This window comes from Amblyomma mixtum, chromosome 3 (assembly GCF_055824585.1).
Source record: "Amblyomma mixtum isolate Tamu chromosome 3, ASM5582458v1, whole genome shotgun sequence".
Classification (NCBI taxonomy): domain Eukaryota; kingdom Metazoa; phylum Arthropoda; class Arachnida; order Ixodida; family Ixodidae; genus Amblyomma; species Amblyomma mixtum.
Genome location: NC_143014.1, coordinates 137,992,830 through 138,137,008, shown reverse-complemented (window position 1 = coordinate 138,137,008; position 144,179 = coordinate 137,992,830). Strand labels below are relative to the sequence as shown.

The following is a 144,179-nucleotide window of genomic DNA, read 5'->3' as shown; positions in this document are numbered from 1 at the left end:
ACGCATAGACCAGGAAGGGTTTTTTTTTTTTTTTCCAGCAAGGGTTTTTGGTTCGAGCGTGTTCGAGGGCACCTAGTGAACACGTTGTGGTATGTATAACTTAGCAACGTGGGTTTGGGATGGGTACTGATGTTATAGAAATTAAAAAACAAACAAACAAATGTAAGTATGCTAATTAGCCGTCATAAATTGCGCGGAATAAAAAGGTGGTGTTGTGGTGCTTCATTGTACTGAAACAAATGGTATGTGTATCAGTTTGTAGTGGCGCAGTATGTCGTGCAGTGTAACCTAGCTAATCATTGGTGATTGGTAATCGATAATTGTGATTGGAAACCTGTATTGTAGCTACTAACTGTGATCGTAATCGATGACCGTGATCGGTAATGTGATTGTGGATTGGTAATCGGTCAGAAATGAGAAAGAAAAGCATAAGAGAAAAAAAGAGGAGGTGCTATCGCGTCTATTCTTAAGGCGAAGCTTGAGCGTCCGCCTAATTTTCGTCTTGAAGTACAACTCTGGCATTTAGGGAGCTGGAAAGAGCCCCTGAATTACTGTTTTTGTTTATTCACTACCACTTCGTGAATAAAGCGGCTTGTGATTACCTATTTACTGTGGCATTTGACGCGCACCTAAAAATGTGGCTGAATTTCTCTTGAGTAGTGTTCAGCGCAGATAGCGGCAACTGTGAATGGGCGTTTCGCTGCGGCAGCTGGAACGCAGTGACATCTTGCCGCCGCTCATAGTCGCAACCAAACTGACATCCGCTTCTGGCGTTTCGACTCTTTGGGTGTGGCTGAAAACAACGGTTTCAAAAACGACAACGCTCAGATTACGGGCCCGGCATAGATTAGCGGAATGAGAATTTTTTATGACGTCTAAGAGTGGATAACTGAGGGCGAATATCAACAAATATCAATCAGTCAATATATCAATCAATTAGTCTATTAGTCTTTATTTCGAGGTAATACAGAAGTGCGGACTTTTATACAGATGAGACCACAGAACTTGAGTGTGAATTGTGAAGGGATCACAGTAGTATTGGAGGAAAAGCGGCGACTCTGGTACGCTTGTCAGCGCGTGATCGCTGCGTGTAATTTATTCACTGCGTCTTGCACGCGTATCCTATATCAATCAGGGCTTAACCTACAAAAAATATTTTAGCAGAAGTCAAGCCTGCGAACAAAAGGCTTCCGATCTGGACTACGCCCCTGTCGACCTTCACGGCGATCGACCAGTTTCATAGTAAATACGATCCATAATACAGCAGAGCGGACAACGAAGACGAGCGAAGAAGTGGTTAAGGCGTTCATCTTTTGAGCCCGAGTACCCGGGTTCGAACTCGACAACGGTGGTTGCGTTTCGGTGGAGGCGAAACGCAAAAAGGCACCCGTGAGCTGTGCCATGTCAGTGCGCGTTAAAGATTCCCGGGTGGTCGAAATTATTCCGGAGCCCTCCACTACGAAACCTCTTCCTACTTTCTCTCCTTCCTTTATCCCTTCCCTAATGGGCGTGGTTCGGGTGTCCACCAAGATAAGTGAGACAGTTACTGCGTCATTTCCTTTCTTCAAAATCAATTTCCAATCTTCAGCGGAAAACCAGACAGCATGAGCGCTGCTGACTGCAGCCACCCGCACAAATGTTGAACCAACTTACCCAGTTTTCTGTCCTTAATAAATAGGGCAGCTGTGTTGAGTTGCAACTACCTGAGTTGTAAAAGTCACCCACGAGATACAACTTCATACTAGTTATTCACGCGCCGGTTTGTTTTGCTTCGATGAAGAAGTGCATTCAGACCGAATTCACTGGAGAGTGGATTCCTGAAGTAGATTCTTGACAACTTCTTTCTTATAAAACGTAGATTTTGGTGCTGATAGCGACAAGCCTTTGTCACGGTTTGCCCCCTGCTTGAAATGCATGGCGCAGTTGGTAGCAGGGAAGGAAACACAAACATGCGCAACGAGTAGTATTCGGCAAATCGTTTCACTTTGCTTTTCAGTAATCTCGACGAAAAACGAGAATAAATAAATGAGACAGTACAAAAATACCGCAGGAAAAATGCCCGCATTTTTCAAGCTGCTGCATCAAAAAATGCCCGAAACGGCCATTTTGGGCGGTTAAACACGGGAACTTTTGATGACAGCATGGAACATTACTTCTACCAGGCCCCAAATGCCTTGCAAAAACTTTCTTTCGCTATTAAAAACGCGCGTTAATAATGCGAAGAGTGATTTAGACCGTAACTTTTATGGAGAATTCATTTAGGTAACTGTTTTCAAGAACAATACCCCAGAACATAGGCACAGAAGCTGTTGAAGCCGGTCAGCCGGTACAGACCACCACGAAAATGACTCAGGTGCTTACCCGTGCATGTGTCGAGCTTTCTCACTTGTGGTACACTCTCTTTTTTTTTTAGTCATTCGGTGTAGTATCATGAAGCTACTGGGAATACTTCTAACGAAGTTATCATTTCCGTCGAAGGTCTACTATACCATCCTGAGCCCCTTGGTACGGTTCTAAATTTCGAAACATCGCCATGCGTCGCGCTATACTCTTCCCTTGCTCTTTGCCGCGATTGTTACTCCCTCTCGCGGAGCTACACCGCAATAGTTCTAGCGTTTCTGTCGATCCAAGAGAGAGGTCGCCGCGTGCATGCAGATGCAGTATCTGCCGCTAGACTAAATTTCATCTGGCACATGAAAAACGTGGACGTCTTTCGTTTTCTTCTGCATTTTTTTTTTGTTTCGGCAGCGTTCTACCGTGGGGAACATTTTATAGAAAAACGAAACAAGCGCTAGTATGCGCTCCACACGCAGTGCATTTTCTGTGCCCACGCAAGGTTGAGTTCATGAGCTCCGTAGCGAGTCTCGCCTCCACGCGATGCGAATAAAATGACGAAATATCGAAATCTGAATCAGAATTTGAATATAAAAACTGGCGATATGAAAAACTCGGCACAAAAAAATAATCCCGAAAATGCAGTCTAACCTGAAGTTTAAAAGAAGGCAAACGTAAACTCACACTTTTTCCAACTTGTGTTGCAACAACTTTCAAAGCAAGATACATCCTTGTGGGGTCGGTCGCACAAAATGATCTGCTAGAGCAGCTGGGTAGCTTCAGTGTAGACCAGGCAGAAGAGTTTTCTTTTAGTCGGACGCTTTGCGCTCGCTGTCCTCTGTAATTTAACCGCGGCAATCGCAAGTGAGCCTTGAACGTCTTGCGAAGCATCAGGCCGCTGCGTTACAGGAGTATGTTAGCATATTTTTGTTTGGCTCAAACTTGTCCCGAAAGGCAGCCATTTATTAATGTATAATATTTGGCAGGATGGCGACAATAAGCGCCCATTGTTTTGTATGAGAAGAAACACGACCTTTTATTTTAAGCGATGTTTAATGGTCCATGGCATAAATTGGGGTATTTATACGCCGCGTAAAAATCGTATACATCAACGCCCAACGTTCGTGCTCAGAGAGACGTAAAAATCATAATCATTTAGTTTAGAGCTGTCACTGAAGTAATTCTAACTATGGATATGCATTGTGCCTTTTAGACAACAAATTACTAGACAAGAAATTGTTCAATTTTAAAAAGAAAAGATGCAACTGATTTCTATTGTAAATAAAACTTAAACCTTGTTCTCCTGCTTGCGTTTGTACAGTGGGCCAGTCATGTGTTCGACTCCTGCGTTGCGAACGCTGTAAAAAGCGAACCTATGACTTTCAGTTTGCCGTGCCGCATCGTCGATTCTTTGGATGTTTGGATGCATGGTTTTGATATAAACACAGCGGCGCCATCTAGTGAGAGTAACTGAAAGTGGTTCAGCTCGGGGCTAGAGAAAGTTTTTAGTGCGAAAGCGCTCATACGCTCACCAACACCGACCATGAATCTAGTGCCGATCTTTCTTGTGCCGTTGCCTTGCAACTGCGACGCCATATTTAAGAAAAAATGCCTGATGGTTTATCATTAGTTAAACCTGGTGTGTAAGCGAAAGCTTCATTCTCCTGGCTGCGCTAAGAGTACTGCTCGTGGTTGAAGCAATGACGTGACTCATATTTTGGCTTAGGGGAGACACGTTTATTCCTTCCTTTTGGATGTTCCTATGAAGACACTGCGATGGTCAGTGTAGTAGTGAGACTTGGTGGCACTTGGCTGACAGAGAATGCCGAAGCATGTGTGGGCTACACGAAGGTGGCCCATAAGGTCATAAAGTTCCCATTCCTATCCCCATAAAGCTAAACCACCAGCAATTTTTTGTTTGACCTTCACTTGACCTTGACCATGACCATGACCTTGACCCATGACCTATGACCTTATGAGCCACCTTGGTGTAGCATCATAGCAGGACACCATGGCTCTACTGAGGTTTGACCTCTAAATTGCTTGAAGGTGAAAACCGCAGGCGCCGCAAAGAAAGCCCGAGGTCTCTTAGTGAAACTTTCACTTCACTATAGACGACTGGGACTCGAACCCGCGGCGGCGGAAGTGGATCAGCTTCGCAGGCCGCTGCTCAAGAGCACTATAAGCTATCGCTGCAGCCAAACATGCCTCGTGTTAAACTGCAAAGCACTTTCGCACTGTGCATTACACGTCGTCGTCTTCATCAACTTCCATCTGCGGCGGGACCAGATCAGATCAGCTTAACTTGGACCAGAGCTTAACCTGAGTCTAATATCGTCGCCAGATATACCGACGAGCCATCAAAGGAAAACCATGAGCCAACCAAGTTAAACACATTCTTACGCAAGCCTACTTGGTATAACTATGTTAAAACGCTACGATTTTTTTTCTGCACTTACTGGTGAATACAAGTGCATTACCAGTCTTTTTTGGGGGGGTGGGGGGGGGAAGAAAACAATTGCTACAGAGGAAAATGTTAAAGCTGGCACAAAGTTGTAGAACTGGAGAGTTGCCATTGCTCTTTTGGCTATGTACGCGGTAGAACATTATACACTTCATTGAGTTAGGCTTAAATGCTCGAGAATCGCCAAATTGTCACAAAAACATGGCCTAGTTGTCACTTATACCTCGACGTAGGAGTGAGAGAATGCGAATATAAAGCGGATGCCTTCATTCAGACCGAGAAATGGCGCCGGAGAATGTGGCGACGATGCTGTATTTGGTCCGCAGCGGCCGTGTAGCGCACCTCCATATTTGTTTACCAGCGAACACTCATTCTCCGCAACGCTAACAGAGATCCCGTAAAGTGATAGCGGCCCGGTAATGGTTGCGCATGCGCAGAAGTCGCTAGCTCAGACCACTAAACAGTAACAATATGCTATAACTATTTATTATCAATCTGAATTAGCCTGGTAAATGGACTTGAGATTTTTCTACGCTTCAGTGGGTAGATTCTGCTCCCTGACATGAAGCGACGACCCTGTTGAGACTAATTTCGTAATTCTGCAGTCATTGTTTCTTTCTGAAGTTTGCTCCTAATTTTCCTTACTTCTCAAAACGTGATTGTACGTTGTCATAAAACTTCTGAGAAGGCAAATGCTTCTTCTGCTTTTGTGTAATCTATGTAAATTTTACCATCTGATTTCCACTTTGCTGCTTTCAATTTCATTTAGAAAAAGAACATCTGCATTTCTTAACGCACTGAAAAAAACAAACAGCTAAAGCCGCTTTAGCTACAGTGCGTGCGCAAGAAACAATGCAACTTCAAATGAGTAACCAAAGTGAATCGTTCCAAAGTAAGGGGCGTCCGATTAAATAAAGTATAGCCGAGTTGAAAAACAAAAATATATTGCAGCGCAGAGCCAGTTGTTTGGCGAACATTTGGCCGGTTAATGCAGCTGGCGTCGAATTTTATTCCAAATTGTCGTGTTTTTCTTCTTGTGAAATGAAGTTCATCAAGTTTATTAATTGTTTGGTAAAGCTCTGACCAAGTATTTTTTAGGTTTTGTGCTTCAAGATAGTTAATGGCTGATAGAGAACACTTATTTCCTGCTTACGTTTTCTTTGCGGCCTCATGATTTTCTTGCACATATCAGGACGCATTCTGACCGAAACTTCGCTGCCTTGCACCATAACTTGGAATGATTCCAGGGAGTGAAGCTTATCTGAGTTCGCTTGATTCCGGAATTTTTTAGACTGGCATTGACCGTGGTACTCTTTTCACCTTTATTCGAACGTCTTGCATTCTTGACCATCTTGGTGTGCACCATATATGTTCCTAAAGGTTTTTGTATTGACATATTATTTCCGCTATACCACTACCATTTTAGTACCGTTTTAGCTCATTTAGAGAAAAAAATGAGCAACATAATGCTACCAGGTACGGAGCATGTTGGAAAGTTGGCGCATGTCGTTTGACTTCTGGTGTGGAACGCTTACGTTATGCGTTACCATCACTTCTGAGCCACTACCAATTTACTAATTTTGATTTATTTATTTATTCCACTCCTAAACTACGATCCATGTTTGCAGACAGAGAAAAGTGATGTCACTTATCCTGGTACTTGTTTTCTTAACCCGATGTGCTTTACTTGTTCTGCACTGACCAACTGTTTTCATTTGCTTATTGCTTCTGCTTTTTATTGCTATGGGCTGCGTACTCGTCAAGCCGCCTACTGGCAGATTTTTTTCCGTTGCCTGCCATCTGTAGTGTACATGGTGGAAATAAAGATTCAAAGTTGAAAACACATTTGCTAATATGTTAACGAAGTGCAGCACCTGCTGCTGTCTGCATCTTCGGTAGAACAAGAAAAACCATAATATTTTTCTCACTCATTATTAAAAGCTAAAATACTGGCGATGTGCAGACAATGGACGCTCATAGGCTACGAGACCTATTCTGCCCCAATCTGGCTATTCATCGTAGCATCCGTAGACATTTGTGGAGTGGTCGACTACATCCCCACATCGATGTGCAGAAGAAGCCCTCCAGTAGCAATGGCGCGAGTGGCCAACAAAGTACGGTCAATTTTTCTTCGGGACAGGGCATTAACCGTCGCTTTTTTCTCCTCAACCCTCTTAGTGCTGCGTTTTTCCTTATTTTATCCTCCAACGACAGCTTGCGTGGCTCATCAGGAACTACTTGTAAATAACTTCTCCGCCTTTTCTTACTGCCTGCAAAAAAGGTAAACACAACGGTATATTTCTTTAAAGAAGCGAGTCGAGGAGGTGTACGCGTATATCATACTGGTGAACAGCGCAAAAAAGGCGGGACAACAACAAGACAAGCGCTGACTGAGATCTGGGCGAGTTGTTGTCCCGCATTTTTTGCGCTGTTCACCAGTATGAATTCATACCAACTCGCCCAGATCTCAGCCTTACTAAGAGGTGTATATCGCTAAACAAAGTGCCTGTATGCTGTATGAAGAAGCCAAAACCTTCGGTGGCTATGTCGAAGCCCGCTTAAGGACTTTTTGACAGAATTGTGATTGTAGTGTAATTCCCAAATATTGGCAGGTAATGTATACATGCTGTGGCAAGTGAGGTTTCATGCGCTGCTAAGAAGTCCCACCCATACTTGCGGAGGCAATGCAAAAAAATAAGGACAGAGTGGAGCCTACAATGAAGGAAAAAAAAAAGAAACATAACACGAGCAACACGATCATTGCTTTTAGCGCTTGTGGTGTAGAGCGAAAATTATATTCTACGCCGGCCATTATTAATCTCTCACCGTCAGAAAGCAGACATTCATAACGGCAGGTTTGTTTTTCAGTTCGCGGACAATCTACCGGCTTGAGGGGGGCTTAATAACCAGCTGTGCGCCTCAATTAGCGGCTTGGATCGCTGAAAGCGTTTCAGTGTTAGCTAGTGATCATTTCTTTATTGCTTTCACTATTTTTATTTTTATTTTCTATTTGCAGCGCTCCTTTCATTGGTGGGAGAAACGCAGAAACGCCATGCAGCACAAAAAAGCAGAGACATATAACAAGGGCCATGATTAAACAATGATTCCTCTTGTTTATACCTTCATAAGTCCCCGCCCTTTGTGTATTACTTCCTTCCCTTAACGATAGGCGTAGAAGTCACGTTTTGGGCGTCAGAGGAAGAACGTGACGCATGGTTCTACAAGGGTTACGTGCCACCACGTCGGTTTGATTTTTTGTATTTGGGTCTTTAGAAACCCCTCGAGCCACTAGAGTTTCTCCCTCTCAAGTAATCTCCGGTGAACTTAAGGGAGCTGTAGGGGATAAGAATATCATGAGGCTGACGCATTGAAAAATATCTAGGCGTCATCAGAGAAAACGAAAACGCAAGAATCGAAATCTTCAATTAGCGTGAGCATGAACCAAAGCGACCCGAAGCAATATATCAAGCCGTAACTAAAGCACCCGCCATTGCCACTACATTGAAATGTTCAGGATTGCTCTTATTTCATCTCTAAGTGAGCAAATGGCTCTCTCAAGAAGTTAGCCCCATTTCAGTGTGCTTAGAAGGCCCATTTACCGCACAGCAGTCGAACTTTAGCCTTGTGTACGCCTTCGCTTCAAACACCGATTTTACAAGTAAGTATCATTCTAGCAGGGCTGCAGTCTAGACGTGTCGACGCTGTAATGAGATTTCAGTACGTGGTGGAAAGCGTCGGTTGTATCCGATGAAAAAGATTGATTTCACTTCTTAGGGGGACATTTCTCCAAAGCTTTTGATTAATGAACCTAGGAGGCACAGGTGCAGTGCGTCTGACGTTCTTGACTCGTTTTTTATAGTTTTTTGTCGACATGTTGCAACGGCGATAGGCGTCAAACAGACATTGCGCAAAAAGAAGGCCAATGTTCGCGATCCACTCTTAAGTTTACAGCGTGTGTAATCCATGGGTCTTGATGCCTTTGTGAAGGAGAGTTCCCGTAGCTGACAAGCAAAAATGAGATGAGATTATTTCTACAAATGCACTTGACACGTCTATGAGCTTTCGGCAAACAGGTCTTCAAGATAGGCATCAAATGGTGACACTATTATTATTATTATTAATATTTGCATTAAATGTAATTAATGCACGCATGAAGCTATGACGCAAAGGGGAGGGAGGGGTGGGATGGCCTACAATTTTCTTTGTCTGCTGCCCTGTCCTTCTTTCTCCGTGACTAGCGAACGAATAATATAGAAGTGATAGACAGTTTTGTCCGTAAAGGCGATGAGTGCAGCTCCACACGCGACGGCTGTGGTCGATTTCAAGGAAGAGCTTCGGAGTCGCTGCTGTTTCGAGATCGTATCGTTTTCCGCGATTGCTACTGGTTTCCGGTGTTACTGGGTTGCTGCTGTTTCCGGCTTGCTTGTTCGCGCGTGTTCCGCAATAATTGTTTTGTGATCGCAGCTTTTGCACCGTGTAGGCTTTAGGGCATTGGATGGTAATCAGATAAGCATATAGCTTTGCTGTTACAGGTGATTATAATGCTAAACCGGCCTTCAGTGGCTGCTTCCATCAGGCTCGCGCTTTTTTCTGCAGAGCATGAGGTTCAAAGCGTGAGAATTCAAACTTCATAACAGGCGAAGTTTTGTGAGCGAGTGATAAGTTTTATCTTGACTGATGCCAGCTGTTCTTTACAAATGAGCAGTTTTACACTATTAAACATTATGCAAAGCTGCTCGCCACGCTGTACGCGGGTAAGAGCACGTTGAGTTGGTTGCGGTCGGTTTCCTGCGGTATCGACACTACAACCAATGGACAGCATTACCGTGAAGAACTAGTTGTGCTGGAGCCACCTTTGAGCAGGTGCCCTTCTCGCTCTTCCGCAGAAACATCCTTCGCTTGTCAAGGCGTACTGAGGTAGGCACAGATCTTTCAGTGCGAGCCTTCACTTTCGAAACACAGTTATTTATGACGTCACCCTGCGGAAGGATGGTTTTCGGTCGAAATGTCAGTCACAAGTTCTGCTGTAACACCTTCGACGGAATTTTTCCTGCATGAAATGCCTATTCATAGCTTGAACGAGAGATAAAGAGCGCCATGATGGTGGGTTATGCATAGCTTCCTCAGCGCGCATCGTCGTAGGTGGCGATAAGCGGAGCAGATAGGTTTGCGGTTTTTCACCATGGTCCCTGTCCATCAACATAGCGGCCACTATGTAGTCAGTTCCAGGTACAGTCTTTGTCAAAAGTAACCAGGCAGCACGTTTTTCTTTTCAGTCGTATATTAAAGCTATTTTGCCAACCCTCAATCTCTAAATCACTATATGGTAAGGAGAACCCCTGTCCTCACCTTCAAAGAACTTGTTGATGATTAGGGAAGCCGTGAGGGCTTTGTTATACGAATGAGGAGCAAACCATGTAGCCTGGTTACTTTTGACAAAGACTGTACATATAGAAAATGTGTACAACCAGCTAATTTTTTACATCATCGGGAGAAGGCTGGCCAGCCTTCGTGTCAGCGCCTTATCACTGTGCACAGGCTGCGAATCTGGCATTGATAGGCACATGCGTGGAAAGCACACGTCATCATGCGTGTCAGGCTCATACGTAAATCATGCCATAATATTATGGAGCCCGCTTCGGCGACCAAACGCTTTTCACGCCTTACTTACCAAAACTTAGGAAGTGTTTTATACACATGTTAGCACATGTAATTGGTACGCTCACATATGAACCCAGGAAACCATGATATCTTCTCTACAGAAAGCGTGAGAAATTTTCAAACACCGAAGCGCGTTCCGAAATCCTTTGTCCGCACCTGGACGTACCATTATGCGTCGGTGAGAGTGCGTAGAAAGAAACAATTCCAGGTTTCCCACGGCATCATTCCTTTATTCCGAGATAAAACCTGCATTCGCTGATTGCTTCGTGCGAGTAATTTGCGTGGCAGTTTCACCAAGTGGGTACTTGCGCGCTGGCTATCGGATGAACTAACACGTATGTTTTTTAAGACACTCACGACATCAACAAGCTCTCCCGACCCACATACACGTACACACATCTCGCGAACAAAAAAAAAAAAAATGCACACCCCACATACACGCGCACGACGTAATGTAAAACGTCTACAATCGCCGGGATAGCCGAAACAGTCCTGAGAGCGTGGTCCGAGACACGAACGCAACGAAACCAAAGAAGAAAATGGGAGAGCGCAGCACAAAACTAAACAGAATCCCCTCGTATACCTTCTGAATTGATGATCACAGCGATGAGTACGGCGCCTTTAGATTTCAGTTGGACACCTGCAGTGCTTGTGGGATATGTAGTGGCCAGACTTCTGAGTCCCTCACTCACCATCATCATGTTCCCATCTACGGCATCATGTGGGCATGCGAGCTCTGCAGTCTGTCCAAATAAACTCAAGCGCGGCCTCGTCCCTCCGGATAAACGGGAGTTTCACGCCATGGAACAGTACACTTTCACGGGACCGGACGGGGTGTCCGAATTATCCAGCTTGCCAAAATAACGGCGGTAGACTTAACAAGGTTTTACAGTATAAGCTTGGACTTCGCCTTCTCCACGAGCCCAGCAACAGAGCGATTTTTTTTTTACATTAGGCTTTCGGCGCGAATAATAACCGACGCTGCATAGTAAGGCCAAACCATCTCACCACTGGCTACCGCCTCCTCCCTTCACCTCGGACAACCAAGTTTCCACATATACACGGCCGAGAAACGATGTGCAGCGATTTCCAGCGGATGCGCCACAAAACACAGCCTTTATGGTTTCATTCTGAGGCTTGCCACTTTTATGGTTTTTCGAAAGCGTGAGGGCACCGAGGCGGGCATTCGATCGTGCGGCGCATGTAGGAACCCCGAGAGACGTTTTTACACCAGCGTTTCGCGCATAAAAACTTTGTCTTTATGGACCGCACGAATGACAGCGACGACTATCAAGTATTCACACGTATCAGCAAATATTTCTCCTGCGGGACTATATATATATATATATATATATATATATATATATATATATATATATATATATATATATATATATATATATATATATATATATATATATATATATATATATATATATATATATATATATATATATATATATATATGCACGGTGCGACGACGGCGCAAGAAGGAGACTTTAGAACCCGAAGAGAGAGCGTAAAATCTCCGTCGTATTGCCTTGCAAGGCGCAGTTGTATCCTTCTTTCCACGTCGATACCACCTTCGCAGGGCTGGGCGAAAGGCGTGAACAGCAGGACTCGTGTCATATTTCTGCACAGGATGCCCCTACAACGCCGCGGGCCTTCCTACATGACAAGTACCCAGAAACGCGACACCTTAAAAGCGACAAGACTGCTTACGCGTCAGAAGGCGCAAGCCCACCCGTTCAGTGTGTCAACGCAGTCGCCATGCGCTGCGACGTGATGCAACCCGATGCCACGTACCTGGCAATTCTACCTCTGCATGGCTCTACAAAGCCACCCGCGCAGCACCGCCGCAGCCCTTCTGGTCGTGAAGGCAGTCGCGCTGTACTGCGGCTCGCGCTCCGCCTTCAGGGTATGGCGCGATAGCTGGTGTCTTAATATCCAAATATGTAGAATTGGTCTTTCTCTGCTAAACATTAATAGATGCCGGGGAGTCCTCCCATCACTCCTGGCACAGTGATGCGGAGGTTCAGCGGTGCGCCCCTGCCCTGGGATGGCAGGTGCTGCCACCGTTGGGGCTTGATTGATCCAGGTTGTCCCGAACAACCTCGCCGACCAGTAATTATATTAACCGTCACCGGCCAGGTTGCATGAGTACGCAATCTTTTATGGGTGCCATCGAGTGTTATCACGCACACACAGACGGGTTTTCGCTCAATGTGGCAAGTAAGGCTTACGCCTTGATAAGAGAGGAGTAGCCGCGATACATCATGGTCGACACTTTTACTGTCTCCGCTCTGTGCTGCGAGAGGACGTGCGCGCGTGAACGCTTGCTGCAGCGAGGGCGAATAAAAGGTAGAAGGGAAAAAGAAAGAAAAAAAAGACAGTCGCAATGCAGACTCCGAGCGCGAATTTAGGAAGCGAAGCCCACGTGGCTGTAAGAGGGAAATAGAAAGAAGGCCCGGTCGTAGGAGTGGACAGGGGGCCGCGCCAAAAAGTCCATCGGCGGAGGGCTTCGCCTGGACAGAGAGTACGCGTGTGTTGACCTCCGGCATCCACTCTCTTCGGGAGAGGATTGAGCCACCGCCACCGACGATGAGAGGATCCGGCAGGCATTGTGCCAGAAGAAGGAGCCACGGGGAAGAGGTAGAGGGGAGAAGGGCCCTGTGAGGAATATTTATTCTGGCTTAGAGGCAACAGCTTCGCAGATGTAGCCCGTTTGTCGAGCTCCCCTTTTCTCCCCTGCGCTCATTCATCCTAATTTCTCGTTTTCTTGCGTGGCCGCGGCCGACGCTGAATCGGCGTTGAACCTGTGCGAGGGTTTTACCTGCCACCGCGCTTGTCTCAATACACGAAGGCATCCATCGAGCCGAGCACGCACGGGCGTCCACGCACGCTGGTCAGGCGCGGGCGTCGCGTTCGCAATCTCGTGAGTGCCCTCCACTGCTTTGTGTGTGTGTTCTCGGAAAGGCGGGCTGATTAATCGGCCGCTTTCCAACGAGTACCCGCTTCCCGGTAGGCCCGAGAGCCGCTTCGCGAACGACCCATATAAAGGTCGAGCCCGAGGTCCGTTGTTTGCGGCAGACCTCGCCATTGTAGCCGACGCGACGTGGCTCTCGATCTGGGCATCCTCTCGTTACAGTCAAGGTGCCACCCACGTACAAGTATTCGCGGTAACCTCTAAATGCGGTCAGACTGCCTTCCAGAAACCCGGGAACAGGCTGTCACACACCCTCGCTTTATCCTCCTACTTTCTCCGGAAATGGAAAGCCATTAATAGACATGACTATTCAAACTTCAATTACAAACGAAGGAACACTACGTATTCATGTCACGCAGTTGCAGAAGAAAAGCCGCGTAGGCCATCTTAAGAAGGTAGTTAAGAAGGTAGACTGGTGCTTTGGACTGTGTTCGCCTCGACGAACAAGTATGGTGCAGTGCTGCAACATGCGCATATTATCCACCTTTGTTAAATTCATCTTCTTGATTCATGTTTCGTCTTGAGCTCTCACCGCGGTCGGAAAGCTGCGACCTGGTTCTGTCCACCTGAATGTGCGCCTGAATTTTGCTCAGCGCACGGGGCGTACTAAGAGCCTAGCTGACAGAAGTTAGCCTCCTGCGTTGTCTCTTTATGTGGGCTCGCGAAGTTCAAGAGCTGTCGTCCAAAATTCTGGGCCATTGTTGGCGCTGTCATAGGCTTCCGCGGTACTAGAAATAGTGTGCCAGCGTAGAAACGACCGGGGATGCTGCAAAAGTTTCGGCTCAACTGGAAAACCGATTCGTTTCATTCTCTGATCACCATCCGGAACATGCAAGAAAATCAAGCATTCTTGAAGAAGCGTTTAACGGCCGCTTTTGATTTTCATCTGTCCAAAGGTAGGACAACCACTGAAAGCACTCTACCCTTAACCTGTTTTTTTCTTGTTGTTGAAATGTTATCAAACTGCTTTTGCTGCTGCGATGACCATTGGTTGTAGATAGGCAAATAAAGCCGTTGACGGCGCACGAACGCACGCTTAGCTTTTGTCTAGCCATTCAAAGAAAAAGGCAGTGTGAAACGCACCCTGTCAACCTTCCGCTTCTGCCGTAAGCAACAAGCGTAAGCTGCGCTGCACAACTAGTGAAGAAAGTACATGACAGAAATACAATTCTACTGCCAACTTTACGAGAACAACCAGTGTGAAAAGCTTGCTTCTGCTGCACAATAAAAGCCCACAACTTTTTATTCCGAGCTGTATTCGGCACTTTCTGTCCTCTGTAAAGTATATTTAGAACAAAGAAAGAAAGAAGAGAAAAGAAAGAGAAAGCGGGTGCCTCGCGTTGTGTATAATGGGGCCCCACACGAGAATACATTACGCACAGGCTGCAGAACTTGCAAAGCACTTCACATGCAAATTTGAGCCAGGCCGCTCCCTTCGGCCGTAGCTGTTCTCCGGCAAGTCACGCGCCCTTCATTTCGTTTGCAAGCGTGCTCTATTGGGCTTCTTTTCCTGCAGGCCGCGCTTTCCACCTGCAGGAAGACGCAACTACGCAGGGAAGCTTTCGCGAGGAAACGGTGTTTGCAGATGCGTGAACTCGGGAAAATGCATCCGGACTCTCACAATTACGAGTCGCGTGCATTCGCACTGTCTCGGCGAAATCTGTAAACAAAACTTAATTTCAGTGAGGCAGTGTAACACGTCCCTTGGCATTATCTACCGCTGGAAATGCATGGGCGTCTGCTGTGACCTCGACCAGTAAAGCAAGAAGTAAAATAAGGCAAAGTGAAATGTAGTCTTGGTGAGTTTCCCTCGCGAACAGCTCGCGAACTTTCGCGAACTTTTGCTCGTGAACTGCTTGCCGCCTTTTGAAAGGGAAGTTGTCAAGTATGGACGATGCAGCGGACTGGAGGCAAGGTGTACCAAAAGGTACAATAAAACATGGAAGGAATTATCTTGAGAAATCCGCGGTAGTCAACGATCCACCAAACCCACTTGCCATCGCCAAAGGCAACGATGGCCCCTTGTAGAAATTTTATCCGGGAGCTCTCTTTTTATTTCGCTCTCTGCTAAACTTTCTCGCAGGCAGGTAATGAACAGCTCAGCAAATGGTAAGGCTCTAAAATACCAAACACACTACTTGACCGGTGACATTGTACTCAGCTGCAAGTTTAAATAACTGGCAAGATTGAAGGTTCTTATTAGTTCAGTAAATGTGGTGTGCTTCCTCATTTTTGGTAGGAAAAGCAAGAGTCGGTTTTCTATTTCTTCGAGGGTGCGGCGGCAACAAAAACTTTTCAAGACATGTTATTTGACTCAGCAGTCGCTAGACAACTGAATATTACTAGTTCATTACTAATCAACATGCGTATGTTACCCGATATCGTATTTCAAATGCTTACAAAATAGAGCTAAGACTTTTCACAACCAGCGGAAAAAAAGGAACAAAAACTGAGCCGACAAAAAAAAGAGGAGCCAATATGCTGTTAATAAATAAATAAACTTGACATCTGCTCTGCGGCTGAGAGGAAAAAGCCAGGAAGCGTAATTTCAAACTATGCCTAACAAATGCTTTAACTCTGCTGTACCCTGCTCTGAATAGCTTGAATGTTACCAGCATAGGAATTTTGTAGTTTGTAAAGCAAAGATACTCTTGTTGAGGAGGCGAATAAAACGCTGTCTGCAGGGCTGGGAGTGTACCAAGGGCATCTCTCCCAAGACAACATTCAATTCCGAAACCAGGGTAAAACAAAACAGATAAAGTTGTTCTGCCTGCGATGAAGCCAGGATTACGACTTTGGTTTAATACAACTGCTTTCAGCAAGATCTCAAGTTAATTTCAAGTTATTTCCGGGATTATACATTGCCATTGTTTTTTCAGCGTGGGAAAATGGTGCATTCGCTGAGTGGAGACACTCCTAAGTACGAATTCCAAACTAATTTTCTTCAGCCACGTTTCACTCATACTATTGGCAAAGCTCTCATGAAATGCGCACAGTCAATCAAGTACCCAGCTAGCACTGGGTCAAAAGATGTGTCTTGGAACTCCCACGCCGCTAACATCATTTTAAAACATAAAGCAGGATTCTTGAAACAAAACTTACACTGTGTCGGTCGTATTTATTCTCTCGTGTTGTGCCCTCGTAATTTTCGCGGAATTTTTAGAACAGTGAACGAATCACCTGCGTCCCGTTCCTAAACAATGAAGTTACTTTTATGCAAATTGCTCGTCGGAAGTCAGATCGGGTTAGCACTGCCCACCTGGAATCCAAGACTCATTTAAAAAGCAGCTTAAACGACTTTAAAACTGTGATAACAAATTCATTCTTCATAATAATATCAATGTAGGGTACATGCCATGCTAAAAAGGTGCTGGGTATAATTAATCATTTTTTTCTTATTGCTGCCGAACGGCCATCCTTCGCCTTTCTCGCGAGTGTTTCTTCGGCTCGACCGGCCAGGTTATTTATATGGTACACCGCGCCCGCAATTTTCAATGCACCGGTTATCCTCGTTGGGAACTTTGCTCGTACACCTCAGCTGTGTGTTTCTTTTTAAGCAACAGCTCGCGAGAACGGCCTTCCCCACTATGTTCCAGCCATCAGCATATAATTAACGTTTTGAAAAACAGTAACTGAACTGACATCGAATAAAACCTCGGATATATTGTCTCCTCATCTCGTAGGTAACAAACCTGAGAGAAAATTCCTTAATGAAATAAAAAGAATCCAACCCAACTGGAAGACATTTTTAGCTCTTACCGAAGAAACGAAATCAAAACTGTGTTTTTTTATTTATAAATGAGGCAAACGCACAGAATTCTTGATGAAAGAACACAATCAAGAACTTTACAGGATTTTAATTATTACGCTACTGATTTGATTAACGTGATTAACTGTCTGTAATTTTTTTATTTCTTTACACAAAGCAGAGACCACTGAATGATCAATGCAGGGCAGTCAAGGACTGCCGCATTAATAAATTATCGTTAAGGGCGCGGTGTCAATTATTTTAATGAAGCCCCTTTCCTAAAAGATTTGTGCTGTGATGGGCCTCGAGATGAGACGAAACAAATCATCGAAAACTTCTCAGCGGTAAATGTTTTGGACGTAATTGCAAAGCCGACGTTTTTTTTTCCCAGCGGTTGCATGTCTCGCAATCCGAAGCCATGAAGTAATAATTGAAGTTGATCAAGTGCTTATCAAGGCTTTATGACCTTCCTTGAACAGCCAGAGCGCCAGATACATATCGGCACATGCTTGTGCGCTGCGGCGTGAACTCGATGTCATCGAGTCGAGGCGCGCCCTCGGAAGCGCGACTGCGCAGGCAGTAGACTGAGCCTCCTGTTACAGTTTTAACTTGTTATCCAATTCCTATCTGCAAAACAGAAGTGCAAATGCAATGGTGCATAGGAGTGCATCATTTGCCGAGGAGTTAACGCGACCTAAAGTGTACTCCCAAAACGCGCTCATCTCTCCCCGAGCCGGTCCCTTTGCTTTGAGGTGTTATTCCGCGGATTTGCTGCACAAGTGTACAGACATAACTGTGAAAATAAACAAAGAAACACAGAGAGCATCAATTATAATGCCCGCCATTTCATTTCAGATTGGGGTACAACGAGGTAAAATTTAGCGAGGATTACTGTCGCAACGTAGCAGCAATTACAATGACCAGCTACGATTATCACTCTATTCGTTCAATTGACATCAAAGAAACCTGTAATGGCACAGAGTCCTTACGTGAGAAAAAGAAGTCACCTCCTTGAAAATGCCGAGGACACACAACCATCCACGCTGTGACTGGCTTGCCAATCCGCAGTTTATCCCCTCAAAGCTACCAGGTGTGAGTGCTGCTGGCTGTGGTTAGGCAGTGAAATAATAGCTCCCGGTTTTTCGATCTCGTTCACGCACTTCAAGGAACGCAACAGTGCGGACGAGCTTTTCTCTCACAGGACGCTTCTGGTACAAAATCTGAAGGTGCTTGCGACGTAGCACCAGCATCACACAGCGGGAATCTGTCGAGAGAGTCGTTCGTAGACGGGATCGCAGCGTGTGGTGAGAATCGTCAAGGTTTTTATAGGAAAACTTTGACAACAACATCTGAATGAGCCGAAGAAGCACTCGCAAAGGAGCAAACAAATGTTTGCGCGCGCTGCATATCCTTCTCAGAATAGTTCAAGGCGCCGCTCCAGCGTGGCGTCGATTTCGTGAAAATTGCCAAAAACAGCTCAATTATGACCATGGCGTGCCGAGCCAAACAGCAACATGTGAAGCGAAATAATAGAGTATAAGAAATGATTTAAAATAGGAAGTTATCGGTGAGAAGAGACGTATAGAGAAACCCATAGGGAGTGATTTCAAGGCGAAACGTTATCATTAATGAGGAACTCTTTGCCAGTACCAGCAAACTTACTTTCACCAATCTCAGGCCTCTCAAAACCGAAACACAGCGTTTATGAATGTCTGAGCACCAAAAAAGTGAGTAAATTTTGGTGCAACAACGGCCTACAGGAGGCGGAAGCACTCATGGGGAAAACAACTGCCTCCTTGATGTCTGCCCTCGGATGAAAAATGAAACACAATTATTTAGAAGGAAAGTCTCACGAGTGCCTCCTATGAACGATTACTTTCTTGCAGTGCAGAATTGATAATAACAAAGCCCGCTTTACAGGCAGGAAAAGCACTTTCCAGAGTTAAGTAGAAAAATTCAGGAGCCGAAGCCATTCCGAAAAAGTGAGAAAGAGGAAGAAGAGGGGTTAAAAATGGCTTCCAACGCCGGATGCCAGTATTTACGATGGGCTTTAAGGAAACAGGTAGCTTAAGGCAGACGATGACTCAGAAAACTCGTTTTTCGGCGTTTTGAGGCAAGCAGACAGCCAGGTGGTTAAGTTCGCCCAGCCCCGAAATAGGCCGCTGAACAGGCTTGAACCGTGCCAAGATCGCTTTTACCAAGTCTCTGAGGCTTTTGTGATTACTCTCCTCTCATGGTTCTATTAACACACCTATTATAGTTAAGAACATGGAGCAATGCACTTGGGCAATGGTGAAAGGTTGCTAGGTACAAAAAAAAAATGCTGCAGAAACCACTACGTTAGTTCTTTATGAAGTGCGAGAGCATTCGTAATGATAATCACTGCGCAACTCACTATGAATACAACTACGAAATTTGTTGATTTCGAGTCAAATTTATTCCTCCACTCGCTCCCGACTTTGTTGTCTTGATAGTTCGCTCATAGAATTATGTGTGACAGCCTGTGTAGACTGAATTAGGAGACGTATTTGGAAGTTTTTAAGTCGACTACCCTAGTGAACACGTGGTTGATGACACTGCCATGTTGTTGTGTTGGCACTAAATCTGCTGTGTTTAGTGCATATTAAAGACTTGCTTCATATATTGTGAGAACCACTCGCTGAGTGCGTTTGAAGTGTCAACGTTGAAATACACGTTATGATCATTGACATTTCTCTGTTCTTTGAGTTGTCATACAAGGCTATTACAGCACAAAACCAGTGTCGGGCGGCTTTCGGCATCTGTTGTAGGCGCTGTTGCTTCGCATCGTTCTGCTTCGCTGCGTATCGACGGTGCTCAGCGGCTCCACGACGACTATTCCTTTCAGAAGCTCTTTTTCCAAGAGCGATGATCCCTTGCGAGGCCCCATCTCGTCTAATACAAGGACTGCCTCAAGATCAGAACGGCAGTGACACACCGACTGTCCGCCAGCTCCGGAGCGAGCGGCGGTGCGCCGGAGATCCGACCTGCGCGGCGCCCCGAGAACAGATGGATATATCGGGAGATCTGGGCGAGGTAGCTAAAGGATGCACTCGCATTAATAGTTCTGATCTTTGTGTTAGCCAGCCCTTCATCGCTGTAACAAAAGATGGGCCGGAATTCTTTAATCAAGTGCATCGGCTCTCGCCTGCGCAAACGTGACCTACACTGGTTATATTTTTCGATCTGAGCTTTATGATTGTGTTCTTTCCGTGCATATATTTAATGTTTCTCCAATAAACTCTGGGTTGAAACAAAGCTCCTGTGTTGTATGCTTGCTCGTGTCCTAGAATTTTTGCACTGTCCAACCTTCGACAGTTTTCGGAAACCCGGCTCTTGATTCTTTTGCGTTTACTGGGCTCAGTGCGGCACAACCGCTTCCTCAGTCATAAAGCGTCTCATATTGTGGGCCTCCCTTTGAGACCGAGAAAAGGTCGCAACTTTCTTCACTGCTTTGACCTTATTCCACCATTTTCTATAGGTACGGTTCCTTATGAAAGGAAGCGTATAACATGCGACTGCGAATTTCTTCATTTTGAAGCTTCAGCGCACTCTGCGGCGGCAGGCTGCCAACAGAGTGGAAAGTGGGTGAACCAGATGCCGGAACCATACCAACGTTTTTTTTTTTTCTGTGCTATTAGTAGGTGGTTTAATGTTATGTAACTATAATATCCATATGGCTTCGTACCCCATTCTCGGGTTAGCAGAATGTATTTCTTAGTGCAAGCCTTATCTCTGTATTCGTTTTCATGTTCTCCCTGTGACCTTAATTACGGATTTCACTAATTACGGATTTCAGACACTAAATTACGCTTTACCTACTTTGCTTAATCAACTTTACCTACCCAGCTCTTCCGTTCGTTCGCCTTCGAACCAACAGATGAAAAATTTATTTTTATAATATTTGCTAGCCTTGCCTTTGCGATGCCTTGATTGCTCTTTGTGTTGGAATGTGTTTGCTTTGAAATGCCTTTTCTTTTTGTATGTGATGTAAGATATATTATGTTGATTGCTTTTCCGGTTGCGGATAAACTGTACATACTTATCTGTTCAATTTATTTTTTGTTCTGTTCAAATTGTGAACTAAGTGCTTTGCATGTATGCTTTATATGCTTTCATTATCCCTGCCGCCGATGTAGTTTAGGGGAAGGGAACGTTGTCAAGCCGCAATATTGCGGCTTTTTTTTCCCTCCTCATCAGCCATGTGATTTTCTTTACATGTCTGGAATAAAGTTGACTTGACTTGACCTTTGCAAGCAACCAGACGGGAAACTTTTACAGACGGGAAACCTTCTTACAAGGGATCTCGGAACAGAATTGGTAGAAGTGAAGTACTGCTGGCTGTTTTTTTTTTTTGCTGACACATTGTTGCGCACAGATTTACGTCGTGATCCCCTAAGCTCGGTTAATAAACTGTGAATGAAACGAACCCAGATGTCTACTTTAACCCGAGGTCAACTACCGGCATCGTGGTTGCCATAGCATGTTGTAATAATTGGTGCTACAATTAAAAGTTGGGCTAATATCAATTTACTCGAAAAGTTCACCTTTACGAGCGCACGAAAGGGCTTGGACGTGACACGAACACGTGGCTGTGATATGAGAGAAAACGTATTTTTTAACCAACATTGATATCGCCACTCTGATACACCTGGAGAGGAACCAGAGAGGAACCATACAGATTCACAAACAGGGGAGCGTATTTGTTAGCGCTCAGTAAGAGACGTTGGCAACGAAAGTATTTGACTTTAGGCGCCGGCGCACGCTTCGAACGCTGTTGCGATGATTGCAAGAGGAGGTATTTTCTGTGACAGAGCACTTGCGAGTGCTTGGCTGAGCGTATCAATGTCGTGTGTGCGTGCAGTTAAGATTAATCGAAAAACAAAGTTTATCCTTGTTCCTTTGCATCACCCCCGCTTCCTTTCTTGCGTTTCTAACGATACATTTTGATAACTGAAGCTCGTTTACACTGCAGCAACGCGCTTAGCGCAGAGGTTCACAAAACCGTTATTACGTTAACCAAAGTCACCTCGCAGACATCGTGCGCACCTTACGAACATGCACAAGTGGCTGCCCTTACTGGAGGCATTCAGTACGGGTCTTTCAAAGACGCGAATGAATTGTTCCAGCCAGCTTTCAGAGTTTCTTTAATGATATTGCACGGCGTACAAAGCAATGACGGAACCGCAGGCGCCTTTGGAGCCGAAATTTTAGATGAAGTATTGTTGTCCAAAGCTCCAGCGTTACAAAAAAATTAGGCTGCGAAAGAAGGCGCTGAATTTTTTGAGCATGCAGGAAAGCCGTCGAAGGCCTGCGCAATGCTCCCCATTGACGAGAGTCAGTTGAGCGCCCGTATAATCCACCCGCACTCATTATAGTCGCCTGGAGAAGGCCCCTTTTCGTGCGGCGTTCCGATTCCAATTTAGGAGAGGTATGGAGAATTCCTTCGCTCTCACGGTCCGAGACATCGGACGGATGAGGTCCTATGCAAATGACCTTTGGAGCCGGCTCTCGAATTCTTTAAGCATTATTTATTCGATAGGAAACCGCGGCTGCCTACAGCGGCGTATCTCAATGGCCGTGATCGAAGTGGTTTTTTTCTTGTATGGTGTCTTTGGAAAGAATTTCCGGTCCATGTTAAAGCTGCCTTTACACTGAAATTAACCACAAAAACGGCCCTGTGGAGAACCATTTATTCTGTTTAAATCAACGCTCTGGTTTATTATGCCAGCTGCTGTGACAGTTATAGAGCCCCGAACAATTCCATATATTCGGCGGAACGTATTTCGCAAATATCACGGACCAGCTACTTTAGAAATTTTAGATTGATTTTATATTATACGAACACTTTCAATATGCACTGAGAGACATTTTACCCCTCCTTTTCTTGCATGGCCAGAAGTCAAAAGAATTTTAGAGCGCAGCTCTTTGGCGTCCGTTCCTGGGTTTCGCGTCGTCCTCAGCGTTGTCGTCGGCCTCGTAACCAGCTCCGCCCCCCTTTCATCCCCCCAGCGCTAGCAGCGACCGACTGATACCGCTGGATGCCGCTGACGCCGCTAGAGAGTCAAGATAACGTGACTGCATAGAACACCGTCGCCGCCATGCAGAAAGAGGAGGAAAGGGTCCCCCCCCCCCCCCCCCCCCGTTCTTGTGTGGCGGATAGGGTGCTCTTCAGTTGCCGACGCGCCGGTTATTTCACGTAGGCCCCGGCACGTCGACGAATACGTGACCACCTTCCCACGGCTAGACCTGGTTCTTAGCGCTGCGGAAGCGAGGGTATCATATTGTTTGTGTCGGCATCGGCGGCGTTGTCCCTGAAACCAACTCCGCAGCTGGGGTTGACTCACTATCGAAAAGGTGAAACAGCTTATTTGCTGCGCTCAAATTTCGCATTAGGAAGTAACGTAATCGTCGGTAATTTTTTTGTCTTTTCTTCTACTACTGGTTTGGTTTATGGGGTTTAACGTCCCAAAGCGACTAAGGCTATGAGAGACGCCGTAGTGGAGGGCTCCGGAAATTTCGACCACCTGGGGTTCTTTAACGTGCACTGACATCGCACAGTACACGGGCCTCGAATTTCTCCTCCAAAGAAATTCAGCCGCCGCGGCCGGTATCGAACCCGCGTCTTTCGGGCCAGCAGCCGAGCACCATAGCCACTGAGCCACCGCGGCGACTTCTTCTACTACTAATGAGGAGATTACCTCAGGAAATCAGCCGCCGGTCGCTTTCCGTGATTTGAATGATACAGATCTATACGCAAACCGTTTGAATGGTCCAGTGCACACTAAGATAGCCTGCATAGCGAAGGATCCAGGCCGATCCTTCGTGTGTATTGCGGCCATTAACAAATGCGAGAATTCTCTTTTACGCACGTAAGGGTACCGTCGTACGCGAAGCGGCGTACCAGTGTACATCGGAAATACGATCGAATGAGATGAAAGCGGTTCGTTTCGTTTTGTTTCGTTTAAGGGGGTTTAAGGTCCCAAAGCGACTCAGGCTCTGAGAGACGCCTTAGTGAAGGGCTCCGGAAAGTTCGACCACCTGGGGTTCTTTAACGCGCGCTGATATCGCACAGTACACGGGCCTCTAGAATTTCGCCTGCATCGAAATTCGACCGCCACGGACGGGATCGAACGCGCTTATTTCGGGTCCACAGCCGAGTACCGTAACCATTAAACAACCATGGCATGAGCTTAGATTTCTTACAAAGGAGGGGAAAGAATGCGGGGGAGGACTGGGTCGACTTGGGAACCATGTTACATTATGATTAGTGCCAGGGCGCTCGCTAGTTTGCACAGTGATTAGTTACTGCTATGATGATTCTGTACAATGAAGTTTATTTGTTTATTTTCTTGTTTTACCATAAAGCCACCCAAACATTTTTCCAAGGCCATTTCGAAAAATAAAATACAACGTGGCAGGCCCTGTGATAAAAAATGCGCGGTTCAATGTCACACTTTTATTGCACGCGCATGTTGGCGGAACATTGCACCGGTACCATAGAAGGAGGAAGAAGTGTATTTACCGTAACGCAGCAAAGTTTCGCCAGAACAGAAGTGCGTTTCCACAAGTGTGCCATATTCATTGTCATTGGTTCAAAAAGTTGAAAAGTAAAAAAGGAATATAGCCCGAATAACAAAACGAAATTCAGGATTAACTTTGGCAACCTTGTCTTTGCATCAATTTTCTATATAATCGCATTTCGATACTTTATGGTGCCGCATTGATTTATTAAAGAACGTCTACAAGACAGCTTACCCATTCTTAAGGAACTTTTTTTTTCTATCGTTTCTTTCGGTGCGTCTGGTCACGACTTTCAAAAGCTGAAAAAAAAAATGAGCACTTAACCTTTCATATTGGAAAAAATCATAGTTTGGTAACGTCGCCAAGCCGCTCCCCTTGCTCATTTTTTTAGTTTAAAGACAAGGCAGGCAAAACGCTTAAAGAACAAAGCGGTAATTAATTTAAAATAACTCTAGCTTAGAGCTTTTTTTTCTCCGTTCTTCCGAACGGAAGTTACACAATTTGGGCAGGGTGTGTTGCTGGGCAAGTTGGTTTGACATCCTGAACGTGCAGCGCTGACAGACGAGGGACGAAGGAGAGACGAGACACACAGGGCGCTGGAGAATTTGGAGAATTTAATGTGGAGATGTCAAGAATAATTAACTGAAAACGGTGCTTTCCTTAATGTGCGACCAAGGAGAGGGCGGGGAGAGGGAAAGGAAATCCTAGAGGGTTAACAGGAAAAGTTCATGTTTGGAACTCTTCCCGGGGAAGGACGAGAAGGGGCCCGAATGATAAACAAGAGAGAAAACTGACTAATGCACACAAAATTCTGGTACCCTGTGGCTCAGAGCCATGATATATTGCTGACGCTCGCGGACGAGAAGCACAGAGTCCTTGAGCTTGCGTGCTTAAAACACGGCCGCCACAAATGAAGCTTATGAGGATTGTTTGTGAATGCCAAAAAACCTAAGGAGGTTGATTGAGGTGGCCATAGCACATATGAGCCCGTGCAATTGCAATACTCCGCTGGAAACTGGACTGGATTATTTGCAAGTAAAATAATGGAACTATGGCAAACATTAAGCTAACTCTGCTTTTAACACAAAGGACTATGGACATCAAACCTTCGCTCGCATGTTTTATTCTTTCAAAAGATACATTAAACATTGGTATGCATGGATCATCGCGTGGTATTCTCCTGCGACCGCTTAATAACTTGCAATTGAATTTCTTCTCTTATGCAGTTTCAGTTTCATCACCCGAACGATGGCTGTGACGTGTATTTTAACTTTAGGTCACGTGAGGCACCAAAAAACGACAATATAACTGCTGATACTTTGCTTGCTGTAATTATAGCTCTTAACGCAGGCTGCTTTAAGTGCTGCAGTGACTTAAAAGTACGCATCAGCGTTGACATTGCAGTTTTCCGAGCCTCACGTAACCAAAGTTCAACTACACGTCAGAGCAATCGTCTGGTTGATGAAGCCGAAACCGAAACAGCACGAGAAGGGAGACTGAGATAAAATTATTGAGCGGTTGTAGGCGAATACCGCGTGGCGATTCATGTATTCTAATATCTAACGTATCATTTAACAGAAGGAAACACGCAATAAAATTAGGCGTCTATATAGTCCTTTAAGGAACGTGTACTTTGCAAGGTGCCGTCCGCTACCAGTTTCCAGTAGATTTAGCAAGGTCTTCAAGACCCCTACGAGTTCTGTAATCCCGTCAGTCATAACTGTGCGCGAGGAGAAAGTACCAGACTATCACATTTGCAGGTAAGGAATAAATCACTCGTAGGAAGACATTTTTTGGCTGCTTATTTTGCTCTTGTGTCTGTCAATTAATAGAGCATTACTCCTGAGTAACTTGAGAACTCAACGGAGGATTCTGCCACAATTATCTCCCTTTATTCATTTTTTTATGAGGGGGGGGGGGGGGGCTACTGCTTTGTGTTCAGTGTTCATTACATTCCAACTTTACCAGAACTGATAGCTTCTGGAAAGTCTACAATTCACAACGCAAACAAAATCCGGCAGTGCCGAAAATAATTCTCCAGGAGATGAAGGCTGCGTAGACGTTCTGATTGCAGGAGACCTTTGTTAATATCCAGCATAAAGGGTTGTGAGAGCGATCTGCCGTTGAACTACATGGCACCTTAAAGCTGGCTTTGTTATGTAATTAGCCTTTAGTGAATTCTTCGCTGCAAATATCGGACCTCACCACCTCGCGTATCCACACGGAAAGTTTCCTGCAGGCATGAATATGTGGTTTAATTCTCTCCTTTTTCTTTTTTCGATAGGCAGAAAAGGAGAAACAAATGGAGGTCGTTGAAAAGACTGTTGTGAATCGGCTGCCGCCACCTTTTACCTCTATTCACTTCTGCGGCAGTCGGGTGAATTAGTTATCGCAAGACTTTTCAGCCTTCCTACTTCCAGCAATGTAGCGATCCTTCTCCTCCCTCTCTCTTTCCTGCACCGCCGCATATTGATGCTTTCCTTGACCTCATCTTCATATGAATGTTTCGGACCGATGTAGCAGTAAATGGCATAGTCTACTGTATCTATGAATGAAACTGCAACACATGGCCGGGTCGATTTTGTAACGCATAAAGAGGTCAATTCTTGCCCTCGCTGTGGTAAAGAAGGTGCCTGTACAGTCTCCGACGAGTGAACCTGATAGCTCACATTGAGGAGCTAGGGCTCTCTCTGTAGTCGGGGCATGAACGAACGAATTTTAGCGCCACGCATGCGCTGTACACTTCCCCGGCTGAAGCGCTGGGGAGCAAAACTGAAGAGTTGCAATACTTTGACAGTGAAAGCAATAATGATTCTGTTCGGAAACTTATAGTTTTCAAAACTCCTCTCCTATGGCAGACTTCCTGAACGTATACCGTCTAGTCAGAAGCTCATTGGCGAAGAAATCGTGCACAGTCGGCAGGAACGAAGCGTCATCCTGTCGGAGGCACTTATAAGAGATGGAAAAACCGTATTTGTTCACAAAGTCTATTTATACTCGCTGAGAAGTGCCAGCTTTTAATATTGTGAGTAAACCACAACTCGAAGCACGTGTTTTGTGATGCAGTGCACAAACATTTCAAGAACGTTCATTCCTATTGGGAACAGGACATTTTTATCCCTCCAGGACGACGACCGGAAGGGGCATAGTCCTTGAGCTCCGTTGAGAAAATCCTTACTCAGTCCACCAGCGGAAACGCTCTTCTTCAAACCATTAAATGTAGAGAATGAGGCACGTTTTTTTGCCAGTTTTTGAACGCACCAGGGAAAAGCCTTAATGAAAAAGCCCATGGTTTCCCAATTTTCCAAGATTATGAACTGCGTTTTTCTTCTCGCTGCTGAACGTTGCGCGTGTCGTTCAGGAAGGTGAAGTTCCTGTTTTTCCTCGGCTGGCCAGCTTGTTTACTCGAATAAATTATGTGACTGCTGCAAGTTGTGCTTCCACAGAAGCTTCGCTTTGTAAAGCCAAAGAGAGCCAAAAATGGAACCGAACCCCTCCATGCAGCAAGCATTCACAGACGCACTATAGCGCTCATACACGAGGCCTCGAACCTTATTGCCGTCTCCTGGGAGTAGACACGTAGTGGTAGCTACACCGCGCACCCTGTCGACGTTGGGCAGCGTAATGGGTAGTCATACTTCATTTAGAATGCTCTCATTCCTAAGTAGTGCGCGTGGACGGAGCAAAAGAAAAAAAACGTAATTGCCACAGCTATACTCCACCTAACGTATTTTCTCATTTTTTTTTACCTTATTTCTCAGCAAGCAGACTCCTGCCAAAAAAACACGTTTCGACCTCTGCCATACGCCTCATTAAAATGGAAATAAAGTAAACATAAGGAGAGCGCACATTTGCCGCCCTACGTCCGCATGCGTGTGCAAGCGTACAGCGGGTAAGGGCTGTCGTGAATCAGCTTGGTTTTGTCGCTACTTGATATGTTTGCGTACAAAATGCATGACACGTGCGTACACGGAAGCAAAAGCAACGCCGCTGCTTGCTTTCTTTATGTGCGCCATTTGTAACCAGCAGCCACTCGACGACCGCGTGCGCATCGCACAAAATGTGACCGCGGCCTACGACAGACTGCTTTCTTTTGTCGCTACCAAATGTTGAGAGAATAAAAAAAAAGTTAACAAAGAGAAGAAACAACTGAATGGCACGAACGGTCGCAGTTTTACGCTTCACGTTTGGGTTTGTTTTTAAGAAGTGTACACAAACATTCCCGTGCTATCGAGTTTGCGATCGATCTATCAAACCTTGGCCTCTGCTTCCAAGCCCATTGATGGCGTCTTTGGAGTAAACAAAGCAATCGTGAGAACAATGCCGAGCTCCCCTGGGCGCACTTCGTTAAAAGTTGAGGAAATATTTATGGGTTTATTGAGCGACCACGCGGCTTCTCGTTTTCCTGGCAACGAAAAAAAAAACCCACGCTAGCACCGGGCATTTCCGCCGCTGCTCAACTTCAACTTTCCGCGTCAGCGCTGTGGTGACGCCGAAGACCAGGAAGCAAGTGAACCAAGAAATGAATCAAGAAAGAATCAAATATAAGCAGCACAGGTTTGGAAGGTGCGTTTGATGACTTTCTTAAACGTCCACATTGAACAACTCTCCACGCTACCTAAATGGATCTGAAAATTTTAAATCAGAGCGAAAGCAGTCATTGTAGCTGATTTGGTTGGTTTAATGGGGTTTAACGTCCCGAAGCAACTCAGCTTATGAGGGACGCCGTAGTGAAGGGCTCCAGAAATTTCGACCACCTGGAATTCTTTAACGTGCACAGACATCGCACAGTAAACGGGCCTCTAGAATTTCGCCTTCATCGAAATTCAGCCGCCGCGGCCGGGATCGAACCCGCGTCTTTCGGATCAGCAGCCCAGCGCCGTAACCACTGAGCCACCGCGGTGGGGCATTGCAGCTGATTTGCAGCGGGCCTAAATTTTGTATTACGTTTGTATCGGTGAATACTCGGCTCCAGTTCAGTAGCATGTCCTTTATATATGTGTGTGTGTGTGTGTGTGTGTGTGTGTGTGTGTGTGTGTGTGTGTGTGTGTGTGTGTGTGTGTGTGTGTGTGTGTGTGTGTGTGTGTGTGTGTGTGTGTGTGTGTGTGTGTGTGTGTGTGTGTGTGTGTGTGTGTGTGTGTGTGTGTGTGTGTGTGTGTGTGTGTGTGTGTGTGTGTGTGTGTGTGTGTGTGTGTGTGTGTGTGTGTGTGTGTGTGTGTGTGTGTGTGTGTGTGTGTGTGTGTGTGTGTGTGTGTGTGTGTGTGTGTGTGTGTGTGTGTGTGTGTGTGTGTGTGTGTGTGTGTGTGTGTGTGTGTGTGTGTGTGTGTGTGTGTGTGTGTGTGTGTGTGTGTGTGTGTGTGTGTGTGTGTGTGTGTGTGTGTGTGTGTGTGTGTGTGTGTGTGTGTGTGTGTGTGTGTGTGTGTGTGTGTGTGTGTGTGTGTGTGTGTGTGTGTGTGTGTGTGTGTGTGTGTGTGTGTGTGTGTGTGTGTGTGTGTGTGTGTGTGTGTGTGTGTGTGTGTGTGTGTGTGTGTGTGTGTGTGTGTGTGTGTGTGTGTGTGTGTGTGTGTGTGTGTGTGTGTGTGTGTGTGTGTGTGTGTGTGTGTGTGTGTGTGTGTGTGTGTGTGTGTGTGTGTGTGTGTGTGTGTGTGTGTGTGTGTGTGTGTGTGTGTGTGTGTGTGTGTGTGTGTGTGTGTGTGTGTGTGTGTGTGTGTGTGTGTGTGTGTGTGTGTGTGTGTGTGTGTGTGTGTGTGTGTGTGTGTGTGTGTGTGTGTGTGTGTGTGTGTGTGTGTGTGTGTGTGTGTGTGTGTGTGTGTGTGTGTGTGTGTGTGTGTGTGTGTGTGTGTGTGTGTGTGTGTGTGTGTGTGTGTGTGTGTGTGTGTGTGTGTGTGTGTGTGTGTGTGTGTGTGTGTGTGTGTGTGTGTGTGTGTGTGTGTGTGTGTGTGTGCGCGCGCGTGCGCGTGCGTGCGTGCGTGCGTGCGTGCGTGTGTGCGTGTGTGTGTGTGTGTGTGTGTGTGTGTGTGTGTGTGTGTGTGTGTGTGTGTGTGTGTGTGTGTGTGTGTGTGTGTGTGTGTGTGTGTGTGTGTGTGTGTGTGTGTGTGTGTGTGTGAGAGGCTGTTAGCGGCTGTCTCCGGCTGTCTCCGGCTGTAAAAAGGAGAGCTCGGTGTCCCAATGAAGTTAAAAGTCAGACAATGCTTCCTATTATGGAGAGCAAGGGGCACCTATTCTCCTGGGTTGTTTGGAACTTTTTGTGCTCCACGCTTAAATAGTACTCTCTACATCGATCGCTTTAAGGTAATGCAGGAGAGACGCCTGCACTTTTTGTAGCGCGTTTCTTACGTAAGTAAAGATTACGCTGTAGGTAGAAACGATCGATAAGACTGCGCGCTTCGTAAAACACCACAGCAATTGCACAACCACAATTGCCCTTTAAGGAAAAAAGTGGAACAGATAGGGTCGACTAAATGAGAGTGCCCGTGCACGTTCAGTGACAGCCTTTTTTATTTTTTTTTTGCGACAATACTGAGTAGAGGTGCCATGGCAAATACCTACAGATGCGTTATTTCCGTTTAGCGCAAAATATATGCGCAGCACAGTAGTGGTTAGAAGCCGGTCAAGCCACGTGAAAAGTTCCAATTCTTCGTCATCACAATGACAGTACCTTATGGCCGCCGGACGTAGAGAAAAACGCAGGTACTTGCTGTCTTGTTGCCCCAAGCGTAAATCCGGTCATTCGGCTACTTTAAAAAAATATTACGTACGAAGTTTTCGAGTAAGTGGATGTACTAAGGATCCCCGACAGACAGAAAGCAGGGAAGATAACATTCTTGACAACACAAAGAACAAGTGGGGGCAGGGAATCCTAATTCCGCAGACCCATGTTCCGACAAGTCCTATTCTCGAAATGCTTTACGTTGCCAGGTGTTTCAGGAAAGCCCGTCACTAATTTTTAATAATATGCCTTTTGAGGTGAAAGATGGCATCTACGATAGAGTAATAACAGTTTGGAGGACATCAGATAATAGGCGATTTACGTTAACCAGTAAGCGGCATAACTAAATTGCAGTAGAGAGCTTGTCAAATAATCTAGATAGGCACCTGGTTGTAATTAAAGATTTATAGCTGGCCATTAGTAATAGCAGTAACAGGTTTTAGAATTTTGAAAGTAGGATTAGGCTTGGTGCTGTGGCTAAATAATTGTTTTCTAATTCAACACGCGATTCGAAAATCGCGCTCATTTTCAGCGCGACGACCATCCGTGCACGTCACTTCGTGCTGCACGTGCTACGTGAACTTATCTGTCTAGCCTCGGCTCGAGTATCGATAGCAGCGAAAAGCGGCCGACGCCACAGTGAGGGCGAAACAAAGGTGGTCACATGGCACATGCTCCACGGAGTGGCGTGTAGTGAGGGACGTCGCTGTGCGCGCACCTTCGGCGCGCGGTTTTCGAATTGCGCATTAAACTGCCAGTTTTTGTTCAACCACAGCACCGAGGGTAATTTTATCTCAAAAAGCCTTTCTTTAAATATTAGTGGCTGACTTTCCAGAATCGCCTAGTATGCTCAGCGTAGGGGTGCTTGCTATACAAGAAATCTTTTTTTTTCGCCTTTAAGCAAATATACAAGCTCCGAACGCTGGTTTTAGATATAAACAGTTTTAATGTGACAAATAATGGTCACTCATATACCACCTTTACTAAAAGGAGAGCACTAGATCAACAAACGGGTAATCAGAGGCACGGTTTCGGCGTACATTGTTCTGCGATTCGTAAGAAATTAGGCCCCTGAACATTTTTTTCCTTACCAGAAATATATATATATATATATATATATATATATATATATATATATATATATATATATATATATATATATATATATATGCTTGAGTCGATCTTATTCGGTTCGCAGTTATTTATACTGTTTTTTTTTTAGTTAAAAAAGAGCCAGAAGCTGCGCGGCTTCCACTTTTTGCAGGTTATAAGAAGAGGTGAGTCGGTTAATCACAAAGAGTAGAGAAGCAAGACAGAAAAACAAGGTATTTGATTCGGCAGAAACACGATATTTTTTCCTCTCGCAGCTCATGATTGCTTTAGAAGGCTATAGCATGCAGCACGTCTCATCGACATGCTATTACTTGCACATAGGCAGTACGTAGCACGGGGCGAAAGTATTTGTCTCAGGCATAAAAATAAAGAAAGAAAATCTTAGCCGCAGTGGTGGCATTCTCCATTACACCTCAGCGCGTGCCCTTCCAGAACCCCCCAAAAATTCCACCGGCTAACCTTGTTCGAAATTTTGAGAACGCGTTGTCTCGCAGGCCTGTTCGCCGAGCTGCAGGCAGGGACGATTTCCACACGCCGGCTCGTGTTTAATCAAAACGGCTGATGCGGATTCTGCGCAAGATTAACGGCGTTCAACAGATACTGGAAAATTTGTTTCCTTCCGTCCACCGAACGTAAAGGTGAATACGTATCGCTATTGGCATCCGGAAAGAATGGTATTTGAAGCACGGCAGGCTGTTCTTATCCCACTTTGAAAACTGACCCCCATAAAAATACTGCCTGCTTACGATATACTTTATTCTTAATACTTTTGCTCAAAAGAAGTGCAGTTTCTTTTTCATGCCTTTTAAGTGGGATCAGTGAAACAAACGACAGAAGATTAGAAGCCTCAGGCCCATGCCTTCTATCTAGTCGGGTTCGCAAGCCGTGGTTTCGCCCGACGGGTAACAAGTCTCAAGTGTAAAAACAGTGGTTTATTCGGGGCCAAAAGAAAACGCTCAGGAGTGAGTCACAGCCATGGTAGCAAAGAAACAAGGAACACAATATTTCGCGCCCTCCAGCGTTGCGTCGGGGTGACGACAAAGTTGCGTTTGCTCACAACTCCACACTACAACACTGGAAGCTTCGCGATGGCTGCAACAAAAAAACGTAGGGCTAATCGCACCTAACTGTGGTGCAAAGACAGGCTTGCGGGAGACGCAGCCACTCACGCCGGGTATTGCTTGAGACTTCATTTCGATGCTGGATGCCGGTGGACCACCACTGCAAGCCACGGAAGGACACCGTTTCCCGGTTCTGGAACGTGTCGGCGTCTGGCGCGGGCCACAGGCAGCTGGATGTCAATGTTCTTGGTGCTTGCAAGGGGGGGGGGGGGGATGGAAGGCCCTGCTTGTGTTATTCTTGCAGGGAGCACGCTTGGAGACTGAGGCAGCGGGATGAGGGACTGTTGTGAAGTCAGCTGTGTGGAGGTCGAAGCCATTACACGCACCCAGCAGATCGCGTGCGCTGCAGAGTTCATGTAGCATGGGCGAGAAGGTGAAAGCAAAATTAATCCTGGCCTCTTGAGGTAATCCAGACTGCCGTAGTTAAATCAGGTCACATGAAGTCACGAACGCCGTGCACACCACACACACAAACTGCGAACTGCCACAGTCACGATATCTACGGGCAGCGTGACCATGCCGCAACAGCGCTGGAGCCAAACTCTCTACTTGGAAAGCACCCCACTGCCATGCTTTGCATGCTCGCGCCACTCTCCAGTCATGCCGGACATGCGCAGAAGCGCTTTAGCAGCTCTGCACTGGTGTGCATTTTAGTAATCATCCTCCTCCCAATGCCCACTGCAGGACAACGGCCTCTCCCATATCTATCTAATTAACCCTATCTTGCGCCAGCCGCGGCCATCTTATAGCCTTAAACAGAAAACTTATTCTCTTATGAACACCTAACTTGCTTTCGCTCCCTGCTACACTGATTCTATTTTGGAATCCAGTTCGTTACCATTAACGACAATCGGTAATCTCGCCTTCGCATTACATGCACTGCTAAAACTCATTTTTTATTCATGATTCCCACTAGGATCTCCCTAACTTGCGTTTCCTCTCCGATCCACTCTGCACTCTTCCTGTCTTTTCATGTTGCACCTATCATTTTCCTTTCCATAGCCCACTGCTTTGTCCTTTATTTCTTAAGTTGAACCCTTTTCGGTGGCCTCCATGTTTCTGGCCCCTAGGAGAGCACGGGTTGGATAAAACTTCTATATACTTTTTTCTTTAGGCATATGGGTAAAATGCCATTCATGATCTGTGGGTGTTTGCCATTTGCTCTCCATCCTGCTGTTATACTTCTAGTTATTTTGGTCCTGATCTGTGTTTACTGCCTGCCCTAAGTATACACATTCCCACAACTTCCAGCGTCTGGCTGCCAATCTTAAACTGCTGCTTCCTTCCAAGACTGTTGAGGATTACTTTGGTTTTCTATATGTTAATTTTTAGACCCATCAATCTGCTTTGCTGTCTGATTCATTGATGATGCTTTGCGGTTGATCCCTTGAGTGACTTAGCAAGGCAATGTCACCAGCGAATGCACTGGGGTACATTCTCTAGCAAACAGACGACCGAGATGAAGACAGAGCCGTTAGAGCGCGTATCTGGCGCGTGCCGCCAAGCCATGGGCGCCGAGCCAGGGAGGCGTGCGGGCCACAGGCTCTCTTTGCATATTTTCTGTAATTCTTTGTTTGATTATATTGTGTCAGCTTAGGGCATGCTCTGCAGCTGCATCATCATCAGCCTGACTACGCCCGCGGCCGGACAAAGGCACATCCCATATCTCTCCAATTAAATCGGTCGTATGCGAGCTGCGGCCGAATTATCTCCGCAAATTTCCTTATCTCATCCGTCCACCTAACTTTCTGCCGGCCCCTGCTACGCTTGCTTTCTCTTGGAATCCATTCCGTTACCCTTAACAACCATCAGCTATCTAGTTTTAGCATTACATGACGTGCATATGTCAATATCTTCTTGATTTTCGCTACGATTTCATTAACTTGAGTCTCCTCCTCCATGCACTTTGTTCTATTCCGATCTCTTAACGTTGCATCTATCATTTTTCTTTCCGTAGCTCGCTGCGTTGCCTTGAATTAAAGTTGAACCTTTTTTGTCAGCCTCCATGTTTCTGCCCCGTAGGTGAGTGCCGGCAAGGTACAGCTGTTATACTTTTCTCTTGAGGAATACTGGTAAACTGCCATTCATCATGCCCGAGGTTTCGTCGTCCGGGCAGTGGATGAGTCTGGCTCCCTGAATTTCACGAAGGACTCCATGATCACATATCATGATCTAACCAATCATTTTAAACTAGAGAGGAGAACTTTCCTCCCTCCGCACAAATGCCTGACTAAAGAACAAGAGGTTACGTGGCGTCGTCTACAGACGAGAATGATACGCACCCCATCACTCCTCGCGCACATTTATCCTGATCTATAGAACGCCTACTGTAAACACTACGGCCAATGAGCCAACTACGATCATATCCTGCGGGATGGCAAAATAGAGCCACCTCCGAGTAATCTAGTTACTGCTCCTTCTCTCGAGCGGTGGGCGACCGTACTGGCTAGCTCTGACACTAGAACGCAAGTTCTGGCTGACAAAGTCGTCGCGGGCTGTGTACTCTCGACCACTTAACGCGACCTCTTAGCACCAAGCTTTTTCCGACAAATAAAATGTTTTACAGACAGTTAGTCTAGGTATCTAATACCTTCTGTAAACACGCGGTGAATAGCACCGGAGATAAATGTCTCCCTGCTTAACACCTTTCCTTATTGGGATTTTGTAACTTTCGTTATAGAGGACTATAGTGACTGTGCACACAACATAGTGTACATATCTGAAGCAGTACGGCCGATAATGAGAGAGGCAGTAGTGCCGAGAAACTGGACGCCCCGCAGGCAACAAAGCCTTCGAAGCAGTGCTAAGGGGAGAAGCAGCTGATGAGGATCTGGTAGCAGCAGCTGCCTACTGCCACCTTTCTTCTTTTTCTCTTTCGTTGTGCTTTTGGAATAAGCGTGCCACGCACTTCTTTACTGCGCACTACAAAAATTAACTTTTCTTCAGAATTTTTTCCAGAATCAGTGTGAGCTGTTGTAGGGATTTTAGCATACGTAAAGTAGACTGCAGATAGCTGGTTTCTTCGCCAGCCAGTGACTACGTTAACAAGCTAGTTCTCTGAACATATGGTTGGTCTGCCAGCAAGATACTCTACTTTCTCGCCAACAAGTAGTAGCTCCTGCTGCTCGAAAACGTCAGCGCGTGGCGTAATAAGTCTTGTAAAATACATTTTTTTAGGCTAGATTGCGTTGCCTTTAACGGGTGCGCTGGCTAGACGCACGGGCAGCTTAGTGTTTAAAAATGCTTTCGTTCAATATAACACCCAGCAATAACAGCAAGTACTGAAGGTAAAGGCCAGAACCAGAAGGGCGTTCAGTATGGCTCTTCTTTCTCGGGACATAAGCAGACCCCCCCTTGATAACAGACCCAGACAGCCCGTTCACAACATGTACAGAGATACTTCAAGAATAGAAGGTAGGGCGGAGGAAGTGACCATATACCGCAAAACGTCCTACTAAAGAACAAGGGATACAACTGAGAAAACTACAAACGCAATCCTTCAACAACCTTAAGACACTCAAAGCGATGTCCCCAGGCTCCTTCTCGGCGCAATGAAAATTCTTTGGGAGAAGGCTCAGCTTTGTTGCATGGTATGAGCCTGCCAGGACAATCACACCTTTGACATAAACGCATAGCCAACGATGGAGGGGCGGCAAGCCGTCCTATCTAGCTCGGACCTCGAGCGCTAACAAGCGCTCATCGAGAGAGCAAGAACAACGGCTTTCGCCAATGGAGTCTCGAAATATGGAAGGCACCCGTCATCTCCAAGACTTACTTTTAATGACATAGCGTTTATGTCAAATGCACCGTGCAATTAGCACAAATTAAAAAATCAAATGCACCGTGCTAGTAGCACAAATTCGCCAGTGACTGCAATCGGTGCTGGCCAATGAACGCCTCATGTTTGCGAGGGTGGCCAGGGATGTCATTTTAATGAAACGGTAGAAAGGCGTCTTCTGGCGCATACATACAGATGCAACTGTTGTCAGGCGTTCAAGTCCTGCAAACACGGATTTTCTTTAAATATTATTAGATGTCGGCTTAATCACTTTGCTAGATTGTTAACGGGCACCGGGAATTAATCCTCTCGAAAGGATAAAAAAAACACCTCACAGCACATTATAATACCTGGGAGCGAGTTGTTACAGCGCAACCGTTCTGGGATTTAACTGCGATTGAATGAATAATTCTTATTGTTAGTTACGCATTAATTGTGCGAACTTAAGAATTAAAGTGGGTTTCAAAGCGATTGTTATCGACATCGTTGCTGCGCTTCTGCTTCAGCAGCTTTCACCGCTGGATCTTGGCGGCGCAGTGCTTCAGCACTGGCGGCGGCGTGTTTACGATTACGATTACCGAGTGTCTTAATCGTACACATCTCTTTAACTAATGCGCTCTAATAACACAATCGAATTTCGTGATCCCACTCATTTCACCTGTGACGTAATTATTTCCTCAGTGGTACTGTCCCGCTGTCCACCAACTGTATGGCTGCTACTGCGCTTTTCCTTGTAACTACTTGTGACTCCTATACACAGACGCTCATAGCATGTTCGAGGTGCGTGTCGAAGCGGTTGGCGGCGTCTTACGACCAAGTGCTCCATCCGGTGACAACGAATGTTGCGCATTGCGCGATACATGGCCAGCGTGTATGAGATGGCCACCTTGCCACGGGGAAGAGCTACACGTGGTCACGTGATTAGGAGTGAGCGAGCACCCCCCCCCCCCACGTTGCTAACAAATATAATGCGAGGCGCGTTCAGGTGGTCACACTATCTATTACACCATGCACCACCAATGCTGATCCGGCAAAGGGGACGTACACAAACGGTTGCGCTATAGAACATAAATGAAAAGGAGAGGGTACCACCGGCTTCGAGAGTGGTGTCTGGCGGTGCGACCTTTCAACCACACATGCTCCTTCGCGCTCGGGTCTATGGACCACACAGAGGCTGTTTCCCGCTAAAAATTGATCCTGGGGAAAGCAACTTTCCATTTTGCACGAAATGCGCTTCAGTAGATTTGTAGGTATACAGTACATACTGTCATGTCTGGCATCCAAGAACTGGGCGGCGTAGACGTAGCATCGAAGGAACGTTTATTCCTGCTACTTGGCAGGAAGCCAACAGGTTACATACTGAGCGCGGTGGGCCCGTGCGAGCGGTCTTTTAAAGCCAGCACGGGCTACCCGATAAGAGATAGCCCGGCAGTGAGCATGCGCAGACAGTACGCGATAACACGAGTGCTTGGTTTCGCGCGCACACAACATCTCCTTCCTCCTAATGAGCCCAAAGTCCTTTTGCTACATTATACAATGCAACTAATGCTATGGCTGATATCTATCAGGAGGTCGCCGGTCCCTCTGTGGATAGCGTCGCTCCCCTGGAGGGTCGTTCGTTGCCGCAGGGGCCGCAGCTGGAAGTGGCTCGTTGGCGCTCTCAGGATCCCCGAAATCTAGAATAAAATCTTCCATGATGCTCTGCTTTGAGCTGTCGATGCTGAGCAGTAGCTGGTCTTGATGACGACGCCAAATGAGCACCCCACGATTCGTCTTAACTCGAACCTTGAATGAAACGGGGCCAGACTGCTGAATGATAGTGCCAGGGAGCCATTTCTCAGGACCTCTAATTCCTCACGAGGACCTCATCGTTGATGTTGAAAAGTCGCTCACGTGCCTTGCGTCGCACCATATCGGAGAGCTGTTGCTGAGCCACTCTTCCCCCGACAGAAGGCTTGACTGCGTCGAGTCTCGTGCGCAGTCGTCTACCTATGAAAAGGTTTGCTGGAGATTCTCTTGTAGTCGCATGCGGCGTGTTGCGGTACGTCATCAGGAACGTCTGTAAGGTTGCCTGCAAGGAGTCTTGGGGTCGTCCTTTCCGCAACGCAGATTTCATTGTCTGTACAAATCTCTCTGCAAGGCCATTCGTGCTTGGATGGTACGCTGCACTCACGATATGACGACCACCGAAGCCTTTGACGAAGCTCTTGAATTCTTCGGAAACGAACTGTGGTCCGTTGTCGGTCACGATGGTCTCGGGTACGCCAAAACGCGAGAACAGGTCTTGGAGACACTGAATTGTGTGGTACGCCGTAGTCTTCTGCATGACATAAACTTCTGGCCATTTTGAGTGTGCGTCCACGGCAACAAGGAACATTTTGTCTTTCATGGGTCCAGCAAAGTCCAAGTGAACTCTTTGCCACGGCGAAGTCGGCCATGACCATGGATGAAGCGGAGCCGGTGCTGGTTCGTTCCGTTGCTGTTGACACTCTTCACATTTCTTCACGTGTTGCTCTAGGTCCGCGTCGATACCAGGCCACCAGACGTAGCTCCTCGCGAGTTCTTTGCATCTTACGATACCGGGATGACCCTGATGAAGTTCCTCAAGCAAGAAGGCTCGGTGTTTTGGAGGCACGACTACTCTCATGCCGTACATTAAACACCCTTGATGAACTGTGAGCTCCAAACGCTTGTCGAAGAAAAGTTTCAACTCCTTCTCAGCGACATGCGACGGCCAGCCAGCACTTGTGAAGTTCAGTACCTTGCTTAGTAAAGGATCACGCCTCGTTTCACGAGCGATGTCTTGGCCTGTGACAGGCAGCGTTTCCAAACGAAGCGAATAAAAAGTTTCGATTTCTTCTGCCGATTGCTTTTCGCTGCTGTCGAGCGGCAAGCGCGATAAACAGTCTGCTTCCGCATTATCGGTAGATTTCTTGAATTCAAGAGCATAGTTGTAGGCTGACAGCGTCAGCGCCCAACGCTGCATGCGGGCAGCTGCCATCGCGGGAATGCCTGTTTTCGGGCCGAAAATTGTTTGCAGTGGTTTATGGTCAGTCACAAGCGTGAAGAACCTTCCGTAGACGTAGAAGTGAAACTTCTTTACGCCGAATACGAGGGCAAGGGCTTCTTTCTCGATCTGACTGTAGTTCTTTTCGGCACTTGACAATGTGCGGGATGCGTAGGCAACCGGTCGAACTGATCCATTGATCATTTTCTGCGAAAGAACTGCGCCTATGCCGTACTGAGATGCGTCGCAGGCAAGTTGAAGCGGTCGCTTCGGATCATAATGGGCAAGAACTGGAGGGGAAGCCATAGCTGCTTTTATCTCCGTGAAAGCAAGCTGGCATGACGCATCCCACGTCCACTCTGTTGTTTGCTTTAGCAGCCTGTACAACGGCTGTGCCAAAGTCGACAGACGCTGAACAAACTTGCCGTAATAATTGACCATCCCAAGGAATGACTGCAGTTGCTGCTTGTCTTTTGGAGCAGGCGCATTAAGCAGTGCCAATACCTTTTCAGGCGATGCGCAAACACCCTCGGCGTTGATGACGTGGCCCAGATAACGGAGCTCTCGTTGAAAGAACGAGCACTTATAGCGCCGGATGCGCACACCGCGTTCCTGCAATCTTGACAAGACGGCTTCCAAGTTATGGAAATGCTCTTGCTTGGTCTTGCCTGTGACCAGGATGTCGTCAAGGTAGCAACTGACTCCTTCCAAACCTTTCAGCATGTTGTCCATAATTCTTTGAAATATGCTTGGGGCGGACGAAATGCCGAAAGCCAGACGGTTCATAGTATACAATCCCTTATGCGTGTTTATCGTCAGTAGTTTCCGGGAGCTTTCCGCCATAACTACCTGCTGGTAGGCCCTACTCAGGTCGATCTTTGAAAATTCCTCTCCTCCTGCAAGCGCTGCTAGAAGGTCATCTATCCGAGGTAGCGGGTACCGGTCTACTTCCAGACAGGGATTGACGGTGGTTTTATAATCGCCACACAGCCGGAGGCTTCCATCCCTCTTCACTACCGGTACCAAGGGCGTTGCGTATTCGCTTGTAGCAACAGGCGTTATGATGCCCAGCTTCTCCATTTTCACAAGTTCCGCTTCTACTGCACCTTGCAGAGCAAAGGGAACGCTTCTTGCCTTTACAAACTTCGGCTGTGACCCTTCGCGAAGGACAAGCTCGGCCTGCTCGTCCGTGATGGTACCTAGCTCATCTTTGAAAAGTTCGGAATGGCTGTCTAGCATGGCTTCCAGCTTTTCTTGCCAGTGCTTTGACATTTCTCGAGAGAGACCAAGGTGATTAAAAAAAACTAGGTTCTTCTTGCAACCATTCTCTGCCGAGGAGTGCCGGTCCTGTAGTGTCCACGACGTACAGGGGAAGCTCCACGCTCTGGTCGTTGTGGTGCACGACGACTTTCGCCAGACCCTTCGGTTTTACCATAGCCCCAGTATACGTGCGCAGCTTTAACGATGCTGGCTGAAGTTGCTTACGTGGAAACAGCCTCTGGTATTCGCGCCATGATATGACGGATACGGCTGCGCCGGTGTCAAGCTCCATCGTCAGTTGGACACCGTCAACGTTCACGGGTACAGTAAATGGGTCTGCGTTGACTGATTTAAGTGGGACAGACGACTCGTTTCGGACGGACGTGAGCATCTTCACACGTTTCCGGGGCTTTGCCTCCCTAGCTTTCTTTCCTTTCCTGCAGGCGCGTTGAATATGCCCTTTTCGGTTACAATTATAACATGTATCGCCGATATGAGGGCATGCTTCGCTAGAATGATTGGGTGACCCGCAACGGAAGCAGCTTGGCGACATCACAGACTGCTTTTCGCCTCGAACCTTATTCACTTCGTACGCCGGGGATGCGCTGTTATGCGTGAACGCCGCGCTTTTAGTTGCAGTTTCCATGGCAAGAGCTCTATCTACGGCCTTCTGGAAGGTTAGCTTCTTGTCTTCTGTGAATAATACACGCTGAATGTCCTCGCGGAGCAGGCCGCAAACGAAACAGTCCCGGAGCGCTTCATCCAAGAAACTTCCAAATTCGCAACTCTGCACCAGCCTTCGAAGTTCGGCGACAAATTCTGTAATGGACTCACCGCTTCGCTGTGACCGCTTGTAAAATTTCGCACGCTCTGCGATGACGGACGACTGCGGCGCCAGGTGATCGCTCAGGAGTTTCAGAAGACTGTCAAACTCTCGTGACGACGGTGCGTCCGGTGCCGTCAGCGACTTGAGCAGTGCGTAGGTCTTCGCGCCGATGAGACTTAGGAAAGCAGGAACCTTCTTTGCTACTGGAACATCATTGACCAAAAGATAGGCTTTCAACCTTTCCTCGTACGAGCGCCAGTCGCTCGTGGTCTCGTCGAAAGGTTCAATGTAGCCGATGTGACCCATGACTCACTTGGAAGTTTCGGCTGACGTGATGCCAATTTCAGGAATTTCACCGCAGGGAAATCTTCGTGGCGGGAAGCTTTTACACAGAGGCCAGGTTCTTCACACTGCGAATTCCGTACGGCGGTCATCCCATCCTCGTCGCCAATATGTCATGTCTGGCATCCAAGAACTGGGCGGCGTAGACGTAGCATCGAAGGAACGTTTATTCCTGCTACTTGGCAGGAAGCCAACAGGTTACATACTGAGCGCGGTGGGCCCGTGCGAGCGGTCTTTTAAAGCCAGCACGGGCTACCCGATAAGAGATAGCCCGGCAGTGAGCATGCGCAGACAGTACGCGATAACACGAGTGCTTGGTTTCGCGCGCACACAACACATACTTCCTGCCGCACTCAGTGAAGTACAGTCGCAGTCAAAAACAGACGACCCTCAGCAAACAGGAGCGGCTTCAGGGCTGCATCGCGGCGCTGCTCCGTCCGGCGCTCGCTGCGAGGATTCACTGAGTGACGACAATATTCGCCCTCTCTCTCCTCCGGCCGCATAGAACGCTTGATAAATTCGAAGTGGGCGTTCAACTACTTCGCCTCTGACACTCAGTAACAACTTCAAGGGATGGCGCCTTCATTTTGCCTCGTTTGCCGCTCAGCCGGTTCGCCGCTGCCGCCTCGATAGTGAACATGGTTTGCTCTTACAAGCGCCTCGCTCCCGTTTTGCGCCCGCGCCTGGCGTGGTAACGCTTAGGCGCGAGGTGCGTGGGCACTAAGGCGCTCAAGAAATAGTGCAGAACAAGGTGTCGCGTCAAGCCGCTGGTCTGTAAACTCGGTGAAGCCCTCTTTCATTCCTTGTGGCCTATAGATATATTCTGCCGCAGACGAAGTGCGCGTTCCTTTCTTTTTAATGCGAAATGATTATATGGCTCATAGGCAACGAATTTCAGCGTCGTCCAGAAACCTCACGACGCCATCAGCACAATCATTAGTGTCAATTGATAATCTATAGACAGAAAACTATAGACAGCTATAGATAGCGCATTAACTAGCCTTAATATGTTAGTTAATGATAAGGTTAAAGGTGATTAAAGTAATGATCAAGAAATATAAAGGCATTTAAGGTGAAGGATAAAGGTAACAATCAAGATATTTGGGTCTTTAGGATGAAGGCGTTTAAGGTAACGGCATGTAATGTAAATCTGTTTGAAGTAAAGGCCTTTAACCCGAGCGGCCAAACGCGCGTCTGCCGGAGACTGAGCCGGCGCTGACGCGGCGCTTAAACGCACGCAAAGCACGCGCGGTGCGAGCGCACTGGTGCACACCGTAGAGTTTCTTAAAGAACACTTCATCCGCCGCGAGAATGCCGGGAAGACGAGGTTTCGTGTTTTACTTGGCTACGTTTTTCACTTATCATATGCATTTAACGCGAGTGAAAGTTCGGTGTTAGGTTGGAATGGAAACTTTCACACCATTTCTGCAAGGTTTGCCTCGAGAAGGGTTGTATTTCTACGACTGAATCCACGTTTTGTGCCCAACAATAGTCAAGTCAAGTAAGAAACATCGTCTTCTCGGCATTCCTGCGCCTCTCCATGGTGGATGAAGGGTAGCGCCGCCAGCTTTCCCTCTAGTTACACAAACAAACCCAATGGGGCACACTCCTTTGTACTGACCGACTGATGCGAAACAGCTGAACGCCACACGAAATTTATTAATCGTCTGATGCGCCTGAGCGAAAGTGACGGCGAAGACTGTCGTCACGTGGTGCACCTTCGCAGCGAGGGCCTGATGTAGAGCCAATGGACAAATTTATTTATTTAGCGCCGTTGTGCGTCCCCGCAGCCGCTCCTGTGCCCGGAGCCGTGGGCCTTGTATTTTTGACCGCGATTGTACATACGTGTTTGCGGTACACACTGGTTGCAGCCCTTGGACTGGTCCTTTTCATCGACTTCGAGTAATAAAGTAGGCGCCTGCTTCAGCTCCAAGCGTTCCGCAACAAGCGCTCCTGGAATGCTTGCGATATATCACATACAATGCTCTGCACCTTCGAGTTTTGTTTTCATATAACGCGGAGTGACTGTGAGCGAAAAGCATCGATTGTGAAGAAGCATCCTCTCATTCGTCTTTCGCAGCGGACAAACGCCCTGTTTATCTGTCGGTTTATATCACTGAGGTTTCTCGCAACGTGCACACTTTATTCCTGTTCCCTTCAGGGCTGGAAAAGCGTCGATTCTGGAAAGGAAACGCGGAAAAGAAAATGAAAGCAAAAAAGGGAAAGTAGGAAATCAGGAAAAGGCGCACCTGGCCAGAATTCGGCGCCGGGTGGCCTGCAAGCCATTACAATGGTCAATTGGATGCCGTCAGGCAAATCGGAATGGCGGCGATGGGCGGCCATCTTCACAGGCGAGCGAAAACAATCCATCAACGCGGCCATACATGTGGCGACTAGAGGAAAGGCTCGCATGTACTGCTGGGCGTCCTGTTATTACACGTCGGCGCACAGCATAGCTGCGAACAAAGGAGAGAAAATCGCAAATGTAACGGCAAATAAGGAGTCACCGCGGGGGAGAAGAAAAGGCGACGAATTGTGAAGGGAAGTCGAAGAAGTTGCGGTACGCCGAGGTAGAAAAAAAAAAGGAACAAAGAAGCGAAGAATAAAGTGACGAGACCGGGAAGAGGAGGAGCTTGGGGACGCCGCTGGCCAGTATAAACAGGGAGCCGGCGTTGTGCCAACCTTCTTCTCGTGCATGGCCCCGGGGCTGTCAAGTCGAGATCCCTTCCGTCGTAGACTCGGAGGGGACGGCTGCTTCTTCCCCTCGTCTCCGCCGACCCGACAGGCCAATTTTCCTGATCTGAGTGAGGAAATCCAGTTGCCGCTGCGACCGGCTAGCGCATGACGCTGTTCGCACCACAGAAGCTCTTCCCCCGATTCCCCTCTTCCCCACGCCACCGTTAAAAGCGAATAAGGAAGCGAGAAGACGACAATGGAGATGGGGATGCTGCGGTACAAGGTTGCCCTGTTCTAGTTGGTATACATGAACTTCGTCTTCTATTTTTTTTTTTTTTGTCGTGCTGGGGAACGCAAATTCGAGGCTCGGTATGTAAACGATGAACAGGGTCGAGAAATAAAAGACGGAACTCGTGATCGAAAGATACGATGTAGAGACGCCGCGGTGCCTCAGTGGTTACAGCGTTCGGCTGCTGGGCACAAGGTCGCCAGCGCACGCTAAAAATCTCCAGGTGGTCGAAATTAATCCTCAGGCCTACACTATACGGCGTCCATCATAGGCCACGAACAGGTTCGGGACGTTGAACACCACGTACCAGACTTGAGGCGGTACCTTACATCAGTCAAGTGTTGTAAATTATCAAAACAAGTTGCCACGAGACATTGTGCAAAATAGTGTCTCGTCAACACCTTGCAAACTTTTCCTACTGTGTGCCTGAATTTGTTTTAAGAAGAGATCGACAAAGGGATTTGAAACACCAGCCATGAAACTGAATTTACCACATCTGTTAACGGGGATTGTTTATTACTTTCTTCTGACTTCCAGTAAGGCCTACATCGGACAGAGTGGCCGATGTGACAGTGACCGGTTAAGGGTTCACTGCGCATCGCTAAATTCCGATGGAAATGCATGTCTTGAAGTAATTACCAACAGTGCAAGAACTTGTACCCCCGTCTTTAATACCGTCAAAATTACTGGTCGCAACTAAACACAACTTGAGCGGGAAGTCGTGGAATTTTTTTAGATTAAAATGCCATGCTCCATCAGTGGCAGCTGAGTTGCTACTTCAAAGAGAGGCTGTCCCTTTTCGGAAGCGATCATGGTTCACACGTGCCGATACCAGAGCACCTGGGTGTTTTTGACGGGTGTGCGTACGTGCGTGTGTGTGTAGGGTATTATTCATGCTGATACATGTGCGCAGGCGCGTCCAGCCCTGTTTAAGCGTTTTTCGAAACGGATGCAACAAGGTCTGTTGGTTATAATCAGTAGTGGACCAGCGTCGTTCTTGAGGGCTTCTTCTCTCAGGTTCCTTTACAGCTGCGCTTTTTCTTCCTAGTTTTGCATCAACTGGCCCAGCGAATTGCGCAGACGGCGCTGGCGTACAAATGCGCCCTTGGCGGTACGCGTGCTCTCTCTCTGCTCCTGCATGGTCGGTCATGTAGTACTGTGCACTGGCTCAGGAAATGCCTCATCAACGTGGAGGCGCGTGCCCGCTCTTCATGAGACATGCCGCCGCTTTCAGCGCTGCGTGTACCTCCCGATATTAGTGCGGCCTGGCGGCCGACAGCAGACTCAGTGCCATCTGTCTTCATAATGTACGTGTCTGCCGACTTGAGGTGAGCGGGAGCACATATCAGGCAGTCGACGAAGGGCCACCGACGTGGAGAGTAATGAGTTTGGGAAGTTCAGGTCTCACTGTGTTTGCGTAGGCTTCATACAGATGGAAAAAGGGTGTGGTGTGAACTTGGTAGGTACAAAACGTGCTGCAGTGTGCGCTATGCGCACACTGCTGCACGTTCTGTACCTACCAGTGTGTAGTGTGCGCGATGCGCACACTGTACGCAGCATGTGTTGCACCCTTGCTTTTCTTTTCCGCGCTTTTTGCTCCTCTCAGAGACATCTGAGCGTCAACAGCTATACACTGGAACCATGTGCGTCATGTTAGGACCACCTTATTCTGCATGTCTGTGCTTGAGAAGTTGTCCATTGTAAAAAATGTAGGAGCCAGAAAGAATATATTCTCGCGGGTTTGAAACAAAATCACTTTATCCTTTCATTTTTCCAATGAGAATTACCTTACGGAGGGAAGCTACCGCTTTTTGTATGTAGAGTGCGTAAGTGAGTGGCTCGCCATAAAGAAACCTTTATGTCAGTCGCCAAAGTGGCCACTTGCATTGACTAGGGCGTTCAAACTGGGGCTGCATAGATGGGATTTCGTTTTTCTTCAATTAGAAGAACTCCACTTACAGAACTCACCATGCTCACTTCCTCGTGCTGACATCATTAGTTCATGCCTGCGATGGTAGCCGCACAAACATTTTCAGTTTCACAACGTGAGTCTGCGAATAAGTCATTCTTAAGACCATATGTCCTTGCTATTTCTATGCTCCTCGGTCCTTTCTTATTTCTTACTTATTGTTGCACTCTGCTGTCCTCCTATGGTGTATTACTCTTTGTTGTGATTACTGATTGCTTTGTATTTACAGTGATTATGCTCGCTCATTAGTCTTATTTCCCGTCACGTGTGCACTGTGTTCTCTTATTGTGTATTGTGTATGCTGGGCTTTGTTGAGCTCTATATCGCGGATACAAGTGGTATCTTCGAATATGCGAAAAGGAGTAGTCGGTGCCACTAGCGGACGCCAACCTCTCCTTTCACGCCCATGTAAATCCAAAATAAACGCAGCAGTGATTACTGAAGGCCATATGGGAAACAGATGTAGATTTCGATACAGATTTCGATTGAATACAGATATCGCACGCTTCAGAGGAACGTCATTGTCGCGAATCGGTGTGACGCGTCCCCGACTGCTGGAGGGGAACGCTTTCGCGTGCAGGTTCGAGGAAAGGAACAAAGAAATCAAACAAAACAAAACGAAGCCGTGTTTATATTTTAAAGGAAAGGAGCCAATGAAAGGAACGAAAACACTAAGGAAAACACACACTATAGGCACGTGTAAAACACAACAGATAAAAAGAAGAGAGTTCATCGGCTACAAAGGGTCCCAGTTGGAGCGGGAAGGCCTTGCAGGTGACACAGACGCGGGTTGGCGAGTTGCGATGCGTCGCTGGCGTTGCGTCCAGAGAGGCGGTGGTAGAGATCCAGGAGAGGAGGAACGGAGATGACACGGGAGACGCTGACGAACTCGCCCCCAGGAACTGGGCAGCAGCAGCAGGAAAACCGTGGACAGGTCTTGTCGATGGCGTTCCAAAACGCCGTAGGCTTGTGCAGCCTATCCAAGGAAGTCTTGGCAGCACAGACTCGAAGTCTGACGGCTGCCACCTCGACGCTTGAATGAGGCTTAATGGTCTTGCGTCGATGATTCAAGGGAAGCCTTGGCAGCTCGAACCCAACGTCCGACCGCTGCCACTTCCACGCTTGAACGAGGCTTAATGGTCTTGCGTCGGCGATCCAAGGGAAGTCATTGGCAGCTCGAACCCAACGTCCGACCGCTGCCACTTCCATGCTTGAACGACCAGACTTGTGTTGCGGTATCTCCCTTTACACCTCGGTTTCCATACACGTAGCCTTACGCTCCTCGTGCCTGCCTCGTGCACGCCACTCGCACGCGCACACGCGCAACGCGGGGCTGGAACGCACGGCTCTCCGATGTCCGACGCACCACTGCCGCGTTCCAAAAGTCCCTCGACAGTGTGGTGTGCACATCACAGTCATGCCCCGCAACGAAGCATAAAAGTGCGAGGAACAATGGTATACGAGTAGAATAAAAATGTGCGATCCTTATATTACGCGAGTTGTGTTTAAAATCGATATCCAGGACGTCGAAATTAACCCGCAGCCTTCTATTATGGGCTTCCACGTTGGTTGCAGCCCTGTTTTGACACACAAAAAATCAATCAATCAATCAATCAATCAATCAATCAATCAATCAATCAATCAATCAATTAATCAATCAAAACAGTGGATTGGACATCACTTTCTACCTTGCCTATCATGATCGTAGTGTCATTTTGTTCATCGTAAAGAATGAGCGACTCTGCCGGTAGTAATTGTAACGCACTACATCTTATCTCTGTCGGCTGCATGCTGAACACAGCGGGTACGTAAAGCCCCTTGCAGCTATTTCTCATTTACTGCGCAGAGCTTCCCCCGCTCGTACTGCACCTCTATCGCACTCGAAAGTTAGTGCGACCGAGATACGTACTGCGGACCTAAGCGAAGTGTTGCGAAGCTTTCTTGAACAGGGTGTGCTCAATGCTCCCTGCCCCGTTGAGCACCGCAGTACCCAACAGAACAAGGCATTCCTAATCCTACTTGTAGCCACGAGAGACGCCGATCAGATGCGGACTTGTCAAAAGGGCACAAAATAAAACAATAGAAAGCCAGAAAGGTGAATCTGAACGCAGTAACAGGTTTCGCGCACAGCACTCAGGAAAAAGTCGAGGGGTTTCGGAAGGTAGAAAGGACACACGAGGAAAAGTAATATATGCTGGAGCACCCGCTAAAAAAATTGACAGACGATTAGGATAAGTCGGTAATGCGAGATTTAAGCGCAGATCTTCACACACCACCTGCCACCCCAGGAAGGTGGCGTGTCACTCTGCTAGCCACCCTCCGGGATCTTCCCGTGGCAGTCACCTTTCCGGTGGGTTTCTCTCTGCTACTTGGACAGCCTGTTACGCCGACAACGACGACGGGGAACGCAAGAACGGGCACCTAAGAGCTGCACTCTAAAAAATAATAGCAGGAAAGAGGTTCACGCGGAAGGCGTTTATATTTGCGGATTTGGAGTGAAGGAGCACTTGCACTTTCGATCCCTGCGAGTCTGGTGGAGACAAGTCGATATTAATGCTTCGAATGACGCTGTAGGCTTCCTATACAGATATGTGTTTTGATGTATATTTGCTCGTGCACTAGCAGCTATTGCCTGATGTTCCGAAAAACGACGCCGGAAAGAAAAAGCAGTAGAGGCGTAATTCAAGATAGTAGGCCCTTTACTGTACTGAGGGGAGAGGCACTAGTTTAGAACGGTCGAGTTCTGTGGTGCGGGGAAAATTGAGAATTTTTAAAGCAGCTATTTCTTTAGAGGCAATGTGATTGCGTCTGAATGCTTTGTATGTCTACCCGACTGCTCTCTTGCGCAAGTAATGCATGTGAAACTGAGTACCTTATTGAAAATATCGTATCTTTTCCTCCGTAGAGCACCACTACAGCACTCTGGACAAGCGTGCTCACCTCTGTACCTGTGTACTTTGCGTGCGGATGCTGTGCTCAGTCACATGAGCATTTCACGCCATATGAATGAGCGAAAATTCTTGCAAGAAACACGGCACTGGCATTTTCTGTAATCGCTAACGGCTAGGTCTCTGTGCGCAGACCCTGGTGACGTGCGCAGCTGAACACAGCGGTAGAGGGTTAGTTATAATATCTGCGGAAAGTTAAAGCTGAACTCAGGACACGCTATGAGAATGCAGGCTTGCAGGGATGGCTCTAGCGGAAGCGACCGCACCTGCTTCACACCAGGAATTTGGATTATTCTCAGTCTACTATCACTTCTTTTTGACAACCAAAAATGAAAGGCTTGAAAATCAGAACATGAGTGCCATTTATTGTTTCGTGGCGCGCCGCTAGTCTTCTACAGTTTTCTCGAGGGCTTAACCTGTTTTGGCCTTTATTTCTGTTTTAAAATCAACGTTAGTTTTTTTTTTTTTTTTTGAGACAGCGAGAGAGTGAGTGAACTGAAGAAAGACTTCAGCGCCCTCCAGTAGTTTCTACATGTAGCACTGCGCTCGGGCACGTACACTAAACACGTTCATGTTATTTTCAGCGGCGGAACTAAGACGATCAGGGCGCCGCTTCGCCTGGCCGCGGTCGAGCTGACGGGCGCGGACCATAGAGCGCCAGTACCGTCGTAACTGGGGAAGCGAAAATCCTTTTCAACGGGAGGGGGGGGGGGGGGGGGGGCTTTACCAGTTCTCCGGGCGCGCGAAGGACCTGACCCGTAAACAACAAGAAAGACAAGCTTGTCGGGGAAAAAAGACAGCTGAGAGGGACGGTAAGCTTCTCGACAACAAATCCCGCAGAGCTGCTTGCTCGCTGAAGTGAACACGTGAGCTTCCAGTTCTTTGTTGGTTTCTCTTCTGCACCATGTTCTCTTCTCTCTCTGAAGAAAAGTAATAGAATAAACCGGGTATCGGCGCCCATCTCAGCGTCAAGGGTTTTGCAGGAGGCAGCTTTGATCGGAGAAGTTCCTTAATCTACTTTCGCTCTTGCAGCGATGATTGTCTCTCAGTTCAGTCATATCAGGAGTTAGAGTAAAATTTAACAGCACAAGTTGCACGCTTATGGAGTTTACAATAATCCTTCAAGTATTAGCCGCAATGGACAGCGCCTGCCATTGATCGAAAGAACGTTTGTCCATTCACTGGAAGAAGCCGCGTTGCTTGGCCAAGTTCATGCTGTCCATCGCCAGTGGCACCTGTATTCCTTGGTTAAAATGCTAGGGAATAAAAAGCTTGATGCGCCCTTGAGGCTCTAAGGAGCTTTCCGCTATCGACACAAGATATTTAATGCGGGTAAAAGAAAAAGCATCAAGGATTTTCACTCATGCATGCATGCAGAAAATTTGTGTGTGAGTGTGTGCGTGTCATTTCTTTTTGCTTCCTTTTAGTTTAGCTCTAAAATTAGACGAGCTCTCTACTTGGTTTAGAGAAACTAGGGAAAACGGTCTAGTTCACTTGTTTTGCCACAGCGGAGCACATACAAAAAACTAATGGCTCCATTTTTGTCTGCAAAAAAAAAAAATGCACGGCAGTAGCAACGGTTCCATCTGAGAACCTCTCTATATGAGAGCTATAGAATTGGATCACTTGGCTACGGCCCGAGGTATATATACGTGCGTGTGGACGCATTGTCTTATGGCCCAAAAGCATGAGATGGCTTGTTTGTGTTGTGAAAGTATCAGTTTCGTATGCATTTTTTTCCTATTTGTTTCAAGAAACAAAGCCCCAAATGATAGCTCAGGCACTGTTCTATTTTTAAACCTCAGGAATTAAGCGACCGGAGCTGTAGATTGTACGAAAATCGTGTTGCTCTCACCATGTAGGGCTCTAAATGTTTCTCTTTTCCAAAGACGCCTATCATTTAAAATTTAAAATTTAACGGATTCGGAATAAACTTCGAGGCTATATCGCGGCCTTTGACGTCTACAGGGAATAATTATATAGAACCTAAATCTTGAGGAAAAACCTAGTCCGTAATATGTACGATTCATTATACCAAAAACGCGACTTGTACTATTCAAACGGAATAGGTTATTAGGCTTAGCGGAGCGTACAAAGTTAACGAAAATTAATAGCCAAGACTATATATGTTTTGGGTGCAGGCAGGATTAAGGACTCATGCTTTCTACCGCTTTGATAGCCACGAAGTAGTAATTTAAATTTTCACTTGTTGCAAGCGACAACAGCATTTTTATTGTTCATTCTTTGGCTTTTCAGACTGCTTTGCTGATGCGTTTGAGTCACGAATATTATCAGCAGTACGTTTGTATGTCAAGACATCCGTGGGTTTTCGACTTCTCTTAGGTCACACACTCTTCTTCTTTGTCTTTATACAAACGCCCTAAAAATACGTTAAAGCGACCAATCACCCCTTTTGTCTCACCAGGACCTTACGCGTTCAACGCAGTGAAGACGTCTCACGTGGGCCTTATCGATGCGGTGTCAATTTCCCAAACAACGTCCGGTATACCCAGACGGTTGGCTTTGGCCCATCGCCTTTTTTTTGCTGCCTTGATTCCGCTCGCCCACTTTACCATCCACTTCTCATATCCGGCTGTCACCGATGTATACGTGCTCCCTAGCGCAGGCTAGAACTGGGACAAACTCTGCAGGCTGCGTGCTGTCTCCTTTTGACGTCTCCATCTGGCTTGTCACAGGCGCCTCAACAGCCCAGCCCGACGGAAACATGATACCCCGCCGCCGTCGCAACAATCTCCCCAGTTTCTTTTTTTTTTCTTTCCTTCTCTCGGTCGATAACCCGCGCTGCATATCCATCGCCTGTCTGCTTCCGTGGCTAGCCTTCCGGATCCTGCCGAACGCTGTCTCAGTTTTTTGCATCTTCACCCCGCTTCATGTCTGCCACGGCGCTCCACCCAGCACGAGATGACACAACGCATGCGATATCACAGCAATTTTTCTTGAGGAAGACGTCTCCCGCATTTTTTTTCAAAGGCCCATCCATTGCTCATCGTCTTCTTTCCGTTCGTTTAAGTGTAGAATAAAATTAGAGAGAGAAATATACCCCGGAAATAAAAAAGAGGACACGAAAACTTATTGGCTTCTCTGCGTTTTCCTGCGCCCTCCTGAGGCTGCTCATATGCGGTCCTTTTTTTATGTAGTATATTTATTCAGATACCTTACAGGGTCAGGATGGAGTATTACGTGAGTGGGTTAAGTAGAAACTGAGAACAAACAGAGGAGAATTCAACACCGCTATTCAATATTTCAGCTACGGAAACAAAACAAAACCAAAAAAAGGTTTCAAGTTTGATAAATTTCACTGAAAATATGTTGTTTTTTATTTCGCACTTAAAAATAACAAGGATTCCTGAGGAAGATGTCCTCCCTACGGTGTGTTCCTATGACAATCGGAAGATAGTTTAAAATGGTGCCAGCCACATCAGTTTTCTCTTTAAATGGGGTGCGATTTGAGGCAGGTATCGTTTGCGTAGCCATCTGCTGTCTTCCAAACCAATAAAAAAAATATCAGAAACGGGCTTTATGTAGACACAATAAGCTGTAAAAGAAGCTTCGCACTGGCGTTGTTTGTCTGCGCTGAACAGCCATCAGTAGCTTCGTTTGTCGCGCGCCCGAGTTTTGGAGTTAGCAAAAGCCGGCAGCCGGCAGCTGCCTCCTGCTTTCCGAATACGCACCAGATACCGCGATGCTTCTTTCCTCTCCCAAACCATAAAAAAAGAACACATTTTGAATAAACTATTTTTTCATAGCTGATGTATATGGTCATGTGGCATGGAACCAATTCCAGAGCACCCTGATTGCAAGTGCAGACTTTCGGCGCTCTACCGACAAGAAGAGAAGGAAGATGAAGGAATGTGATGGGAACGACCTCATAAGGCAGTTCAAGGAAACTACGCTGAAGACTATATAGTGCACCAGGTGCAGCTTGTAATTATGACTGCGCGGCGAAAATTTGTACTTCAGTTTCTGACAACAGAATTTTTGAGTATTTAAAGAGCATTTTGTCCATACCTCCATACTGCATGTACTTAACTAAAACAATTGGTTGAAAAGTCTTTATTCGTAAATAACTTTTTATTACATGTAAGAAAAATTGAATCACCAGAAATTAAAAATTTATTTTGAAGCAACGACAAAACAAATTAATGTAATTCTTGTTCAGAAGGAAGCCCACAATCTAAAAACAACTGCAACATGTTTCATTCTTGTAGCCAGTTAGTTCAAGTAAGCTCCTTAACAAAAGAAAACTTCATAAATTTGATTTCAATTCACATCATTACGCTAAAGCTTTTTTTTATTATTGAAACTTTGCAAGCATGCCGTAGAACCATATTGTGAGGGCGTGCAAAGTTTCAGTTTGTCATCTTGAACTCAACAAAAATAGTGGCAACACAATTTGAGTCCAATATGAGTCTACCATAGCCCAAACAAAAGTGACGATATTACGGGTGTCAACGATATAATGGAGAAGGTCATTAAGATAAATGATAGCACGCCGTAAGGGTGCAAACGGCAACCTCCACGAAACGGCCTCGAAAATCCTGACCGCTTTTTCGTCTGTATCATGTGAACTCAAGTTCACAAGTGAGCAACCGAAAGAACACCTCTTGGACTTGGCTTTGCATATCGATGGACAGAGTATCTGCTGGTCATTCTAACCAGATCAAAAAAGCGCTACTCGCGCACAGCAGTGTCCATTCGAAGCTGGTAAACAGAGGCTTCATTGCGCTGTGTGTCCTGTCTCCTAAAAAAACGTCATGCGACCACAGAGTGGATAGAAGTTTTCAGTGCCAGCTCCAGCGTTTGCACACAGATGGGTACCCACTGCATGCCATTTCTAATGGACCAGCCGCGGTGGCTCAGTGGTTACGGCGCTCGGCTGCTGACCCGAAAGACATGGGTTCGATCCCGGCCGCGGTGGCCGAATTTCGATGGAGGCGAAATTCTAGCGGCTCGTGTGGTGTGTGACGTCAGTGCACGTTAAAGAATCCCAGGCGGACAAAATTTCCAGAGCCCTTCACTACGGCGTCCCTTATAACCTGAGTTGCTTTGGGACGTTAAACCCCAATAAACCATACCAACCATTTCTAGTGTACGTGAAAGCGTGCTGCATAAAATGAGACAGCGAACAAAGTTAAAGATGCTGTAGAGGCAAAGAAAACCAACGTGATAGATTATATTCACAAGCTTTCGCATAAAGCCAAGCAAATCGCGAAGAAATGTGGCTTCAGAGTGATATTCTGGTATTCTCGGCCCCATACAAACTTTCGAAAGTATGCGTCATGATGAGAGACGCAAAGGTGGTCCCATGCGCCATCAAACATCAATAGAAGTTCTTAGATTGCGAACTGAGTGAGGTGTACCGTTTGCCACTTGATTGCGGAAGCATTTACATTGGTCAGACCGGCAGGTGTTATGATGAAACAGCAAAAGAGCATAGGCTGAAAGTTAATAACAATGCAGGGGGTTTCTTGGCCGAGCACTGAATGAAGTGCAAAAAAATTGAATAAACGCGATTACTTTCCCCGCTTTGAGAAGAGGCAGTTCTTGAGCAAGTCGAAAGAAAAATGGGAGCGCCTCGTCATCAAGACTTTTCACATTGGGACCACTGACAATAGCATAAGCAAGTCTTCCATTTCCATGTTCTCTAAAGAATTTGCGGTTTCGTAGGTTTCATGCAGGTTTCTGAATAGCACAGCTTTGTAGGCTTTCTTTTTAAGGTGTTCTTTCGTTTGCATTGCCGCTTTTTTCAAGTTGGAGATTTGAGTGTTGTGAACGAGGTTTTAGTGTTGTACTGTCAGCTTTTGGGGCGTTCCGGCTTCACTCATGATTTTTACTTTTGGAGTGTCCAAAGTTTTCTTTATTTCTTTTCAATTTAATGCTTGGTGCGTTTTCCACTATTTTTGTACTGACGTAGGCTTCATCAGCTGTTGCACGGCTTTGTACGTTATTACTATGTGGTGCCTTTTTTTCAGAGTTTTGTTGTTCAGTGAGGTAGTCTTGAGTGTGATACTAGACCATGTGCGTTCTTGTTATTTGAGGGCTTGGCCCGCCATTCTTTGTTACCAGCACTTTCGGTTGTAGATAAATACGAAATCTTTAGGTGGCACTCTGCTTGTTGTCATTTCCTTTGTGTCGCATATGAAATGCGAAAGGGCAGCCTTGTAGGTTCACTGTGAAATCAGAAACTACTTTGAAAACTTTCGTTTCTGTTTAATTCTGTGGAGCGTATAAGCAGTTCGTCCCCCCCCCCCCCCCCCCCCCCGTCGGCTCGGCCTTCGGCAGCAATGCCACTGCATCTTGCTCGCGTCACATGTCGCTGTATGTAGGACCTTTTAACGACCCTCCAAACTGGAACGTGGGGGAGCCTAACACTCATTTTTTTTCTGTACTACGAGCCCATCCCAGTGCCCAATATGGCAGCGCCCATCGACATCTTTATAAAAAAAGGTCGATAAAACTGATATTGTTATGTGGGCCTCATTGCGAAAGTTTTGTCCCCCGCGGGCCAGAAACGGGAAAATAAAAATGGCCTGGCTTAGCTTATGGTTAAGCCTAGGATGCGAAGCATACCGCCGGCGGAGGCTGCGCGTCCGCAATCGAGCGCACGAGTTGAGCCCTAGCTTTCACAGCTGTTGTGACGTCAGCGCCCCTAGCGGAAGGAGCGGGAGTTAGGCCGCCGGTGGAGGCTGCGCGTCCGCAAGCGAGCGCACGAGCTGAGCCCCAGCTTTCACAGCTGTTGTGACGTCATATCACGTGGTGCGCCGATGTAGGTCAAGTGGTAGCTACGGGGAGGCGCGCGGCGCAGCAAGGAAGAGCTCGGTTGTGCGGCTAGTATGCTTTGCATAAAAAATACAGGGGGAGATGATCAATAACGACGGCGTTTTAGAGCGCAGCTCTTTGGCGTCCGTTCCTGGGTTTCGCGTCGTCGTCGGCGTCGGCGTTGTCGTCGGCCTCGTAACCAGCTCCGCCCCCCTTTCATCCCCCCAGCGCTAGCAGCGACCGACTGATAACGACCGACTGATACCGCTGGATGCCGCTGACGCCGCTAGAGAGTCAAGATAACGTGACTGCATAGAACACCGTCGCCGCCATGCAGAAAGAGGAGGAAAGGGTCCCCCCCCCCCCCTGTTCTTCCTGTTCTTGTGTGGCGGATAGGGTGCTCTTCAGTTGCCGACGCGCCGGTTATTTCACGTAGGCCCCGGCACGTCGACGAATACGTGACCACCTTCCCACGGCTAGACCTGGTTCTTAGCGCTGCGGAAGCGAGGGTATCATATTGTTTGTGTCGGCTTCGGCGGCGTTGTCCCTGAAACCAACTCCGCAGCTGGGGTTGACTCACTATCGAAAAGGTGAAACAGCTTATTTGCTGCGCTCAAATTTCGCATTAGGAAGTAACGTAATCGTCGGTAATTTTTTTCTGTTGCGAAACCAACACTACTGGAGCCGAGCTCGGCCCGCCGCGTATGCTCTTGGCGGTGCGGCTACCAAATGATTTGAGTAGACGTTGCCTAGCAACCGCTTCGGCTGCGCTCCAACAGATGGCGCTACGCTGCTGCCGCAATGGGGTAAGCTCCCCAGGTGAGGCGGCAACACAGGACAGCACAATAGAGAACAGCTTAGAACTGACTAGTCTTAACTGAGAAAAGGCGGAAGCGAATATTCCTAAAACCACATCCGCAGGGATAGACGATATTCCAATCAAGCTGATTAATGAACTTGGCCCAAGAACCAAGGAAGCGCTGATAAAAGCATTGGAGACAGTCATAACAAATCAGCAAATTCCGCACAGCTGGAGACAGAGTAAAATGAATTTGATTTTAAAGGGAAAGGAGATAAGATGAACATCAAATCCTACCGTCCGATTACGATAACGTCGGTTATGTACAGGCTGGCAATGCAGGCGGTGAAATTAAGAATGCAGGCATGGGTAGAAGGTAATCGGATACTCGGAGAACTTCAGAATGGGTTCCGAAGGGGTAGGCGTTTAGATGATAGCCTGTTCGTGCTTACCGAATGCATAGAAATAGCTAAGGCGGAAAATAGACCTCTGTTTTTAGCCTTTCTGGACATAAGCGGTGCATACGATAACGTGAACAGGGAACTCCTGTGGAGCATATTGAAAGATTTAGGTATCGGTCATGAGGTAACTGATTTTCTACAGGAAATCTACCCAGATAATGAAGTTGAAATTACATGGGAAGGGAAAAAAAGTACCACAACTGTGGGGGTGCACAAAGGATTAAGGCAAGGTTGTCCTCTATCACCGCTGCTGTTCATGCTTTACGTGATAAATATGGAAAGAAGGCTAGAAGAAAGTAATCTGGGTTATAATCTGTTGTACAGATTAAGCGGAAATGTAGTTGAGCAGCGACTCCCGGGTTTAATGTATGCGGACGATATTGTACTGTTAGCAGATAGCCAGGAAGATTTACAAACTTTGGTTAATTGCTGTGGAGACGAAGGAGACGCTCTAGGATTCAGTTTTAGCGCAACTAAATCAGGTGTGATGATTTTTAACGATACAACTGACCAGGTGCTTACAATACAAGGCCACGAAATACCCAAAGTGGCCGAATACAAATACCTCGGGATATGGCTAAATGAAGGGCAGATATACACGGGAAAGCACGAACAGGCTCTTAGGGCAAAAGGACGAAGAGACGCCGGGATAATGAAACATAGGGTATTATGGGAGTACAACAAATATGAAGTACTAAGAGGTATTTGGAAAGGAATAATGGTGCCGGGACTTACTTTCGGCAATGCGGTTCTGTGCTTAACGGCAGAAGTTCAGTCGAGATTAGACGTAAATCAGAGAGCTGTTGGAAGATTAGCCCTAGGTGCCCACGGCAAAACCACAAACGAGGCAGTACGAGGGTGATATGGGCTGGGCATCGTTCGAAGCACGGGAAGCTAAGAGTAAAATACTATATGAAGAACGCCTGAGGAAATTGGACGATAACAGGTGGGCAGCTAAGGTATTTAAATATTTATACAGAAAGAGCGTTGACTCACAGTGGCGGAAGAGAACTAGAAAACTAACTAGTAAGTATGCAGGTCATGAGGACGGAGAAAGAAAGAGCATTGAACGACAGGTTAAAAACGCGGAAGTTAAAAATTGGATGAATTCAATGGAAAAGAAACATAGTGTAGAACTATATCGATACTGGAAAAGGCAGATCAGGAAAGAATTTTTCTATGATAACTCAAGAGGCAGTGCCCTACTTTTTGAAGCTAGGTCAGGGTGTCTTAAAACGCGCAGCTACAAAAAGAAATTTAACGAAGAAGATGACACATGTGCAGTGTGTGGTAGATCTGTGGAAACAATTGAACACCTCATAATCAAATGTGATGGTATCCATCCGGATGTCGATGCAGGCGCAGTCACTCTTCCTGAGGCCCTAGGGTTTAAAGATAACAATGGTCATGTAAATAAATCTGCAGTAGAAGTTAGCAAAAAGCGATTGGAGGATTGGTGGCTGAAAAGCAGAGATGTGGCATAAGGTTAGAATTGTAGGAAACCGTAGGTAAAGATGATGGCGATTCTTAATGAGAATTGCCAACACAGTAAACAAAAAAAGACAAAAAAAAGAAAAGCTGAGCATGGTGGCAATTGCCACCACCCCGTTTCAAAGGGGGCGCTCCTATCCATCCATCCATTGTCGCCTACACACCCAGAGGGCACCACCCTCCCACAGGCGCTGGGTTTCACAGCTCATGAGGGCGTCGTGCCGGCCATGGAGTCGGCACGAGCTAAACCAAACGCTTAACCACAAGCGTATTGGCAAAAATGGCACGTACGATCTTGTGCCGTTGCCTAGCAACCCGAGTTGCTACCCGAGCTTACGAGTTACTCGGGTAAGCTCGGGTAAGTTCGGATGAGCTTCGTGCCATCTGTGCGAGAGGTTGCTCGGGAAGAGCAACATGGGTCGCAAAATCCCGGCGGGTGGCTGGGATAGAAACAGCCACCTGCCAGTGCAGTGGCGCATCGTTTAACAGCTGCGCCACTGCGCTGGTAGGGGTACATGAGGACTCGCCGCCATCTATGAATCTGAAGTAGGAACTACCAATTCAGCATACATGGGCAATAACCCACTAAAGATACTATGCCACACCCCTAACGCGGAGTTTAAGTGCCCACTCCAATTGAAGAATGAATACCTGCTTTCGCAGGTCTACTCGGTTTAACAACGTTAAGCCCCTATCAATTTTTCACTTCATCTCTGGAGCTGCTATGGCCAGGAAATATTAAGTATGAGAAGGTACCCACGTTCGTCACGGATGGGGCATGCTATGTGTGCAAGGTAGAAAAAGACTGACGCTTTTATACAAGATGGTTCACCTGACCTGCGTTGTTCATGCAATGCATCGCGTCACCGAATGTGTCCGGGTCTCTTTTCCCCAAGTGGTCGCGTTAGTATCTAGCACAAAATTATTGTTTTGTGCTACGTATCTAGCACAAAACTAGCACAAAACTTAAATATTCTTCAATAAATTGCTGTTTTCCACGCCACAGCATCTGACATTCTTCTGCCGCCACAGCCTGCTTTGACTCGATGGGGAACATCAATAAACGCAGCAGTAAATTATGCGCGACACTTTGAAGTGGTCAAATCTTTCTTTGAGGAAATCAAGGATGACGCTGCGTGTGTGATCAAAGCAAGAGCTATGTTCGAAGATGCGAATTTGGAAAGGTCTGACATACACCAGTCCAAACTTCTCAGGCGACTTTGGAAAGAGATCTGACATACATCAGTGCAAACTGTCATGTCTGGCATCCAAGAACTGGGCGGCGTAGACGTAGCATCGAAGGAACGTTTATTCCTGCTACTTGGCAGGAAGCCAACAGGTTACATACTGAGCGCGGTGGGCCCGTGCGAGCGGTCTTTTAAAGCCAGCACGGGCTACCCGATAAGAGATAGCCGGGCAGTGAGCATGCGCAGACAGTACGCGATAACACGAGTGCTTGGTTTCGCGCGCACACAACACAAACTTCTCAACATTGATAGAAAAGATGACAAAGTTGGAAAAGGCTGGACTCTTAATAGATGAATCATTGAAGGCAGTCGAAGAAATACAAGCAGCACTTCGGGGACTGGAAGGAAAGGGCGCTACTGCTTCTATCAAGATGCAACAAGTCGTAGAAAAAAATAGAGGCATAGAAACAATTTCCCAAATCAGAGACGTTCTACGTGGAGACGATACGGCCACATCACCTGAAGGCCTGAGCCCCTATAAGCGTTCATGTTTTAGGTTCGCGCCCCTAACTTCATGTGACGTCGAAAGAAGCTTTTCAAAGTACAAAGCCGTGCTTAACGAAAACCGAAGGAGCTTCAAGTTCGAAAACCTTAGAATTCACTCCATTGCGGCGTTCTTTAATTGAGGACTGCGTACCTTTCGTGCTGGACTAACAAATCTGGTACTAATCAATAAAGTGTATGAGTCAAAGCGCCTTTTGTTTATAGCGCCTATTTCAATATTTTTTAGAGCCTGGATGCCTGCCTATTTCGGGGTTGTTTAGTGCCTAAATTTCCAGGCCCTACTCATCACTCCTAAAAAGCGGGAAGCAGCCGTAGTGGCAGAGTGGTTATGGTGCCCGGCTGCTGAGACGAAAGATGCGAGTTCGACCCCTGCCGTGGCAGTCGCATTTTGATAGAGGCGAAATGCTGGAGGCCCGTGCACTGTGCGATGCAACGCACGTCAAAGGACCCCAGGTGGTCGAAATTATCCGGAGCCCTCCACAATGGCGTTTCTCATTGCGTGAGCCGCTTTGAGCTCCATGTACGCGAAAACTCACGCGAAGGCGACGGCGGCAAGGGACGACGCCTTCGCGCGAAATAGTATACTCGGAACCCGTTTTATACCGCCCGCTACGGCTCCTGATCTCCTCGCGCAAGAAAAATAATTTTACCGGCGAAAGCCTATTTCCCTTCCCTGTAACACACTGCATATCCACGCTGCGTATCATGCTGCTGCGATCGGTATGCGCAGGATGGAAGATTCAGCTAAAGTTAACTTTAGTTCAGCGCCGCGGTGCGGCCCATTCGAGTGTCGGTGTTCATAATCCTGATACAAGGCCTCAGAGATTGGACGACGCGGCAGAGCCACGTAGGTTCAGCAACCCCGCCTTTATGCTCGACCTCGGAGGCTGTCTCAAACGTACAACTCTCGCCCGTTTCATGAACTAAGATGGGGCGCTAGTTTATTATCTCCCATTATCAACATCAAAGTCACCTTTAATATGCGCATAATATGGCAATGAAAACTTAATCACTCACTGTATTGCGGCCAGCCAAATGGAGGTCAGTGTTGCGTCTTTTAACAGATACAGCTACAACTGCGAAAGCAGCGCTTCGCTGTTTCTCGCGATCGCTAATCGATACGTTCGCACAGCCCGCGAATATTTCTAAAAAAATTCGATCCGTATTCGTTTCGGTCTTGAGCTAAACAATTCGTGTTCGACTCGGTAGCAAAGCTACAGTATTCGTATTCGATTCGGTTTAGAAAAAGTACTATTCGCACACCCCTGGTAATATTAATTGTTGTGCAGTAAAAACGCAATATACAGGAATGTCATTCATCCTGCCACTGACGTGGAAGCGGACCACAGGGGAAAACCGTATGCGAAAAAAACAAGATCAAACGAGTCCAGAGCGTACACATGTGTGACTCCAATTTTCATCGCTGCTTGGCGCTGTTATGTCCCAAATGCGAAAAGGAAACGATATATTGAAAAGGGCACATTTTAGCCGCTCCACAAGAATAATCTTGCGCCCGCAAAACCTTCAGCACATGCTGAAAGGATAAGAAAGCGCTCATCGACGAGGTGTACCGCAAAGGGCCCATCAAAGCCCTTTTCAGATCTTCGTCTTCAGAGGCAGCGAAGCGATGACGAAGCTGCTGAACAAGGACGCCACGCGCAGCGCCGAACATTCGGAGCCCCGGAAGCTGACGCGGCGTTCCAAGCCGGGGTGGTTGAGCGTCTGCACCCATCTGCTGCTGCAGCCGTTGTTAGGTGCGGTGCAATGGCGGAGTCGTACGTCTGGGCTCGCCGGCGTCGCAAGAAGAGGCGCCGTGCAGCCAGACGCGGAGACACAGGACTGCGAGGATCTGTCCAGGACCATCGTGCTGCTGGGCGTCTTCATTCTGGCATGCGTGATCATCCCCGCCAGCTTCACAGCCCACCTGGAACCCCGAGCAAGTACGCTACTTTGAATTCTCCGCGTATCGGGCAGGTCGGTGGACCTGCAGTGCAGCGACGTCGTTGTGAGGTATGCCTCCGACGCCCGTTCGTCCACTCTGAACGCCCTGTGCCATCGGATATGAGTCTAAGAGTGATATATGGAGCTCCATGCGCAAGCGACGTCTGTATGACAACGACACTGCCGTAGCACGGCAGGCTTCCGTCCACCAAGCGATTTCAAGGCGGCGAGGACAAGTCTCCGCCGTTCTGCTGCTGCCACGGCGGCAGCTGCGGCCTCTTCCACGGCGCCGCTAGCGCGTATTTGCAAAAACGCCCTGGCAGACGCTTTGAACACATGCAAGGATCGGAGCAGCATTTTTTTTTCTTTTGTGGAGACTGCGTGTGACGGCGGAACTTTCTGCCTATAGTTATCACAACAGACAGTTAGTTGCCTAGTGGTGTGCGTGTGTGTGTGTACGTGTGTGTGTGGTTTGGACTGCGGCACGGACCGAAAACTGAGGTGCTACCTTGACTTTTGAACTGACATTGTCGTCATTTAATTCTCTTTGTTTTTGTCTTGTACGTCCCTGGGACAGGATGCAGAGAGAAACATACGATATCAATAACAGAGGAAGACAAGGCACAGATTTGCAAGCAGCAAGACGAGGCAGAGGAGGGGAAAAAGGAGGCACACAGTTGCAGTAGTCGTGACGGTTATCTGGAGACGGACATCAACAAGGGGAGCCAGGATGAACCTGCCCCCATGAACCAAAGCATTCGACGCCAGTCATTATGAGCGTCTGCGTTCAGTACCTTCTCCTCCCATCTCCCCCGGATGTGGGCCCCAAGTGAGCGGCATTGAGCGCCTCGCTGGACGAGGTCTAGGAGAAGTGTGAACTGAGCAGCCAGCGCTTTTTTTTTTTTGCCTGGGGAGCATTGTGGCAACGCTTTCTTCCAACGGGTTGAAGTGGAAAGATTTGTGGAGAGAGTGGAGCAGAGAGAGATGAAGCAGGTAGGGACAGGCAGCAGCAGAGCAGCAGCGGCAGCAGCAGCAGCTGCAGAAGATACGAGAGAACAGATTTTCCAGAGGGTGGTGGTGACTACGGAGGCAGACATAGCAACACGGGCTGTCAGGATGAACCTGCACCCAACTCAAAGATGAAACGTCTTTTGTAATGAGCGTTCTCGCTCATTAGCTTTTTTTCTTTTTGTGTTAGCCGCGTCTTCGTGGTTTGGTCACCTCTTTACCTTGTAACATAATTGCAAACTTTTCATGTTTTCAGTCTTTTTTTTTTTCCTTTTTTTTCTTGGAGTTTCACTTTGGTGTGTTCTTTTGAGGGATTTTTGTACTGAATTTCTGGTGTGTTTCATTAAAAATTTAAAACAAAAAAACGCTTCATCTCTTCGACAGCGACTCTCTCGTCCTGTATAGTGTGGGGACCCACTTTGCCCCTCTCTCGCCCGAGGCATCTCTCCCTCTCTCGCTCGCGGCCCACCGCGGCCCTTCCCCACTCGGCGCCCTCTGATCGGCAGTGGAGGAAGCCAGGAAGAGGCGCCTGCCTCGTCGCGTGGGCGGCCCTCCTTTCCCCCTCGAATGTTCGGCGTCCGCGCGGGCCATGCACGTAGCGAGAGCTTAGGGTTGGGACTTGGCACAGCGATGACGGGCGAAGAGGAAGCGACAATTCCTGCTGCCCAGATGACACTAGCCTATCTCGTGCCCACTGCCTGCCCGACTGTTGTGGCCTGCTGCCTGCGCACGAACGAGGACGGCCGTCATATACACAATTGGGACTGCCCAATAAACAGTACCCAATAAAGCTGCGGGCTATTCCTCGGTGTGTTGTTCTTCGAAGCCAGAGGTGTGGGCCTTGCTAGCGAAGTGGTGTTGGTTCTGAGTACAGAATCCTAGCCGTGCTAGAGCCACCATAGTAGCTACTTCCATTAATGCACGATTGTCGGCGTTTTTCTCTTCAACGATGTCCGATTCCAAGCGTGAGAGATACGTCGCTGAGAGTAGTTAAATAGGATAAGAAACCTTGATCCGGACGCTCTCTCTGCCTGCGGCACCTAGAGAATGACAGCTTTCTTGCGGCAGAAAGTACTGACACCGAACTGACCGCACAAAAGATGCTGTCGAATGGTTCTTTGACCTCACTTTCTGTAGAGCAAAATATATTGCAGCCTGACGGACTTTGGCCGAGTTGCTTTTACGCCATTAAAAATTTACAGCCTCCATGCTGCAGTGAAATTTCTTGCCCATTCTCTGTTCAGCAGCAGCCGCAATACATAGGGCGCTGTTAAGAATGGCGTCAGCAGATATCGCTTAGAAGCTGCCAGCACCCACGCTTCTCCTGGTGTTGCGAGGTACGGGCTTCGGACTCAGTGAAGGTTAGGAACTGGGTCTTTATTAATGCGAATGCATTACTAGACTATGTCGGCGGCGTTCTGTCATCAAAACCGTGTCCGCAGCGATCGTGAGAAACTATAAAGAGATATCGTCTCAAAAGTGGAAGGACGGCGGATTTCTGACCTCTTATCGATGGTGGCATCTCTCGTAGATTGGTTTGCTCTCGCCAGCTCTGCGGCGAGTGAAAAACTGTCAGATGTCAGAGCCCTATAGCTGTGGAAGTATTGACCGTTATTTAGAGAGGACTCCGACAATTAATCCTGAACCACTGTAGAAACAGCTCACAGGCAAAGAAGTCATTCGATAGAGAGAGAATCTGGAGAAGTCCGCAACGTACTACATGCGTCCTTTTTTTCGCTTTCTGTACAGGCCCAGGCGGAACAAATGCAGTTGTATATGTGTAAATAACATTCTTCTTTTTCTTTCTTGAGCGCGTCGCTGTTTAAGAAGAGTTGCAGAATTTCCGGCGCCTGTCATCTCCGTATAAGGTCGCCAACACCGACGCGGTGCTGGCCTACGTCACAGCCTGTTACAGGTCCAACACTTGCCATGGGTGCTGAGCTGCGGCATACGTACGAAAACGCCCAGCAAGCAGTGATGCATCTTCATTCGAATTGCTGGCGCAATCCGGTGCCCGATACCCTCGTTTCGATGAGGCTTGCTTTAGCCCAAACTATAAATAATTCGAACGAATTTTCGGTTCCCTTCGAGATCGAATTACGAAAATTCGTCTCCATAGCAGACAGCCTCCAAATTACAATGAAGCAAGGTGTGCTTCAGTTCGATGGCATTATGTACCTGACCGATGAACACGCCGAGCGACGAATTTCTGGCCTTTTATAGAAAGTGGTGCCTCTCGTTGTAGCCCATTCCGTCCCTACATGAAACATCCACCCTGGAAAATTTCACGCCCCCCATAAACCGAACAGAGGATCCAGTCATAGCTGTTTGTTGGAGTATTAGCTAGAGGTGGGCGAAATTCGAAAATTTCGAATTACCCAATCAAGTATCCTCCAATTAGATTATTCAAACGAATCGAATTGTGTATGTTCATTAGGAACGATTGGAATACGTCCTGTTGTTTTCGAATACTTTTCGAATAATTGGCGCGAAGTTCGAATAAGGCCTACCGTATTTTTCTTCCAGGACTAATCCAAAAACAGGGGCTATCCGAAGCAGCACTGGCCGATGGCCAATGACTGCACACGGCGTGGATTCTGACTGGCTTCCAATGTGCTTGGTCAACAGCTGGTCACTGTGACAAAAAATTGCTTGGCCGCGAAGCTGAAACCGACCAAGACGGGCGACTCATTGGCCAGCACGGCAGAAACCAGCATGAACATCATGCACTAGAAGGTCGCTCCTTTGATATACAGGGTGTGACAGGGGAAGACATTAACTTTAAAATATAGGGTTTCGGAAGTAAAATTGTTTTCTTTTGTTCGAAGTGATCAGACGCCCTACCGGGCGCTCGGAAAGGGGTTATAAATGCTATTTAGTGTATCATTAACTAAAATTTGCTCATTAATTTCTTAGTTATTGCATATAGGTGTCTGTTTGTAATTAGGAAATTGTAGAGGATCATCAGTCAGTTCACCTCTTGTAACAGAGTGGCGAACTGACTGTTGCTGAAGAGTTCTTGAACAATTGAAGTTCACTGCGGCGAACACAAAGTTCATGACAGATTTCATGTTCAGTGTCTTGCTGCATAGCAGTTCATGGAGATGCAGCGCACCGCCACAAGCTGTTCATTGACTGCAAGCCTTTCAAGCTTCGTTCGCAAATGTCCTACAATACCAGCCCGGCTTCCGAACAATGATGGAACACCGTCTGTTGCCACAAAGACCACCCGCTCCCACTGCAAGCCGTTACGTTCAACTCCTTCAAGCACCCTAATGATGTCCGCTCCTGTAGTGGTTTCTTTCATTGGGAGATTGTCCAGTAGTTCTTCTGTCACGTTGAGATTTCTCTCTACGCCCCCGATGAAGATGGCACTCAAGGCGTTGCCTGTAATGTCAGTTCTTTCGTCAATGGCAAGACAAAAAACTTCGAACTCTTGACACCGGTTCATTAAGGAGTTTTCAATGTCGTGGCCTGTATCTCAGCAATTTTGTCGGCAACCATATTGAGTGAATGGCTTTTGTTTTCCAATTCCTTTTTCACGCTGAGACAGATAGCGCCTGCGGCTTAAAGCAAGCAGTTTTTCACAAATAACTCATCGGTGAAAGTTTTTGGAGATTTTGCGATTATATGAGAAATAATGAACTTGCTATCTGCGTTTCTTCCGCTGTTTTGGCAGGCTTTTGGAAAAACAATTTCTTTCCAGTTAATGCACCGTACTTGCAATGATGGAAGCTATGGCGTCGCACGTTCTACTCCTTCGACACAGACACAGTCTGACGGCAGATTTAAACATATTACCTTGTCCCGCCACTCACTGATGAAATGCGAATGCCCCCACCGAGGTCGAAAACACCGCTTTTCATCTGCAACTTTTGATTTCCATGAAGATTTGGCAGCACTGCAAAAAGCCTATGTTCTTACCGGGCCACACGGGCTGTAGGCAATATTGAAATAGATGTGGCAGAAGTTAAACACAAGTTAGAGCAGGCTATCGCCGAGGGGCATTCGGCTCAGTGACTGCCCAATATACCTTCCTAAATAATGCCACAAAGAGCGAAGCAAACAGTAAAGCTCTTCCGCAAAAATGCTGATGTATTATGCGGTACGTGGACTTCAACGTCTGCAAGCGTCAAGTTGGCTATGAGGCATGCAACGAGTATTTCTGGCTAAGAGGGCCGCTCCTTACCCCAAACTGTATGCCTTTGTAGGAACGCTTGCATGTCACTGCGAATATCGATATTCACTGAAAGCGCTGAAGGGAACAAGTAAAGGGGGTAGCCAGCTTAATTTCCGCTCCATCCTACGTGTTTCAACACTCCCTTGAAAATCCTTCATCTCCATTTGTTAAAGCTAGTAGATAATCATCTCCACCACATAAACATGCAGTGCTTCATACTTGTAGCCTTTCTCACCTAGGTTTTCCTGGTATTTCGAGCCCCAGTTTTGCTGTTAAACTACGAAAACAGGGGAGCGTATGTGTGGGTAAGAGCGGAGCTTCAGGAATGAGGGAGGACTAAGCTTTCGTGGGGTTTTTGGCAGTCAGGAAGTGCATGGCTTGATCGAGAGGGAAGAAATAAAAGGTAAGTGCGCATCCTTTGCCCTCCTTTTAGTAAGGAGCAGAGTATAGAAAGGAAAAGAGGGGCTCGTTATGACATACATGACGGAAGCCAGCAGTCGCAGGAACCTAGAAGCATAAGAGATTTGTGTTGTGGAGGCCCAGGTGTAGAAGGCGTTCTGTGGAAGTGCTAACTGGCAGGTGTAGGGCCGTCTTGAACGCAGTGTGTAACATGACATCCAAGGCGGCCGTGTCCTGTCTGGTGAGCCGAAGATTGGGGGTTTTGTATAACAAACGGCTGAGGACGAAGGCATGAATGAGACGACATAGGTCGTGCTCCTTCATGCCTCTGTGGTGGCCCGAAATTCTGCGGATGAGGTGCGATATCACGCCTGTCACCTGCTTGAGCTTCTTGAGGGTTACGGTGTTTTTGCCATTGTTCTGGATGTGGAATCCCAAAACCCGTAGAGTATCCATTGACAATGACCGAGAGTTCAATGACAATGGGTGCAGTGGGGTACCTGCGGGTGGTTGGGCGGAGAATTAAGAGCTCTAACTTCTCTGACGTGCATCCTCCCGTCCTCCTATCTGCAATCCCGATATCACTCCACTAGCCCTTCCTGTACCCTCTGCCAGCATCCCTACGCTACCCTTTCCCACATCCTCTTCTTCTGCCCGGCGGACCATCCCCCCCGGGGCCTGGATCACCTCACCACCTGGGAGGCATGGGAGACCCTGCTGCGCTCCGCGGACCCGGCCAAACAAGCCATCGCAACCAGCCGGGCTGCCGACGTCATGGTCCGCAGGAACATGAACGTTTGAGTGCAGTGGGGCTGTGCGGGGGCCCAGGGGTCTGTGAGCCCCAAACTCCTCTGCTTCAAATAAAGTTTTTATGATGATGATAGCAGATTTTTTTTTTTTCAGATCTTAGCAAAGGCCCCAAGCACCACTCACCCAACTTTTCCCCATGCCCCCCAAAAAAGAAACTTCGCATCTCTTCCGGCCTACTTACGTAGGGATGCTTTGTGTGCAATCCGATGTATGCTGTCAGTATCTTCAGATATTTCCTTAGTCGCCGGTAGTTGCCCGTCTCGTCTTCGCCATGCGATATCACGGAATGAATAAAACAGCATTGTTGCTGGAGCGGCCCTGAAAATGGGTAATGGGTCAATTTACAGATTACCTGCGCCGTGGCTACTGGGAAGTGCATCGTCCGTGCTTTTTATTACCAGCTCAATACTTTCGCCTCGTACAAGCCGGAAGTTAGTGACTCACGGTCAGGAATAAAGGGAAATGTAGGAAGTTTTACTGCCTTCCAATTTCCACACCAAAAATTTCCACTGTGGTGGGGAAATGGTCCACTGCCATACAGACACTCCCAGACAGTTTCCTGTGGTCTTGCCGCGAAGGCTACGCAGAGAAGGGGATGAGGCAGGTGTTTCTCCTTTGTTCCCGTGCCTTGAATTCGCTGTTCGGTTCAGGAGTGCGGAGGGATGAAAGAGAGAGGAAGGGTTGTCGGGCGCCGCGCTCCTTGTGCACTCTTGAAGGCAGCTGCCGTCCGTCTGAAGGTAACGAAGATTACGGGAACCCTGCCTCTTCTCCTGTCCACGCACGTAACTTTTTGGCCGAATAGAGTTGGAAAACAAGTCTGATGGTGAAGCTTACTCGTGAAGCTGGCATGAGCTTTAAGAATAAAAGATAAAACTTGAAGGGCAGGCGGACCACGGGCCGCATGCGTACCGCGGGCCGCATGTTTCATACCCCTGTTCTAAAGGAAAGTCTGTGCCATCTATAGTATAGTTTATACGCAAGCGCACAAAACGCAGTCTTTGCGTAAGTGTGAAAAAAATTCTAAGGACGATTACGATACTCCCTAATGCGAAATTTGAGTGCAGCTCTTTAGGTGTCTCAGGCTCTGCAAGCTCACTGTTTTTTTTTTCCTGGGTCGTCGGCACGTCTGTCGACGATATTAGTTCGATAGTAGCGTTAGTTGATGAAGACGACGATGGGCAATGCACAGCGCACGAGAATGAGTATATAAGTTCGGTAGCAGTATTTGTAGAAGAAGACGATGTGCAATGTACACCGCGAGATTGCGTTGCAGTTTAACACGAGGCGTGATCGGCTGCTTCGATAGCCTAGTGCTCTCAGTCTCTGTAGGCTCATTGTTTTGCTTTGCTGGGTCATCGGCACATCTGGCGATGATATTAGTTCGATAGTAGTATTAGTCGATGAAGACGACGATGTGCAATGCACAGCGCTCAAGAATGTGTATACAGTTGAACCTTGTTATAACAAAGTTGAAGAGGCCCGGCGATTACTTCGTTATAGCCATAACTTCGTTATCGTCTGTGTTGACGGAGCCTCCAATGGGAATCATCACTCCTTCGTTATATGCTACATTTCGTTATAAGCCGTTTCGTTACAACGAGGTTCGACTGTATCAGACCGATAACAGAGATAGTTGAAGAAGACGACGATGTGCAATGCACAGAGCGAAAGTGTGTTGTAGTTTATCCCCAGGCGTGACCGGCTCCGGCGATAGCGTAGTGCTCTCGCGCAGTGGCCAGCGAAGCTGATCTCTTCGCGGCACCGCGGGTTGTATCCCAGTCGTCGCAATGTTTATTTTTATTCGTTTATTTATGGTTTAGCTCAGTTACACCGACAGCGGCGACGCGGCTCAACCCACGAACGAGTGCTTAAGAGTTGCGCTGTAAAACCTTGTAATTTTACTAGGTACGCATGAGAGGAGTTTTATAGCCGAAGCATGTAAGCATATGTTATGCTTTACTTTGGCCGTGACAGTACATGTCAGTGATTAGTTCTGTTCCCGTGTTTAAAGAATGCCTTTTAGAGTTTTCCACTCGTATGAAATCCCATCTGCAAAAGTGACTGCTGGGAAATTTTACAGATGAGGTTGTAACGAACCGTGGTATGTTTAAAATCTTTGAGTTAATACCGTGGACATCCGATGAAGCGATTGTTCTTGGGTCTTTTATTAATTATGTAACTTCTCGGCTGCGGCGGCCTCATTTCGGCTGAGACGAAAAGCCAAACCACCCGTATGCTGTGCGATGTCAGTGCACGTTAATGATCCTCAGATGGCTTAAACAAATGAATCCGGGACACTTCACTGCTGTGCCTTCCGTATAGTCCACGCGCAGCTTTGAGACGTTAAAACACCACATGCTACATCATACCAATTATGCCATGCCAACGGCAGTAATGCTTATGGGGCTGATTTGCTTACTGATAGTCTAAATCTGATGCTGTTGAAATACTGGAATATGTTTCCTTCTTTAAAGCCAAAAAATTGGCAGTGGTTTAGCTCTGGTTAAACCTAGAGGATTGTGAAAGCCATGAGGAGAGAGAGAGAGGCGATGGAGAGCGCGCGGCGGCCCCGGCACGCTAGCTGTGCGCCGCTACTGCGCATGCGCAACTGGCGAGCGCGGCGGCGGCACCTCTGAGTCACCCGCGCAGCGACGGCGGCGGCGCGCCAGCTGTGCGCCGTGTGACGTCACTGCTCCTCGCGCATGCGCAGTAATGCCTTTCGTCAGCTGCGCGAAATGGCTCGGCAACTGGCGTAGTGTTGCTTTCGCAACAAAATTGTTCAAAATGTCAGGAAGTTTATCTTGTTTGTTAAAAGCGCAATGCGGATGAGGATGGAATACATTTATCGGGTTAAATAAAGAGAAGTTTTCTCTGTTCGAGAATGGTCCTTTGTCCAGGGCTCCTACAGCGGTCGCCGTCAACATAACCTGATCTTCCAGCTTGTGCTGGTCATCCAGTCTCGAACCGGACAGCACTGCTTCCCATTGGGTGCAGGTGGTGGTGGGGATTGGATGGACTGCTGGGTTTAGTTGGCACGCCCAGGTAGTATGGTACCGGGAGAGGCATTCATTGCAGTGTGGGCATATATTAGAATAGAGTGTGGGGTGCAGTTTGTGCACAAGCTCTAATGAGGGTTTGTAGCTGTCGCCAGACGACAGCCTCTTCTCGCGAGAGTCATTTGTGGGTGGTGGACACCTGTGCCTGCCCAGGCGTTATTGCTAGAGGAGTCTTGCCCACGGGTTCGGTACTGGTTCTGGTGAGGGGCTGCGGTCGTCGTCGTTTGCTGGTGTCCGGGTGACAGTGCGTATACGCTGACTACCAGGAAATGACTCATCACCAGGGATTCATACCAGCACGATCTTGAATGAGGTAGTGGCGTAGGATTGGAGGATTGTGGCCGTGTATGGTGATGGGAAGCACCCGCGGTAGTTTATACATGCTGCTTGCGAGTCTGTGATGACGTATGTAGTGTTAGTACGGGGGCTTTAGAGAGTAGCTAGCTTTATGGCTGTTTCGTCCGCTTCCTGGTGGTGGTTGGGATTGATGCGGTCACGACCGTATCTAGCGCTGGTTATAGGAGCACGAGTTTCACAAAACAGAAACCGATAGAGAAATTTGAAAGACACACAGTTTCCGAATTATTTTAATTATTGTGCTTTAGGCAAGCGGCCATTTAGGGACGAAGTAGCAACCTGGTGCTCCTCGACAGGGCTTGTATACGGTGTTTACCACTTTTTGATCGGTTCGTCATCCTCAGGCATTACTCCCATGCACGGACAAGGGAAATCGTTGAAGCCTGTGCTATCGCGCCCAAGGGGACTTAATGTGTCAGCAAACCTTCAACCTCCCGGTCCTGCCACTAGTTGGCCTATCTTAATTCCTGAATGAGGAGCCCTGGTGCCTTTGCTTTTGGTGATGGCTTTCTACTTTTCTTTTTTTCTGCTTCTACACAATCATTCTTCACATTCATTTATGCTGTCGCCCAATAAATGCATCTAGTTACCAATCAGCGCTCGTGTGTGTCTGTTCTCTTCTGTCCAGCTCTTCTGCATTGAGTTCCATCGTAATGTCGTAATGTTCAGTCGCCAGCTTGCACAACAACGTACCTTAATGATACTAGCATTAAAGCTGTTTCGAAAATCCGCCCCTTTTTATTAGCTATAAGGAATGAACCGCTGTCTGGGGGTACGATTTAGAAGAGTTAACACAAAAAGGTGTTTGCAGTATGCGTATTCGTTCACTAAATTAATTATTTTTATTCGGAAACCAGTTTTATTCAGCCGTTCGCTGTGAAAACGGTGACAAATTGGTCGCATAAGCTCTATAAACAAACGTTAACAGTGTTTCTCCTTTTAGAGTTGCGAAATAAGCCCTCCTGTCAATGTAATGACATGCCCCTTTGTCGTGGGGCCAACACTTGTCCGTGTGTTTCATTTATTATTTTTTATTTACATATATTCCGGACTAAAGAGCATGCATTAGGAGTGGTATCACGAGTCATGAAGGCGAGTCTCACTTACCGCATTGACTATCCTCCAGGGCATCGCCAATGAAGTGACTTTGGTGCGCTGTCACGCTCAACAGGGATCTCAATTTCGCCTTTTAAGCGGGTCCCTTCTGCGTAATATGTGGCTAAGCCTCTGGTGGAAGTCGTGCGTTTGTTTTCGTTGTCGGTTTGTTCCCGAGAATAATTTCACTCTATATATCTAGACCCACAATGGCTGTTAAAAAATTTCAAGAACTGGGCTTGCTTTCATGCTAAACGGCATCGAATTGCGCTGCAAAACCTCGCGTCATGAAAAAAAAAAAGTTAAGAAATGAGCTAGTACGTTCATCGTTTCAGTTCATCTTTTGCCTGCTAACAGTACCACTATAAAAGAACTAACCTCCGCCTTGCCTTACAATCAACCTCGACGTTTCTCACTGACGTATTTTTGAAAGCTTTTGAAAAAAAAAAATCTTCATTGAGTAGGAAAAGACACGCCTTCTATATTGTTGTTATAGGGATAATAGTCCTATATATTCGGAATCAAGTGGCGAAATTTTGGGCGCGATGAGGTGACAACGACCTTTACGATATCCTAAAAGCACTCTGGAGGACTTAATCAAATTTAAGTGCCACATAACTTTAAGTGCCACTAACCTAGAACGAAGGTCAGGCAACACACACACACACACACACGCACGCACACACACACACACACACACACACACACACACGCACGCACACACACACACACACACGCACACGCACACGCGCACGCGCACACGCACACGCACACGCGCACGCACACGCGCACGCACACGCGCACGCGCACGCGCACGCGCATACGCGCACACACACACACACACACACACACACGCACGCGCACGCACGCACGCACACACACGCACACACACACACACACACACACACACACACACACGCACGCACACGTACAAAGACTTTCTATCAGCGTTAGAGCGAACGCCTTCAGGACACTTTGGTTTGCTTGTCCGTTGCCCTTCCCAGAAAGTGCAAACTGAGTGGCACGATGCCAAGCCTTTACGAAAACTGACCTCGTATGAAAAAGCTACGCATAAGGAGTGCTATTGTTTAAACTCACGAAAGACATTTCAGGCGGTTTCATCAAACTTGGGCCAATTGTTAATGCCGGCAATAGCTAATTGCAGGAAACGAAGTTTAGCAGCTTTTGCACTCACCTTAGATGTCAGCAGAGTTTAGGACGCTTGAATTATTGTGCGCACCAATTCTTTATGCGAGCCCTGAGAAACGGGATTAATCAAACCTCTTGTGGAAGCATGAGCGCCGGTCTCGGGCAAACTTATTCATGCGGTTCTCGCCAGCGCCTTAGTTTCGCCTTCAATACTAGCAGATAAAGACGGAAAAAAATCATATTTCCAGCTGCGGGCAGCCAATGGGAATGGTGCTTCTCCGGTCATCCGATGCTTGGTTCGCTGCTCGGAGCTCCGGAAAGGACACCGCGCGTTTACTTGTTTGCTGGCCATTCATTCGGCGCACCATTTCGGGCAGCGGCGGGAGGCCTAATTACCGTCGCGCCCGGAGCCAGTGGAGTTCACAGTTCCTTGGAACGTTTTCCTAATTAGTTGGAGCTGAGTAGGTGCCGTGTGCGAAAAGCGTGGCAAAGAAAAAAAAGTTTCACTTGCTCAGTGCAAGGAGTGCTTGCTTCTGTCAGGAAGGGCAGAAAAGCGATCAGTAACGGAGGAGTCCATTTAGTGCCAGTATCTCATTGTGCGAAGTAAGCGAAGGGGCATTTCAGAGCGCACGGAAAACATTAAGGCTGCCTATACGCGATACCCGTTATAATGAACTGGGTGGTAACTTTCTCAATCCTTCCTTTCTTTTTTTAAAGCAGGGCGTACACTTTAAGCTCAGAAACTCATTCAATGCCCAAAAGGTATTGTCTGGGATGGGCAAGAAATAGTCAGTACTATTGGTACATGCTGTCCGCAACATTTTAACAGTATTTTCACCGATATACAGAGGTTAAATATACTTCGTTTTAATCTTCAGTCCCTTTCGAGAAAATGGTTGACGTTCTTTTCAGTTTCGCAGCATAAGGCGGGTTAAAATTGTGGTTGGAAACAGTTCGAACTAGTTAGAGTTCACACGTTCACAAAGAAAGTACGTTCACATGCGTTTCTGTTCACGAAGAACAGCAATTAATGAAAAGGATGCGTTTGCTAACTGACTTTGGCCAGAAAACTTCGGAAACATGGCACGATTTATGGCGCCTTTTCGCGCACCAAAAAGATTGTGGGAAACCACCCAAGGAAGAATACTCTGCAAGTTCTCGAAACGAGAAACAGTACGTTCTGGATTTCAATGGCACCTTCTTGCGAAGAACATGAACTGCAATTAAGTCGGGAAACGTTCGTTCTAGGCTAAGATCTAGTGGAAGCGGTTCAGGGCTGATTTATGTGAGTTTACTGTGTTAATTGTTGCGGCGCTTCCTTCGTCTTGACCGCTGCACATAAATATTCCTACCTTAGAAACAATCGCCGTGCCCTACCTGGCTTAAGCTACACGTGGCTAAAAATTTATATACGCAGTAGATGTTCCTGTGGAGGTTTCTGGGCATGGCGAGATGTCATGCTAAAAACTTCAACGTACACATTGACGCAGTTAAGTTTGTATTCGACAACATGGATAAGGAACAGAATATCCAATTTATGGGCGTAGGCAGCTAACGGTTAAACGGACAGGAGTGGTTTGTGTTACATAGGTTGAAAGTAACGAACAAACTGCTCAATTTTAGGACTTCTTAAACAAAAGCGGTAAGGAGCCAGCCGTGACGTAAGCACACACGAAGATCAGTGCAGCAGTGACAGGTGCAGTGGCGTTTTGGAGTGGCAGTTTATGAATACTCAAGACTTCCTTTCATGTCTTATTTGATGGTTTGAAAAAGTCACCAAGCTACCCTAAACCAGACTCGCGTCGAATTGTGCAGCAAAACGTGAGTACCCTGGCCCTCATCTGGGCATACCTTAATCTTCGCACACACGCTTCACACAGGGCTTCATTACGGAGGATTTTTGGTAATATCGCAGAACACGGTTTTCGTGCTAAAAACATGGCACAGTCGTGAGCAATATGAAAGGGAACAAAGCGATACTCCGGAAGAGGAGTGGCAAGAGAAGTGGTCGCCGTCCCTTCCCCAACATTTCTCCAGAAAGGCAGCACCCCCCCCCCCCCTTTCAGGTATGAAACTGCTTGCACTCCGATCCCAGAGAAACGCTTCAATTCTAGGACGTTAATTATGTAAAGCACAGCACGACCAAGTAGCTGCCTTCGTAGCCAGCCTTAAAGCGTTTTGTTTGAGCAGCCTAAACCAATCATGTCTCAAGACAAGTCGTTGGTTGACTGACTGCTGTTCATGACAGTGATAAGCCGATTTAAAACAGGCATGCGCAAACTTTTTTGATGCAATCGATCCCTTTTCGTGTAAATTTTTATACAGATGCGGATTTTAATTTAAGCGTTATACGCATTAACAAATACACGTGTATTCGCACCATGCAAAATAGTAGCAAATAAAATTAAATAAAAATTTCAAGAAAGCATGGAAAGATGTTCCGGTGTGCGTGTAACAAAATTTGGGCATTTATTTAATAATTACTTCAAAAATATGTGTGACAAGCGTAGCTTTATTTATTTTACAACGAGTCTTCCTCTTGCTGCATAATATCGAAAAGTCATTCTGATATTTAGTGGAGAAATAACAAGCTTCGCCATTTTATGCCAAAATTAGAGCAGATACTTAGGCTCCGCCGGAAGGGTATCACGCGATAGCGTTAATAGGTTATAAAGTCCTTATACGCGGAACTTGTGATTCTCTACGTCCCTGGTGGTCCCCATAACCACTCCTTGCGCAGTGGTGCAGCAGTTGAGCGATCGATGTTCCTCTGCCCTGCGATGGCACGCGCTGCCACCGGCGCCGCTAGTGAGCACCAAGTAGCATTTGCCGAGCAACCTCCCGCGACCAATCATTAATTCAACGACCACCTGCCACGGTGGCCAGTTTGCTGACAATCCGATGGGTAGGTTCTGCTGACGTCACAAGGCCGCGTCACCTAGGCGGCCCACCTGTCACCTAAGTTGCTTCTCTGGCGGTTTTTCACGAATTTTTTGTTCACCGTCAACGACGCCGATGCCGACGACGACTCCGACTTTTCTCATTCTGTGACGCGGGGCCCTTAACACTAACGCGTTTATAATGTCGTTCCTTCTCATATTCCTCAGCATTCTACCTGTACCTTCCGGACTGCAGTGTTCGCAACAGGACGTCAAGAAATGAACTTTATTAATTAGCAAACATAGTTACATGCAATGTAACAATTAACTTCATCTTTTATTATTAAGCCTCTGACTTCAATTAAAGAATTGTAGCTGATTGTATGTAACAAGCATTATGGATTTTGAATTTTCCTAATTCTGTAGTCCTCGATGTTCCAGGAAAGAGACTCCCTCCTTTCTAGAGCGTTGAAGCGAAATTGGAAGGCAAAGAGCACAGGCCTCCTCGGCCACGAGCGCATCGCCACTTCCTGACATGTCTGCCACGCGGTATTTCTTTGTGAAACCCGAACTGGAGCTGAGGACCGCTGCCGGGCATCTGCTGCCGCCCTACCACTTGTACAGCAAGGTGGTAATGGTACCGTAAATTGCTAACATCGATCTCATACTGCTTATCACCAGAAGAGGTTATACAGGGATCTCAGTCGGAACAGGAGCTGACACCTCGTAGTTATTCCGGGCTGTTCGCAAATATTGGTGTTAAAAAAAAAAGATTACTTCGCATTAAGCGGAATAAGTCTTTCTCCATTTTTGTGCGTGCATTGAAAGGACGCTAGGATCTTGTTCCCGTAAAACTGATCTCAACGCCTCACCACATGCAACTGTGTCTCAACATACGGAACAAAAACATGCCCGTGACATCATTTCAGATAGAGCCGCTTGTCGCTATAGTGTACCAAGGTCGCACCGCACTTTTCCACACTTTTTTCTTTCAATACTTCTATACGCACAGAGGCGCCCTTGCGAAGAGAGGCGTCCTCAGGCACACCTTTGATGTGCAGCATTACGTATTCTCCTGTTTGATGCTTGCTCATTTCTTTTCTCGCGAAACTTCTTTCCGCCCCTGATTGCTCTAAGCGCACGCAGGCAAAAGCAGGCGTGGTTTCTAGTTTCCAGTGTTTCCTCTATATTTTACTGCACATGATATCTGTTTCGCAAGCCAGTTCCTGGTAACTATTACTGCTAAAACCTTTGATGTAAATGACGGTAGGGGTAGGAAATACCAAGAATTATCCGCAGAAAAGATGCCAGTGGAAAAACAGAAATAAAGCAAACTAACTATTCTGTGCAAAAAAAAAAAATACTGAATGATCGTTTTTTACGCAACAGGATGAAGTAACTTCTTTGCGCAAGTATATGTTGTTACTGTTCTTCATCTTCATTTGGAGATCTGTCCTGGGTCAGTTCAGAAAAAAGAGCTTAATTCGCAGCCACAGTAAGGCCACAACTTATATTTCAAACACTTCAAACGCAAAGCAAATATCGAGTAAAGTAAAGATCACTTTATTTCGCTGAAAAGATGGACGGTAAGCTAAACAGAGAAGGAAGTAGGAGAAACCGGATACACTATCCGCATTGCGTGTAATGGCTTCTGACAGGAAAGTTAAGAAAACAAAAGACGTATACGGGCTCACGTTCGCGGAAGTTTCTGTATTCAGGAGCATTAAAAAAAAATCAGACACTGATAAGCGTGAGACTGCTGGGAAAAAAAAAAAAAGGACACGGGGTATTGCTCAACAATATTTTTGGTGCTTACTTTTTTTTTTTAGAATGCACGCAGTGTAAAGAAGAACAAGTTGACGCGTAGTTCAAAGATGACAGAAGACGAAAATCTTCAAGGAGAGTTTGCAGAGCACGCGTGGAAAGGAAGAACGTTTCTTACGCACTATCGGAAAGAAATGAAACGCAGACACGCGTATGCCGTGTTATTCTGTCGTGCGGCGTGGCAGTCACTTGCAAATGGTTTATAAATATATACTTCGCTGTCTCTCTCTCTCTCTCTCTCTATATATATATATATATATATATGTATATGTATATATATATATATATATATATATATATATATATATATATATATATATATATATATATATATATATATATATATATATATATATATATACTGTAGCTGACTGTAGAATACAAAATATTCTGCTTTGTTCGTGGCGCTGTTCTCGTTTCATTCCGGCGAGAACATCCTATCCTAAGCCGTAGCTTGCAGAGTGGATATCAAATCAGAATGATGATGCAGTGTTTGTGGGAAATTTGCTCCATTTTTAATGTAAATTCGCATGTTTGTCTGCGGGTACTGGTATTCGAATTCCTCCATAGTCTGGACGAACCCACTCACTCACTATCAGAATCGGGACATTTTATTTTCTATTAACCCAGAAACTGTAGAGGGTGGCCAAAAGTGTAATGAAGCTTTAGTTCGACTGACGTTCGACGTGGTCACTTCGAATCGAGGTACTAAGAATCAACGAGACAGGCACCCGAGTTCCTGTTGTGACAGGCGTCACATTCCATTCGCGTACAAGCTGCATTGGGATCCACGTCCCACGATCTTGCGGCCACTGCTGTATGTACATACTTGCATAAATGGCGGAAATAGCGACCCTGCAGTGATCTCTATCATGTCGTCTGAGCTACCTCTACGTTCTCCTCCCTAATTGCGCGCACTGTTTCCTCTTTCGGCCCACAATTTTAGAAATAATGATCTACAAAAAATAATTTTCGGCCAACATTTTCTGCATGGTAAATTATATAAGCTGCAATAGCGCGAAGTGATCCTAGAAAAAGACAAGACTAAAAAAAAGCAAAACGGAGCTTTTTCGGTAAGTTGGAGCATCCCGCGTTTAATATTTATGCGTTGCACAAATAATAAGAGGACCTTAGATGGTGTTATTTCTTTAGGGGGTGGATCAAGGCAATACAGAGAATTACAGCTCAGGCCTCATGCTCAGGAACACTTTCTGACCAGGGGAAACATATCGTGATAGATTTTCATGGCTTTCGGCCCTCCTTCTCATGAAGCATGCATAGACGTCTGAGGCATTCTGAATCTTTGCTTGCTCCGGGAAGCCACTCCAATGACTGTTTAAGAGGTTTTCTTGCTCAATATCGCCAAGGCAGTGCTGTTCGCTGTGATGGGCATAGTATTGGCGGTATTAAGTTCACGGTTATCCGATCTTGCAGCCTAACAGCGCGGAAGGCGGAGGAGCGCTGAATACTGACGTAAAAGCTGAAAGGAGCGAGAGGATTAAAAGGCTGGTTGCATCAGGTACTAGTAGAGCCTACGAAACACGGAAAATAAAACGACCTTAGCAGCGTTGCCTCCTTTGCAGTTAGTGTCATTGAATGTTGCTTTTTTTTTCTTTGCATTCGTCTCATTAATTATTTGCAGGCTGGACAGTGAAGATGTTCAAACATTTATGACCAGGCTGCCCCGAATACGAGGTTCTGTGGCGGGAGGCTGACCGACTGTATTCGATGAACTACGCAATCCGAATTTCTCGCCTTTACGCGCTCCCAGTGCTTCTACATCAACGAGCGGATCATGGTTTTTTCCAGGTCTCGAACCTAGATAACTATATGATGACCTATGAACCGAAACTTTGTGTCTATTGAAAGCAGCCATAAACTGGACAACAAATTCCTATCGATCATCCATTCGTGGGCTCTTCGAGTAACTAAACGGGAATTGGGACTGTTTCTTTTTTTTTGATCTTCCTGAATCTTATGTAGAAGAAAGGGAAAGAGAGAAGTAAGAAAAAGATACAGTAGAACAGGTTATAAGTATTGCCTAAGTACTCTGACGTGGACAGAAAATCTACACATAGTCGCCACTCAGGTCCGTTGATCACACGAAGCAGCAACCATCACGCTTTTCCTGGGCATATAAAAACGGGGGCACGGTCCGAGGATCATCCGGTCAGGAACATTTTGTTTTTGTATAGACGGATGCTTCAAGATTTGGCTCTGATTCCTAAAAGCGAAAAATCGCGTCGAACTGCCCACTGGTAGAAAATAGCTTGTAGGCACCTAATTTTGGCCATGACTAGAATTACTAGAGTTATGGTCGTTTTTTTTTCCTTTAGACCGACGCCAGTCGCGATCAACCAGCTGGCGTAAACTAAAGTAGCGTTTTGTGGTATGTGGAACACCACAGACGCTTTTTGATTATATGTATGAGTATGAGTTTGAGTATGAGTTTATTTCAAACAAGCATGTTTACATACATGTTTGAGGTGTATCGGAGTAAAAGCCGCTCAAGAGCAGCTTGACAAAGCTCCCATTACCCTTCTGTACTCGGCAGTGCAGGACAGAAAACACAGATTACACTAAAAGATAACAGATAACAAAAAACAGCCAGAAGCAGTGCACTACAACCAAAATTCTGCGAATACAATAATACAAGACATTATTATATGTTCACTTTTTAATGGCACTCATGCAATAAATATACAGGTGCATTAGAAAAAAGTTCTTTTAAACTTTTAAAAGAAAAAGAACAGCTGGTAATATTTTGTTGTGTAACTTTAAATTTATATAATGTGCATGGCAAAGCATAGTAAAGTGTTTCAAAGCCATAGTTTGTGCGCGGATGTGGAACGTGCCAGTGTTCGCGGCATCGTGTTAAGAGTAATATCCAACCCAACCCGCCCAATGTTTCGAAAGCGCAAATATTATTAGCCTATACCGAGCATGAGGAAAGAGATTTGTAAAATTTCACTTCTGTGGGCGAAAAGCAGCAAGCTACTGTGCTCTCTTACTCAAGATAAAATGCGCTACGCCGCATGAGTCGTTGATTTTGACAATCGGCCGCCTAGCTTGTAGAGAACTAGCTGTATTGCTCGAAAAATATATCTTAGATGATATATTAATTTATATTCTGATAGAAAATAAAAAAAAGTATTTAAAAGGAATTCTGATATTTCAAAAGACGCTTTTTTATAAAATTAGCTTTGAAGCATTCAAGCAGAGAGAATTTATTTCTGCTCCGCCTGGATAAGGCCATTTTCCGCCTTTGTCTGTTCCATTAACTTTACCACAACTTTCCCAATCTTCGTTAAATCTCTACTAGTTCTACAGTGCGTGCATCATCTCGTCTGTTCAACTCCATGAGCATCCGGCGCTTACATGGATCTACTGGCACCATTAATAAATCATTTTTACCACTCGAAATTCAGGAGTGGAGCCAGCTTCCTGAGTATCTTGTAATCAAACGTGATCCTGCTAGATTCAAACAATGCCTGACATGTTATCTTACATCATAAATTGTTGTTTCCTTTTCCTTTTGATAACAGCGCCTCTATCATTTGAAGTGGGATTTTGTACTTGAGCCTTTTGTCTGTTTCATTCTTCTGTTTGGGCCGTAATTTTTGTAATATATTTGTGCGTTACCTTCCCTTAGCCCTTATGTAATGCCCCACCCGGGGTCTTTAAAGGTACAATAAATGACGAAGACGATTATGGTAATGATGATGATGACGCCTTCGACGTTGTAAGTATTCTAATGAATTTTATGGTGGAAAAGCACCGAAAAGGAAAGTCTGCCGCAATTTTACTTAATGAAGTGTTGCAAAGCGTGTTGAAAAATGCACATTTCAGATGTTTGTTTTCTTGGAAGTAACTGCAGCTGATTCATTCTTCGTTGGCTTAAATTTAGCCCGCAATAATTAGAACTCCTAGTAGGGCTATGCGCTCCAGCACCGAGATATTAGCGCCCTTAGACGCGCCTTAACTGAAGGAATTCAGAAAATCAATACCGAAATAAACTGCTCATGGTGGCAGTTCCGCGATGAACGCGGGCACTTCATTCTTTTAGATCCATGATGCTTGGAGCATAGGGCTCAGCGATGATCCTGACCGTCAGCACTGGCAGGTGGGGAGGGCCAGCGCAGCAGCAGCAGCCAATGGACTACCGGACTAGGCGGCCCACCCACATGTTCTGAGAATACTGAACAAATAAAGATGTTTTTAATCAATCAATCAATTTCATTCATTTCATCATTGATTAATCCAAGGCTGTTACACATTTTCAGGTCTCCATCGTCCTTCAGTCGAAGACTAACGTAGTGGCCCGAGTGCTACGAAAAAAAACTAATTTGGATGCAGTTCCTTCGTATTCACGTATTGAAATATACGCAGCATTACTGCCAGCCATGTATATTAACGTAGCGTCTTTTGTACGGCCCTACATTAAACATGGAAAGCGGTGGAAAAAAATGGCAGGGTTTTAACCTACCGAGTAGACGAGCCAAAGCATGTGTTTAGCATGACTAGCTCATGGTTTTGGGTTGCTGGGTCGCTAGCACATCTGGCGACGATATTGGACTCAGGTTAAGCTCTGATCAAGGAAAAGCTGATGTGATCTGTTCGCACCGCGGATGCAAGTTGGTGAAGACAACGGTATGCAGTGCACAGCGCGAGAGTGCGTTGCAGTTTAACACGAGGCGTAATCCGGCTGTGGCCATAGCATAGCTACTCTCGTGCAGTGGCCAGCAAAGCTGATCTGTTCGCGCTGCCGCGGTTTCTTATTCCAATCGCGGCAATATTTATTTTCATTTATTTATTTATTCACTCAAGGTAAGGTCAAGGTACAGGCTTAAGCGACGGCCCGGCTTTTGCAGCTTTGGTCATGAGGAAGAGCTTTCGCTCTTAAATGCCATGTTGAGCCACTAATCATTTTATTTGCGGCTAGAAAATGAAACTAAAGGCTTTTGTGCACAGTCCTGTATGATATAACTTCCAAACCAATTTGGCAAAATATGTGCGATGGACAGTGTAACGCAGGTACTCCGCCAAGTGAACCATGAAAAACATGTTCACGAGGCCTAATGGCAGTGTCAGAAGAATGTCCAAGGTCAAATGACATACGTCACGAAGGCGGGGCTCAATTGCTGTCTAGAACCACGTGCCAGCGATGTCAACTGTGGAGTGATACTGAAGCGCCCAAGTTATCAGTTAGGACGACGGAAATAAGAGAAAAATAATTGGTTATATATTTGTGGTGTTTTTGGCATTTAAAACACCCCTGTAGTTACTTGTTTTAAAAATGTTTGAGTTGTGTACATTTCATTGGAAATTACAAAGCTTTTTTTTTTTATTAAAAAAATTACTTACGTTTACGTTCTCTTACACCAGCGGGCAGCGGCTCTCATGCCATGCACCTTAACTGTTCTGCGTCTTGCTTGCCGCTAGTTGCCGGCGTATCTCGTCATTTTGTAGCGTGCGGCTGCTCGCCTTTTGTCAGCGTTATTTCAACGCACCGACCGAGTAGAGGGTCACCAGCGGTGGCGCCAGGCGCTTAGAATGGCGGACTGGAGAGGAGCTTTAGTCGAAAAACATGCATGAAAAACAAAAACGACCGCCGTGTAACTACACAGATATCAAGTCGCTCTCATATTCGCTTCCTCAATATATCGTGAAATATAAATGTCTTAATAGCTGTAGCTGAATTTCGCACTACAGAGCGGTAACCGTCTCGTAAGGTTTTATTTCAGCACTTCACTGCACTGCATTACAAACACTAGCCCCACCCGTTCTGAAGAATTACATTGATTGGAGGTCGGGCTGCAGCAGCATAAAAGTAACTGCGACTGGACGAAAATACTCAACCGCTTCCTTCGTTATCCAGACACGGCGTTTACACGTTTACACAAACCACAGAATTTGAAAAAGCCTCGAATGAGGTCTTAGCGGCCATAGCAAGCGAAATGGGGAAGTATTTATTCCTCAGAGATTGGTGCCCCGAGACATCCAAGCCTGCTTAACCTCAGAGTACGCACGCACGCGGATCCTACTTGTAGGCAGATGAAAAATCCGCAATAATTTTGGCTATAGCCAGCTGTCGCATTATGGCGTGTTCAAAAGATATTTGCAGGAAGTACGAGAGCACTCAAAAGAATATTGTTCCAAAATTCATGCTCTAGTTCATGAATAAGTGGGCTGTCAGGGCCTGCTGCGGGGAGAGATCAGTCAGTAGCAATGGTATTGAACATCAGTACATTGAACTGAGAGTGACGGCTGACAGCCAGACCCTGACAGTAATTATCAAAGCCTGACCACTGCTTTACGAACCCTCCAACTACCACTTCGACAGCCACTCCCCAAACAACACGCTGCCGCGATGACTCAAAGTAAAACCGTATTGTCACATTTGCCCACTGCAGCGGCTCCGGAGCTATGAAGGTCATCTTCTGGGCACGAACACGTGGATTAAATCAAGGTCACGATACCACGACAAGACTATCCCAAATAGAGCGTGTACTAAGATTTCGGCCAGCTTTAATAGAACTTAGGAGGTTTAACTCAATTCTGACTTTATATAATTCTGTCCTCACAACCCGCAGTGCTGCTTTCGCACGCAGCAGTTCAATAACCACTTCTGCCACAAATAAGCAAGAGATTTTTCTTAGTGCCGGTGGGCACTTTGATATGAAGATGCTAACTTTTCGACTATGATGCGCTATATCGAGTTATCGGTTGCCTACTTTGTATTTTTTTTGCATTCATTGACAACAATATTACTTAGCAAAATATCTGCCAAAACAAAATCTAGAAGCCATGGGCCAGTTATCATGCTAAAAAAGGTTAGAATATTCGCCACAAAAGCCCTCTAGATCTCTTAACCCATTTTGCTGTACAACAGTTCCGCGGACACGTGGGATGTTCGGTCTTCAGTGGGGAACGAAAGTTTCAGCTACAGTATAAATTACAGCCATGGCGCGTTCTAGTGGAGAGAACTACTATGCTTCTGAAGCATTTTATTACAGAAGAGCGCACATCAACATCTCGAAGATACTGTGCGCACAAGCTTCCCATCAGTGTGCTTTGGTAAGTGCCACGTTGTTCCAAAAACGGCCAAATTTCTTTGTGAAATATTTATTTATTTTTTCACTGAAATATGTTAGCGTGTTTGCTGTTCCGTAAAGTTACGTTACTGGTATTTCACATGCCAAGACACCTTTAGCATGCATCATGATATTAGTTCCCGCGGGTTGCAGCCGTTCTATATCAAAACGCGTCTGTCATGGCTGGGAATCTGCAAACTGGTGCTCAGAAGTCGAATGTCAAAGCTACTGCACTGAGCTGAGCGAGTAATAGAAAGTCCATTGGTTTATTGGTTTATTGGGGTTTAACGTCGCAAAGCAACTCAGGCTATGAGAGACGCCGTAGTGAAGTGCTCCGGAAATTTCGACCACCTGGGGTTCTTTAACGTGCACTCACATCGCACAGTACACGGGCCTCTAGAATTTCGCCTTCATCGAAATTCAGCCGCCGCGGCCGGGATCGAACCCGCGTCTTTCGGGTCAGCAGCCGAGCGCCGTAACCACTGAGCCACCGCGGCGGGGTAGAAAGTTCATTAGCCAAAATATAATCCTTATAAGTGCACTAAGCGACGTGGGAAAAACAACCGCAGAGAAAGGAAGTGCCGGGAACTAAAACCGCCACGTAAGATCAGTGGCAATATAGAATCCCAGTAGTCCCCCTCGCGAGCCTGTAGTCTAGAGGACTTGCAGCTGCTATTTTGCTGGTTTGTGCTCCGCTGAGCACTTATGTCACAGTATTTGGCTCGTTTGTAGCGACAGTTCACGTGCGTAGGCCGGTGGAGAGAAGCGACCTCCGTTCTTTGAAGTGAGAATAATGGTCACGATGACGGAACGTCTTTTGTTTTCTGCAGACGGGTGGCATACACCGTACTCTCCGCTGTTCTGATGAGAAAGAAATGAGTCGTTGGGAAAGCGGCTGCTAGCCACAGGGGATAGAGGAAGAAAGCTCCGCACAGGGTAAAGACATTACGAGTGGCATGTGCAAACAAAGGTCTGTGGGGACTTTGGAGGAGAATAGGAAGAACTTCGATGAGCCCGACAGCCACACCGCAAGTTATTGGGCAAGTAGCTGACGCCTTCTTGCTGGATCCACTCTTGACATTAGTCTGTGAACGCGGCGTTTATTCACCCGCAGGTGTTTTAGCTCTGAATCTCTAACCGACTTTCGAAATGAGGTTTTAGTGCACCGGCAGTTACAAAACACAGCGCTCCATGGCGCTACCATTGCTTGGTAATTAATCTTATTGAATCGAAATGTCACTCACTCGTAAGATACGCGCCACAAGGGCGATCTTATTCTATTGCCCTTTTCAAGATCGGTATTGTCTTGCAGGCATAACTTCAAACATGAGGCCTTACGGGTGCTGTGTGGACAGCCCGCCAGTGGACTATCAGAATTGAAAGGCAGGTTTTAAAAAACATAGAATTTACAAATACGGGCCGTTGGCGCGTATAAAAAGAAAACCTTGGCTTTGTATGCGTAGGGGTGCGGATATTCTAGGCATGTATAGAGAACTCCGCTGCGGCTTCTTGCATTAGAAGTGATGATTGGGGGAGAGCGAATGCAGGTTAAGGTGGCACATTTGTTACATTTCTTTTCTTATTTCAAGCTTCAGAAGGAGTCAGTTGGCTAACCTGTTGGCGTTCTTGGTACAGAGAAGGTAGGCAGACGGTTCGCGATAATCACAAAGGGAAAAATCAATCAATCAAATCAATTTAATTTCCACCAACAAAGAAAAGATACATAGTGAAAAGAAGGGCAGGAGAAAAAGCTGCACAGTAGCAGCTTGACAATGCTCCAACAATCCAGACAACAATGACAGGATTGCAATGGTTTAAAGTCGCACTCTAAAACTTGGCACACTACAGAAAACATCAGCGAAAATCAGTATGTAAAAAACAATTGAAACAAACGGAGTCTCTGTGCACAACTAATGTTCATTACAGAAATAGCTTTTAATGTCACTTTTGTTCACTGCCATTACGTCGGTGTGTTGCTTCGAGAAGTCATTAAGTGAGCGGAGGAGAGAGTCTGAAATGAAGTCTGAAAAGACAGTGTGATAAACCGCGCCTGTTACTTACCTACTTTGGCGTATATTCATCATCAGCATCATGAGCCTAACCATGTTCATAGCAAAAGTCCTCTACCAAACGCCTTCCACAACTCTCCTCCGACCTTTCTGTAGCAGCCGCGGCCACGTTTCCCCGCAAACTTTCTAATCTTCTCTACGACTCTCCCAGGACTTAATGCGCCCCTGCACATCAATCTTTCTTGAAATTTGACGACTATGACTTCCTCACCCTATTGATATTTTAAGCTACACTGGTCTCATAAGCATTCCACAACACGGCTACAGGTCAAACCATGTGGCCTAAATACATTTGATCAGGCGGTACACATCTTACGGGGTGATAAAGAAATTACGGTGGTTTGGGCGTGGTACTCGAAACTACAGAGCACACAAAGCTGAGCCACCAATGCGACCGTGTCGAGACTTCCCAAATATCCGTGGGAGCAAAGAGCAAATGAACTCGCACAAAGCCCCGTTCAGCAATCGTGTTTCGTGAGGCTTAAATATACCGCCGGTCGCGAATCGGTCGATCTATTCCTGCGTTTGTTAGGGAATGTATGCCCCCCCCCCCCCTCTTCCCCAAACAACAACGAACAAGCACCAAGACCGGACGCACGTAGGCACGGCTTTACTCGAAGGGACAGCCCTAAGCCAGTCAAAACACCGAGCGATACCCGAGAGCACGCCAGCGCTGAGGGCAGTACGCAAACACAGGCCCATTGTTAGCCCCTCGTAATCTCCGGGCTCATGGACTCAAATAAGCTGTGTAAGAGGCCATTGCAGAAGACCTGATTGCTACTTTTTTTTGTTATCTTTCTTGCGCTAGGTTCGCGCGCTAACCTAGCGCAAGACGCACGGGAGAACGCACGGGATTCGCGTAAGACGCACGGCAAGGGCGCGGAAGAGGGGCACCCGACGTCCATTCTTTGTTTCTTTCTCTCTTTCATTGCTCTACAGAAGAAAAATAATCTCTAGAAAGGATAAAAGTTGCATTCTAACAGCGCTCCTTAATTCATAATGAATTGGGTCGAGGCTTCTAACTTTGAAATGTGAAGTTTATTTCGACATATAATACAGTGGTGCAATACGCCCACGAACACAATATCCCAATATATAGCCGTTTTGCGCTTGGTAACCATAGATATAATATGGTAATCTCGCATCCATTCATCGCGATCATCTCGCAGCATAGTACCAAAGATCATCGAAACGTCACCAATTTTTGTTCTTTTCTGAGCTTTCTGCCGTTAAGAATTTGACGGAGTCATTGTATCAGTTCCGACAAAGTTGTATAATAAAAGAAAAATTAGAGAAAATCGTGACCCATCCGAATGCGTGTTCTTGCAGTTCGAACGTCTCATACCCTGATTTCTAGTTAGCTTCGCGCCGTGCCATCGTATATAATTAGGGGAAGAGGTATTTTCGTCGTGCTGCCTTACGACAGTATCATCAATCGCCCTAGGGGTGATGGTGAGCGCTCGCATCTTGAGTCGCCACTGCAAGCAGCTGAGGACCTCGTTTTGTAATGGCAGCGGTTCGTCGATCGAATTGCCGAAAAACTGAGTGAACGCATCAGGTACTGTATCGAAAGAAACTCGAAAGACGAAAGGCGGAGGGTAACAAAAATAAAACGCCAGATACAAATCGTAGACTATTTCGTCATCTTCCATCCACCCTATCCTTTAATCATCTTTTATTTTGATTAGTAGCGAATGTCAAGTTCATTCTCTTGCCCTACCGAAAGGCGGCAAAAAATGTCATTGACAAAAACTCCGCAGCTGTGCCCGGTTCAAATTTCTTCATTGAAGCGAAAAGTGTATGTTTATCTTTCTTAATGAGAAGTAATCTGTATGACCGACCAGCAGCTTGACTTTTCAACGAAGTTTATTGCTTACGGTAAAGACAACTTTCCACCATCGGGGCGACTATATGGGATTCCGGAAAAAAAGTACGTCCTGAGGCAGTAAAAAAAAAAGATATTAGCTCGCTGCATTGGCAGAGAACAAGAGATGGGACAAAAAGCTCACATCCATACACACTCGCTTTCTGCCGAAAATCGCCTCGGGCCATCAGTATTAATTATCAGGGTCTTATGCTCCGGGTCATTGCTTCTAATTAGAAGGCTTTCATGGGGATTCCGCTTTCTCTCCAACCCCTGTGATGCTAAATCGTTCGCTGTCTTCCTTATCACATCGAAGCGAGACTTCATTTCCCGCGAATTGATGTAAACTGAAGCGACGATTATGTGCGGGCAAATTTACATTGGCTTTATCTTCTGATGCTCTATACCTTGCGAGGTGTGAACAAAATTAGATGGTTGATTAAGAGCCCAGACTTCGCTTTATGGAAAAGTTCTTGCTATTACATAGCTCTATAAATACGACACACAACATCACACGTAGATCGACAACTGTTCATCCGTAAACAGCCATGTTTCATCTTTTATTTCTGCCAACTTGCTGCCCCGTACTAAAGCCTACAAACTAGTACTTACGAATATTTGACGATGAAAACTTGCGCTAATATTTGTTCTACGTGTGTTTAACAGGGATTAGAGCACGCATAGAGACCTTTTGTTCTCCTTTAGTCTCTGCCGGAAACTTGCGAAGTGCTCCGCTTGAGTGCTTTCTTAGCAATGAGTGCTTCATGACCTGATATTGCAGCAACAAATATTAACCAAAGCGCATGGCGGGATGTTTTGTTAAAGATATATAATATAGAAAGCAGTCCAAAAAAAAAAGACGGTAAGCTTATAGATAATCGATCAGACTACTCGGTCGCGAAACACTTGGCCGGTAACGCGTTCCAAATGATGTTTATACCACTTCCTCAATCGCTACCATTTTAAAGAAAATTTAGTCTTTAAATATTTCTAAGAGCGAGCACTGAAAAATACAACGCATTACTACGAACGAGCATCGGACAAAGGCGATTCCCTCCGCTTGTCCTTACTTTTGCCCGGCTTTCCTTTTTCTTCTGGCTCTTGGAAGCATGGCAACTAAATGTTTTTGAACAACAAATGTTTTTCAGCACGTTTTCTCTTTTTTTTGCCACATTTATGCTAGGTATTTGCATCAATGAAAAGATAAGTGCCAGCACTATTTACACCTTTCCCTAATTTTGTCATATATTGAACGTCTACCATTTAAACGCAGCGTATATTTAAGTGCTCGAACATGACAATCGTTAACCAACTATAACTGCTAATTAAAGAAAATTTCGGCTGCATGCTGCCAGAAACCTTTTAAGATCGTGTGTGCTCCTTCACCCACAGAAGGTTTCTTTATAATATCGCTGCATTTCCTGGTGTCAGTACCATCCTCAATGCCCGAGCTTCATAACGAAACCCTAGGAACACTACGTATTATTGGTACGTATCGCAATGGTGCATTGTCTCCTACCATATCACACGATCCTTATGGATTCTTGAGCTGCTTGCTGTCCTGTTAAATTTATGACATGTCGGAAATTGCTGTTTTGCAAGGCCAGCTTAGTAACGTGAGGGCATTGCCTGCGCCCAGCCCTTGACGTTCCGAAGATGCAGTCTTTACCAACGTCGGCTCGTAGCTTCGCGGTTTCCTGGCATTTGTACCCCTATAACACAAAGTCGGTTTAATAAAAATGCGTTGACGCGGAATTACCATCCTCCTGCTGATGACTGCAAGGTTTCAAAAGCGTCTATGGCGGTTTGTATCAGGTATAGTACAGCCGCCTGTCACTGCTTATTTGAAACTGGCCCAGCACTAATAAACAACAACACTGGATGCAATTCCACGTTTCTAATAGAATTCAGAAAAAAAAAGAAATTGTTCTTGAACGCATAGCGAACGAAAACTTCCGCTCGACTGCAGAATGGACTTTCAGCGATAAGATGCTGTTTTCTTGCAATCGGAGAGCTCTGTAGCACCACAGCTAAGTAGCATTTTTGTCAAAGCGTAATTCTGGCGTTAACGTGGCTTCCCCCTTCTCTGCAGGCAGAAATTTCCAAGTACTATGAATCTGAAGGGCTACTTAACGCGCTGCGTAATAGAGGTGAACCTTCTGACAATGTGTCATCTCATCTGCGCTCAAAAATGCGTCGTTCTGGCAGACAACTACTACTTTTAGCAGCGTGCAACGTCCTTTCGAGCGCGCTCAATAAATATAAAAGTCTTACTTTCGTTTCTGTTCACAAAATGATTCTGCAACATCAAAGTATCTTTTTTTTTCTTTAATGCTTCTAAAGGCCCGAAGAGATCATTTATGAATAGGGAAAGCTGCGGTGCACTGGGCTGAACTAGCTCTCTTTACTGCAACTTAAGGCGATGCAGGCAGAAGCCACCTTGTATTTCTCGGTTAGGAAAGTAACTTTTACTTTCAGAAACCCCGATTCGCTGCCACTTCCTCCTTAAAGAAGGCCACGAAATGAATGCAAGTTTGGCAAACGCTTTTTTTCTCAAGCGGCAAAGAATGCGAGGAGCTCGCAATGGGCGTTGATACTGTGTTTTCAGTTCGATCGGTTCGTTTTTTCCAGCGCAGGTCGTTAGCACAAACTTAAAGCTCTTTGTGAAATCGTGAAAGTCCGGCTGCAGGGCCAATCTGACTTCACGAGCAAGTTACCGAAGTCCTTCAACAGGCTTCTGTCGCTAAATCGTGATTGCAACATTGTCGTGGGCAGGTTGACCGGTTTAGGCAGTGCGGTTTGCCTAGATTATACCTGACTTCGACAGTTACTGCTGGCGTAAAAAAGCGTCCTTTAGTTTCGCTTTTCGGCTTTTGACATGGACAGTGGAGGACTTTGCTTATTGCAGGAATGTTTTTATCAGAATTTAACGACGGTCTTGGGATTGCTATGCTGCAGCGTCGTGTTTCACTTGGTGTGCGTGTAAAGTAATGGGGAGCAAGTATTCACTACAGCATATTCGATTCGCGGGCGTGGGCGTGCGTGCGTTCGTGCGTACGTGCGGGCTCATGAGTGACAGCGACGGTCCTGCCTTTGACTTTAGCGATTCCGCCGTACTTCAAGTTCGTGCTCGCTTGGCAGATTGCCTGGATTTGTGTGTTATAAAAAAATGGCTGCCGGTTTAGCATTGCTAAGCACGAAATATTGTGCGAAAGCACAATTTTCTGCAGGTAGGCACAATCGCCACGTACCTGAAAGTGCGGTTAGGGTGGGGTGTCCGCTGACCCAGGGAGCAGCTTATGCGCGTCTTCAACTTTTTCATCGTCGATGCCAATTTAACCAATGTACGCCGGCAGCCTCTGCTCCAGTGCCACGTTTCTGCAGCAATGTTGTCAATGCAAACGCGTATTGCTCAAGTGCCGTGTTTCTTCCACAATATTGTCCGCGCCAACGCATGCAGAGCGCATCTCTCTGTCACTACCGCCACTTAGCTCAAAGTGCGAATATCAGTTTGATAGTAGCATTAGTTGATAAAGAAGACGATGCGCAATGCACAGGGCGAGAGTGTGTTGCAGTTTAACACGAGGCTTGATCGGCTGTGGCAATAAAGTAGTGCTCTCTTGCAATGGCCAGCGAAGCTGATCTTTTCGCGGCCACAGTGGGTTGAAGTCCCAGTCTGGGGAATATTTATTTAATTTATTTATGATTAGCCCAAGGTCACCCTCAAGGTCAAGCTTCACACAAATCGGCGAGTCAGTTCGGCCTCATGAAATATTGCTTTCGTACTAAAAAGGCGTTCTCTGCCTTTAGACCATGTAGGAGATTCTTCGACGCCAAGTAGAAACGGCCTCAGCTGAAAAGAGAATGAGGCCGCTGCTCTGACTTCTTCGGTGGTCGGCAGAGTTGTCAGACAGATCGCAACTCTCAACAGGTAGGCACTGCATCACGCGGGCACAGGCGTATTTAGAAATCTGCCACAAAGACTTTCGTACTGACGATCATATAGGTCCAAATAAGTTCAACGGATATGTTGCATTAGCTCCAAAGAAACTTGAAAGCCAGCTATGGAGGATACCGCTAACTTTGGTGGGCATGATGGTTGTACCAAAAAGTAAAACTGCGACTCGTCCACAGCACGAAGAACAGTCTATGTTGCATGGATTCTAACATCAACAATGAGCCCATCTCTCCAACTTGGCTTTTATTTTTCGGGGAACAGGCAATGAAAACATGGCGGCCTCTTAAAAAAATTATTTGTATGCGCCATGAATGGCGCAACAAGGCGTCAACATGCAAGACAACTTCCCCGTGCCAGCTAACAAGATGTGCCGAGCAAAAGCCAGTACTCTGAATTTCTTCAAAGGTTGCAGTGACTGCTGCCTCTTCTACTCTAATTCTTGATTTTTTTTTCGAGCTTGAATGGCGCTCTCACGGTTGATCTTATATCATAAAATGTGCCATGTAAACTTTCTCTATGAACACAGAAGCGCTGCACCTTTCGCTAGAAGGCCTATGGTATATGTTGTTGATCGAGGAATGGGTTGGGAAATAACCTTATATTTCTATCTCTTTTCACTATCACTGGCAGCCGTCAGAGAAAGTCATTAATTATGCCAATCAGGTCAATCTTCTATTCTGTTAACAATCGCTTTACTGTTGGCCATAGAAGCAGTTAACTTGACTTCAGCGATTGTACCATGCGTAGCGGCGCCAATTTCTACTTAGGTAATGCTGGGAAGCCAACTCAACAAGCTTTCAAATGTATATTTTTGACATTCAAAATTTCGAATCGCATTGCAGATTAAGAAAATTAAAAAAGGGCTTACCTTCGATGGTGACGGTCATCAATTTCGCTATATAACTTTGTCCCCTAAAATTAAAAATAAAAAGTTTTTTATACACTTTGAGCAAATTAACAGTTTAATTATAGAACTACATGAGATGCATAATGTCCGCCTTGCTGTACAATCCAGCTGAACACACCGCACCGACGTATCTCTCACGGTTTTTAAAATAAAATTTTGTAAAGGTCAAAAATGTTACCCTGTACATGCTGCTTGGGGCATGAGCAATTTGTGCATTCATATGTGGGAATAGGTTGTTTGAGCTTCTACTTGTGAGCCGGCCCCCGTAGCACGTTTGCACTTGCCACCAAAACGTCTCATGTGCTCTTATGGAAGACAATGTTCTTTCTTGGCCACTAAACATGGCATATTTGTTTCTGAAGAATTCGGTTGTGTCTCTAGAATTTGTACCGGAGAGATTTATTAAGAAATTGCAGCTGAAAAATTTATGTCCAGATTTCAGCGATTAAACATCCTTTATGTCATCGCCAGCAACTTACAAGGAAAATAAGAAATGCGCCTTTCTTTAAGTTTACTTTTAAATTCGTCACATACTCACAAAAAGAATAACGGCTCCAGTTATTTGCTGATATCTTTAATGGGAACGCGCTGACTTAAGTCAGGTAGCTTAAAAGTAAACTGAATAAATTCCGAGTCAGCAAATTGTCATATGTACCACAAACTGGAGCCGCATTGGCACTAAGAGCAAAAAAAGAACAAAGGTTAGATCAAGCTTTAACCACTATTCCGGACAACTTCCAACGTGACTTATGCTGTGGCTCTAAACGTTTCATCCCTATACCGTCCGTATTTCAAAATCTATCTTTTTTACTGTTCCTTTCTTCGTTATTGTCTTCAGGCTCGTTGCTGTTGGCGTGCTGGCTTTCCTTAGTAGACACTTTTTATCTCATAGCATGGCGGGGACGAAAGAAACAATAATTACACTATCCTGTCGGCATCGATGAGAAAGAAATGAGGAAAAGCGTTTTCCCCTCAATAAATTAAAAGTGGCAAGAATGGCGGAGCGAGAGAGAAAGAACTTAACGAAGAAACACTCCGGTGGCTCAGGCTGCTCTCCCCTGCTCAGAATGAACGCGAAGGGACTGCTGCTGAGGCGCCCTTCTTGAAGGAGCTTGGCCGAGAAACAACCCGTCAGACGCACCTGTCCGGTGTCCTTCCCAGCAGCTGAGCCCCGCGAAAGCAAGCGGAGAGTCGGCCCGAATAGGTGTCTCTGAATATTTGAAGGCATAGCGGGTCCCGATGAGCTTCATGTGGCTCTGAAACCACGCGAATCCCCCTCGGAAGCTCGCCTTTCTATTCGCCTTTTTTAGCCTGCTTTTGAAAGTAGCACTCGGCTGGACCGTTTTCGCTGTCTTCGAGCTAAACGCGGACCTAAGTGTCATTTGTGCACATGCGGGAACCAAAATGGCCAGGACCACGGCTTGTCTTGTGCACCGCGAGACCCGCTTAGCATTCAGCAAACTGTAGTGGTTCTATTCATTCAGTCTGATGAGGAAATAATCCAGCTAGTTTATTTCACGGCATACTTCTAAGAAAAAAAAAAAAATTCTACGCAAGTCTTTTGTGACATGTGAATGTTCACTCCATCCAAAATTTGGAAGTTCGCCGCGCCCACAAGCGCGAAAAGATGAGATGCTATTGCCACTATTTTTTTTTCTTTGTTTACATTGATGCGCCGCAAAATCTTACTTGTGCGCCGCAAAATCTGCATTACGGCCATCGACCCAGCTTCATGATTGCTTGCTGTTTCTACGCTAGGCTAAACAAGTTTCTCGGAGTGCCCTCCGTTCAGGTGTTACCAAGATGGCACAGATTTCTTCTCCGTTTGTGACCAGTAGGTAAAGGAAGCCCGCCATATTTATGCGAAATCAAGTAAATTTTTAAAAGTGAAAATGGCAGTAAGGCCCGCGCACAACAAGAACGCAGAAAAGAGGCAGAAGTCACAAAATCGGCTTCTAAACGACTACGCCCTAAGCGGACTACGACGTCATCAAAAAATTGTGAAAGGAGCAGGCTGGCGGAAATGAAAAAAAAAGAAAAGTTTATTCACCCTGTGCTGCGCAGTAGACTGAGCTTTGCGTTCTCTCCGCATGCAAGCTATAATACCTTCTACATGTATAACTTAGCTATAGGGGCCGAGAACCGCGGTCAGCTCACAACTACACAATGCTCTAATGCATCGATAGAGTGCGTAACATGATACGCTGAAAATTATTCATAGAGCGATGCCTGTCGCATTACGGGCAGAAGGTCGTTGCACAACACCGCTACATACGAATATTATCGGCGGTCATTTGCAACATTAGATGATGAGAACAGACAGAAACAGGCATTCCAGAGTGAGCCTTTGGAATTATGGTTCCCCTAACATCTCTGGTCCGAAACCCGTCCTGTGCTTGTATGGATTAGCGAAGGTAAGCCGAGGATCTGAAATTAAATACTAGGATAGCAGGTTATTTTTTGTTTTTCGCCCCTCTAATGTTCCTGTATTGGTGAGGTTGTGCATGCGACAGTGGCCAGTGCAGCCGTTTAAGCGCGAGTAAGGCCTAGAACGAGCAGGAATTAACGATTAATAAAAAAAGATAGGCTGCCAGCTGTGCCGGCTGGCAGCCTATGAAGTAGTGGTTAGAGTGCTAGACGACTAAGTACCTCGGTGATTCTCGCTCTAGTTCATCTTCAGCAGTCCTGAATCATGTGCTCTGCTCTCGGCCATGCGCTAGCCGGCCTGTAAAGAAAAATATTGCTTTTGTGTGATGAAAAATCTCTACGCGATATATATATATATATATATATATATATATATATATATATATATATATATATATATATATATATATATATATATATATATATATATATATCGCGTAGAGATTTTTCATCACACAAAAGCAATATATATATATATATATATATATATATATATATATATATATATATATATATATATATATATATATATATATATATATATATATATATATATATATATATATATATATATATATATATCACCAGGACGACTGGTGAAGCCCAAGGACTTGACGAGGGCTCGATGATGTCTTTTGCGAGCATCTTGTCCACCTCTTGATTTATGACGGTGCGTTCGGCGCTGGACACTCGGTACGGACGTCTGCGGAGAGGAGCGGAATCACTGGTGTTTATGTGATGCGTCACCACAGAGGTCCGAGCCAAAACACGGCTATCAAAGTCGAAGATGTCGCGGAAAGATGATAAGAGGCACCTAAGATCGCGAGCTTGCATCGGCGGTAGGTCAGAAGCGATCATGTCGGCGTAGTCGTCCGTTGGGTTCGCTGTTGATGGGGCCGCAGGCAACCGGCATTGCTGAGTGGAAGGTAAGCAGCTGTCTACCACTGATATGACACATTCGGCAGCAGGGCACAGCGTGGCGAGTGAGATGCCTTGCGGAAGCGGTTGGATGGATGAACCAAAGTTCAGGACCGGAAGGTACGCTCGGTTGGCCGACTTTGTAAATACAATGTGTGGAAGCGCAATGCTGCGCGTCAGGGCGACGTCAAGTTCCGGAGTGACTACGTAGTGACCATCAGGTACAGGGGGAACAGATGAGAAAGAAATGTAAGTTGCGGCTTGAGGCGGTAGACGGACAAAGTCGACAGCACAAAGACGGTGTATAACTGGGGACGGCGACTCAGCAGAAAGAGGAAGGTCAAGCTGAACAACATTAGTGGCGCAGTCAATGAGGGCTGAATGCTCAGACAGGAAGTCGAGGCCAAGAATGACTTCATGAGGGCACTGGTCCAGAACAGAGAACAGAACGGATGTATGGCGGCCGGATATGGTCACACGGGCTGTGCATAGTCCAAGAACATGAGGCGTTCCGCCGTCGGCAACGCGGAGAACGGCTTTGGGAGCAGGGGTCAGTACTTTTCGGAGGCGGCGTCGTAGGGCTGAACTCATGACGGATACGTGCGCGCCTGTATCGATCAGGGCTCGCACAGGCACTCCATCGACATGAATGGCGAGCAAATTATTGTGTGCGCGAAGGGCTAATCGAGGATTTTGGGACTGGGGCTGTACTGCAGCATCACCTCCAGACACTGCAGCGTCTAGTTTTCCGCTTGCGAGCGTCCGTAGGGGCCAGGAGAGGAGCGACGGCGTTGGGGCGAACGAGACTGGCGACGCAGGGGTGACGGAGAGCGGCTGGAGCGGGGAATCTGGCCGTCGACTGTAGCACTGTGCTGGGCTGGAGGGGGCGTGTAGTGGCTGGGCTGTTCGTCGTCGCGGTGGGAGCTGAGAGGACGGTATGTGCTGCGACGGGACCAATAATTTCGACAGTGGCGGGAGATGTGGCCAATGCGGTGGCAATGGAAACAAATGGGCCTGTCGTCGGTTGTCCGCCACTCGTTAGGGTTTCGGCGACGTGGAGTGAAGTACGAAGGTCGTCCAGGAGCAATCGCAGTGATTTCGGGTGGTGGGGAAGACCGTAGAGGGCTGACGGGCTGGAAACCAAGGTTGGCAAGCTCTTGGCGGACGACAGCTTGTACCAGAGAGATGGTAGGCAAGCGGTTGTCGCCATCATGTAGATGCAGGGGGGCAGGGGACATAGCTTCGAGCTCGCGTCGGATGATGCGGGTCACATTTTCTGGGGGCGCTGGAGCTTCCCGGTGTCGCAGGTCTTCACATGAAGAAGTCGCAGCCGTGTTGGGGAGGCGTGTGTACGGCTGGCTAATACGCCTGCTTTTGGCTTCCTCGAAGCGTCGACATTCCTTAATAATTCCGTCGACTGTAGTGCAGCTCTTGTATACGAGCAAGTTGAAGGCATCGTCGGCGATTCCCTTCAACACGTGGCCGACTTTGTCAGACTCGGGCATGTTGGCGTCAACTTTGTGACAGAGGGCCAGCACATCTTGAATGTACGACACATAGGACTCCGTAGATGTTTGAGCTCGGGAGGCGAGGTCCTTCTTAGCGGCAAGCGTTCGGCCGAGCGGCCGTCCAAACAATTCGCGGAGTTTCTCTTTGCACACGTCCCAGCTGGTCAGATGGTCTTCGTGCGTCTCATACCAGACCCGGGCGGTGTCTTTTAGATAGAATATTACATTTGCGAGCATAAGGGTCGGATCCCAGCGGTTGTAGGTACTCACTCGCTCGTACATGTTGATCCAGTCGTCGAAGTCAGTGTTGTCGGTACCAGAAAATGTCCCAGGGTCACGAGGGGGAGAAAGAACGAGTGATGTCATGGCCGGGGCTGAGGTTTGCTGGGCGGCGTCTTGGGTCATGATGAGTGAAGGCAACTGGCGGCCGCTGCGGAGCTCCGTCGTCGGTAGACGTAGGGGAAATCCGCACCTCCACCAAATATGTTGCGGGAAAGAATATATTTACAGATATTTACAAATAGACAAGAACAGCTGCGAGCGGCTCCGAGAACACAGTCCAAACTTCGTTGTCGTCTTCTACTCTTCCCACTCGTGCCATCGCTCTTTGTCGTCGTCGTCTACCCGCATCAATATATATATATATATATATATATATATATATATATATATATATATATATATATATATATATATATATATATATATATATATATATATATATATATATATAAGGGAAGGGGAATGAGGGGCTCGTTATAAATATGAAAGAAGCCAACAGCACAGAAACCAAAGGGCACAGGGGATTTTTTAATTTATTTATTTACTTTGTGGTGTTGATCAATTTAGAATATTACTTAATATGTTATCGCTTAAAGCGAATTGATTAGAAAAGCAGAAGAAAAAACAACCACTGCCGCCGGTGGGATCCGAACCCACGACCTCCGAATTACGCGTCCGGACGCATAATTCGGAGGTCGTGGGTTCGGATCCCACCGGCGGCAGTGGTTGTTTTTTCTTCTGCTTTTTTTCTTCTGCTTTTCTAATCAATTCGCTTTAAGCGATAACATATTAAGTAATATTCTAAATTGATCAACACCACAAAATAAATAAATTAATTAAAAAATCCCCTGTGCCCTTTGGTTTCTGTGGCTGTTGGCTTCTTTCATATATATATATATATATATATATATATATATATATATATATATATATATATATATATATATAATTGTTTTTTTTCGCCTTTCCGGCGAACCATGTGCAAGTGTGCTCTATTTTTCTCCTTTCTGATCTTTATCTGTGCGGGTACTGGGATTGTGGGGTCGTTTGAGTCTAACGTCGGTGATATGCGAATCGCTCAGTTATGGAATTAAAACACAAGGACCATCCGCAGAGAGCCCTTAGCAAAAACTAATACGTTTGGAATATACGGTAGGCTATTTAAATTGTATTTGAAACATATTTTGTATTCATGAATGCACTAAAAATATGTAGGAAATACGCTCCTGAAATTTCATGCTTGGTATTCGAAACATATTTTTAAAATATGTCATAATATCTGACTTTAAGCATACTTCGAGCACTTTTCAAATACGTCAAAAAACATGTATGCAGTTTTAGCATCTTGTCAGTGTATTAAAAGTGTATTTTCGGAAATATGAAATTAATTCATCCAAAGTATACTTCAATTCCAAAACCGGCAGTCCTTGTAAACGTATATGTATGCAGTTTTAGAGTCTTGTCAATGTATTAAAAGTGTGTTTTGGGAAATATGAAATTAATTCATACAAAGTGTACTTCAATTCTAAAAAACGGGCAGTCCTTGTAAACGTATATGTATGCAGTTTAACATCTTGTTAATGTATTAAAAGTGTACTTTCGTCAATATGAAATTAATTCATCCGAAGTATACTTTAATTCTAACAAACGGCCAGTCCTTTTAAAAGTATTTACAGTACACTTCAAGCTGCCGTTGAAGAGTCGAGTGCTCGAATACTTAAATTCTAGAAAATTGACAGTCCGCCTTAGCATATTTGCAGCACACTTCGAGCTGCCTTTCAACAACCTAATGCTCGAAATCGAGTATAGAGAAATCGCATTTTGGTGTTGGCAATGTTTTAAAGTGTACTTTCGTAAACACGCAATTAATCTGTCCAAGTATACTTCGATGTGAACAAATGGGCAGTCCGCGTAAACATATTTGCATCACACTTCAAGCTACCGTGGAACAATCTATAGCTCGAAATGACGTTTCAGGGAACAGTGAAAGCTTTCCCTTTCCTGTCGTCCTTTCGTTGCAACACAGTAATCATAGCGCGGGAACAACGCAGGACAAAGACGAGACAGGACGAGAATGCCTGCGTTGTTCCCGCGCTATGATTACTGTGTTGCAATGAATTACCAACCTGTCCAAGCCTTTTCTGTTGTGAAGTCCTTTCGTTTATGGTAACTTCTAGCAGGAAGGTAATCACCACTTATGTACACAACGTGCTGAGTACGTTATAGCATGATATCGGCAAAGGTGCCTTGGGATTTTCCGGGCCCGAATATGCCAGCGAAAAGAACCACGACCGGCGAGGCCTACCGGCTCCCACGGACGCCCGTGTACCTGTTGGTTGACAGTTCGACTCCTGACCTATTTCTCACGCAAGTTTAGACTAGCAATTCTATTCTAGATCGCCTTCCGATTCGAACGCGACCAGTAGGGCACTTCTCGGATAATTTTTGGGCCCACAGTCTTTGCGCAAATAAACGCCTCACCGGGCAAGATAGTGCGTCACTCTCGGTGGGTATATATAGGGCAAGCCAAGTACGACGCTTGTCGCAGCATTTTATATTTGCTGCGGCCCTTCCGCCATGGTTTGCTGTGTAGGTATCTTTGCCGGTCCCATGCTGTCACGTGACCTTATAATATCATGTACATTGTGATTGATGATAATTGCGCTTAAAAAATTTGTGTTGAAGCGTTGACCCAAATCATTCTGTGAAGTCCACCTTTTTTAAGCCAGAGTGAATATATTTTTACTGTATTAAATGTGTATTTTTAATGCATTATAAATATGCTAAGCGGGAAAAAATGTACTTTTCACGTATTTCAAAGAACGTTCAGTATAATATTCGTAGCATACATAGAAAGCATTTGTATTGCAGTTTAAGCATAGCGACAAAAAAATGCGAAATAAATATGAAATTAATACAATATGTTTGAAATGCATTTTAAGCACATCCTCTTTTTCGCTAAGGGGAGTAGTCCTTAGTATGATAAAGCTGGAACACGAATTTTAAGTGGAAGAAGGATATTTTCTATAAACATATATCTACACATCTACAATGGTTGAGGAGCGATTTATGGGGTTTAACGTCCCAGAGTGACTCAGGCTATGAGGGGCGCCGTAGTGACGGCCTCTGGAAAATTCGACCACAGGGTTCTTTAATGTGCACTGACATCGCACAGTACACGGGCCTCTAGAATTTCGCCTCCATCAAAATTCGACCACTGAGGCTGCTATCGAACCAGCGTCTTTCCGATCAGCAGTCAAGTGCCATAACCTTGTGCCACCGTGGCGGCGAGACAGTTTTACTTGATGTTTCGGCCGCGAGACCCGCCTTGGTCTGAAAAAAGCGCAGAAGATTATATACACACATACACACATATATATATATATATATATATATATATATATATATATATATATATATATGAGAGAAGCCAACAGCCACAGAAACCAAGGAGCACAGGGGATATTTTCTTTTTTTAATTAATTTATTTTTTTGTGGTGTTGATCAAGTAAGAATATTACTGACGCTTAAAGCTAATTTATTAGAAAAGCAGAAGAAAAAACAACCACATGCCGCCGGTGGGATCCGAACCCACGACCTCCGAATTACGCGTCCGGTGCTCTACCTCTGAGCTACGGCGACGGCTGTCAAACCTTCTGCTTTCGGGGGTATTTATGTTTACAAATAACCTAACCTTGAGAGTGTTCATCAGCGCCACCCACGTTCGTAAGCGGCGGACGTGGAACGTCCTGAGTTACCGCTGGTGTGACGTAGAACGCCATCGAACGGCGAGGGTGGAAGCTGTGTGAGAACCCTCTTATGCTTCCTATGGCATCAAGGCTGCCAGAACCGAGGCCCTCGCTAAGCAATTAAGCAAACAAGGGAAGGGGAATGAGGGGCTCGTTATAAATATGAGAGAAGCCAACAGCCACAGAAACCAAGGAGCACAGGGGATATTTTCTTTTTTTAATTAATTTATTTTTTTGTGGTGTTGATCAAGTAAGAATATTACTGACGCTTAAAGCTAATTTATTAGAAAAGCAGAAGAAAAAACAACCACATGCCGCCGGTGGGATCCGAACCCACGACCTCCGAATTACGCGTCCGGTGCTCTACCTCTGAGCTACGGCGACGGCTGTCAAACCTTCTGCTTTCGGGGGTATTTATGTTTACAAATAACCTAACCTTGAGAGTGTTCATCAGCGCCACCCACGTTCGTAAGCGGCGGACGTGGAACGTCCTGAGTTACCGCTGGTGTGACGTAGAACGCCATCGAACGGCGAGGGTGGAAGCTGTGTGAGAACCCTCTTATGCTTCCTATGGCATCAAGGCTGCCAGAACCGAGGCCCTCGCTAAGCAATTAAGCAAACAAGGGAAGGGGAATGAGGGGCTCGTTATAAATATGAGAGAAGCCAACAGCCACAGAAACCAAGGAGCACAGGGGATATTTTCTTTTTTTAATTAATTTATTTTTTTGTGGTGTTGATCAAGTAAGAATATTACTGACGCTTAAAGCTAATTTATTAGAAAAGCAGAAGAAAAAACAACCACATGCCGCCGGTGGGATCCGAACCCACGACCTCCGAATTACGCGTCCGGTGCTTTACCTCTGAGCTATATATATATATATATATATATATATATATATATATATATATATATATATATATATATATGTGTGTGTGTGTGTTGCGAAAGCATGGAGTACTTGACTGCTTACAAGAGTATATAGCGAAGTATACGCTTCGTTAAAGGAAACATATTTATTCGACTCGACGTTTCGATCGGAAGACCGATCTTCTTCAGGAGGGATTTTACTTTGTTAAAGGGGCCCTGCAACACTTTTTTCATATGCTTTAGATGATTTCTTCATGACACGCAGATACCGAATCAAAAAGAATTACTGGAATCGGTGCACTAGAACGGGAGTTATTAAGGAATGAATTTTCAAAATACAAGCAAACAAAAAACTGCCCTCGACTCACATTTTCCCGGTCTTCTCTTTGCCGTTTCACTCACCCAATGACGACAAGCGGCGAGACCAATCGAAACAGCGTGCACGAGCACGTCACCACAACGTCCCGGAAGATAGCTTCTCATGGTTTCCTGGTCCCTGTAACACGTTTCCGCTGACGCTGACGGCGTCGTTTTTTAATGCATCCCCTTTTACAGTGGTGGGTACAGAACAGGTAAGTGGGAAACACAAAGCACATAGCAGAAAAATACACATAAAAAATTATTAGAGGCGGTGCGACCCACACGAAAAAATATAAGTAAAAAAATAATAAAAATAAAAAAATAAAAAAGAGAGTGTGGGGAACAGGAAGAAAACACAACGTCCAGATGCGGCCTCTGCTTTGTTAAGCACCACAGGCTTGCTTATTGACAGGCGTGTCGTGTCCAGCTCGGAGGTGCTCGACAGGTGCGTGGCCGTGCAGCAACTTTCGTAGAAAAATGTGGGAACTTTTTTCAGACCAAGGCGGGCCTCGCGGCCGAAATATATATATATATATATATATATATATATATATATATATATATATATATATATATATATATATATATATATAACAGCCACAGAAACCAATGGAACAAAGGGGATTATTGTTAAATATTTCTTTAATTTGTGGTGTTGATCAACGGTGAATATTACTGAATGTGTTATCGCTTAAATATAATTGATTAGAAAAGCAGATTAAAAAAACAGCCATATGCCGCCGGTGAGAACCGAACCCACGACCTCCGAATTACGCGTCCGGTGCTCTATCAACTGAGCTGCGGCGTCGGCTGTCTGATCTTCTGCTTTCGGGGGTATTCATGTTTACGAGTGACTGAAACTTTTATATATATATATATATATATATATATATATATATATATATATATATATATATATATATATATATATATATATATATATATATATATATATATATATATATATATATATATATATATATATATATATACCCATACACACAAACACCACGTGCACCGCCGCGGTGGCTCAGTGGTTACGACGCTCGGCTGCTGACCCGAAAGACGCGGGTTCGATCCCGGCCGCGGCGGCCGAATGTCGATGGAGGCGAAATTCTGGAGGCCGGTGTGCTGTGCGATGCCAGCGCACATTGAAGAATCCCAGGTGGTCGAAATTTCCGGAGCCCTTCACTACGGCGTCCCTCATAGCCTGAGTTGCTTCGGGACGTTAAACCCCAATAAACCAAACAAACACCACGTGACAAGCTCGCTTGCGAACCGCGATTGCAGCGCTCTCAAACGTTCCGGGTGCAAATGAACAGATCATTCAGGCAGCGACGAAGGCGACGGCGCCAGCTCAAGAGCAAGCGTTGCTTCTCCTTATCACTATCGTGTTGCGCCGTGAAGAAAGCATATCGCTGCTGTAAATCGCGCAGCCAGCGCCTTAGTCGCGGCCAGTCACTTACTGAGTGGCAGCATAACCCGCTGAATCATCTGTTCGTTTGTACGCGGAACGTTTCAGAGCACTGCAATCGCGCCGCGCAATGGGCATGTCACGTGACATACCATTTTTTTTTATCTCCAGATAACAGAGAAAATGTGTCTATGGAAAATTAGGAATTGTTCCGTCGGACATTTCACAGGCCGTTCTACAACTTTCTAATAGAATTTTTTTGCCGATCTTCGTTGCTTGCTGGGTTGGATAATTAATCACGATTAATTATGCAGTTAAGCAGAATACAAAAAATAGTGTGACTTGCTTCACACAATATCCAGCCACATGCGCTGGTCGCGTGGTCTTAAAGTGCCTCGGCGTATTTTTAAACGCTGGCTAAAGTTAGCTGGGACACCATATGTGTGTACACACACACACACACACACACACACACACACACACACACACACACACACACACACACACACACACACACACACACACACACACACACACACACACACACACACACACACACACACACACACACACACACACACACACACACACACACACACACACGCACACATACAAACACGCACACATACAAACAAGCACATGCACATAAGCGCACACATACACAAACATACACACGCGCACATACATGCACGTACACAAACACGGGCGCACACACATACACCCACGCACACGCATACATACACACACGCACACACACAAACTTACACACAGGCAGGTGCACGCAAACATCTCTCACGCACCAAGTGTTTCAAGGAAGCTGCCACTAATTTTTAAAGATAGAGTTTTTGAGGTAAAGAGAAGATTTTTGCAGCATAGTAATGCCAGTGTTGGCGGATGTCGAAAACAGGCCAATCTTGTTAAATAGTAAAGTGATTGCCTAAATTCTATGAGTTCACTCTTTAACTATTGCAGACAGGCACCCGATTGCAAATACAGATTTGTAGTCGGTCGTTAGTAATAGCCGAATCAGTTTTTAGAATTTCGGAAACGCGACTTCCCTCGCCCCTGTGGCTCAACTAATTTGTGCCATTTCTCGCGTCGTTCGGCCTGGTACCTCTATCAGCTCCGTCTGTGTAGCTGGAGTCGCATATTAAGTCAGAATTTTGCAGGCCAGCCGCGTGATTCTGCCACGTATATAATTTCTGTAAGCCGCCTGGGAATCTGTAATTATATATTTCGATGCGGAGTGTATCGCGGCTTGTGCTATCGCCACTTCGTCCTTAGCCAATGTTTCCCCGTTACGAACTGAGAGCTCGTCTACAACCTGCATACGAGACCACCAGGGATTTGAAGGAAACGAGCCTGCACACGCCGTTGCCCTAGCTTTTCCTTCCCCGCATCCTTCCACACCCTCCTTTATTGATTTAAGTTCCTCCTCTCTGGTAAAACATACTCACAGATACGACAGCATTTTCACCTTCAGAGGTAGACACTCCCGAGGCCCGCTGAGAGTCTTAATAAATCAGAAGAGCGTCACCTCCGATGGCTACAAATATGTTATTTAAAATCTAGCTACGCAGCACACCATTGAGCCCATGTCCTTTTCGGCGCAGTGCAAATTTTGTTGCCTAGGAAGCTAACTTATAGCATATGGTATGGGCTTGCCAGAAAAATGGCAGTATTGAGAAAAAAAAAATTCAGGGAGCATTTAAGTCACCTTACGTTCGTTTAGGCGAGAGCCCGCCGAGCGTCCGTTCAGTCCGGGGACCAAGCGTCGACCGAGGACAGACGAGCGCGCGCAGCTGGGGAGCAGGGGCACCACCTTCACCCCACCTCTGACGTCATTTGTGACGTCACACTCAGTTGGGTTGATCACGTGATAATTTCGCATTGCGGCATACTACGCTTTCGCTATATCCAGAATTTCGTTTTATACAAAACTTAATAAAGTCAACTAATTATGATGAAGTCTTAAATATTAACTAGTTACTAATTAAGACAAACATAATTAATCCTTAACTAAGTGTGATTGACAGGTTGTGCGGACAGTTACTGAGGACGGACAAATTCTGCAGACATTTTTCCGACTCATGAGCCTATAGAGGCTTTCGCCTTAGTAAAGCAGCCAACATGGGAGGTCTGGGAGGCGGCCCTTTCCAGCTCGGACCTCGAGGAACAACGAGCCCTCGCCGAAATAACACGGGCAGCGGCCTTTACCAACGGTGTCCCGGACTAGGCATCTGATCAGTTCCCGTAACCTAAGCCTTTATGTATTTCAATAAAAGTTTTCATCATCATCATCGCGTCGTACGAAAACCGCGTGCCTGCGGGAGGGCGCACAGCGACGTGAATAAAATCGCGTAACTCCATGACACTCGTATTACGCGACAATCTCAGCCTCGCCCGTGCTGCAGTGCTAACCACTCCTCTCCACTTCGCCGCTCCAACGCGGGGAGCAGAGAATGTCACAGTGTACGCGCCTCATGGAGTGCCACGATCTGATAGGCGTCTCTCTGCGTCCTCCCACAAGTCCGTGATTTTCGAATTCGCGAGAAAAGGCCCAAAATAGTCGAGCCACAGCGGTGAGGGCAATCGCGTTTTAAAAATTCTAAAAAGTGAAAATGGCTGTTACTAACAGCCGGCTACAAATCTATAATTGCAAGGAAGTGCCTATCGATAATAGTTAAAAATTAGCTGTTAGAATTTAGTTAATCATTTTACTAGTTATCATCATTCGCATGTTTTTGATGTCCGACAACACTGCTATTACTATGCCGCAAAGTGCTCCTCTTTACCTCAAAAGCCTTATTTCTTAATATTTGAACCTTCTAAGAAAAAACGTGTATTATACACCAGGGGCCGCATTTCGTATAAGGTGTTCATCTCCCGTTGTCCACTTCGCGTACGTTTGGTCGTCTGTCCGCGTTCACTCAGATACCTATACCCACGGCTTTCAAGCGCCTGTGGCAAGTGACCCAGCCGTGGGTGGTTGGCCGCCGTACGTTACCATTGGCTGAAATTAGGTGCAATATGCAACCAATGGCGATTCCATTGGCGATTTACAGCCAATTGTGAGGTCCGGTCGCCAACTACCCAATGGCCGGGTCACTTGCAACAGACGCCTGAAAGCCGTGGGTATATCGGAGTGACCACTGACAGTGGACCGAACGGACGCGAAGTGGACAACGGAAAGTGGACAGCTTATAGAATATTGCCCCAGGAGTTTCATGGAGGCCCGCCATTAATTTAAAAATACACGGCTTTTGAGGTAAAGAGAAGCTGTTTGCTGGATAGTAATACCAGTGTTAGAGGACATGATTTGCCTATTTTTGACGTCCGCCAACAGTTGAATTACTATGCAGCAAAAATCTTCTCTTTACCTCAAAAGCCCTGTTTTTAAAAAGTTATGTGGTGGGCTTCTCTGAAACACTGGGTATACTCAAGCAAGGGCTGCCAGGTGAGAAGCTGGTTAGGATGTGTGCATGAAAGAGAGCAACCGTCATAGAAGCCACGGAGCAAGGAGAGCGTGAGAAAATGCTCACTTTTTTTAGACTTATGTTGAGTAAAGAAGAAAATGAGTGGCGTAATCAGTTTAGCAGCTAATTTAACCGAAAGGTTTTGAAAAACTTCCTAAGCTATCACCTCCGCATGCGACTTAAAGCCCTCTACCGACTAAGCTAAGGCGGCAGCTGTCTCACTTGCTACTTTCGAATGTATTTGTGTTGCGTGTAGCCTAACCAAAAGAAGCACTGATGCTTGTGAGCGTGCGTAGTGCCAAATAAATATCTTCTATAAGTTTTCTTTTGACACAAAACCATCTTCAGTACACTGTGCAGGCGATATTTTTTAAGGTCGACAAAAAACGCCGCTATGGTGTTAGTAGTAGCTGGCACATTCTGCAAATACTTTAACGCATGCTTACATAACGAAAAAGTTATCCCATTACAAAGCAAATAAGCACTGAAGGAATTTTCCGAAAAGCTTTGGCCTTTTCGAGGTGCATTGGAGAAGCATAAAAAGAGGAGAAAAATAGCAAAAGTACGTTTTCAGAATCGAATGCCAAAGGTGCGTCAGAAAAGAAATCTACGTGTTCAGACAGGCGGTGTAAGCTGCTGACAGCTAGAACAGATCCAAGCTTTTCTAACAGCAAGAAAAATAATGCCGCTATAGGAACTATTAAAAACGTAAAAGAAACAGCGACAGAGTTCAAGCTAGGCATGTTGTTTCAGGGTGGGAAAATATGAGTAAAAAACAAATAATGTCTAGAAACAAGCATCGTCCCAGCATATTTTTTATGTACACTGTGAATGGGAAATGTTAATCGCAGTTCTATTCCCTCTGTGTTCTGTTCTGCATGTTGTCACCCTTCAACATTAGCTGCAGCACTCCCACCCAGCCCCCCTGTACGCTGTATACACAAATACGCCTATATAGGAGTAAAAAAGGGAGTAAACTGTCTTATAACGCACTCCTTTTTGATAAAGCGGGGTGCACTAGAAAACAGGTTACTCTCTATTTACTCCCTTCTGTTCAGAGTGCATCCTCCGCTCCTCGCTTGTTCCAGCCACACGGCGTGGAGATACCAAAAAGAGATACCAAAAACTCGCACCGAAAACGTGGCGCCTCCAGTCAGTGCAAAAGTGCCCGGTTACATGATCGAAATGAAAGAGTTATTTATTACATTCTTGCGTCATGCATTAGGAGCGGTCTTCTGCTCCAGTCCGGTCAGAAATTTTCCACAGTGGAAAACAAAGAGTTTGGTTGCACATAGGCTCTGAAAACCAACTGTTATTGAGTAAACAAGCATTTTCATGACGACGTGTGTGCGCTAGAAAAACTAGCATTACGCACCAAAGTGCCATACACTACCTTCTCCAGAACGCGAAGGTTAGAAGGGTTAGGAAGAGAATACGCCGCACCATCTGGCACTTTAACGCTCGTGCAACGAGAACAAAAAAATGCGTAGACGAAACGCGTCTTTGACGTTTCTGGCAGAAACTGTCCAACGTTCTCGGACAAACATTTTGAAAACTGGAATATTGTAAGGTACTGTTATGGAAATATTGAAGGTAATGGTTCATTCTTCCGATGAGTAGCAAAATCTTTCTTTTAAAGCGTTACCATCAATCGCATCGAACAGTTAAGGTTGCCATAGAAAACCAATGGGGAACGCTTTTGAGGATAGCAAAAATGTTAGCAGAAAAAGAAAATCAAGACTGCCGTCGGTTGATCAGCGGACATATGGATTGTCACAGGAAAATCTAACATCCTCTGAAAAAATTGCGTTCATAAACGGTTTTGCGCTCAAAAATGTTTTTGCCCAGAACTGTTGGGTTGTTAACTTTGAACAATTTTTTGTTCCGTGTGTTGGTGGATTATAGTCGAAAGAAAAAATGTAGCAACTTCTCTGTCTGCTAACCGTCCCTCGTATCGTACTGTATTTTAGGCACAGCAGATCTTTACCTGCAAGAGAAGTGTTTAATTTCTTGAGGGATTACATATTTAGGTGCTACTACTCTCTTCAAAGCCAAGAAATTTGCTTTTTTTCCTAGTCTGCCGTTTCGACAAGAAGCATTAATTTCTTCCGCCCGTTCGCAAGAAAGCTGACAGGAATTCAGCGAAGATCCCGAGACAATAAATACGGCCGTCCTCTGTGTATCGTAACGAAAGTTACTTCCTCTTTGGAATTATTGAAATCGCTTCGACAGGAAGGGGGTACCGGTGCGCCGCCGCCCGTGTAAGCATCTCCTTACAGAGCACGCGTATTTGCAGCTAAAGCTTTTAGATGATTTAAGTGCTGAGTGCGAAGTTCGATTAATTTTTTTGTATGGCAGGTCTAGAAATGACCAAGTATAGAAGTCACGGCAGACAGACGGCCACGGCTAAGGGCGAAACTGGTCGCTATCACGATTCGGGGGAACATCCGATGTTTAATATTTAGACACCGAGGAGCTCGAGCTGAATGAGCTTGATTTTTCCTATTTTTTTTTCAATGAGGAGTTACAAAATTTAGTTGGAGGGGACGGTTGATTGCTTCGCAGTTCGTAGATTCGCTGGTGCGGTGTTTGCCCCGGTATTCATGAGCGGAGGCAACGTCTCGCGTGTCAGCGAAAAATCGCTCGCGCTGCAAGGCGCTGGCACTGAAAGACGCTCCCCGACCTTTTTTTCCGACGAGGTCAGCGAAAACTCCACGAGGGAGCACTCAGCGCTAGTTATTGCTTCCTCCGGATCCGGGTGCGCAGTTGGCCGGGCACCTGACGGCGTCGATACCTCACCTGAGGTGTTCCGCTCTGCGCACCGTTGCGTGAGCCTCTTAAAACGCCGTTCTCGTGCTTCGCTTTCCCGCTCGGCACTTTGCGCTTGTAGAAACGAGGGACACACTTTTCGGTCCCAATTTGGAGCCTTATGGAAGCCCCGAAGGGAGAGCGCAGTGCGTGGTATTAGTTAATGGTCTGGGCAACACGAAAGGCCACTTGGTTTCCAGATAACGGTAATTCCAGATGAGTCACGAGAGCAGGCTCGTGTAGGCGCCTCTGTAACGAGTAGGCATTATGAGATTGCGAAAAGCTTGCAGCAAGCAATCAATGAATAAAAATGAGGTGCTTTGCACAAAGTACCTCAGAGTGCATTGTGCCCACTTAAGGGGGGGGGGGGGGGGGGGTTATGGTAGAACTGTCTGCCTTCGATTCTTTCCCTTGAAGTAAGGCGCAGAAGCGAGTTTCGCTGTCGTCACCTTGTGGAGAGGATTTCATTGCAGTGCGTTGAATCAGCGATGGTGTTAAGAGGACTCTTTATTCCTATTTTAAACAGCCTTCAATGAAAAGGGTGATGTTGACTTTCTATGTTAATGTTAGTGCGAACCACCTGCTGCCATTAACGTTTTTTTAGTTTGCATCTATATATGATAGTAAAAAGATATAAAAAAATCATAATCATGATAATAAAAAACCAAGAGCTTAGTTCATCAAAACCACTTGCCATATTCCTTTTATATCCAAATACAAAATAAGATAAGTTACACACCAATGCTGTCTACCGTAAAACTTTTGAAATTAGGGTAAGTTGTGCATGAGTGCAATTAGAGCGAAGTCGTCTACAGACTTTAGGCGTCCCGTGTAGAAATGGTACTTGTCGCACTGCGTTCATTTTCTCCTTCAGCATTTCTAGCTGCACCCACTGACGTCAAAGTTCAAAACGAGCGTTCTAGTGACGTACGTTGAAAATAGCTATCGGAAAAGATTTAGTTAGGAAGGATATAATTCCACTCTCTGTGGAAATGAACGAAGCAAGCAGAAAGAAGATAGATTTGCATTCATTTCAGTGCGCGAGTGGATGGTACAGAAATATACTTTTGATGTACCCAAAGGCAAAAATCTTTGCCGATCATGGCCACAAAGTGTCAGTGACAGTGTATTTCGGCCCTGTTCAACAGCCTATAGAAAACAGTAGTGCCACTGCGACTGCGAAGGAGAAAAAAACGTGGAACTTTTTGGACGAGTTAAACCGAGTTTATTCTTTTGACACACTTATCGTTCCTTGCAAACTTGAGAAATCAAAGTCTAGCGCCGACTAGTGTTCCATAAAGATGCAGTTTTAGGGATGACGGAAGAAAAAACAGTTACGTCACAAACTCCCGAGCATTCGCATAGCGTTATTGATTATGTGGTTAATTAGAAGAGACGATGTGGGTTGACGTAATTGAAGCTTGTAGGTAGAAGTAACATGTTCTGGACCCAAAAACACTGTTATAGAAACAGTAGGTGGCTTACTTTACTCGATACATGATCCCAGCAAAACTCTTTGCTAAGTAGTTTTAGGTCGCTGCATCCAACGGTAGCAGCAGACGTAAGTTGCTTTAATGTGGACCTGCTGTGTGGTGACGTCCTGGCGCTTCAAGAATGTTTCGGAGTGCCGCACAACCGTCACTGAAAAGAACAGAAGATTGGAATAAGTCGTTAGTGCAGATTAAGAAAATAAAGGGACTCAAATTCGAGCCTTGAAGCACGCTACAGTAGACTGATCTTGACGAACAAAAAAGCGTATTAAGAATTGAACCGCCTAATGTTTGTATGTCAGAGCATATTTGTTGGAACCACTTTTGAGGATAGGTCGTACTCTTCTATTATTTAAAGATATGATCATTGCTAGAGATTGCTATTTTCTAATGTGAATCTATGGACGAAATGCTGTCCTTACAGGGTACGACGCTAAAACGTTGGAAGCAATCAGGAAAGAAAGCGACTGGTGCACTTTTGTTCTATTAAACTACATTTACGAGTGCATTTCGAGTGGCGCTTTATTTTAGGGATATCCTAAGAGCTTCTGTCGGTCATACGCACCCTTCCTTGATGTAATATAATGTGATTTGATATTGGGTAACAGATTATCTGCGAAAGTTAGCCAAATTTTCAGCCCGCATGCATATGCCAAGACGGCGGATCTGCACTGCGTTGAGCTAAAAGTTAAAAACGAAATCTCTCTGGCGTGATTTCAGAGACATTCTAGGCACTATTCAGAAAAGACAATGAATGGGGCAGCCTGTAAGCGCAGCACGTTTTCAAAACTGGGCCTTCACAACAAAAATACTCCATTCCAATTCTATTCAGTAATTATTTTGGTCCTCCGTCATACGTAGAGCAGCCGTACGGCCTCGATATATCAGGGACATGCCTTTCGGAGAGGCGAACGATAACAATAGAAGATTATCGAAAAAAAATGACAGTATTGACCAGCCCTGAAGTCTTTCCCTTGCAGTTTATTGTTCTGCGTTGCTTGGTGTATTAAAAAGCTACGAGAATTATTTGCAGCTACTTTCTCTGGGCGGCCATTTACCAACACAGCCCTTGGGTTTTTGTTAAATATTCGAGAACTCGAGGCCGTAGAGCAGCAGCGTTCCGTTTATGATACGGGCGCACCAAATCCTGTATACGGCATACATATGCACGTTTTATGTGCGATGGTATAGAGGGAGGGAGAAAAATGGGCAAAGCGGAAGTTTCGTGTTCATGTGAGTACGCCCGGCAATACGTCTTGCTTCTTCTAGGGGGAGGGAGAGAGGGGCATCTTAACTGCCACCAATTTCTTTGCGCTGCGCTAAAAGTAGGCCTTCCGTCTTGTGCAAGTCGTGGCGCGAGTTAACATTTTCTCTGGTAATCGCACTAAGCGAGTGGCAACATCTTGCCTTTCTTTGAACATGACGTCTTGTTCTCATTTTTGAAGCCAGGCGCATGGAGAGATGTTATGACGTAGTCCGCCCTCTTGGAAACTTTGTGTGCTCCTGACCCATTGATTAGGATGGCGGCAGTTTGAAACAGCAAAGAAGAATGGAGCGCAGGTCGTAGGCTGTAATGATACCAAGTCTCGAGCCCTAACATTCAACCCCGGTGCAGAGCTACCACGCGCAGGCGCTGCAAAAGACGCCGTCTTTCTGGCGTTCCGGGTCACTTGTTCCAAACTCGCACCCGCATTCAAGCGAAGCCCGTTATTACGGCGAAAAAAAAAGGCATAGTTGCTTTACTTCCAAATTGCTCAAGGCGCTTTAGTGGCCCGTCCACAAGTTACTCGGGCCAAGATGACTTGTATTTACGTACTGAGCAGCCGGTGAAGAAAATAAATCAAAGCAGCTTCACACGCTCTAAACAGCGGGTAATAAGTGCACGAAAGAACAGACCCGCCTAGACTGCCTTATTATTCACAAATCCACGATGTACCTCTTACTTTGCACACGCATGACGCACTGCAGAAGAAAGAAAAGCAGAGGGAGGAAGTCAAGGTCTAGAGGGAGATTACAGCGATAGTACAGGACCTTGCGAAAGGGTAATCAGAGTACATTTTTTTCCCCCTCTAGCTTCACAGTTTTTTTGTTTTTTTTGCGCCGTCGCGCTAGTCTCAAATGGCTTAACTGCACCCGTGTTCACTTCTACCACCATAGCTGGCAGCCATGGGGATGCGGTGTGCTACTCCCTTCTTGAGAAGACGCCGTCAAAGATTCCGTTGTCGCGGAGATGGATCAACTACCGCCGGACTGTCATGGCCTAAGTGCTACGCTTCAAAAAACAAGGATCTCCCGTGGAAGGAAAAAAGTGCATAAGCTTCCAGAAATTTCAGTGTTTACCTTTGCGCTATTATCTTCCTGTGCGCCGCACTGTTAGCATGCAGTCCAGCGTCCTTCTGTAGAGCGTTCTTCCAATCGCGGTTGCCTCCTATCACAAAAGCACAACCTGCAAGCTGTGGCGTTCCCAAGCATGTCAACTTTTCTACTCTACAGCTGAGATAGAAACCATGACGGGCAAAATGCGAGAATAAAGTTTGTTTGTGTGTGATGGGGGAGAGGAGGAAATAACTTCACAGAAAGAGCGATGATGTGGCGGCAGCCATGGAAGGATGGAAAAGATGGAGAAATAAAATAAGGAAGGGCAACACGCGGGAGGGACGAAGGGAAGGGTTTGGTTTATGGTAGTGTAACGTCCCAAAGCGACTCAGGCTACGAGGGACGCCGTAGTGAAGGGCCTCGGATAATTTAGACCAGCTGGAGTTCTTTGTACAGACATCGTGCACTAACATAGCACAGTACACGGGCCTCTAGCATTTCGCCTCCATCGTAATGCGACCACCGCGGCCGGGATCGAATCCGCGTCTTTCGCGTCAGCAGCCGAGCACCATAACCACTGAGCCACAGGGGCGGCACAGAAGGGAAGGAAAAAGAGAAAAATGTCGCGGGGAAAAAGTAAGAGAACCCGCCATAAGATCAAGACACACTGGAGGATAAAGATATATTGTGAAAGATACAAGACATAAAACGGTGCTCAACTAGAAAAACCCCACGCGAGTAAACGAGGCGACGCTGACACATGTGCCTCCCGCGGAATTTATTTTGCAAGGTTCGCTTATATCTTCCGCTTTCACTGATAACAGCATATTTTTCAAAAGCCGGCTGGCAACCACAGTTCCTGCAATGAACTCCAGTGTTGTCAATTATCACTCTCTGGTCACTGTAATAATGTTCCTGCTGAAGATCGTTAGTACAACAGCTCCCAGGAACGGACAAGTGATTTCCTCGGCGTGCGTCACGATACGCGTTCTGTGATAGTTCCTGGCACATGGGCCTTCCTGCCTCTCAGGCACGTTTTTGCATTTGCAAATATTGGAAAGTTCGTTGGGCGCAGGAAATTGCTGCATGAGGGACGAAGTGAGGATGGCGTGGTTAGTAAGTGCGCCAATTTTGTTAGCGGCTTGCTGCGCTCTTTGTTTTGTTATTTGCCTTTTGTGCACTATGCGTTTTGTCGTTGTTCCGGAACTTGTAATTCACTTTGTGCATAATAAGCATGAGTTGCCAGTCAGCGCTTGTCCTGCGTCGCTGCTTTCGTGTCTCCTTTCCACACGCACTTTTGTTTGTTTCGCCAGCTAGCCCAAACCGCAACTTTAATGTCAGCAAGCGTGTAATGATATAAATAAGGGCAGCTAACATCGGAAAGCTAAATGACAGGTGCGTTAGCACGCCGTCAGTTGCCCTGTTGAAAAGAAGAGACAGCATTCATCTCTGCCTAAGTGTGATTCTCAGCATACCTTGAAGTTTCGCGCCTGTGTTTCATTACCACCTCGCCTGCGTTAATTTTGTTTGCATCCCACCTTCATTCCTTCGAAGTTTTAATCCATCAGCAGGCCTCTTTATCAGCGGACTTTTATACACGCGGCACTCTTTGTTTTCTTGTTTTTCATCTCACTGGATTTTAGCGGTTTCCCAGTTGTAATTGTATTTTAGCGCGTTTATCCAAGTCAGTTTATTTATTGATTAATTTATTTATAGACACTTTGATTTAGTATACGATTATAGCAGGGTGGGTATACATCAAACTTACAAGCATACAAACGCACTCAAGTTCATAACATTTGCAGGCATTTTACAAACATCAGCAAAAAGCTATGGGTGACAATCAAGCTATTAAATTTATTCCAGTCTGTTATTGTCCTCGGAAAAAAGCCCCCCCCCCCCCCCCTCATCGCAGAATACAAAGAGTACCATACCGCCGCCCCCGTTTGGCTCGTGGTCTCTATGACCGAGAAGTTGTCCAGGGTGCCCGAAGAAGGGCCTCATAATGCGTTCAAGCTGCAGACGTCCCTCACCATGTCATCTGCGGTGTTGCTCGACTCGAAGGGCGTCCTGAGGACGTTTCGAATACCCGAGGACATTTTACACTACTTCTTGGTCACGCGTCTGGAAGAATGAGAGCGTGAGAGCGTCTTGATATAGGCGTCACCTGGTGTAAAATGATATTCTGAAAATTCCTGGTCTGACAGCGTACCAGGAGCGATGCATAAAATGTAGCGGCAATGCTTAATTATGCCGCCATTTAGGCTAGCTCCTGTTAACAAACCAAAGGATAGGCAACAACTAAGCAGCGATTATCATGTATTCCACAGTACTGACAGCATTCATCTCTCGTGTATCTATCTGCCTGTGTGTCATGTTTGCCTGTACACCAGCTTCGAGCGTGTCGTAGTAAACTCCACTTAACATAAATGCTGTCCTATCGATCCTATCGACAGGCATTTTCTACAGGCCTTCCGGCTGATGCACGAGCGTCTGCTCAGCGTCACTGCATTAGCAGCTTGCAGCTGCGAAGCTAAGGGAACTTTGCATGTCGTTATAATTTTTTGATGGAATAAAAAAACGGCAAGCACGAAGCCTGCATAAGAGACAAAATAGTCTTCGTATAATTACGCGACATGTACTAGCAAATGAGAAACCTGTGCTAAATGGGAACAGTTGGGGATAAGAGTTAATGGAGACTACCAAGTAATCCGCGATTCGCTGATAACATTGCCTTGCTAAGTCACTCAGGGCGTGAACTGCAAAGCATGATCAATGAGTTAGACAGGCAGATCAAAACGGTGGGGCTAAAATTAACATGCAGAAAACCAAAGTACTGTTCAACAGTCTAGCAAGGGAACAGCAGTTCGCAATTGGTAGCGAGGTGCTAGAAGCAGTAAGAGAATATGTCTACTTAGGGCAGGTAGCGACCGCTGATCTGGATCATAAGAGGGAAATAACTAGAGGGATAAGAATGGGGTGGAGCGCATAAGGCAGGTTCTCTAAATCACGAATGCAATTTTAATAATATCACTCAAGAGAAAAGTATGCAACAGGTGTATCTTACCGGTACTCACCTATGTGGCAGAAACGTGGAGGCTAACTAAAGCGGCGTTTACATGTCGGGGTTGAGTTGGGGAGTTGAGTGGAAAACCGGTTATTCATGTAAACACCGCACAGTCGGGTCCGGGAGTCGAGGGAGCGAGTCCAGTCAACTCCGCTGCAGGGGGGGGGGGGGGGGGGGTTCACTCTCTCTACCCCAATGGCAGATAGCATGTAAACCGGACCGAGTCGAAGAGTCGGTTTAGTGGGAAGAGAGAGGATAAATGCGATCCTGTCCTTCGCTTGCGCCCTCGCGCCTCCGAGACAGTGGTCATGCCGCAATCTCTGAGGCTGCCACTGCCCTCTCCCGCTGTGCTGCTCGACGCTTGGTGTCGCTGCAGTTGGACCGGTCTCGACTCCCTAAAACCGAGTTCATGTAAACACGCAGAAAGAAGGTTCAGTTCAAGGACAACGCAGCGAGCTATGGAAAGAAAAATGATAGCTGTGACATTAAGAGATCGTTTTCTTTTCTTGAAATTTAAATAGCGCTACATTTTTAGACGAATACGTAGATAGACATGACAGGACGGGCAATGACTAACTATGATAGTTGGTGTCAGCACCCGTCCTGTCATGTCTGTGTATTCGTCTAAAAATGTCGCGCTGTTTAAATTTCAAGAAAAGAAGATGCATCGCCAACTAGCCCCGCAACGTGTTTTGTTAAGAGATCGGAAGCGGCCGGAGTGGGTGAGGAAACAAATGCGGGTTAATGACATCTTAGTCGAAATCAAGAGGAAGAAATGAGCTGGAGCAGGGCATATAATGTGAAGACAAGATAATCGCTGGTCCTTGAGGGCAAACGGAGTGGATTCCAAGAGAAGGCAAGTGTAGCCGGGTGTGGCAGAAAGTTACAGTGGGCGGATGAGATTAAGAAGTTTGCAGGAATACGGTGTCCTCAACTCGCAAAGAACAGGGTTAATTGGAGAGACGTGGGAGAGGCCTTTGCCCTGGAGTGGGCGTAGTCAGGCTGATGATGATGATGAGATTTTTTTTAACTCCAGAAGGAGACGAAGGATCAAACTTCACTTCAACGACAACGTTGTATCATTGCTGCAATTTACGCGAGCCTTATTATTTTCTGCATGTAGCACTATTTTTACGGGCAACGCATTACCTGCTCATACGTTTTTGTGGCAGCATGGCACTTCATTTCAGTTAGAACTTTCGTTGTTGCGTTCTCCGCAGAAAGTGCGTGTCAGTTTTGGCGTTTTGGATCTCCTTCTTCTAAACTGCTGTGTGCGTTAAAGCTAGACTGAGGATAAATTAAAGTTCACCTGTATCGATAGTTTGGTTGGTTTATGGAGTTTAACGTCCCAAAGCGACTAAGGCTATGAGAGACGCCGTAGTGGAGGGCTCCGGAAATTTCGACCACCTGGGGTTCTTTAACGTGCACTACCATGCTAGCTACCAAAGACAAAGTTCACCAGCGGCAAAGATGCTACTTTCACTGAAAGCTTTGCCTTTATATAAGCTGTAAAACCACAAACTAAACACGGGTGACACAGTCAACAGTCGATCTTGCTAGTAGACTGCAGTGCGTCAACACAAGTTTTTGTGCGCTGATCCCAGAGGCTAGGCTACGCCGTCATTCACTTCAAAACGGTGATAACAGCGTCATTTTAGGTGTAGACATCACAAACTTTGATCGTGTGCCGGGAAAATATTGCGGTAATTTTTTTTAGCAGTAAATGCACCTTATGCTCTCGGACTAAGATACCGTAGCCAAAAGGAGCCGCGGAAGTAACTTTACTATAAATAAAAATTGGACGAAGTTCCCATTGCGCCTTTAAGGCCAGGGATTATTTTATGTTGATTTGACACGAAGGATCCGCTGCGGTAGCTCTGGTTTCCGCATTCGGCTGCTGATCGCAAGTTCTCCGGCTCGCTCCGCTGCGGCGGCTGTATTTCGTAGCAGGCGAAATAAAAAACGCCCGTGTTCTGTGCGATGACAATGCACGTTAAAGAATTCATGGAGGTCTAACTAAATCCGCAAACCTGCACTATACGACGTCCCTCGTAGCCCATGTCTCTCTTCGGGAAGTTAAATCCCACAATTTTATTTTTCACTAAGGCAGCAGCTTCCAACATTTTCTGGAATCTGTTTTCCTTAGAATAATTCTTGGTGAAGAAGTAACAGTATAGCTGTGGGCGTTTGCGAATACGTAGTATGTTAATGAGATGATTATAGATTGCGCTGAAATGCCTCGTTTTGCGTCTTTGTTAGCAGCGGGATGTTAAGGAATTAGTAAGAATGCGACGTCATTTGGCCCAGCGCAGCTGACAAGAAGTTGTATGCATGCTAATCAACACCGCAGGTAAGTGAAGTGGAAGGCCAACTTTGCTGGACTGCTGTCAGCCCTGGCGAAGCGGCTGGAGAACCAGGCATGCTTCATTCTGCCGCCGCGGTGCATCTGCGATTATGGCGCTCGGCTGCTCACCCAAAAGATGCGGGGTCAATGCCGGCTGCAGTGGTCGAATTTCGATGGAGGCAAAATTCTAGAGACGCGTGTACTGTGCGATGTCAGTGCACGTTACAGAACCCAAGGTAGTGAAAATTTCCGAAGCCCTTCACTACGGCGTCCCTCATAGCCTGAGTCACTTTGGGACGTTAAACCCCCATAAACCATAGACCCTTCATTCTGGGGAATATTGACAATATCATCAAGATCGAGAACCGGCGAAGCAAGCAGATAATTGAGACCTTTCGGACGAGGAGCTACGACCCTGACCCGCTCTTGTTATGGAAGAAGCAGCAGGAGAAAAAGACCGGCCGGCGTGACAACCGGCAGAGTCCCAAGATGAAGATGAGAAAGCAGCAGCGGGCGATGACGACGACGACGAAGACAAAGAGGGCGGCAGCGTATGCTACTTGCTGGGCGTTCTGCTGTACAGCCTGACCCGTGACGACTTGCTCAAGAAGAGGGGCGAGATGAGTGCGGAATTGGAAGTCCCGCGAGGAGAGCCACCCGAGAACCTTTTGGAGGAAGACCTGGACGCCTTATGTGAAAAGCAGGACGAAATGGAGCAGGCCGAACGGAACGAAGAGCGTGCCGCCAAAGCCCCGAAAGACTTCAAAGGCGGACGCGGAAAGGTACTTGGCAAACAAATTTATTTGCTATTTCCTCAAGCTCTCAAGGCCCGTAGGCTTTACTGAATTATCTAATCGCGTGTCACGGTGTACTAGATTTGTTGAAGCGGCACTACTTTTTTTTTCTTATCGATCTCGCTGCACTTGAACTACAAAAGCAATTGTAAACTTTGTGCATGTTTGTCATTCTGATATATTGACCACGCTTACGCGAAGCTGCCCAAGTCGCGAAATATTTTAATCTCGTCTTCATTTACCTCTTCCTCCACAGTGCGGTCCAAATGCCCACCCGAAGGCTGCTACCGCGCCTTTACTTGTAACTACTTACCTCTAAAGTCTCGCGCAGAGGGTTCGAGAGGTGGTTTGTTACGACTGCGCGTCCATGCGATGACAACAATGGCTACACGAGGTGCTAGGCACATGCTACGTGCAAAAGGTGGTTACGTGATCGCGGGGAAGAGGCACGGGTGGCCGGCAGTGGGAAATGTCCCATAAAAAGCTCTCAGTAAAACATATAGGATTACTTTGGTGCGTTTCATGTCTGCAAGTGGCGCATATGGAAGTATTTACAGAAGTCTCGGTACCGCACGATGACCTGTGCATCGCCGTAACTGTTTACTCGTGCAGTAATGTAACTACAAAACTAGCACACATGCATGCAGCGTAACTGCTATCAGCAGCGAGTAGCAAACGATAACTTCCAGTAGACTCTTTTCCACGGCCCCTCGCTGTGTCTGTTCCCATCTGAGCACGTCCGTACGTTGGCTTTGGGCGCCTTCACTTTTTCCCTCGGATTTCAAGCACTTCGTTATGCCCTGCCTGGGAGACGTAAACCATTAGTCACGGGTACCACAAATGTCGCCACCCTTTGCGCGAATAAATTAGTGGATTAGAATGGGACGCCCTGTTTTCTTTGCCATTTTCAAGCGCTCTCATCACTTTCACGCAGACAGGGTGTTTAGTATGTAATACCAATAGCCGGTTGCCTATAACTAAGGTAGTGGGCACTGAACTCATTCAAGCAGTCGAAGACGCCACAGGTCCTGTACGGTCGTGTCTGGCTTATGCTGGCCTGGATTGGCAGCAGTAGGTGATGAGAGATAATGGAGAATGCGTTAGTAATCTGTGATTTGCTGATGACATTGCCTTCCTAAGTCACTCAGGAGATGAACTGCAAGGCATGATCAATGTCTTACACAGGCATAGAAAGACGGTTGGTCTAAAATTAATGTGCAGAAACCCTAAGTAATGTTCAACAATATCGGAAGGGAACAGTAGTTTACGATTGGTAGCAAGGCGCTGAAAGCGGTAAGTGAATACGTCCACTTAGGACATGTAGTGACCGCAGATCTGGATCACCAGAGTGGAATAACTAAATAAGAATGAGGGTCTGTCAATAATGGCAGTTTACTAATATCTCTCAAAAACAAAGTATACAGCAATTTTATCTTACCGGTACACACCTATAGTGCAGAAATATGGAGTGTAACTAAAAGGGTTCAACTTAAATTGATGAAAACGCACCTAGCTATGGAAAGAAAAATGATAGGTGTAACGTTAACAGGAAGGAAGAGGGAAGAGTGAGTCAGGGAACGAGCGCTGGTTAGCGACATCGTAGTCGAAATCAAGAACAAGAAATAGGTTTGTGGTAGGCATGTATTGCGAAGGCAAGACAACTATGATCGTTAATGGTAATGGACTGGATTTCAAGAGAAGGCGCGTAACAGGGGGCAGAGAAAGTTAGGTGGGCGGCAGAGAATAAGAAGTCTGTGGGGATAAGGTGGCGGCAGCTGGCACTGGGCACGGTTAATTTGAGATATGGGAGAAGCCTTTGTCTTGCAGTGGCCGTAGTCAGGATGCTGATGACGATGGACAATGATGATGATGTTTTTCCCCCTGCAGGCGGGTACTTGTAAAAAGACTGAGATCGAGACGAACCGTTCGGCGCGGAGCAAGCGCGTGGTGCCTAAAATCGAATGGGAGGCCAAGAAGACCAACAAGGGCACCAGATCACGCCGCGGAGCCCGGAAGGCTGGCCAAGACGACCAGCACGCTGGAGCTTCGACGGAACGCAGTGCTGACGATCAGCCGGTAACTGCGAATGCACCTCAACGCAAGCGCGCTGCCAGTGCTGAAGCCAAGCCTTCTGGCAGCAAGCCCAAGCCAGTGAAAACGAAGTACTCCTGGTCTGGATCGTCCGAAAGCGACGGGGCTATGAGTTTCGGCTCCGGCAATGATGACCCCGATGTGCCGGCTGCGGGGCCTTCGGTAAGTCGAGCTCGTAGTACGTCAATGGGGGACACACGACAAGTAGACACATCTAGCAGGCTGGCTTTCAGTGCGTCGTTTTATTGACGCGTGATAAACAGAAACTAGGGCAGTGACCTCGCCGTAGCGATGTCACCACGTCTTCCCTCGTTTATTGTTAATGGCATTCGTCTCGTGTCTATAGCGTTCATCTTTCATTCTCGCGCTGCTACCTCGTTACATAGTGCATTGGCCTGCGTAGCGACGCAAGAGCTCTAATCAAGCGAGAGCTGTCTCCATGAAGCCCCTGTTCTAATTTCTGGAAGGCGTACCTTTCACCTACCCCGCGCGAGTGCTGTCTTGTAAAGTGCCGTCAGCAAGCATACGTGTCGTACGGTCAGGATAATGATGACAGGCAGGGCAGGTAGACAGGGATACGGCAAGGCACTTTTAAAATAAACTTTATTCGCTGACCTTGTGCCCTCACAACTCGGCGGCGGCGACAACAGCAAGTGCACGCTGATGTCGTCGAGAATAAAATGCTGGCTGCTCAATCTAAAGGCGACTGCGAACTTAAAAAAAAAGGCTTCTGAAAACGCCTACAATAATCTCGAGCATCGTCGAAACCGTTACGCGCAACCATTACAGTTCTAGAATGCACTTATTGCGTATCGTGTAAAAACATGGTAAGGCTGCTTGATGGTGGGGATAAACAGAACAAAAGAAAACTTCGCGGCACTATTGCACATGATTGAAGAATTTGGTGGAAGAGCGGTAAGGCGGACGTGGGTCCCATCGCTGCGTCTACTGGCGACCTGGAGCTCTTATCGAGGCCGTTAGGCGCGCTGCTGATCGGGATGATTTTTCGTCATTGACTGTTCGATGCCTTTCAGTTTTCTGTTTTAGCAGTTAGTAGTCGTTTGCTAATAAAAAAATACAAAAAGTAAGTAAAACGTGTTGCCAGCCGGGGCAGTTGCGAATCTAATAATCAGCGCTACGGGGCCCATCGGTCCATTCTAAGTTATTTTTGCACACACACAAAAAAAACGACACTATCAGGACGAGGAAGACTGGACAGGGGATCTAATAGGTTAACCACCCGAGCTGCGGCCGACGGAAATAAAGGGGCATGGAGAAGATACCAAGGAGAAGTACAGAGGGGAGCGATAGCGAGAAAGGACAGAGGTGTTTATACACTATTTATGTTGCTTACAAAACAAAAATTTGAACTAGTTTGCGTCACTCGCACCCGAGTGTACAGGCACTGCCCGAATTATAACCACACGCGAGTGCCCACTGCCCATACTTACAACAGAAACGCTCCACATACAAAGCCGCACGCACGTAGCGTCCTGTCGCTACTAAGTGTCAGCAAAAAATTGGCTGTGGTTTAGCTCTGGTTAAACCTAGAGTGACGCGATAGCTACAGCTGGCCGAGTGGAACTCACTCAGTCGAATTGCTAAGTCTGTCTTTCGCCGCTCCGTTTCGCTGGGCGTTCCTCCTTCATCTTCGTTCCTAGGATTGGATTCACTCTCTCCCCCTCTCCACTCCTCCCCTACTCGGTTTCGCCGGCGCGCCGCATCGCCGACAGCTGCTCCGCACCACGTGACCAACCACGGGACTAACCACGGCGCCACCACACTGAAGGCTCGAAACACTAGCGTAATGTAGGCGCACGGCACGCACACCAGCTGCGTGCTCTGACGTCACTCCGCACAAGCCACAACCGACGAGGCGGGCGGCGTCTGCTCCGTCGTCAGCGCAGCGGCGAGGCGCGCGGCGCACACACCAGCTGCGGGCTATGACGTCACTCCGCGCATGCTCACTGCTGACGGAGCCATGGTGCCACGGCTCAGTGCGCAGCCACGCTGACCTCGCGAAGCGGCTGGCGTAGTGTAGCTATCGCTACAAAAGTGCACGCGCGCGGCGCACTGCGCAAGCGGCCCGGCTGGGGTGCCCGGCAGCATATCGTCGGGAGCAGCACGCACGGAGCGTTCATGTCACGCGCGCACTGTGTAACTGGAGATGACTAAGCGGGACAGCAGGAAAGGATAGACGATTCCGTTATTGAAGACTGTCGCGACGATCCTGGAAACTCGTGTGCCTCGCGTCATGTCCAGTTTCTCTGAGAGCCATAGTGACGTAGAAGCGAAAACTGGGCGAGTTGGTAAACGTTCAGGAGATTTGAACACCGCGTAGAAACGAGGACTGAGCAAGGAACACGCAAAAAAAAAGAAGCGCTTACTCTCAACTGATTTTTAATTAGGAACGACTCATGGCTCATGGTTATAAAGGCTTCAAACACACGGGCGGGCGCACAAGCCACAAGCAAACACCCAAAAGCAAAAACAAATCAAAGGACACGCGTTTAATAACGTCATGAAGATGCAATAGTTCCTGCAAGATAATCTAGCTCGATCGGGTGTAACGCCACCCAAGCTTTGGCGCGACACGGGGGATGCGATGCGGCGATGAGATATGTCGCTATCTCCTGACACAGCTGATTTATGTGCCTGTGCACAGCTTCGATAGCCCCCAACTCCGGGAAACATACTGTACTATTTTCTTTGCCTCAACCGCGTGTATAGATAACCAGGTAGGAGGAAGCGGTCAAAGCCCCCAGCGACCGCTCGTGTTCTCTGAGACAAACGTTAAGGTACCTTCCCGCCTCCCCATAATAAACTTTCCACATGAGAGCGGTACTCTATACACAATCCCTGTGTTGCACGGCACGTATCTTTTGGCGTGCTTAGCAGTGCACCTTCCTGCATTCAGCCTCGACTCATACAGCTTCTTTCTGACCGCAGCACATATTTTGCCAACCTTCTGCTCAGCGGTAAAAACCAGCTGTGTGCGAATCCTGGCGGCACCTTTTTGAGGCTATGGAGACACCGTGCAGATATGGGATGGACGCAATTTCTTCTTTTTGTAGCCGGAACCTTCTCGGAACTTTGGCCAACCCCTTTCATCCACAAGAGCCGCCGCGGTGGCTCAGTGGCTATGGTGCTCGGCTGCTGTCCCGAAAGACGCGGGTTCGATCCCGGCCGCGGCGGTTGAATTTCTTTGGAGGAGAAATTCGAGGCCCGTGTACTGTGCGATGTCAGTGCACGTTAAAGAACCCCAGGTGGTCGAAATTTCCGGAGCCCTCCACTACGGCGTCTCTCATAGCCTTAGTCGCTTTGGGACGTTAAACCCCGTAAACCAACCAACCAACCTTTCATCCACACAAGGAGCCTCTCCGCTAAACCTGGAAGACTGTTCGAGGAACCCAGCCTCTTTAAGCCTTCCAACTTGTGCTTAGAAGCTGTCCTCTGCCAGGCGTGGGCATTACTTTTTCAGTGCCGATCCAAGGCATGACATGGCTATGCCATCCTTAACAAGACCCGACTGATCCGAATTGTTGCTCGAAAGGGGTTTTTGCGATCTTAATTTCCAGAAACTGTATCTTAATATCTATAAACGATCTTAATGTCCACAAAATGAATGTCCAGAAACTGAATATGCAGACTCTCGGGCAACTCAAAACTGAATCTCAAGCCCTCTTCATTTTTTTCGAAATGTTTCTGCAAGTCTACTGATGGTTCTCATGTCACTTTCTTCTCTAGTGAACACACGGTAGTCGTATACCTTCCGGAACTCTTTGGTCGCTAGAAGCCTGTTGTCGACTTCGAGTGCCCTGTCCACCATCCCAAGGAATATGTCACTGAGAGTTTTGGCGACCCTCCACCCTATACACGCACCTCAACGTTGAACGTAGGTCCGATTGTCCCACTGGAAGAAATTCGAGCTGAGGTAAAACGAAAGCAGTTCGAGGAGACTGTAACAAGGACACCGCTGGCATTCACAAACGCAACCTTGTCGTTGTCCTCGATTATGCACTGTTTCACTGCCCTCATCAGCCTGTCTTGTGGCAGCGAGTAGAAGAGGTCTTCTACGTCCCCGCTCAGCGCAGAGCAGGTCCCTGAATTTTCCTGGGTGAGGCACTCAATGAAGTTACCACTCTCATAGCCTTAGTCGCTTTGGGACGTTAAACCCCATAAACCAAACCATAAACCGAAGGTACTGGAAACCGGGATCAGGAAAGGGTCCGCAGTCGTGAGAGAATTCAGTTGTTTCTGCAAAAATCCAGAAACCTCATGCAGCCACGTCCAACGTTCGGAGACGATAGCATGGACCGGAATACCTAGCTTATGTGATTCGGCAGTGGAAACAGGTCCAGTTGGAACCCATACCTCTCCTTCACTCTAGCGTAGTCTCTTCAGGTTGTTACCGACCAGTAAAGCGAGGGCTTGCCTTTTTATCGTGGCCTTGTTCACTTTCACTTCCCTAAAATTATTTTCCCCCGCTTCAGAAGCTTTCTGGTCCCAGAGGCCTTAAGGAACCACAGCGGAAAAAAAAAAACTTTTTTTTGGAGTCCAAAGGTATCACTTAGTAAAACACGTTGCGGAGCTAGTTGGTTATGCATTTTCTTTCCTTAAAATTTAAGCAGCGCTAACTTTTAGGACGAATACACAGAGGACATGACAGGAGGACGGGCGCTGTCATGTCATGTCCTCTGTGTATTCGTCCTAAAAGTTAGCGCTGCTTAAATTTTAACCAAAGGTGTCAGTCCACTGGAAGACATGTAATCAACCAGAGTTCTCAGAGTTGCCTGGCCCGTCTGCTCTGCTGATGGCCTATTCCAACATTTGAACACTCAAGAGCACAGCGGGACGTGTCAGCCTTCGGAGCTAGACGTGAGATGTGGTGAGCAAGTGGCAACCCGTCTCGGGCTTCGCCGTTGGTTCTAGGCAAAACATGGTACCGAGTTCCAATGTAAGTTGATGCTAGGGATCCTAGTGCTTTTCTCCCAGAACCAACAGCTTCCCCGCAGGTGCTTTCTCTCTCGTTGGCTCTAGCAACGTTGGCAGGACAGTCTTCGAGAGAAATTTCGTCAAGGAGTCGATGGTCCTAATGCAGTCTGTCAGCACTCGGTGATGGGATGGTCCTCCGTGGGTTTCATAGTAAATACGCAGGTGATCTTTCCAGAGGCGGTTCTGTCTCCGCCATTCAGATGCAAAAATTCGGCAGGTCCTTGTCGTATGTCCAGGAGATAGCTGAAGCCAGCCACACAAAGCCTGTAGATCTGGGGGGTTAGCTGCAGTGCTTTGCATGCCAGGAAGCCGAGCTTGCTAGGCACACAGAAACCGAGATGAGGACGGTTAACATTCCTGAGTTATTGTAAAACAGCGTTAAAGACAGAAATGTTTTAGGTTCTGCTGAAGTAAATTTCTAGTTCGTTGGGCTCTTTTCGTATTTAACGTTATCTACAATAGCCCTGTAATGTTAACCACGCTCATCACGGTTTCCATATGACGTGCAAGGTCGGTTTCCTGGCATGCAAAGCGCCGCGGCTGTCTCCCGGATCTACTGGCTCTGTGTGGTTGGCTCCAGCCGTCTCTCGGAAATATGATAAAGATCTGCCGAAATCTTGCATCTGAATGGCGGAGGCGGACCCTCCTCTGGAAAGATCAACTGTGGATTTACTGTGAAATCCACGGAGGACCATCCCATCACCCAGTGCTGACAGACTGCATTAAGACCATCGACTCCTTGACGAAATTTCTCTCGAAGACTGTCCTGCCAGCATTGCAGAAGCCAACGAGAGGGAAAACACCTGCTGGGAAGGTGTTGGTTCTGGGAGAAAAGCAGTTGGATCCCGACCACGAACGTATGTTGAACTCGGGACGAAGTTTTGCCTAGAACCAATGACGAAGCCCTAGACGGATTGGCATTTGCTCACCACACCTCACATCTAGCTCCAAAGGCTGTCACGTCCCGCTGTGCTGTTGAGTGTTCAAATGTTGGAATAGGCCATCAGCACAGCAGACGGGCCAGGCCACTCTGAGACCTCTGGTTGATTACATGTCTTCCAGTGGACTGATAACTTTGGTCTTCCACAAAAAAAAGTTTTTTTTTCGCCGTGGTTCCTCAAGACCTCTTCAACCAGAAGGTTTCTGAAGCGATGGAAAAGAACTTCGGGCAAGTGAAAGTGAACCAGGCCACGGTCAGAAGGCAAGCCCTCGCTCTACTGAGAGAATGCAATCTGAAGGGATTGTACGCAAGAGTGAAGGCAAGTGATGTGTTCTAACTGGACCTGTTTTTCACAGCTAAATCTCACATCTCTAAACGCTCAAAGTAGCTGTATGAGGTTTCAGGATTTTTGCAGAAACAACTGAAGTATTTCACGATTATGGATCCTTTCCTGATTCCGGTTTGCAGTGTCTTTGTTGACTTCCTCCAGCCGGAAAATCCAGGGACCAGCTCTGCGCGGTCCATCGACGTAGAAGGCCTCTTCTACTCACTGCCACATGACAGGTTGATGAGGGCAGTGAAACAATGCAGAACTGAGGACAACGACGAGGTTGCGTTTGTGAATGCCAGCGCTGTTCCTATTAGTTTTCTTGAAATTCTTTCTTTTTAATCTGGCCTAGAATTTCGTCAAGTGGGACGACGTGACCTACGTTCAGCGTTCAGGTGCGTGTATAGGGTCGAGGGTTGCCACAACCCTCAGTGACATATTCCTTGCGATGGTGGACAGGGCACTCGAAGTCGACATCAGACTTCTAGCGACAAAAGTGTTCCGGAATGTAGACGACTACCTTGTGTTCACTAGAAAAGAGATTGGCATGAGGACATCAGCAGCCTTGTTGGAATTTCGCAAAGAAAATGCAACGGGTTTGAGATTCACCTGTAGTTGCCCGAGAGTCGGCATATTCAATTTCTGGACATTAATTAGACCCTAAATGAAGACCACGCGCGCTTGAAGAAGTAAGTACCGAGATCGCAAAAACACTTTTTGAGCCACAATTCTAGTCAACTGAGGCTTCTTAAGGATGGCATAGCCATGTCATGCCATGGATCGGTACTGAAAAAGTCTTGCCCACGCCTGGTAGAGGGCAGCTTTTAAGCACAGGTTGCAAGGCTTAGGGAGGCTGGGTTGCTTGAACAGTCTTGCACGTTCAGCGGAAAAGGCTCCCGGTGCGGATGAAAGGGGGCTGCCAAAAGGCCCGAGAAGGTTCCGATGACAAAAGATAGAAAATTGCACCCATCCCATATCTACACGGTGTCTCCTAATTCCCCAAGAAATTTGCCGCCAGGTTTGGCATACAGGTAGTTTTTACCGCTGAGCAGAAGGTTGGCAAAGTATGTGCTGCGGTCCGAAAGAAGCTGGATGAGTCGAGGCTCAATGCCGGCAGGTGGACTCCTAAGCACGCCAAAATATACGTGTTGTGGAACACAACGATTGTGTACAGAGGACCGCTCTCATGTGGTATGTTTATTATGGGCAGGCGGGAAGGTGCCTTAACGTTTGTCTCAGAGAACACGAGCGGTCGCTGGGGGCTTTGACCGCTTCGTCCTATCTGATCATCTATCGCCGCGACTGTGTCAAAGAAAATAATTCAGTATGTACTCCGGGGTGGGGGCTACTGACCTTGTCCACAGGCACAGAAATAAGCTGCGTCGATAGCAGAGGCATATCTCATTTCCGCATCGCACACGCCGTGTGTCGCTAAACCTTCGGTGGCGTTACACCCGATCAAACTCGATTATCTTGCCGGATCTAATGCATCTTCATGACGTTATTGCATGCTTGTCCTTGAAGTTGTTTTTTACGTTTTGCGTGCGTTTATTGCGCATTGTGCACCCACGCCACTGGTTTTGAAGGCTTTACAACACGTCTTTCCTAATAAAAATTCAATTGATAGTCATCACTTTGTTTATGCGCTTGTTTCTTGCTCAGACCTTGTTTCTTCGCGCTGTTCAAATGTGTCATACTGACCTTCAGTTCCAACTAAGCGTTCTTCTCATAGTACCGCATCGCGCTGCCGCATTACTTTTCTCTCTTCGAAGGCAGAAGAACTCTTCTAGACTAGTACCCTTCTTTGCGCAAAATGGATGTTTTATCTGCGCTGTGTTAGGATGTTCGGCTGTCAACAGGTGATGCGATGATTGAGCTCGGCGTAGGGTGCGTGAATGCCCGCTGGCCCTGGCCATCGCGACACTGTAGCTTGGGGCCCATCTCTTGCTGGTGTTGGCATGGTCGCAACGTGCGTACTGCAATATCCCCCCATAGTGCAGCGCACCAATAAATTCCCTTCCCAAACTTCCTTCGCAGAAACGCCAGCCACCGCAGCAACAGGGACTGAAGAAGCGAGGTCCTCGAGCCAAGCCTAAGCACAAAGTGGCCGAGGAGAACGGCGACAAAAACGCCAGAGGTAACGGCGAGGACTTCAAACCAGCTGGTAAGGTGCCAGCCAAGAAGCCGCCCAAGGCTATCGGGGCCGCGAAGAAGGCCCCCAAGGAGGTCGCAGCGGACTCAGACTCCGACGCCGCTCCGTTGCTGCCGAAGGCGGCTAAGAAGAACCGGGTCCTGCTGTCCTCTTCTGACGACGAGGACTGTGCGCCCGCCGTGCCGATGCGCCGCACCAGCGGCCGCTCTAGGGTTGCCGTTAAGTACGACTTTGGCAGTGACAGCGAATATGAGTTCTAGCGCAATCGGCGGCGTCAAGATGGCGATGGCTGCATTTACAACTTGAGTGCCAGTGTGCGTACGTGTGTCCGCTTCATTTACGACCATCGGCTGTCACATGTATCCCTTGTGTCATGCGTGCCTTTACTGACCAGACCCAGCGGCGTCGCTGTGGTTTATAGCTGCGTACACATTTTAACTTTGCTCACTGCTTGTAATGAGCCTCCGTAGCTTTGCGTTTTTATTAGTCCTTGTCCTGACTGCGTGGCGATGCTGCTTGTGAAAGCAAACAAGTTTGGATCAAGAATGCTGGAGGAGTTTTGCCCTAAATCTGGTATAGTCTGAATGCCAGACCAGATGCGCAACCTGAATGCCCACTCCAGCATGCGGGTTGTGGTGTACAACGTCAATTCCCCATAGCGGCAACACTTAAGCCGGTGGTTGTGCCCCGTTACTGTAAGGCTCCCTCTGGGAGCCAGAGTTGAGCGTTGTTCCGCTCTTCTCCCAAACATCCAAGTTGGGAAGGAAAGCCGCAAGTCTTGCATATAAGAGGCATGCTTGGGGCAGTGATTAGAGCGGGTGAAGGCTTGAACTTGTGATTTTGGGCTGCGAACTACCTTTATTTTGTCCTAAATGCTGTTGCAGTGAAGGACACAGCTTGCTAGTAACGCGTTTGCCTACACCAAGGCCTACCTCAATGAGGTGCTAAAAGTACTCATGAGAACGGGTAGCGCCATCTGTTGAAATGAAAAGCCACAAATCATAAGTGCTTTCATTTCAAGAAAAAAAAAGTTGTCATAAAATTGCATGTCTTTGATGCAGAACTTTACAGTGAACAGTGCACCTGGTCAAACTGAAATACTGCAAAGCACAAGAGCAGGCGCACCAGTAAATTTTTAGCTACAGTGTTGCGCTAAACGATGCGGAGATATTGACTTCTCCGCAATGTATGGATGCTTTTGAACAATGAGATCGCTTCTGGCTCACACCGTCCTTTTGGCAATACAGGCGCCTGCGGCGCAGGGAAAAGAAACTTTAAACTCTGGCTCCCGTAGGGACTCGGGGGCCTATACAGTGACTATAGTTGTGCAGCTCCGGTGGACAGCGTGGCCAGCCAGGGTACAGGGTGGGTCAAAAGTTCCCCGGCCACAGGGTCTACTGTTCTTCGGTATATCCTGACACTTAAGATACCGATGACGCTATCAAGGTAGTCAGATGTTAGAACAATACTTCTTGTACGCAATACAGATATTCTGAGCTTTGTAGGTGTCGTAACTGCATGACTGTACTGCTCAAAAGCAGACCCTGTGGCCTGGGAACTTTTGACTGACCCTGTACATGCAATGAGACAGTTGCGTTATGCGCCTGCATGCTCAGCTGCGTGAGCCTTATCGTAGTTAATCGAGAAGGGAAATGTTAGAGGCAAATGATGCTTGAATCGGGGAAACCGGCAGTCCAGTGTTGAATACAGCATTGTGACCGAATATAAAGAAAGTTAAAATTGATGAGAGTTCCTACAGTTCAGTAAATGAATGAAAAATGACGGACGATAAAGCGTGGTTAGATCAGATGCGAATTAGGTGAGCTAGCATTTAGATTTTTGTTCTCTCATTGTTCATTTTCTACCCTACGTTCATAGATCCCTGCTGGCCCTCATACCACTCCTGGTGCAGGGGTGCAGCGGTTAAGCGACGTTCCTCTGCCCTGTGATGGCAGATGCTCCCACCGGTGGGGCTTTCGCGGCCCAGGCAGCTCTTCCCGAGTAACATCTAGCGACTGATTAATTGAACTGCCCCGTGCCGCGGTAGGCAGCTTGCTCGCAATGCAATGGGCACAAGGTGATGTGACCTACGTGGCCATCTGCCACTCAGGCGGGTGGCACCCAGCTCTTCAAGGTTGAGGTTGAAGGTTGAAGGTTTATTTCCGCAACTGGGTGTTGCGAGGACAGCCAGGGAAAAAGCTGTATAGACAGCTTGAGAGGTCCTGGCTTCCTCTTACAGTGCAGCATTGACGGTGGCGGAGTACGACATCAAACAAAATGTAAGTAAAGTATGTTCGGAACAGAGAATGAGACATGTACGTTCAACACGTAGTACATTGTGCTTATAAAAGAAAGAAGAACTACATTAGATCAAAGAGCCTATAAAGGCAAACACAGGGAGGAGAAAATAAATGACAGCAAAATTGACAGGTGCACTCAAAGTGGTAATAGGAAGAAAAAAAAACTACATGAACATTTGGGGCAATTCTTTCAGAGAAATATTGGATAGGTCAAGATTCTTGTGGCAGTACAACTGGTTCAGAAGTGTCGGTAAGGTATGCTGCAACATTTGCTTGCCATAGTTTGTGCGGCATTTCTTAACATTCCAAGGTTCTGCTGCTCGGGTATCATACACAGTTCTGCTTTGCTCTAGCCCAGCCAGTGTAAGTAAGGAGTCATCATTTTTCATTATGGCGAGTTTATATTTATAGCACAGCCTATAGTTATAGATGGACTTCATTGGTATGACGTTGTGTCGATGGAAAAGGCTCGCCGTGTGGAAGAAATATGGCACTTTACATGCAATGCGTATAATTCGTTTTTGTAACACTGTGAGTTTGTTAATATTTTCAGCTGTTGTTGTTGCCCACACCATACATCCGTAGTTGGCTATAGAAGAGAACAAAGAGTGGTAAAGTAACATGTTGACTGACATAGGAAAATTAAAGCAATTGCGGCGCATGATACCAACTGTTCTGGAAAGTTTCTGAACTACGTAATTAATATTGTCATTCCATGACATATCTGCTGCAAAGTAAACGCCCAGAGTTTTCACAGACTGCACAAACTCTATTCTGGTATTGTTTAATTCAATTAGAGGTAGTTCAATGTGTTTGTGACGTGGGTGAAACATGACTGCTGCCGTTTTACTAACGTTAATTCTTAAGTGATTATCAACCGTCCAAGTATTTATTGCTTTTAAGGTTTTATTAGCTCGATTTGCAAGACCAGCAGTTGAAGTACCCGAAAAAAACAGACTAGTGTCATCTGCGTAAATTATATACTCAGCAGTGCTATCAATGCGGACAATATCATTGACATAAAGAACAAAAAGAAACGGACCCAAAATGCTCCCTTGCGGAACGCCAGAAGCTACCGCTTTCAAATGGGAGCATTCACCGGCAATACTGACAAACTGAGACCTATGTCGCAAGTATGAGGAAATCAGCATATGGGCTATGCCTCTAATACCGTAGTGATCTAATTTTTTAAGCAGCACAGAGTGGTTAACAAGGTCAAACGCCTTTGAAAAATCTAAAAATAATCCAAGTACCATGTTTTTTGACTCAAAATGTTTTAGTATGAATTCTTTCTGAGCAAGGAGAGCTAGCTCAGTCGATCTGTTTTTACGAAAGCCATATTGAGCATTAGTGATAATGTTATATCTTTCAGTGAAGCAGGATAGTCGTTTAAGAATAAATTTTTCGAGGCCTTTAGAAAATACAGGTAAGATTGATATCGGGCGATAGTTTGCCATTTCATTTTTGTTTCCTTTTTTATACACTACTGTCACTTTTGCCCTTTGCATAAGACGCAAAGGGCATGTTTGTGCGATTGCAGCGGGATCGCACAAACATCGGCGAAATCGGCCAGTGCGGGCTGTATTGCTAGCGCCCTAAACAAAACTACGTGAGAAGCAACATGGGTGGCAGGTGGGCCAGTTAGCTCACGTGCACATGTGGCGTCATCACAAACCATCAACACAAAGTGACTGCACAGACAACAGGCTAAGCGACTGAGTGGAAGCTCTAGTGCTACCACACTAACAGCTTTATTGGGAAGTGACCATAAACGGACCGCCCCCTACTGGGGCAATGTAGGCAGATCGACGGAGTTACGCCAGGACGAGGACAAACCTTTCATGTCCAGCAGACGAGTGGCGGTCATTATGGAACGAGTGAGAATGAATAGTACAATCGGTAACAAAACACGGGGATGCGACGAACTAATTGGCTTTATCAGGACAGAAAAGAGGGAAAGGTAGAGCAAAACTGGCGGACAGGCAGGAAGCAGCCACGAAGCTGGTGCAATTCAGAAATAAAAGAGGCATTTGAGCTAAGGAGACAGGCATCGGGGGAGCACAGAACGGCCAAAAGAGCCGGGCTGGGTCTGGACAGCGTAAGTTTCGGGTCCACGAGCTCGTAAACGTGAAAATTAAAGCGGGAAGAGCTCGTTCGATGATGCAGGAGAAATAAAAGGATACGGAGAGTTCAAGAAAATTTTGAAATAACAAAAATCGCTTGAGCTGGAAGACCGAAAGCATAAACCATATTATACAGTTGCTTATACAGTTGTTCAGTCACGAGCAAGCTAGCGTCTGTCAGGCTATGTCGTCACGAACCAACCACTAGCGTGCCAGTGTTGCCTGACTTCCACACGGTTCAGGACAACTTTTAAAAATTCAATTGCAAATTCTTCTCTCCACCAAATGAGCTAATATTTTGTACTGTTGCTCTCAGACGGATAGCGAACAACTCGCAATAAAGAGCTTGACTCGAAAAGTTAGTGCCATGACCTCTTTAAAAAGACAAAGGAGAGAAAGCCAGCATTGACTGATACAGAACAATCACGATAACGTCGACACTTGCGATGGAGACTATCAGAGCAAAGCTGCAAATATGGATAAAGAAAATCAAATACTTGTAGACCTGCAAAATAGCTTTAAGCAGGGCGGACATTTGGAGGACTTTCGGGTTCTAGTAACACAGTTTATTTAAATAGCTCTGATGCAAAACAGGCCGCTATGGTCGGATTTCCTAGTTTTAAAAATTCTGTATGACAACGTAAGCAGTTTGAGGGAAGACTAAGAAAAATGGATGAGAAGAGGTGGCCAGCCAAAGTCTTCAGTGATTTGTGCAGCAAAAACGCGGGCACTCGATGGAGGAAAAAGACTAGAAAGGTTACGACAGGCTACGAAAGCAGTTATCACAAGAAACAAGAAGAAAGTCAGCGAAACCAAGAAGGCTAAGTGGAGGCAAAAGAAGGAAACGAAAGGAACAAGATGGGAACAGAGGCTCACGTAATCCTTTGTGTGGTATTGATGGGTCCGTCTCTTTCTGATCTTCCCAGCCACAGTGCAAGAGCTCACGTTCCTCTATGGCCGCGAATTCATGGACCTTTTCGTGCACGCGTGTTGCACATTATGAAAGATCGCATTCCAGCTACTGCATTCCTTTCCTGTCATTTTTCCTTTTCATTTTCCTTCAACAAAGGGCTACGAATAGCATCCTTAAGCAAGTTGCAACTGATTTGGGAATAGCAATAATGAGCCGCGTGATCGTATCTCATGTCGTCAACCTCTTACTGGTAAAGCTTCATGCCTCATAAGAAACGCTGACTTTAGCGGCGGCTATTTATGCACTGCAGCTACTCTAGCAGCCCTAGTGCACAACATTAGTCCCCGGATATATCCAGATCACGAATCAAAGGTGGGCCTTTTGTCTTCTCTTTAATCCCACCGACAAAGAAATGCAGAAGGAAGAGGCTGATAGAGAGCGGCGGAGCAGTGCCCTTTCGAGATCAAAGCTCCGCCCCTTCCGTCCCTTAGCGGCGCGGCCATCCCCTTTGTTCTCGCATTCCCGAAGCAGTCGTCTCGCACCATTTGCGCTTCACTCGAGCCATTGTCTCGCGCCCTTTAGCTTTTAGTTCCGGTTCCTCGCAATTCACTTTTCCGTCCGCATCGTGTTCTCTTCCGTCTTCGCGCTGACCCCCTCCGGCAGCCTGTTGGTATAACTGCGCCGAGCCCGGCTGCGCCTCCTCCGCGCTCTCGGTCGCCGCTTTAGACGTTTCCCCTTTTCTTTGCGTGTTTCCTCGCGAAGTGTCCTGGGTGCGAGCCGCCAGCCTGCCCGTGCCCAGGCGATTTGTCTGGAACATCTTCCCAGTCCTCTCCGACCCCGCGAAGGAGGAGAGCGCGCCGACGCCAGACATGCAGCGGGGGCGACGGAAGAAGCAGCAGCGCGGGCGCCACTCAGGGCTTTGTGGAATGTGCCATGTCGCCCTGAGTAACGGCCGGTCCATTGTGGAGCCGCCCCCCCTTGGCCGCTGTCAGCGGGGAAGGCACGCGCTCTAGCTGCCTTCGCCCGGAGAACTAAAATACGATTGCAGACCTATTTTTCCTACTTCTTTTTAAACTTAGCGCAGAGCGCTCGCTCCGCCGCGCCCGTCACCGACGTATAGAGGCAGCGCTCTGTGCTTACCCTTTCGTGGAGCGGGATCTCCGTCGCTGCTTCTCCTTTAGGGGGTGGACAAGACGAGCACTGCGGCGCTCCAATCCTCCTATCGTACGACACTTACTGGAGTTGTCTGTTTGAGCAATAAAATTTCCGGTGGTTGCAATAGTGTCGAAAAGAAGAGAGCTTCAAGGCGTTTAGCCTATCACAGTTTCACATGTGGCTCGAGTTAACGCGATCGAAACCCTTCAACGCCTGGAAAGGGCCTGAAAAGTGAGGTGTCGGATTAAAGGTAGCCTTCATACACCCCGACGCAATGGATTAGTACATGACTGCTACGAGTTTGCAAATGCCGATCAAGGATTTTGCTTCCTTACTTGCTGCCAGGTTCAACCTAGCTGTCAAGGCTCGTCCTGTTTGCGGGTGCTCTGCAAAGACTCCACCAGTAACGCTCTTCCAAATAGTGGTTACGCATGTGGTTAACAAACCGCGTTTTTCTTTGAAGTTGAAATTTGTGAGTTATATGGCCTTACACATCAGTAGTATTCTTTTTACGAAAATAGGATGACGTGCGCCGGCAGTCCTGTCCAATGTGTCGAGCGTCGTTCGCTTGTTTCAGGACTCTGAATATGATCGCGCTAAGGGGTTTGTTTCACCCAAACGCCGCCAGAAACGCTGAACAGAACTTAAGGCACATTCCTCCTCTATTTAAGAGGTTGGGAGAAACGTTGTAAAGTGTATAAGCCTCCTTTTCCCACAGCACGGCAGTCTTATTCTGAAGAACAATTTCGTGTGATGCGGTACCCGAAGCGCAAATTTGATTTGATTTCTACTTAACCAGTGCGCCAAACCTCGCCTTATAAGAACAGTGCATACTGACTACATTGAACTCGACCAAATGTTCGCCTAAGTACGAGATTTTGCGAGGAAGTTCCTGTGTCACTATGTTCAAGCCGTTCGTCGAAGTGAAGATTGCGGCGTTACCTCGTTCCTCTAACTCCCCGCAGGTGCAAAAGAAATCAGTGAAAGTACTCAGTGCCGGAGAAATCACAATAAAAAGTCGCAACATATCGCGTCACTCTGTCGTTGGCTGCAGGCCCACTGTAGCTATTACATCAGTGATGCAGTCTCACGGCGCGTAGTTCCTTGCATCCGTTTTTCTAGTCAATATTTTGTATCCGTGAGGAGTGTAGATAGCAAGTGACTCGAACAAGAATGTTCAGTCTTATAAGTATTATTTATTTATTTATTTATTTATTTATTTATTTATTGCCCAGAGCAGCGATATTGCAACGCAGCGGTTAGGGATGATAATACAAGCAACCCTACATACGATAATGCAAGTAACTTTCATGACACGACTGCATGTACTACAGAATGCACGAAAAGCAGGAAGCGTGCAACAAGACTTGTATTTTAGTGCACTAATACTAAAATACAGTCCCGCCAATCCCCGCATTTAGCCGTTGTGTGTTTATCTGTTTGTTCGCCTGTCTGTCTGTCTGTTTGTCCGCATGTATGTATGTATGTATGTATGTATGTATGTATGTATGTATGTATGTATGTATGTATGTATGTATGTATGTATGTATGTATGTATGTATGTATGTATGTATGTATGTATGTATGTATGTATGTATGTGTGTATGTATGTATGTATGTATGTATGTATGTATGTATGTATGTATGTATGTATGTATGTATGTATGTATGTATGTATGTATGTATGTATGTATGTATGTATGTACACGGCCGCTAGATACAAAGCGCAAAGCGAGGTGCGGCCCGCCACGTCGCACAGAAACGGCGTCTTGGGCTTAGTTCTCCGTGCGCCCGCCGCGGTGCCACTGCTCGGGGACAACTGCTCGCAGGGAAACGCCGCGACAGCTGCGTCGGTACGCCCAACGTTTATAGATACTTTTATCTATAAACGTTGGGTACGCCCGTTGCTCACTGTTTGAGGGCGTAAACAGTGCGCTTTCTTGTTGCTCATTAAAGACTGCATTTTTAAGTAGTCATTGAAAACGCCGATTATGTCACAATCACCGCAGCAGGTAGGAAGTGTATGCCTGAACGCTGTCCATAACGGCCGCCTATACGATGCACGACCGGGCGAGCGGCTGTACCTCAGGATGTTGCATTAATGCGCCTGAAGCTTTCGATCTACTTTTAAGGCGTAAGCCTTTTATGGCTCATGACTCGCCAGCGTGTCCGTCCGTCCATCCGTCCGCGGCAGCTGCCATTAATGGTTACTCGGAAATTCAGTAATGATAGTTAACGGTGTAGTAGTAGATGTACGAACAGTAATGATAATTAGTTAATGATACCCACTCAACGCGCACACTGCGCATGCGCAGTGCCCCATGCGCAATCCTCAGGTGGTTTAACAACGGCGCATGTACACTGACGTCAAAAGTTTGCACAATGGTCGTACCACCCAGAGCTCTCTCAGGTGCTCTCTGAACGTTGATCGAGGAAGGATGCAGCCCGCGCGCGCTTCAATGTCGCCCGCTACGAAACGCGCTCGCGATGCCGTACGGAAGCGTTCAAGAGTCGCCAAACGATCTTCCACAGTCGCCAAGCAGAGGGCACCGACAGAGGCGGTTAAAGGCTTTCGCCTCTTCGCACTTTAGATCGTCAAAGTGCTCCCTGATTTTTATTCACTTCTCGCTACCCCATGTAGACGGTGAATGAGACGGACACGCACAGCTGGTCACACGCAGTAAATTTCCGCTTCGTGTCACGTCGAATTTTGGCT

General features: G+C 46.6%; 1 protein-coding gene across 1 annotated transcript; it reads left to right on the top strand.

The window, feature by feature from the left end:
• The first annotated feature begins 63,682 nt into the window (after positions 1-63,682).
• Positions 63,683-135,232, top strand: LOC149352143 (uncharacterized). Its single transcript, XM_089575666.1, has 4 exons — positions 63,683-63,995; positions 124,153-124,454; positions 126,354-126,719; positions 134,858-135,232. Exons 1-4 carry the CDS (start codon positions 63,683-63,685, stop codon positions 135,230-135,232), a joined length of 1,356 nt encoding a protein of 451 aa, XP_089431792.1.
• The last annotated feature ends 8,947 nt before the right edge of the window (positions 135,233-144,179 follow it).

Excerpts from the sequence above, each read along its gene's own strand:
- LOC149352143 (XM_089575666.1), top strand. The coding sequence starts at position 63,683 with ATGACGAAGCTGCTGAACAAGGACGCCACGCGCAGCGCCGAACATTCG. Across the intron at positions 124,455-126,353 it reads TCAAAGGCGGACGCGGAAAG|GCGGGTACTTGTAAAAAGAC; the intron begins GTACTTGGCAAA and ends TTCCCCCTGCAG. Across the intron at positions 126,720-134,857 it reads TGCCGGCTGCGGGGCCTTCG|AAACGCCAGCCACCGCAGCA; the intron begins GTAAGTCGAGCT and ends CTTCCTTCGCAG.